The following is a 102,694-nucleotide window of genomic DNA, read 5'->3' as shown; positions in this document are numbered from 1 at the left end:
ATGCTTAAAAATCTTTTTAAAATTTTAACAAGGGGGCTAAAGAAATGGCTCAGTGGTTAAGGGCACTAGTTGCTTTTGTAGAGGATGGGGTTTGATTGACAACACCCATGTTGTGGCTCACACATGCAATCCTAATGCACAGGAGGTAGGAGGATGGCTTGAGGCTGAGGACACTTGGGATTACAGAATGGATTCTGGGCCAATCTGTGCTGAGTGGACCTTAAGGATGTGATTTAGAGAGAGGCACTTCCCTAGCATGTGTAAGGACCTGGGTTCCATTGTGAGGACCAAGACAGTGGGGTGAAAAGGAGGAAGACAAAGAAGAGGGAGGAAGGAAGGAAGGAAGGAAGGAAGGAGGAAGGAAGAAAGGAAGGAAGGAAGGAAGGAGGGCAGGCAGGCAGGCATTGGCTTACTGGTTGTTCGTGAGTATAAGTTCATGGGTATATGATGTCAGAAGAGCAAGCAGGATTATAACCATGTGTGCTTGTTGGGGTTCAGAAAACATTAGCCTAAAGCGTGATGAACTAAGGACACTGGAAGGTCTCAGAGTCAAGGGCTCTGTCTCCTGTTTCTGTTCTCCCCAAGAGTAACACAAACCAGAATTACTCTGAGGTCAGAGGGTTCAAAATCAAGGTGAGTAAGGTAAGGAGTTGGAATTAAACAGCCCCAAGGAATATTTAACAAACAAGCAAATGCATCAATTCCTCATTATGTCCTGTAGTTTATCATTCTGTTCTCCTGATGTAAGTGGTTAGAGGAGGCTTTGAGAGGTTAGAAGTGCTCCCCAAAGACACACAGCCATGGACAGCAAGGTTGGTCCCAAATGCTCTCCATCTAACAATGACCCACTGAGAGATGCTGCCTAAAGTGACCTTTGGTGTCCAGCCAGCTCCCTGGGGCCAGCTTGGTGACATTTGGCCTCAGTTTCTTAGTTTGTAAATCTTTTTTCTCCCCATCATGACTTCAATGTTGCAAGAAAGGGATGTAGGTAGATCCTACACTATTGCATGTAGGATAAAGGATAGTGGCATTGACCCATAGCTCAGCAGGATGGCATCTTGTGGGCCTCCCTGGGGGCTCCAGGGTAGGCTACCCTGGAAGTCACAGCCAACTTGAATTAACAGTCTTGTCTAAATAATCAGTATTTAGGTGAAATCATAGTCATCTGTGAAGGAAGCCTCTTTCCTCCCTCTCCCATTGTCTGTCTATCTATCTATCTATCTATCTATCTATCTATCAATCATCTATCTTCTCTCTCTCTCTCTCTCTCTCTCTCTCTCACACACACACACACACACACACACACACACTTCTCTGCTTTCTCCCTCCTCTTCCTTCCTCTCTTCTCTTCCTTCTTCCTCTCCCACCCACTTCCCTAGTCTTTACTATTCTTCTTTCCTCTTCAATCTCTCTCCTTCCCTCCTTTTTCCTCCTCTTTCTTCTCCTTTTTCCCTTTTGTCCTCCCCTTTTCTCCTCTTTCTTCCCTCTCTCTCCTCTCCCCCTGACCTTTTTTTTTTTTCAAGATAAGGTTTCTCTGTGTAACAGCTCTCTAGCTGTCCTGGAACTTGCTCTGTAGACCAGGCTGGCCTCAAAATCACAGAGCTGCACCTGCCTTTGCCTCCCCACATGCTGGGATTAAAGGCTTAAAGGCTTGGTGGCTTACCACGCCTGGCCTCCTCCTGACTTTGTAAAGACAGGGTCTCACCAGGTATCCCTGGCAGACCTGACATTCACCAAGTAGGCTTGGCTGGCCTCAAATTTACAGAGCTCCACCCACCTCTGCCTTCCCAGCGTTCCAATTAAAGGTGTATGCCACCACAGCCTGGCACCTCCTCCCCTCTTTATGTCAACATCCAGTCTTGAGCTCTTGCTGGCCAAAGGCAGATCCTGAGCTCCAGAGTCATTAAATTTGGTTATATTTGCAATTCAAATATATTTGCAAAGAAAATGTACAAGTGTGTTCAACTCCTGGGCTGAGTCCCTTGCTTGCCGTTAGCACACACAGCCTCTCTATGGAAGAAATGCCTTCCCACCAAAGGGTCTTTGAATTCCAACACCCTGAGACCCAGTATGTAGTACTGGGAATGCACGTGGTCAAGAAAGAAAATTAAAAAGATCAGCACTAGCATCTAGAGATATCACTCACAAACATCTTAACTCATTTTCTCCAGATTTATACACATACATATAATGTATATTACTTTTTAGACATCTTAACTCAACATTGCAGGGATAGCTTTCTTGTCTTGGTTTTATGAGCCATGGGCTTCAGTCAAGGAATAATCTTAGCTTCAGTCTATTTCACAATGCAAATGTGAGGATTTTGCTTTTTGTTTTCTTAAGACAGCATTCACGAAGCCCAGGCTGACCTTGAACTCCTTATGGGTGACCTTGAGCTCCTAAGCTTTTACCTCTACCTCCTCAGTTCTGAGATTATAGGAATGTGCCACCCACTCAGGCTCCTGGGTGTGATTAGATCGGAAAAGATGGAGGAAGAGAAAAATACGCTAGCTTTCCCTGTAGGAAAAGGGCTTGTTGCCTAAGAACTTTTGAGTCTAAAAGATGTTTTTCTCTCCTCTTTCTTTTTTTCGGTGATTAGTAGATCTATTTATTCTAGAATAGAGTCACTCTTGCCAAACTTAATAGGAGCGGTGAAACATTCGGTTAATTTTCCTTCCCAGGGAAGTCTTTTCTTCTCTCTTCTGTATGTTTTGAAAACATACTATAGTACCAGAGAACAGGGGCCCACTACCCAGCAAAGCTCCGAAAAATGCATTCTCAGGAGTGGGTCTGAAATTAGGATAAACCTTTGCTAATCTTGTACAGGTCCAAAGAATCAGAGCAGGATCTTCAATGTGCTCTGGGCGTTTGGAGTCGTCATATTGAAGCAGATACTCCCATGTAAGCTGGGTCCCTCTGCTAGATCACTTGGCTTGCACCTTCTGAGTCTACAAGTCTCCTGAGAGACAGTCCAGGGAGAGTAGCCAGGGGCACAGGATTATGTTCAGTTTATAGTCTTGGCTTCTTGGATACATCTGTGCTTGTGCAGCTCTGAAGCCTGCCCTCTTTTCTCCTCTCTGACTAACTGGCTAACACAGGGTCTGGTTATAAGGGAAATATTAATAAACATTAGCAAGTAAATGGACAAATAAGCAATTAAGAATCGTGTCTTGCCAGGCAAAGTGGCTGACACTTTTAATACTAGCCACTGGGAGACAGGCATGCAGATCTCTGAGTTCGAGGCCAGCCTGGTGTATATAGAGAACTCCAGGACAGCCAGGGATACACAGAGAGAGCCTGTCTTTTTTTTTTTTTTTTCAAAGGAACCATTTCATGGATCTCCCATCAAATTTGTATTCACAAGGCCTCCTCGTTGTGCAACAGGTTTCAGACACTCTGTTATCTTGGTGTATAGTTGGCTTCTACCGGACAGAAGCAACTTCTTGGCTCAAGGTTCAAAAAGAGCAGTCCATCATGGTGTGGTGCCTGGAAAAGCACTTTACGTCAGGGTAGGAGCTGCAGCTTGCTCACATCTAGGCTGATGTTTCCTGAGCTTAGCCCTGTATCCCAATAGGCCTGTTATCTCAGTAGGCCATCAGCACCAGACCGAAGAAGTACTTCCACTCAAGTCTAGCTTGGTGAACCAATGAGTTAAATTAGGGCTAACTTAAAGGAGGATGGGCCAGAGGTTACTTACAGTAGTGCGAGCGACTTATAAGAGGCTATACCACCAAAGAATGTCTCTCCTTCCCAGCAACCAGTAACTACGTAAGTCCTCAGGAAGGTTGGGGCAGGGTGAGCTTGTCCTCTCACCTCCTCTCCAGGATGGAATGTTAACAGCGCAGTCTTGTTTGGGTGTCACAGGGATAATCACACCTGCTGTGAGTTCCAGAAAGCTGTGGCTGTGTTAAGGCCAGAGGATAGCATTCCACAACAGCAGCTCAGACAAACACCTCTCCAACTGGAACCAAACTCTGAGCAACACCTTCAAAGACCCCCCTCAGAGAACGTCAAAGAGAACACGACCTTGAACACAACCCTGGGGGACTGTCCTCCCCGTCCTGACTTTAGAGGTGTGTGCCAAGGAGGAATGGGGGTAGGGGCTGGTGAATGTTTGATCTTCAGCTCTGGGCACAGGGTGGGCAATCCCGCTCACAAAGGCTGCCAGTCTGCCAGTTTCTCCCCTAAATATTCCAAGGGTTACAGGTTTCCCCTGGGCCTTAATCTTCCTGAAAGGCAGGACTCACCTAATGTACAGTTTTTACACTGAGGTGACAATGTATTCAGGGGACACTGTAGGAAAGATGACATAAGTATTTATTTAGCTGCCTCAGTTTCTGGTTCCCTTGATTGCCAGTCCTCTACTCCTGGATTTGGGGAGCACTTCCAACCTGACAGGCCACACCCTCTCTTGCCTCTGCATCTGGATCCTGGTGGAAGTTTGGAACAGAGCTGTGGGCTTAACGGATCCAGGGAGCCCTAGGGGGCCAAGGACTTCAGCTGCCACAGTCTGGTAGAGCCAGCCTAAGTGTCCTGGAGGTTTGGGCTGTTTTCTCTATGGGAGCAAGGCAGGTGGTGGATGGGAGGCCTTTCTACAGGGCCATCTAACTTCTGGTTATATCTCTTAGGACTACAACTTTTGTAACTTTTTTTTTAGACCATTTTACCAGAATTTTCTTCAGTGGCACAGCCCGTGTGGGTGAAGAATCTTTGTTTTCTCAAAGGTGGGTCTGGGATTGTGTGAAAGATGGATCTTGGCGCCATCTGCTGGAATTTTATGGTTTTTCATCATTTGTGCGACTGATAAACAGTAAATTCTGATCTTTAACGGAGTCAATTCTGAAAACCTTTTTATAAGAGAAATGTAGGAAAGATCATTTTAATGAAGTATTATTTAGATCCTGGAAGAGGTGCATACCTGTGACCCCAACTCTGGAGAACCTGAGACAGAAGAATGACAAGCTCTGAGTAGGGGGTCACTTAGACCATGTAGTCCACGCTAACCCTACCTCAGTATGCATATGCATACACACACCACACACACATACATGCATACACACACAAACACACACACACAAAGGGTCTGGGGAGATATTTGAGTTGCTAAAGTGCTTGCCTAGCAGGTACAAGGATCTGAGCTTTGTCTCCAGAACATGTGGAAAAGCCGGGCATAGTGACCTGATGGAGGAAGGTCATTGGCTAATAAAGGAACTGCCCTGGCCCATTTTATTGGTTAGAGGATAGGTGGGAGGAGAAAACAGGACAGAACGCTGGGAGGAAGAGGAAGTGAGGTCAGAGACGTGACAGCTCTCCTCTCAGGAGCAGACGCCTGAGAGAGACGCCATGCCCCGCTCCCAGCATGAAGCTCCGACCCAGGATGGACATAGGCTAGAATCTTCCTGGTAAGCGCACCTTGGGGTGCCATACATAGATGATTAGAAATGGGCTAAATTAATATGTGAGAATTAGCCTAGAAGAGAATGGGCCAAGCAGTGCTTAAAAGAATACAGTGTCCGTGTAATTATTTCGGGGCATAAGCTAGCCGAGCAGGCGGCCGGGGTGCTGGGAATGCAGCCCCGCCGCCCTTATTACTTCAGTGACCTGCGTTTGCAATCCCAGCACTAGACTGGCGGGGAGGAGCAGGTCCCTAGAACTCACTGGTCAGCTGGCCTGGTCTAATCAGTAGCTCCAGGTTCCAGTGAAAGAGACTGCCCCAAAACTGGTGAAAGCTCCTGAGAAAGCACCCCTGAGGTTGATCTTTGGCCTTCACCTAGATGGAAGGCACATATATAGACATGTGCACCCCCCCACATAAGCACAAACACAGATGCACTACTTAAACACTAACACTAACATCTCTACTAAAGAATGTATCAAATCTGCTCTTTGCAAAACACAGACAGTTAAATTAAAAATTTGTTTCCTTGCAGCTCTTACTGAGGTGTGAACTCAGAATCTTCTGCACGTTAAGCAAATACTCGAACACTGAGCCACACTCTCCATCCACCAAATACTTGAGTTTTTAACTTGACTTCTTCCCCTCCCTTACAAATATAGAAGGTCAGGACTTCTGATGGCTTGGTGTGACATTCTGACTTTCGAATTATGTGAAAGTGACAGGCAGCCATGTTTCATGCTCCAAACTTTTATCCTGGGCCAGCAACAACGGGTGAGAGTGAAAGACCCCCCCCCCCCCCGCCCAGCTTGTTAAACAACTTAGCACCGGTAATGCCATTTTACAAGGCTTGTACTGAATATTCAGGGTTTGAACAAAGGGCAGTTTAGAAGCTGCCAAAACGAGATAGAGACACCTGTGGCTGGGCCGGGGGAGGAACGAGGAATACCGAGAATATGGCTGCGTGTCGTCTGCCCCAGGCGGGGAGAAGACACTCTGTCTGCCCTAGATAAGAGCCAAGGCAGCCCATATCTGAATTCTCGGGGACTAGGGACCTTGTCCCGACCTGAACTCGGCCACATTCAAACTGACCAATGAAAACCCTGTAACTATGCTTCTCGCTTCTGTACCACGCTTTTTGCTCCCCAAAACATATATAAACCCATTACCCCGACCTGGAGGTGCACAAGTCCTCTGAGAGACTTTGTCGCCCCAGGTACCTGTGTATCTGAATAAACCTCTTGCTGTTTGCATCCGTACAAGTGGTCTCGCTGTTCCTTGGGAAGGGTCTCCCCAGAGGAAAGACACTCTTGGAGGGTCTTTCAAGAGTCACCCCAAGACTTCCAGGAAACCATGGGACACTCTCCAGCCCTAACAGTCAGTTCAGTGGGTTAGTGGGTTGCATGCATTTTCAGCTTACAAAATTCTCATCTTTCCATGGGCTTATGGGCATGATGCTCTATTGTAAGTCTAAGTTGAGGCACACTTGCCTTACTGCACAGTGAAACAGCCAAAGAGAAGAGAAGGGTCAGCAAGCAGCACATGCGTAAGTCCACATGGAAAGATCCCTGACAGCCCCTTCTCCTGCGGGGACCCTGGAGGCTGTGCCGGAGAAGGGAAGGAAAGTTTCTGCTGCTGTGCCAGAAACCCTTAAGAAAAAGTGACGAGATTTTGCAGAGTTCAAGGGAAAGCACCTTTGGAAGAAGTTTGGCCTAAAGATGCTTCAGAAGCTTCTCTGTGGCAAGGAGGGCCACTTGTTTGTCCCGGCCACCCGACTAGCTTAGTCCCGAAATAACCACACAGAAACTGTATTAATTAAATCACTGCTTGGCATTAGCTCTAGTTTCTTATTGGCTAATTCTTACATCTTAATTTAACCTCTTTCTTTCTTTCTTTCTTTCTTTCTTTCTTTCTTTCTTCTCTGTAGCTTTGGAGCCTGTCCTGGAACTAGCTCTTGTAGACCAGGCTGGCCTCAAACTCACAAAGATCCACCTGCCTCTGGGATTAAAGGCACGTGCCACCACCGCCCGGCGAATTTAACCCATTTCTATTACTCTGTGTATCGCCACATGGCAGTGGCTTACCAGGGAAAATTCCCAGAGTCTATCTCCAGCGGATCCATGGTGTCTCTCTCCTACTCTGCCTTTCTTCCTCCCAGCATTCAATTCTGTCTTCCCCGCCTACCTAAATTCTGCCCTACCAACTAGGCCAATGCAATTTCTTTATTCATTAACCAATGAAAGCAACACATGGACAGAGGACCTTCTATACCACTTCTCTATGAAAGAGCAAAGCACTGTCACAGGGAAATCTATAGGCAGATGTACAGGACTGAGATCTGAATAGCTGGAATGGCAAGGAAAGCTGGGAACTTCTATGTCCCTGCAAAACTGAACTTGGCCTTTGGCGTCAGAATCTGAGATGCCCGTGGTGTAAGCCACAAGGCACTACAGCTTCTCTGTGCTAGGTCTTCAGTCGCACCTTTGTTAAGCTCAACAAGGCTTCAATGAATAGCCTGGGTATTGTTACATTTGCTACACAACAGTTTCCTCCATATTGAAACATTTCATCCTTCAGGGAACCTCCTTAAACAGAAATGTAAACAATTCAAGGCAGCTTCAGGAAGTCCCCCGAAACTGACCAGATTCACTAGACCTTCCCTGTTAGAGTGAGCAATAAAAATTGAGAGTGCCTAAAAGACAAACCGACCTGCAAAGAAGACTCTGAACCCAGGTCTGGACCAAGTAGAAATCTGGCAAACTGCCTGAAAGCGTTCAGACCAGAGTCACTTTGAAAGGACACTCTTCAAACTGTTGAGCTGCCTGTAGTATGCCCCAGGTACCCACCTTCTGTGAGATGTCACTCATGCTGGGGTGGGCTTTGGTGATAAAGCTGTCTTTAAGGGGCTGGAGAGATGGCTCAGTGGTTAAGAGCCCTGACTGCTCTTCCAGAGGTCCTGAGTTCAATTCCCAGAAACCACATGGTGGCTCACAGTCATCTAGAATGAGACCTGGCACCCACTTCTGGAAATGCGGAAACACATGGAAGGAATGCTGTACACATAATAAATAAATCTTTTTTTTTAAAGCTGTCTTTAAGTAAGTTCTGTTACTGTAAGAAACACCTTACCCACTGTGGTGGTTTGAACAAGAATGGCCTCCATAGGCTCATAGATTTCAATGCTTGGTCACCAGGAAGTGGCACTATTAAAAGGTGTGGCCTTTGAGTAGGTGTGGCCTTGTTGGTGGATGTGTGTCGCTGGGCGTGGGCTTTGACGTTTCAAATGCTCAAGCCAGGCCCAATGTCTCAGGCTCTTCCTGCTGCCTGCCAATGTGGAGGCAGAACTCTCAGCTACCTACCTTTCCAGTAACTACATACTACCATGCTTCCCACAATAATGATACAGGACTAAACCTCTGAGTGTAAGCAAGCCCCAAATAAATGCCTTCCTTTATAAGATTTGTCACAGTCATGGTGTATCATCACAGCAATAGAAACCCCAAGACTTCCATATTCCTGTAAGTAACCCTAATAAAACTCACTAGTTCACCAAGCTGGACTTTGGTGGTATCTACACTATATGATCTGCCTCTCTGGGCTGAGTCGATGTGTGTGTTACATCTCCCCCAGGAGAAGTTTGTCACATAATGTTGCATAGGGTACCCCAACATGAACTCAGCAAATGGGCTCACCTACAAGTGCGGCTACGGCAAGTGGTAAGAAGTAAACTGCCTCCGCAGATTGCCTTCATTGCTCAATCTCTTAGGAAATATAGCGTCATCTGCATGAATGATTACAGATGAGATAGGATCTCTACAGTCAGAAAATGCTCCAAGGAAGTGAATAACTTCCTGAAGTTATCCGTGAAATTCTTATCTTCTCCACAAGGTAGAGTGAAGGAAAAAGGCGACTCATTTTGTGGAAGGTAGAGATGCTGGCAACACGGATGCCCAGACAGGCAGGATTATTAGACAGACCAACTAAGGCATCACCTATGGTACTTTTATATCTGGTCAGTTAATAAACAGGGATTTCTTGATGAGAAAAAAAAAAGAAAAAGGAAAAGAAAAAGGAGGAAAAGAAGGACACCTTGTATCATTAAGAAAACACAAATCAAACCAGGTATGAGTGGCATATACCTTTAATCCCAGCACTCAGGAGGCAGTGGCAGGCAGATCTCTGAGTTGGAGGCCAGCCTGGTCTACAGAGTGAGTTCCAGGACAGTCAGAACTGCTACACAGAGAAACCCTGTCTCACCCCCCCACAAAGACCCCACAAATCAAAGCTATCTTAGTCCCAACACTCTGGAGGCAGAGGCACAGGACTGCTGAGAGTTCAAAGCTAGCTTTGGTTACTTAGAAAATTCCAGGATATCCTGGGCTAGATGGGACCTACGTATGAATCCCCAGAACCCATGTAACAAAAGCTTGGATATACATGCCTGTAACCCCCGTGAGGGAGCAGACACAGGCAGCTCCCAGTAGTTCACTAACCAGCCAGCCTGACCAGACCCTAAGCTTCCACTGAGACTCTGTCTCAGTGCAGTAGAGGAAGACACACTCTGTCATCTTCTGATCTTTGCATGTGCAGACACCACACCCACACAAATGCATAACCAAGTAGAATAGAACAAACCAAACCCCTAAAGAAAAAAGCCTAAATGACAACCTCGCTCCACATGAAATGGAATAGGCACAATAAAAAGACATAATCACAGCCACATGTGTTAGTAAGGTTGTGGAGTGTCTGCAGCCCCCAAACATCGCCAACGGCCAAGCACCATTGTGCACTTACTATGGACAACAGTCGGACAGTTCCTTGTAAAGTTCAATTTACACTATTTGCACAGCTTAGGAGCCTTCCTCCTAGATATTTTCCCAAGAGAAATAGAAAATGTGTATGTTCTCAAAGAATGTGTACAGACATTTATAGCAGCTTTATCTGTGTCAGCAAAAACTGGAAACAGCTCAAATGTCCATCAATTGTGAATGAACAAATTATTTGCACATCCAAAATATAAAATAGCATGTGTAATGGTCTGTCCCATCCTTTAAGAGACAAGCCCCGCCCACTCCCTTCCCTGTCCACTGCAGAGGCAGGCGGATCTTCTGCTTCCAGTCTGAGCCTTTCATCACCCCCTATTTTCTCCCCAATCTCTGTTTCTTTCCTTATCCCCTTCTTTCTCCCTGTCCCCTTACCTTCCATAACCCACTAAATAAATATCCCACCTCACTCTGCATGGCGTGCCTAGCTGTCTGTCTCTCACCCACCATATGGCTCCCTGCCTAGGACCCACTGCCCCTCATTGCCTGCGGTCACTTGGGAACCCCCTGCCTGGAGTCTGCTGTCTTTGTGGCCCACCTTGGTGTCAGGACGCGCTGCCCATTGCTGCCACTTGAGGACCTATGGCGTGGACCCACTGCCTGCTGCAGCCACTGGGGGATTTGCAACATTTTACCTTTACCATTATAGCATGTATTAATTAAACAGTGGAGTGAGCTATGGGCACATTTTGTTACATAGCAAGAAAGAATCTTAAAAAAAAAACAATGTGCTCAGCAAAAGTCAGATTCCAAAAACCCATGTAAGATTCCAAAAATCTAAGTACTTGTAACTCTAGGCATTAAACTGTAATGACAGAAAGCAGATCCCTGGTTGTCAGTGCTAGGGCCAGAGTGAGGGTTGGCTCTTTGGAAACGAGTTATTAAAATGTTCCATATCATGATGACAATAGTCATCACACAATTGTTCATGTCTGTGAAAACCTGGGAACTCACGTTCTCAATGCTGGTGTATTTTACTGCATAGAAATTGCACAGTAATAAAGCTGATTTAAGGAACGCTTCGAAACAAAGGCTGAAAGTGGAGCAAGGGGCAGAGCTCCCCAGAGCAGTGGGAGGGTGTGTGCTTATCTTTCATGAAGCCTGAATGCAACATGGGGGGTGGGTGGGTAAAGGAAGAGGAAGAGGAGGAGGAGACAGAAGCAGAAGAGAAGAAAGAAGGGGGAGGAGAGAGAGGAGAAAGAGGAAGGGGGGAGGAAGAGAGGGAGGAAAAAGGCCCTGGAAGCTATGTTACTGGAAAAATTACATACAGAATTGCCCCCATGTTTCAATGTCCACATTTAGACAGTAAAACCAATAATCTCTGGGTTTCAACAAGCACTGAGCTCTTTTTTTTTCATTTTTAAAAACATTTTTTATGTGCAGCTAGGCAGTAGTGGCACACACTTTTAATGTGTGGCAGAGGCAGGTGAATCTCTGTGAGTTCAAGGCCAGCCTGGTCTACAGAGTAAGTTCCAGGACAGACTCCAAAGCTACAGAGAAACTCTGCCTCAAAACAACGACAACAACAGACAAAAGAATGAAAAGAAAAAGAAAAAAAATTATGTGCATTGGATGCCCTAGAACTGGAGTTACAGAAGGTGTGAGCTGCCATGTGGGTGCTGGGAATTGAACCCGGATCCTTTGGAAGAGCAGTCAGTGTTCTTAACCATTGAGCTGTCTCTCCAGCCCCAGGTTCTGTCTTCTTGCTCTTATTTTTCTAGACCAACAGTCTGGAAAATAACAATAACATAACAAATAGAATAACAGCGATGAACCCAGGCTGTCTGTGGGCTGGTGGTGTTGTTAGTCCCTCCTTTGAATGCATCTATTGTCTCTAAGGAAGCTCCCTCATCTTCAGAGAAGAGGGTACATGGTAGACTTGCTGGGCATATCAGGGAACACAAATAGACACACCCTTTTCAAGGTGTTATTCACAGTGTGTACTAAAATCTAGTGTACAAGCCCTTCCCCTTAGCAACCCACTTCTATGAAGAAGCTCTAAGCCAGGCATGCTAGTATGCACATCTGTAATCTTAATACTTGGGCGGTAGAGGCAGGAGGATTGTGATAAGTTGGAGGCTATTCTATGTAGTGAGACCCTATCTCAAAACACAACAAAACAAACAAACAAAAAACCAAACAGAGGCCAGAGAGAGAACTCAGTGGTGAGGAGCAATGGCTGTTCTTGCAGGGGACCCAAGTTTGGTTCCAGCACCCACCTGGTAGCTCACAACCTTCTGTAACTCCAGTTCCAGGGAATATGTCCTCTTCAGGCCTCTGTGGGCACTGCACATACATGGGGCATATGCATACACACAGGCAAAACATTCACACACATAAAAGAAATAAATAACTAAAACAATAACAAAGATGCTATCTATAGAAGTGCTAGCCAAGGGGCCAGCAAGATGGTTTAGGGAGTCAAGGCACTTGCTGGACAAGCCTGGAAACCCGAGTTCAATCCGCAAACCCATACATTGGTTGACGTGGGAAAACCCACCCTGAAAGTGGGCAGTATCCGCCCTGGTTTGGGGCCATGGATTATATAGGGGTAGAGGAAACTGGCTGAATGCTAACCATGCAGACATTCATTCTCTGCTTTTGACCCCATGAGACTGTTTGAAGTTCCTGCTTTGACCTCCCCTCGCTGACGGACTGTAACCTGGAGCTGTGGGCTAAAATAAACCCTTTCTCCATATGTCTTTTTGTCAGGGCATTTATCCCAGCTACAAAAGCCAAAGGAGGACGGAGCCCAGACCTCTGTGGGGTCGAGCACAGATCTGAGCTTCCTGATCCTCCATGATGTGCAGACATCCTCCTCGCAGTCCTTCCATCATCAGCTCCACCTGCCTTCCCTGACATGGTGGACTGACGAGAACCAGAGGAGAGCCTCCCTCTCCGAAGGTCTTCAGGTGTGCGTCACAGGGACAAGAAGAGTAAGTGATGAGCTTAGTTCAGGGTTCTTTCTTTCACTCATGGTTCTAGGGTCTGCTTGCCTTCAGCTTCATCTCAAGTGGGCAGCTGCCACCTGCCTAGGTTTGTATTCTGTGAACATCCAGGAACAGCATAACCAATCTGACCCTACACACAGGAGCCCAGTCAGCCTCTCCCTTTGGTGCCTGCAAGAGTGAGATACAACAAATAGGTCACATGCTTCTAAGAAAGTAGTTCAGGATCTCTGTGGCCCTCCTGTGACTAGACCCCAGGGTCAGGCCTTAATGCAAACAGGGCCTCCTGCAAGGGGAGGGGAACCCTGGAACAGAGAGGCACCTGCCTCCCCTGGAGCATGCTACCATTACTTCTAATAAGAATGCACTGAAAGGGCCGGGCGGTGGTGGTGCACGCCTTTAATCCCAGCACTTGGGAGGCAGAGGCAGGTGGGTCTCTGTGAGTTCGAGACCAGCCTGGTCTACAAGAGCTAGTTCCAGGACAGGCTCCAAAACCACAGAGAAACCCTGTCTCGAAAAAGCAAAAAAAAAAAAGAATGCACTGAGAATGACCTTGACCTTCTGCTTCTCCAGCCTCCACTGCCCATCTTCTGGGATGGCAGGTGTGCTCCACTAAGCCCAGCTTATTCAGCCCAGGGCTTCATGTGTGCTAGGTGAGCACTCTACCAACTGAACCACATGTTTTGAGAAGTAGTCTCACTTAAGACGCAGTCAGTGGTCTTGAACTCACAATAGTCCTCCCCTCCCATCTCAGCCTCTCTGGTGCTGAGATCCCAGGTCTATGTCACTAGATCTGGATTAGTTCACATATTCATGTGAAAAATCAGTGTAAGGTTGGATACGAGCACACTCCTGTAGTTCCGGTGTTTGGTGTTTGGGAGGCAGAGGCAGGACAGTTAGCTTGAGGCCAGTCTGGATTATACAGTGAGACTGTGAATCAAATGTAAGGGGGAAGGGGAGACAAGGAAGGGAAATGAAAGGAAAAAAGGAGGGGGGTGGAAGGTGAGAGGGAAGGGAGTGCAAAGGACAGAAAGAAAGGTGACATGGGGACAGTAGCATTTGCTGAAAATACAACTTAAACATCACACTCAGCTGGCTGGCAGGTCCGGGGCTGCAGAGGGTGGCCTGGAGCAGTAAAGAATGGACCGTTTTTTGCAGATGGGCTGAGGAGCCAGCTGCTGCCCTGTTACCTAAACGGCAGCACAGACACAGTTATTTCCATCCCTTCTTTTGTCATAAAGCAACTCCTTTGTAAACCCAGAAAGCGTAGTGGGATATTGTTTGTATTTTGGTAAATAAATCTTGCCTGAAGACCAGAGGCAGAGTTAAAGCCACTAGGGATCAGGCAATGGTAACACACACCTTTTATCCCAGGATTTGAGAGACAGTCTGACCCCATGTTTCAACACTAGGGTCCACAGCACAGAAACACAGTGAGCTAAAGTGGACAAGCGGCTGCTGGTGTCCTCTGGGTCTTCCTGCAGGATAGAAGGGACAGATGGTCACATAGCTACCTGGTCCATCACAAGTGGGCTCAGGCATCTGCCCGTTTCTGAGTATGTACAGCTTTCAGGTTGGAAGGACCAGCATGGGTGTGCCCTATAGCTCCCCCACCCGAGAGAGAGAGGAGAGCTGGGGGCTAGGTGTGTGGTTCAGTTGGTAAGGCTCAAGCTTTTTGCAGCATTAAGCTGTGGGTTCAATCCCCAGCATGGCATGAACAGGCATGTTCTGTAATCCCAGCACTCAGGAGGTGAATTCAGGAGTATCAAGACTTCAAAATCTTACTTGGCTACATAGTGAGTTTAAGGCCAGCTTGGGCTACATGAAACCCTATATCAAAAAATAATATCTATTTTATAAAAGCTGTATGGTATCCCAGAGCTATAATCACAGTGCTGAGTGTTAGGAATTTTTCCTAACGCAAGCTCTCTGCCTATGCAAAAATCCCAATCAAGCCAAATTAAGAAATATTCAGGTTTAATGGGATTTCTGTGCTCTTGGGTGGCCCCAATGGGGAACCGGGAGGCCATGAACATGACCACTGAGGGGAGAGGAAAGAGACCACCTGATTCTCCTTTGGGAGCTATCTTGAATACCCCGTGGGAGTGGCATGCTGGGATTTGGAGTCCAGACCAGTACAACTCTCAGGCCTGGGGGCAGGGGGCTACGCTCCCAACTTAACACTCAGGCTGAGACAGGAGGTCCATTCATCACTTAGAGCCCAGCTTAGGCTGGCCACCCTGGAATTTCTGGTCACCCTGGAATTTCTGGCCACCCTGGACTACAGTGTTGCTGAGCTAAGCCCTCACCCCTTGATTTAAAAACAAAAAGTTTGAATATATTATTATTTTGAGGCAAGCTCCTGTGGTCCTCTGAGCATAATAGCTCAGAACAGCATCTTAACCAGAACAGCTGTAATTACCTCAAAGGGGCCTTCACTATCAGACAGGCTGCTGTTTCTTCAAGGAGGGAGGAGGGAGGAGGATCATTAGCCCCTCAACTGAGATTCTAGTTGCTCCCTGCTGTACGGCCCAAAACCCTACCCAGCTGTATCTCATTCTGCCCCAGCTGCCTGTGCCAGCGAGGTAGTAAGTGAGACGTGGACCCTTAGCTAAAGTGGAGTTCTATCTATGGGGAAGCAGTCATCCATACTCCTGTAAGCAAGTCCATTAACTCATTGGTTCACCAGCCTGGGTGTGGCTGGAATTGTTCCTTCCGTCGGTGGCTAGTACCCTGTCTGGGTAAGAATGGCTCTCCTCAGGAAAAGTTAGCAAACGCCTATAGAGTAGAGCTTGCGGAGTGAATCTGCACTCCTCTGCCTTGTAAGGACCTCAAAGGGCCACATCAGCGGTCCTCACTTTGATCTTGGTCTTCTCAGCCTTTGGCGCTGTGAGAAATGGATCTGTTCTGGGGGAGGCTGCAGTAGTATAAGGCTTGTGGAGTCAAGCCTGTCTTCCCAGGGGCAAGAACGAAGCAAGCAGCGATCCAGGGAACACCGGAGCCAGTGAGCAGGTTTATAGATAGACGCTAGGAGGAGGTCTGGGAATGAAGACCCGGAAAGGATCCAGGCAGAAGGGAGGGGGTGATGGGAGGGTGGGAGGCATAGGCTGGGGACAGGTAAGGTGGTGCAGAATGGCTGGAACAGGAAGTAGGGGAGGAGGGACGAAGCAGGGCCTGGTGCCCCCAGGCAGAGCCGGGCTTCTGCCGCCACAGGCTCCTGGCAAGCACACGTGGTCTGTGAGAAAGCTTTAACTCATCTGCGGTAAAACTGTTAAAAATTACACATATTATCACTGAGTATTATATATAATTACATTCTCTCTATAAAATCACACCATTGCATATGTAATTATTACACAGACATACGTAATTTATAAAGTGGGGGTTGAGCCTATATAGTTAGAAGGACCCTGAGTCTGATGTCACTGCTCTTTGGGAATTTAGCTGCACTAGAACAGTACAGTTGTAGGGCGTGACAGTGCGTGCCTGTAATTCCAGGACTTGGGAGACAGAGGTTAGAGGACCCCCCCCCCATTAGGAGCATTCACTGGGGAGGGCACACTGGCATCTTCTCCCCCCCCCTCCCATAGGAGCACTCACTGAGGAGGGCACACTGGCATCCTTTTCCCCCTGTATATTCTGATTTTTTTCCTGCCTCAGAACAGGACCCCAAGGCAGGAACCTAGAAGCAGGAACTGAAGCAGAGGTCATGGAGGAATGAAGACTTGCTCAGCCAGCTCTCTTATATAACCAAGGCCTACCAGCCTGGGGATAGCAATGCCAACAGTGGGCTGGGCCCTCCCACATCAATCATTAATCAAGAAAATGTAGCTGGAATGTGGTGAGTGGCCTTTAATCTCAGCACCTGGGCAGTGGCAGGTAGGTTTCTGTGAGTTCCAGGCCAGCCAAGGAGAGAGGGAGGGAGGGAGGGAGGGAGGGAGGGAGGGAGGGAGAAGAGAGAGAGAGAGAGACCCCGCCTTAGGAAAACCAATAAATGAACGAATGTATAAATGAATGAATGAATAAATAAATAAACAAACAAACAAATGTCTCACAGACTTGCCTACTTCCCTAATCTAATGGGGGCACTCTCAATTGAAGTTCCTTTTCTCAGGCAGTGGTGGCGGTCTTTAATCCCAGTAGAGGCAGGCCGATCTCTGTGAGTTCAAGGCCAGCCTGGTCTATAAAGCAAGTTCCAGGACAATCAGGGCTACACAAAGACACCCTGTCTCAAAACAAAACCAAAAACAAGAAAACAAAAACAAACAAAAAACAAAAACAAAAAGCTGACAAAACTAATCAGTACAGACTCTGTGGTCGACTGTGCCAGAGTGGTGAGCAGCGTGAGCAGAAGAGAAGCAGCGACCACCAGCTCCCCAGGAGAAAGCTAATCCCTTCCAGGGTGGAGCCCCCAGTACCTGGCCCTGCCTCTTATAGACACAGCGTTTAGGCCCGGCGGTGGTGGCGCACACCTTTAATCCCAGAACTCGGGAGGCAGAGGCAGGCGGATCTGTGGGAGTTCGAGGCCAGCCTGGTCTACAAGAGCTAGTTCTGGTCGGGACAGGCACCAAACCTACAGAGAAACCCTGTCTTGAAAAATAAAAAACAAAACAAACAAACAAACAAACAAACAAAAAAGACACAGCGCTTAGCCCAGTCGGCGCATTCTCTTCCTGCTCGCCTGCTGGGCCCCTCAGCAGAAGTGAGGGAATTTCACTATCAAAAGTCCACCTGCTGAGACCGGAGGGCAACGATTAAGAGTCTGTCTTTAGGCCAGATAAATACCATCCGCGTTTGCGCCACCTACAAAGGTTTTTATATTTTAAAATGGGAAAAGCATTACTCTGGTGGGAAAAGTTATTAGAAGGGTTAAGAATTTTGCCTTGTGACCCACAAAACCTAAATATTTACCATCTGGCTGGCCCTTTATATAAAAGGTTTCCATCCCTGCTAGAAACCATGCCTAGCACACAGTAGGTCGGAGAGACTGAAGGAACCGGATGAGAGATCGTCACATTCCACTGAAAGAACTCAAGCAGGAGCCGGGAGGTGGCTCCAGGGAGAACTGATTTTCAGAGGCATACTTATTCACGGAAGGGTCAGGCAGCGGGGACTGTAGAGGGTGGGGCGAATACAGAATCAGGACCAGGGGCCGGAAGAACAAAGAGGAGCTGAAGGGAACTAGGGGTGGGGAACGGGAAACTGGGAGCGCAAGGGGACCGGCGCTCGCTCTGGAGCAAGGAGCCTCTTGCTGAGAAGGGAGCTTTCTAGCGCAGTTAGCGGCCTTAGCTTAAGACTTTCCTCCCTTCCCAGACGGCAGCCTGCAATTTTCAGGCCTCTCCCTAGAAACTGAATTTACAGTAAAAGTACGCCGCCTAACCCTAGTAACCTTACGCAACCCTAGTGGCTCCTGGTTTTATCTGATCAGATTGTAATACCGCATAAGCGGTCTCTGAAGGCCACCCTGTAATCTCGGTTTTGGAAAAAAAAACAGATGGAGGAGGGGAGGCCCCTTTGGAACCTGTTAAACAACCAAATTCCCAAAGCTTCCAAAATCCTCTCCGCAGCCATCCGGGGACCAAGAAGTGAGATTCCTCACACCCTGACCGTGCTTTATTCTTCTCTGAGTACCTTTCTATTTTTAATAAACTCCAGTTATATTTTACACCGGATCATCCTGAAATTTTTTGGCTGCTAGACCATACGGCCAAGGATCCAGTTTTTTCCTGAAAAGAGGTGGGGTGGGGGGCGCTCCAGAGATCTGGCAAGAGATAGCAGGAAGCAAATCTCCATCCCGTGTTGACGTTGACACGGTCAGACCAGATGCTACCTGTGCAGTGCACACCCTGGTCCTCTGGGAGGTGAGAGTGAGGACTGCATGTCTTAAACCAACTCAGCACGGGCCGCGGTCTAGCATCGGACACGTCAAAGCCCAAGGCTCCTAACAGCACACACTGGTTTTCATAGAGCTTTGAACTCCCTGGTTCCTCTAGGCTTCATGGAACTGTATAACCCCTGACTGTCATCATAGAGCTAAGATTGTTGTGGTGACCCATAGATTACCTTGACTCCGTAGTCATGGCAACAAGGTAAGCAAATGATACCATAATAAACTTTTAAATAGCTGTGGCCGTTGTGGTGGTAAATAGGACTGGTAATGATATCTCTTAGGAGGGAAAGGTGTCACAGACCCTCACCGGGGGTTTCAGCCACCACTCTCCACTCCCAGCTGTGTGTGGGCTTGAGATGGAGGAAGGATGTTAAAGGAGGTAAGAAGTGGAAGGCTGGCTGAAGGTTAGCACTCTAGCGATGGAACTTTTGTGGGTTTGCCATGCACACCATGATGGGTCACTTGGTGATTCAACTGCCTTCATGAGGGTTTCTCTTTTTTTTTTTAAAAAAAAAAACAAACATTTATTTATTTATTATGTATACAATAATCTGTCTGTGGGTATGCCTGCATGCCAGAGGAAGGCACCAGACTTCATTACAGATGGTTGTGAGCCACCATGTGGTTGCTGGGAACTGAACTCAGGACCTTTGGAAGAGCAGGCAATGCTCTTAACCTCTGAGCCATCTCTCCAGCCCCATGAGGGTTTCTCTTGATGGATGAAGCACCAGGACCAAAAACCGTTAGGAGAGGAAAGGGTTTATTTTCACACACAGTTTCACGTCATAGTTCATCAATTAAAAGCTTTCAAGACAAGAACTCAAGCAGGTCAGGAACGTGGAGGCAGGAGCTGATGCAGAGTCCACGGAGAAATGTTGCTTACTGGTTTGTTCCGCATGGCTTGCTCAACCTGCTTGTTTAGGTACCTAGGACCACCTGCCCAGGGGTGGCACCACCCATGACATACTGGACCTTCTCACATCAATCACTAATATAGCCTGGCCTACAGATCTTATGGAGGCATTTTCTCAGCTGAGGTTCCCTTCTCTCAGATGACTCTAGCCTGCCTGAACACTGTCTCTAGTCCTCTGAGATCTCCTAAGCAACAGTTAGACATGAATAGAATCATATCTGTCTGCTGAAGAGTTACAGACAGTTGCCAATCAAGCACAGAACAATAGAGACTCTTAACTGATGGCTCATCTCTCCAGCTCCCACCTTTTTCCCACCCCACCCCCCCTTTTTTTGAGATAGTTTCTTACTGACTTAGAAATTGCAAGAGCAAACTCAGGATCTTTCTCCATAGTTGCCACCTCCCTACTGCTGGGATCACAAGCATGGACCACTATGCCCATCTTCATTTTTTTTTTTTTTTTAAGTTTTTTGAGACAGGGTTTCTCTGTGGTTTTGGAGCCTGTCCTGGAACTAGCTCTTGTAGACCAGGCTGGTCTCGAACTCACAAAGATCCGCCTGTCTCTGCCTCCCAAGTGCTGGGATTAAAGGCGTGCGCCACCACTGCCCAGCCCATCTTCATTTTTTAACTTAAGTTTTAAAAAGAAACAGTGTTGGAGATCAGCTAAGACCCTTGTGTATGCTAACTGCATACCCTACCACAAAACTGCACCCCTGGTCCACATTTTTTAACAAAGAGTGTATTATGGAATTATGGGTTTAGTTGGTGCAGCTGAAGTTATCAAACTGTTCTTAAAAGCATCATTGATGCCTAAGTGGTGGCATACGCCTGGATGTACTTGGAAAGCTGAGGCAGGATAGTTGGTATATGTTTGAGACCAGACTGGGCTACATGAGTACCAAACAGGTCAGTCAGAGCTATATACTATGATCTTTCCTCAAAAACAAAACAAAACAAAATTATTAAAATCTCATATTTTTTCTTGTTTCCATTTTCATGCATGTGTATATATGTTTTCTATGTATAGGAGCATATGTATATGGGAAAATATATGTGTGGGAGCATGTGTATGTTTGCATCACACACACGTGGGCATCTGAGATTAATATCAGGAAGCATCTTCAATTAGTCTTTCACCTTATTCATTAAGGCAGAGTCTTTCAGTCAAATCCAGAGTGCACTGATCTGTCTTGTCTTTCCACACAGCTCACTCTGGGGAACCTCTGTCTCCCTCTTCAGAGGCTAGAAGTCTAGGCAGGCCACCACACCCAAATGACATCCATATGGGTTTGGGGGGCTCAAGCTTGCAAGCCCTTTAACCTTCTAAGCCACCTCTTGAACCCCTTGTTTTGCTTATTGAGACAGAGTTTCATGTAGCCTACGCTGGCTTCCAATCCTTCTTGAGGTCAAGGATGACCTTGGATTCCTGTCCTGTCTTTACCTCCCATGTGCTGGGATGACAGGTCTATGACATCGTATCTGGCCTATTGAGGTCTTAAACAGTTAACTCTTTTCATGCACACACAGTATCCTATAGCAAGAACATGGATCTTTGCTCCAAAGAGAGAAAAAAAAATCACACGAGACAAGAGAAAAAGATCACACTATCATAAACATTTTTGATGTTTTAGTCCAGGCTGGCATTGAACACACTATTCTGTTGAGGATGACATTGAACTCCTGATCCCGTTTCTACCTCCCAAGAGCTGGAAAGACAGGTGAGCACCACCATACCTGGCCGTTTTATATATCTTGGGAAAATGCTCAAAGCACAGTTTATGAAGTGAAATTTCCATGATGAAGAGTATAAGAAATATCTGGGACTATAACTCCTGAAGGAGCAAGGACACAGCCCACAGTGTCCTGACGGGAGACCCTGAAGCAGAAGCACGTCTCCCAGGGACTGGGCGACATGAAGTGAGTGCTGGGCTATAAATAGTGACAGCCAGTTTACAGTACAGGCTGATGAAGTAAGGGACCATAAACATGCATAAATAGAGCGTGGCTGTTAGCTATAAACACCGGACCAAAATGCGTCTACTGTGGAGAGAGACTGGGGGCTCTGTTTAGGTTGGAGAAACCTCAACAGCTGTGGAAAGGCAAGATGGCATATCAGTTTTGGGGCCAGACAAAGCAAGGTTTGAACCCTTGCTCTTTCACTAGCTGTATGAGGCTGGGTGAGTTATTCCCTCCCCCCCCCCCACACACAAATGCAATTCACCAAATCCACCATGTGGCTCCTGACCGTACTAGCACTAGGCACCATGCTACAGAAAGCTCCAAATAGAAGAAAAAAAAGAAAAAGAAAAAGAAAAAAAAATCCCACAAGCAGTGTCTCCCTCACCGTGTTTTTGCTAGGCCATTATCTTACCTCCCCCCTCCCCCCAGGATATTGCCAGTTTCTTATAAAAGGGATTATGGATTCGTGGGCACGGTATCTGACTCGTGGTGCCTTCTCAGGAGCTACTGAGATAATCAGTCTCGCGAAAACAACACGTTCAGATAATAAAGGTAGATTAGCGTTAACTGGATTATGTGCTCAATGACTAGCCCCGTCTGATTGCAGGGGTGACCTTTTCTCACCCTCATAACAATTCCTTGATTGTCTCTGCGAATATCCCAATCAAATGAGCAGGATACAGAAGCTTTGCGATCTTGCCATGCTTGTGCGGTGGGGGTGGGGGAGGAGGCAGGCGCGAGGGAAATTCCTCCGGCCAATGGGAGTTTCAGCAGCTGTCTGAGCACCAAAAAGGGAGAGAATCTGTGAGAGGGATAAGCGCATTCCAGGCACTGTGTACAGCTTCAGGACAGCCTTAACGTGCGTGTGTGAGTGACACGCTTGAAATGGGGGCTGAAGGGAAAAGAACAGTTGAACGTGGGCAAAGGCTGGTGAGCTCAGTTTCCCAGCCTCCGCTGGCCCTCAGTGATGTAGGGGTTTGTGGGTACTCAGGTGAACCCAGGCCTCTGTATGAAGTGCTGTGACTGAAGCAGGCCAAGCCAAGGCACGGGATCCCAGACATCGGCCAGGCTATGCATAGATGGTAGGGAGCTAGGAAGTATATCTGGGTGTATGGAAGGGATCAGAGAGCTGTACAATAAATCTGACAACATACTGCCAATCAGACAACACTATTCCTCTTTAGCAGGCAGGATATTATAGCAGCGCAGATACAAATTAATGTAGACGTCAATGTTTTAAGTGCAGTGTAAACAACACGGGAGGGAGGAGGGGTTTGACACTTATAAAGCCCTAAGTTTGTTCCCACACTGCAAATAAACTAATAGCCATAGCCGGCTGGATGTGATGGATCCTACTTGTAATTCCAGCTCTCAGTAGTCTGAGGCTAGTAGCCATGAACTTAAGGCCACCCTGTCTCAAAATAAAGTAAGGGCCTGGCCAGACTGTTTGCCTAGCCTACTTAGCATGTGTGAAGCCCTGCAGGTTCACCCCCATGCTGGGGAGGAAGTGTGTGTGTGTTGTGTATGTGTGTGTGTGTAAGCAGAACCAGAGAGGTAGGTCAGCTGGGTAAGGTGTTTAGCACACCAGCAGGAGGCCTTGTTTTTGTGAACCCAAGAGGAAATATTGCCCACAGAATACTGGGTGTCTAGCAAACTTGGGGTCTTACTGTTGACCACTCAAGAGTTTAAATCCAAGAGCATCTCCCCTCAAGGCACACACTAGAGCAATAACTCTATGCTCAGGAGCCATAGTCCGGTTGCCTCTTTCTTCATGATTTTGCTGGTTCAAAGCTCACATTCTCCACCAGTCACGTCACACGTAATTTTCTATTTACTAAGAGAACTAATGGAGGTTCCAGGCCTTTACTTTCATCTGCGGGGAGGAAACAGGGCCATCCTGTTGACCCTTCTGAGGCAAGGGTCGGATATCCCCTACTCCCCCGCATCCTCTTCCTTGCTCTCAAAGACAGCCCTGGGTCTTCAGTCTTCAGGTAGAATTTAACTTCATTTCTTCTAGGCTCATTCTTTCACTGTAACATCCATTAGGTTAACTCCCCTCTCAATCACGTCACCAGTCACCCCCAGTTCCCACTAAGGTTGTTCCAGTGGCCTCTCCCCCATTTTCATTTAACCTAGTGTCAAATTAATCATCAACAGCTGGTCTGAAATATCACTTAAAAGGCCTATGCCTCTTTGTCAAGAACTGTCGACAGTTCTTTGAGTCTTAGGGGAGCTCAGATTCTCGAATTTGTTGTTATTCAGCTCTGTTAGAATCACACACACACCCAAATTCTCTGCGGGGAGATGATCAGGTCCCTGGAACCCAGCCTGCTCCCGCCTTCCACCTCCCAGGACCACCCTGATGAAACTGCATTACCTCCAGAAGACCCGATTTGATTCCCAGCATGCCACCCGAAGCTTTCTCTGGCCAATGTGTTTTTTATTGCTTGGTGACCCACACTAGTGACTTTGTCTGGCAGGTGTGGGTTCCTGTTTCCTGCGGAATCCCATAACTTAAGGAATCAGGAATCAGGAACTCAAAAAATGTCCAATGAATGATTGGATGAGCAAAGGCACACACATTTGTCGGGCCTTTTGCTAAATTCCAGCACCCGCCCAGTCTCCCCACTTGGGTGAGCCCTATCCCTGGTTCCAAGTATTTGTTTCCTGGTTGTCCGCTCTCCAGGAATTAGCCTGACTGCAGAATGGTGTTGCAGCGGCCCTTTTTTCTGGATGGGAGCCCACCGTCGGATTGGGTCGGGAATGCAGGGAACCAACGCCCACTGTTGCGCCAGGGCCGTCTGCTGCGCTGGGGGACCTCAGTATAGCCCCTCTACCTCCCGCTCACAGCTATTGGTGGACGGGGAGGGCGGGCGGGTCCTCGCGATAGCCCCTCGGGTCCCCTCCCTTATTTCCCGGGGTGGGGACGCCGGGAGGCGGGAGGTGAGGAGGGGCTGCCGAGGGGCGTCGGGTTACATCTCCGCCTCCTCTGCTTGAGTTGGAGCCGCCGCGGTTGCGGGACTACAGTTGGGAAACATGTTGGACGCGAGCGGTTGGAGCCGGACGGCATGGACGTGGGCGCTGCTGCTGCAGTTGTTGCTGGCGGGGCCCGGAGGCTGCCTGAGCCGTCAAGAGCTCTTCCCCTTCGGCCCTGGGCAGGGGGACCTAGAGCTGGAGGCTGGGGACGACGTGGTGTCCCCCGCTCTGGAACTGATCGGAGAGCTGAGCTTCTATGATCGTTCGGACATCACGTCGGTCTATGTGAGTTAGGGCCGGGAGGGGAGCGATACCAGGGTACGCTGGGGGCGCCAGTCCAGAGAGACAGACTTGGGACCTGGGCGTCACCCGCGGGGACCCGAGAGCTAAACTGCCCGGGCGCGGGGCCCTCTGCTGGATCTGTGCGCCTAGAGGATCTCTATTGACGGTCCTGTCACCCAAGGAGCACGCGAGGTCTAGGGTAGCATCGGCTTCCTATATCCATCCATCTCCTCTGCGCCCTTCCTGGACCTGGGGACCTCGGGTGGAGTTTTCCTTCTCTGTTCAGTGTGCCTCTCGCCTTTGTCCCGAGCCTTCTTTCTGGGACAGGTCCCGGTACCCCGCTGCGCAATGACCAGAATTGGGTCGTAGCCTGCGCGCGCTGAGAGACTGGGGATGGTGAGCTGGAAAGGACTGGGGAATGGTGCTGTGCCGCCCCGCCCCAGAATTCAGCTACAGCCCCTACATCTGTGTGCGTGGGTTCTGGCTACGTCTTGGCAGAGATTCTGCTTTTTTAGTTGGGCTCGTTTCAGAGTCCAGAGGTCAGGGCTAGGAACTCAGGGCGCCCCGGTGATACAATTTCCTGTGGCTGAGGTTGTCACCCAGGGGCCCCAGATGAGGAGGGGGACCAGCACGACCCTTTAGATCACTCGAACCTCCCCAGTTCCGGCAGGGCCTGGGCTCGCTGTCTGCCTGGTCATGCCCCTTCGTGCTGCTCCGGCACACCATGTGGATTTGATATAAAGCCAGTGTGCATTCCACAAGTGGGGGGACTCTACAAAGGGTGGCTGGAGCCTATCCTGCGTGGGAGTGGCTCTGCTCCCCAGCCTGGCCTGGGCAGATAGCGTGGGGCAACACCCACGTGCAGTTTGTCTGTTTTGCCTAGAAAGAATGGGTCCTTAGTCACACCCACAAAGAACTCTCACCCTTTGCTGGCTGATTGCCCTGGGCTCCTTGGGAAGCTGGGACTTTAGCATGCTTTCAAAAAACACGATAAATGAAATCCCCCACCTTACCAATGAAAACAACTTGTTGAAACACATTGAATTATTTAAAAAATATATCAACTTTTATGTAGTATTCAGACTACTCCCTCCTTCCCAGCGCTCTCCCCTCCAAAAAAATTGGGGAGCTGGGGATCAAATCCAGGGCCTCTGCATGAAAGACAAGCACCCTACCAACTGCTTCATCTCCAGCCCATCTTGTCTTCCTTTTAAACCACACGAAATACTAGAAATACTACGTGTAGTGGTAGCACCAGCGATAGGTTAGGGAGGATCTCAGAGGCCATCTGAGGTGTATCTATAGCTATCTGCCAGATTTCACATGGGGAATGAAGAAGCAAGGCAGAGGCCATGGTAGTACCGGCCTGAAATCCCACCCTTGTGAGGTAAAGCTAGGAAGATCTGGAGTCAGGCCAGTCTGGACTATGGGGTTTTAAATTCTGCCTTTAAACGCCAGGAAATAGCTTGGGAGGTGACTTGGTGGATAAACACATTTTGCTTGTCAAACCTGACAACCTAAGTTCATTTCCCCCAACTTTAGGACCTATATAGTTAAAGGAGAAAACAGACTCCTCAAGGCTGTTACCCCCCCTCCCCTCCATGATTTTAAAACCTCCCCTAACAAGCAGAGCACCAGATCAGGCAGAGCTAGGGTCAAGAGGCTTTGGCCTGATTTAACTGACGCTAGAAGCCACAAAGGAGTCCAGATGGAGAGTGTCCTGTGTCTAGCAGACACTAGAACCAACCATCAGGGACAGGAAGTAGGAGTCTGGAGACACTGGTTTATTAGGGGAAAGAGTAAAATAAAGACATAAATAAGCTGGGGGTGGTGGCAAAGGCTTGGAATCTCAGCACTCAGGGAGTAGAAGTACGAGGATCATGAGTAAGAATCTGAGGATATCCTGGGATACAGAAACTTTTGTCTGAATAAGCAAGCAAAATTAAGCTGAGTTTGGAGTTTTGGAAAATGACAGCTGTCATTATTGATGCCCTGAGAAGGTAGTTTCCCCGAATGTGGTCCCAGGACCCCTGAGCATAAGGAATTCAGAAGGTCAATAATTATTTTAAATAGTACTAAGGTGTTGTTTACGTTCTTCTTTTTTCCTTTATTTGTATTTTATGTGAGTGTTTGCCTACATGTATGTCTGTGCACCACACGTGTGCAGTGCCAGAAGAGGCCAGAAGAGGGCAATGGATCCCCTAGGACTGGGATCCCATCTGGGTGCTGAGGTAGAACCTGGGTTAAATGCTCTTAACTGCTGATTCAGCTCTCCAGTTATTTATTTTACTAATTTTTTTTGTTTGTTTTTTATTGGATGTGTGGTCATGTGTGCCATGGCGCATGTGCAGAGGTTAGAGAGCAGCCCGTGGGAGTGGGTTTTGTTCTGCTGCTGTGGGCTGCAGGGATGGAATTTAGGCAACTCAAGACTTCAGGCTGTGAGAGAAGAACCTTTATCCACTGACATCCACTCAGCCACCCTGCCAAACCCAACTAATTTTTTATTTTGTTTTCTCTTTCTTTATTCCTTTCTTCCTTCCTTTCTTTCTTTCTTTCTTTCTGTTTTGTTGGTTTTTTGTTTCTTGTTTTTCGAGACAGGGTTTCTCAGTAGCCACGGAGCCAGTCCTGGAACTCGCTCTGTAGACCAGATTGACCTCAAACTCACAGAGATCTGCCTGCCTCTTTCTCCCAAGTGCTGGAATTAAAGGCGTGCCCCACCACCGCCCTGCTAGCTTTTATTAATTTAGTTGCCCAGGAATGTATGGGGGAGTTTGCTAGGGGCTGCATGGTACACACTTGTCTGTCCCCACAGGTTAAATATAGAAGCAGCCGCCTTGCATTTAGCTGGATATCAGGTTGATTTGCAAAATGTGAAACAAAATGTCATCACTCCCCACATATTTTTGTTTGGGAAATATGACCACGTGAATTAAATGTTGTTTCTGTTACCATGTAAGAAATTAATTATTAAAATGTAAGTATTTAACTTGCTCTTGGGTTTACTCTCTCATCTAATAAATGTTCATTACAGTTCTTTGGTAATCTTCAAAAACTGCTAAGTGTTTAAAGGGCTCCTGAAACCAAAATGCCCAAGGGCTGGTCATATGACTCTCCAGTTTAAGGACGAGGAAAGCATGGCTGGGAATTTCTTCCGGAAGAGGCAGGAGCCCTGTTGGTTACTAGTGCCCTCTTGTAGGCCTCCTGCAGGCCTCTGCAGGATCCCTGCTTTGTGATGTGTGATTCCCCAGAGGAATGCCCTGAATGACCAGTATATCCAGCTGTTCTCCAGATCCTGTCCAGGATTTAAGCCCCACCCAGAGCACCAAGCCATTGAAATTTCAGAGCCTTGCTGATGAGAGTTTTTCAAAACTGTTGTTCAGAGCAATGAAAACATTTCCTGCCCTGGATTGGAATGCTGTCTCCATTTGCATGCTCATTATCATGTTAACAGGGCCACCCTCACCCGGTCTGTAGGGCAATGAAATCATTTCTAGAACACGATTTTAGTGAGTATTGAATTAATTGTGATACATAAAGATGGCTAAGTAAATCAGTTATGATTAAATATAAATAATCTAGCTAGGCGGTGCACGCCTTTAATCCCAGCACTTGGGAGGCAAAGGCAGGCTGACCTCAGTGAGTTCGAGGCCAGCCTGGTCTATAAAGGGAGTTCCAGGTGGGCACAGCAGCAGGCCTGTGACCTCAGCACGCAGAGGCAAAGGCAGGATTCCTGGGTCTTGCTGGTCATTATTTCTGATCAGCAAACCCCAGGTTCAAGGACAGACACTGTCTCAGAAAAATAAGGGGGGGAGGCTGACTAAACAAGTCGACCTGACATAGACCCCTGGCTTCACGTGCATCTGTCTGTGCACACACAAGTCCACATAGAGACATGTACATACATGTACACACAGAAAGTTGTATGCTATTATCCCAGTGTGCACTCATGCATGAACACACATGTTCATGGGCAGCGTTGCTACCTCCCAGGACACTAATGGGCTATTGTCTAAAACTGTTCAGGTTGCTCCAAACACCCGGGATTCTGGCCCAGAGAGAGAGGAGGGCAGCTGAATCTATCCTAAGCCCAGTGCCTGGAATCGTGATTCCTAGATGAAGAAGCACCTGCTTCTCTTTTACACCACGCTTCCAGTGGTTGAGAAGTGACTGTGGTTGAGTCTCAGAATCCAAAATAATATTAATTCCAGTAGGGGCTGAAATGCAATTGACTGATTATAGTGGCCAACTTATAATTGAAGCCAAATCATTATTTTGACACTTTTTTTTTTTTTTATTAAATGAGGCATAGTGACACAAGCCTGTAATCCTGGCCCTCCAGGAGGCATCATATCCATCTTGGGTTACTTAGTGAGTCCAAAGACAGCCTGGATTAAAGAGTAAGACCTGACTTTAAAATCCCAAAATAAAGACTTGTTATTGCTAATATTTTTAGTTATCCAGTAGTTAATTATATTTACCTTTTTAGCGCATTAATATTATTATTTTGAACCAGGGTCTCATGCTGCCCCAACTGGCCTTGAACTTCCAATGTGTCTGCTAAGGATGACCCTGAATTCTTGATTCTCCTGCCTGAGTGCTAGTATTACAGGTATGCACTGCCGTACCTACTTTATGTAGTGCTATGGTTTGAACCTAGGGCCTCATGCATGATAATCAAGCATTCTATAATTGAGCATGTATTCCCAGCCCCGTGTGTATGTGTGTGTGTACATACATGTACATGCAATAGTCCAGAGTTAAAAACCATTATTTATTCATTCTACCAATTTATTATTATTATTATTATTATTATTGTTATTGACAGGAACTTACTCTGTAGACCAGGTTGGCTTGTAACTCACAGAGATCCTGCTTGCCTCTGCTGCCTAAGTGCTGGCATCAAAGGTGTCTGCCCAGTTTTAACTAATTTCTTCATGTGCCAGGCACTGTGTGAGGCTTATTACAGACTGAACATAACACCAGTGTTGTTCCATGCTCACAGTGTGGGGTCATGAGGAGGTGACATTCGGCCAATAATCACACCATTGCCACATGCTGAGTGCTCCTAGTTAAAAGTTCAGGGTGGGAATAGACGGAAGCAGGGCCAGGTAATGGAGAGCTCCGGAAATGCTCCCCAGCACAGCCGCAGACACAAGATGATAGGGGTTGGTTCTTGAAAGTGTAGGAGGAAGGGTCACAGTTAAGGATGGGGAGATAATTGGTCCTTGTGAGTTGCAGTGAAGAGCCAGAAATGGGAGCTTCGAATGTTCTGGGCAGGGGCTGACTGCAGTCCCTAGCGCTTGTAACTCAGACCTCTTGGGTCCTAGCTGACAGTCCTCCATGCTTGTCACGTGGAGTTCATGAATGTCACACTGCCCCTGGGGTGTCTTTACTGCCCCTCCAGGCTCTTAGCTGCCGTGCTACAGCCTGCCTCTCTGTGTGGACTCTCTGCTCTATACGCTCCTGCCTTCTTTCCCTCTGGACCCATTCCATGCAAGTCTTTTAAAATATTTTATCTTATTAAATATTATTATTGTTTGTATGTATGTGATGTGCATGTGTAAATGTGGGAATGCAATTGCTCCTGAATACATGGAGGTCAGAGGGCAAAGGAGTCCACTCTCTCCTGTTGTGGGCTCCAGGGATCAAAATCAGATCACCAGGTTTGCGTGGCAAATACTTTCACCTCAATGGCCCCAGGTAGCTATTGGCATTTCCTGTCTGTCTGGAAGACACATGTGCTGTCTCCCAGAGGTGCCCCACTCTGCCACTAACTCCCAGCTCTCGTGTAACTTTTCCAAGAGGGTTCCATCTTTGCCCATTCCTGGAGGCATGCTGGAAGATGTGGGCAAATGCCTGCTCTCTAGACGTAGCACCTATACTATACCGAAGAAATGATTCCACCCACGTTAGGCTTAGTGACCCAACCCATCTTAGGGTTTGCTTGCAGAAGCATGGGTGACTCAGTCATTAAAATGCCCTCCTCAGCATGGGTGATGCCTTGCAGAAGTTGCATCCCTGGAGCCCCCTGCACCACTTCCAGGCTGCTTCACAGAATTGTTTAGTATTTATATAAGCTGGGGTGGGGGTGGGGTTCTTGTGAGTCTTGTAAGTTTCGTGAACTTGCTGAACCTTGTAAGTTTTGAGGAGTCTCCGTTTCCTCTGGATTGGAGCATTTCATTTGGGAGGAGATCACTGTATAACAGTGTCTCTTAAACCTGCTCTGTGAGCCAACTTGTTCCTTTGCTTATAGCATGGCTTCCCTGTTAGTCTGAGCCCCATGGGGACAGGGTTTTTCTGTCATATGACAGCCATTTCCCAACACTCAGGTATGTGCGTGAGTGTCCGCACAGGTGGACACAGCGAGTGCTGTGGGGTCAACCAATACACAGATGACTGCTGGGACACTTACTTTTTCACCTTAGTCTATAAAACAGAGGGGAGCCACACGACATTTCCAAGTAAGTTACTGATGTAGTGTGTGTGTGTGTGTGTGTGCACGCACATACCAGCATGTAGGGAACAGATGGCTGTACATGCCAGTTCATGTTTAAACAACACGACATTGATATGGATACCTACCATGGTTCAAAATGGCTAATGATATGGGAAGGGGTGTGTAAAAATGGCTTACCCTGGATGTCTGGGAACCGCAAAGTAAATAGTGATGCAAACTGTAATATAACCATTCCTGATAGAATGCAAGTTTTATGTTGGCTTTGAGATCAGGGCCGCGTGTCTTCACCAACCTGTATGTCTGTCTGTAGTCCAATGTGTTTACCTCAGTGTGGCTTGTCAGGTCTGCATGTATGCTTATGCCTGCCTGTGTGTCGCTCATGTGTGTTGGTGTGCGGTGGTACCTGCAGGCGTTTCCTGCCTGTGGTGGTCCCTTGTTTGGAGTGATTAAGGTTATGTTAGGTTTCCCTGTGGCTAGGGTCTCCTGTGACCCTGCTCCTTGCCCAGCAGAGGTCAATATCAGATTTCTCCTCCATCCCTCCTCCATCCACTGTTGAACCTGGAGCTTACTAGGTGACCAGACTGGCTGGCTCGGGCGCTCTCCGAACCCTCCTGTCCCTGCCTCTCAGAGATGCTGTTACTGGTGCAGGCTTTTCGGTAGGTGGTAAGGATCTGCATTCAGGTTCTCACAACTACAAGGCAAGCACTGCACTGGCTGAGCCAACTCCCCAGCCTCTGGTATCATTTACTTCAACAAATAGTGTAGCATAGGATTCAAAGAAGCAGAGAGAACCTGTAACATTTCAAAGAGACTTCAGAGAATTTAATCTGGTTGGAGCCTGATTAAAACAATATGGCTCACACAAAGACCTCTCCAGACAAACTCGTGTTTTCTTTTTCCTTCTTGCTTGTTAAGGATCAAACACAGGGCCTCACAGGTTAAGTGCTCAAAATGCTGGCAGGTGGGATACTCAAGTGTCTAGGATTTCATTAAAATACAATAAAAAAGCAGTGCATAGTGGCATATTGCCTGTATTCCCAGTACTCAAGTTATAAAGCCAGCCTCTGGGCTACGTGAGATCTCATCTCAAAAAAAAAAAAAAAAAAAAAAACCCACAAAAAACAAAAACAAAAAACCAAAAAAACCAAAAACAAATAACAAACACCTTCAAAAAGCCCCCAGCCCTCAAAAGCAAAACAAAAAACTCCAGGGGCTGGAGAGATGGCTCAGAGGTTAAGAGCATTGCCTGCTCTTCCAAAGGTCCTGAGTTCAATTCCCAGCAACCACATGGTGGCTCACAGCCATCTGTAATGGGGTCTGGTGCCCTCTTCGGGCCTGCAGGCATACACACAGACAGAATATTGTATACATAATAAATAAATAAATATTAAAAAACAAAACAAAAAAACTCCAAAGAAAAAAAGTAAGAACAGGTGTGGCAGGACTGGAAGAAAATAAGAACCACAGTGTGCTAGGAATTGTGGAGCTATTGCTTGTTGGATGTATTTGTTCTGGGGAGGGGGGAAATTTGTTTGAAAACTTCCCTAAAAAGTGGTGTTATACAAAATTTTCTAAAAACTATTCTGCCTCCCCTCTAGGAAGAGGGTGGAGAGGAGGGAGGTGAATTCCAGGGCTTGAGACCGGTTGCCAGGGTCAAGGTGAGGGGGTGTGGTGAGGTGAGGTCAAAGATTGAGCGAGGCTGGGAGCAGAAGGCTTGTTGGTACCTTGTGCATTTGATATTCCCAGCAGTCCTGGGCGGGGGCTCAGGCAGGAGCTGGGTGGTCCAGAGTTGCAAAGCAGGAAACACACCGCCAAGGGCGTGTCTGCTGACTTGAGTAGAAGCTGAGTTTGTCTTTTTTCAGATCTTAGTCGGGTGCTCTTTACCCCACCATGCCATCTTTAGTGCCGCCTTCCTCCTTCCCTCCTTCCCTCCTTCCTGTCTCATTAGCTCTTGTTTTGTACAGACTCCTAGGCTGTGTGTGTTGGGGCCTCAGTGAGGCGTGATAAGCAGTGTGATCCTGCCTCTTACGATGCTCACGGCTGCACCACTACTCAAAGCACTTGGTTCTAGGGCCCCAGATGGCGACTTTACTGCCCTCAGACAATTTATTTTCCTTCCTGGACTCTTTCTACGTTTCCTTCCTCCTTCCTTCCTTCCTTCCTTCCTTCCTTCCTTCCTTCCTTCCTTCCTTCTGTTTCAAACACATAAAGAGGCAAGCAGCACTGTGACTGATGGACTCCTCACCACGGCAGTAACATTGATGCTTGCTAACATTTTCCGTTCATTCCCAGGCAGGCTTGTTTCATTGCACTGAAGGATCCCAAATCTTTATGGCATGTCCACAGCAAATCCCTCTGTGTACCTGCTCCTGAGGGTGGCTCTGTTGGAAGTGGGAGCCGGTCAGGTGCATGGGGAGGTGGTGGTAGAGCCAGACCCCTATTAAAAGCTGGTTAATTTAACTGTGATTGTGCACACCTTTAATCTCAGCGCTTGGGAGGCAGAGGCAGGGAGAGGCAGGCAGATCTCTTGGATTTGAGGCCAGCTTGGTCTACATAGTTCCAGGGAGAGAGACCCGGGAGAGGGGTGGGGAGTAGAGGGAGAGAGAGAGATGAGCTAGTGGGTGGGAAATGATGACCCATCTTCCCAGAAACTGCTTGAGGAGCAGTTTGATTAGGAGCTGCACGGTAGAACCTGGTGGGTCCCTTCTCACAGTTTGTACATCAAAAACAGCAGTGATTACTGTTGCAAAAAGATCATGGTTTCCTTCCTTATCTTTCATCTTTGTATGCTCCATGGCACATATGTTGGGGTCAGAGGAGGAGGAGGGGGTGGTTTCTCACCCTCCACATTGTGTGAGGCAGGGTCTCTTTGTTGTGCACCACTGTGTATACCAGGCTAGCTGGCCTCGAGCTTCTGGGGTTCTATCTCTGCTTCCCATTTTGACATGCTGCTACCACGCTTGACTTTTCATGAGTTCTGGGGATCTGAATGCAGGTTTTCAGGCTTGTATGGCAAATTCTTTATTCACTGGGCCATCTACCCAGTGACCCTCCCCTTATTCTTAGCTTTTAAAAGGTTTATTTTATTCTTAGGTTTTTATTTTTTTAACTTTGGTTTTTAACAGGTGATCCTCCTCCCTCAACTTTCCAAATACTGGGGTTACATGAGCTAGCTACCATACTCAGCTTCAAAGTCCTAAATACAACCCCAGAACGTTCTCTTCTGTAACCATTATATTGTGTCCACTCTTAACCAAATCAGTAATTCCCTACCACCAAGTTATGCTCAAGCAACTTTAAAATTCTCGAATATCCCCAAAGCTGCCCTTCAGCTAAAACTTCATTAAGCCAGGGACTCAAAACCACCTCACATGCCTTGTGCTGTGTCTCTCCCTTCGTTTGCAGGCGGCTTAAAGACCCACAGCCGTTTGTCCTGTAGAATGTTCTAGGCCTGAATCCCACTATTTCTTTGTCCTAAAGTCTAACTTGCTATTCCAGTCAGGCATTTCCTGGGAATGGTTACTGGATCCTATTTTGAAAATATTCAAGTTAAACTTTTTTAACCCTTTAGAAGACACATGAAGTTTTATTTTAGAATTAATTTGGGGAGGACCAAGGAGATAGGTAGTTCAGTGACTGAGTGCTTACTCAGCATGCATGAGACACCGGGTTCAAGTGCCACTGCACAATAAAAAAAATAAAATAATAAAATTAATTTGGAAACTAGTAATACATTGAGAGGTCCATTCTTAAGAACTTATAATGCAATGAAAAATGAAGTTTTGACTAAACTGGTGGCCAGAGATCCTTCTGCTGTCACAGGAGTGACCCCTCAAAAGAGACACCAAGTTAGAGGCAGGAGCTGCCACGCCCAGCTTTTGATGTGGGTGCTGGGGATCTGAACCTGGGCCCTCTTGTTTGCACAACAGGCATTTTGCCCACTGAGCCCTTCGTACATCTCCCTTACCATGTTTTATATATCTATTACAACTCTTGATGGTTTTGTTTTGTTATTTTGAGACATGGTCTCGGGCTACAGTCTAGACTGTCCTGGAATCTACTATGAAGTCTAGACCATCCTCAAATTTATGGCAATACTCATGCCTCAACATCCCAAATGTTTGAGCCACCATGACCAGCTTCTGTATTCTGTTGTTGTTGTTTTATTACAGCTTTATTGATAGCATTCATGTGTAGAACGATCCATATTGCTTCCCCATTTTTAAGTCAGTGTCAGGTAGCCCAAGCTGGTATCTAGCTTACTGTGTACCTGAGGCTGACCTTGAACTCCTGTGTCTACCTCCTTAGTGCTAGGATTACACCTGTCAAAAACCCACCTTTAATGTGATCTGGGCCGGTGGGATGACTCAGCCTGTAGGACTCTTGCCGTCAAGATTGACAGTCCGAATTTGATGGGAGGAGAGAACCGACTCCTGAAAACTGCCCTCTGAGCTCCACAGGCATGGTACATGGGTGCCCACTCTCCAATAAACAGTGTGCCAGGGAAGGCGTGGTGGCGCACTGCTGTGATCCTAGCACGCAGGAGGCTGAGGCAGGAGGAACTTGAGCATATCATGGGCTATATGAGGAGACTCTGTCTTCAAAAACAAAACGAAAATAAAAATGCACAATTCAGTGACTTTTATTTAGTCTGTTCAGAGAATTGTGCAGCCACTAGGGATATCTAGTTGTAGAGTGTTTTCATCAGCCCCAAGGGAAATCCTGTGTCTAGTAATAACTTCCTATTTTCTTCCCCATATCCCTCTACTTTTTCTATGGGTGTCCCTTTCTGGACATTTTGGAAAAATGGATTGTTTACTCTTCTGCCGGTGACTTTACAGTGTAGAACAGTGTTTTCAGAATTCATCCATGCTGTAGTATGTATCTAAAATTTATTCTTTCATGTATGGATAATTTGTTAGTTAATTTTGACACAAACTAAGAGTTACCTGGGGAGAGGGAACCTAAATTGAGGAATTGTCTCCATCAGATTGGCCTCTGGGCCTGTCTGTGAGGCATTTTCTCGATTAATGATTGATATGGAATGGCCCAGTGTGGGCAGTGACACCCCAAGACAGGTTGTTTAAGAAAATAAACTGAGCAAGCCATGGAGAGGAAGCCAGTAACTGCTATTTTTCCATGGTTTCTGCTTTAGTTCCTGTCTCTGGGTTTCTGCTGTGAACTCTTGCCCTGATTTCCCTCAAGGCCTGACTGTGGTCTGAACTGTGACCTCTACCTGTAAGCCAAATAAACTCTTTCCTCCTGTGGTAGTTTGAATGTAACTGGCCCTGTAGTAATAAGAGCTGCGGGGCTGCGTCCCCAGCACCCGGCCGCCCCCACGGCTAGCTTTACCCAAAATAATTACACGGAAACTGTATTCTTTTAAACACTGCTTGGCCCTTTAGCTCTAGCTCTTACTGGCTAATTCTGATATCCCGATCAACCCATCTCTAATAATCTGTGAGCACCGGTCTTACTGGGAAGATTCTAGGTCCATCCTGGGTTGGAGCTGAATCGTGTCTGCCCAGCGTCTGCCCAGGAGAGCGAAGCATGGCGTCTCTCTGAGGCCTCTGCTCCCGAGAGGAGAGCTGTGGAGTCTGAGCTCACTTCCTCTTCCTCCCAGCGTTTTGTTCTGTTTACTCCTCCCACCTATCTTCTAACCAATGAGGGCCAAGCAGTTTCTTTTTATTTAACCAATGACCTTCCTCCATCATGGCCCCCACAATCTCATAGGGAGTGGCGCTATTAGGAGAGGTATGTCTATTGGAGGGACTGTGGCCTTGATGAAGGAAGAGTGTCACTGTGGGGCCGGGCTTTGAGGTTTTTTATGCTCAGGATACCATGCAGTGTCTCAGTAGACTTCCTGTTGCCTGAAAGATAGAGGAATCTCAGCTACTTCTCCAGCACCATGTCTGTCTGAATGCTACCATGCTCACGGCTATGACGTTAATGAACTGAACCTCTGAAACTGTAAGCTGCCACCCCAGTTAAATGTTTTCCTTTATTTAAATGTTTAATAAACAGTTAAATGTTTATTGCTGTGGTCATGGTGTCCCTTCACAGCAATAAAAACCCTAACTAAGACACTTTCTCAAGTTGCTTTGGTTATGATGTTTATTACTTAGCTAGGACATCCTTACCACCATGTTAATTTATTTATTTGAAACTTTTGAGACATGGTCTCCTGTGTGTACCCCTGGCTGTCCTTGAAGTCAGTAGGTAGTGAGGGATAACCTTGAAGTCCTATTTCTCCTGCTTCACCTCCCAGGTGATGAGATGGCAGGCATTAAAGCAGAAGAAGCAAAACTGTCTATGGAGCAAAGAAGATGGGTGAGAGGCAAGAGGATGGTGGGGCTGCGGGGTGATGTGCTCGAAGTATGTTACGTAGATGCTGGAAGTAGCCTTAGGTGACCAGCATAAAAGGTGATGAAAAAGAAGAGGCTTTTTTCACCAGCCGTGTTTTCTGTTGGGAGTGAGGCTCCTGGAAAGGCACGAAGCAGAAAGCATCAAGTGTGGAACTCTTGACCCCTCGATGTTGAAGCTAGAGTTAAGGACCTCTTTTAGTAACAGGCTCCTGGTGTCTGCACCCAAGAGCTAAGGAAACATGCAACTTTCCCTAGAGATGAGGGCTTGAACAGGGCTTCTTCCCTGGTCTTCTAGAGGTGAAAGGATTGAGGTAATCTCTCTCTCTCTCTCTCTCTCTCTCTCTCTGATTAATTTGTTTTGCCTTATGTGTATGAACATTTTGTCTTCATGTATGTGTGTGTACCATATGACTGCCTGGTGTCTGTGGAGGTGAGCAGGCATCAGCTCCCCCTGCCCCTGAAACTGGACTTGAGATGGTTGTGGGTCACTATGTGGGTTCTGGGAACCAAACTCAGATCCTTTGGGAGAGTAGTAGGCAGTGCCCTTAGCCGCTGGGTCATTCCTCCAATGTCTAGTCATCTTTTCTTTGACAGCTAAAATGTAAAGACCTTGACTCTTGGACTTTTGGTTTTCTTTCTGTGGCCCAGGTTGGGTGACACTCACTATGTAGCCTATGCTGGTCTTGACCTCACAGCACCCCTCCTGCCGCATCCTCCCTAGTGCTGGGTTTACAGAGATGCACCCCCATGCCTGGCTGAAAACGATTGTAAGTGTCGGAAGGTCATCCTCGGTAGGGGTTCTCACGGAAGAGCTGAGCAAGCGATCCAACATCATTAGACATGAACTGGGTTAGGTTGAAACAAAAACAAAAGGAAACAAAACCAAATGGTGACTGTAACCCGGGGCTGTCCCTGTCTTTATTTGGCAATCCCTTTGTTTCTATTTCTAATTTAAGTCAGAGCCATTTTCTCTGGCTCATGGATTAATGGAAAACACTTGCAATCTGGAGTCCTGGCGTGTTCTGCTCTTCTAGTGTCTGGTCTCAGTCAAGTGAGGAGCTGATTTCATGTTTCTCTCAAGCCGAGAGTGAAGAGGATGCTCCACTCACCTCAGAAGGTTTAATGAATCTTCGGAGCAAAGACTGCTTCGCACTGGAAGGAGTGGTAACTGGAGTTTTCAGGGTAAAAGCCAGGGTGTTGGCAGCCGCAATTGGTGGGACTTGGCCACCTGTTTTAATAGACCAGTAATGGCAGACAGAAGAGGAGCAGGTAAAGGGAATGGTGACCCCAAGTCAGGCTACTGGCTGGAGCTTTGAGCTTCAATACAGAAGGAATTAGGGCAAGAAGTAGGCATAGTCTCCTTGATGATTGTCTCATCTCTGGATACTTGAAGGTAGTCCTGAAGAAGAACTTACTGCTTGAGGGGACAAAACGTCCCTCAGGAGATCTCTGCTGCAGGTTGCAGCCTCACCCTCGTGGTTCACCCTCCTCATCTGGGAGGGCGGGGCTGTGTTGAGAGGTCCTGTTCTGGGAACTGGAGGGGACTGCAGGTTTAGGATAGGACCTCTGTCTCTGTGCTTTGAGCCTTGAAAGGGAATGAGATGGGTTATGTAGCAGAGTCAAGCAGGAATCTGAGCCAAAGTACAGGAGTCAGACATAAAATGAAGACGAGGATGGTGGCTTTCACTCTGCTTTGAATTACCGCGTGGGCCAACCGAGGAAGAGTCAGTGCTTTGGGGCAGAAGGGTTTGAGGGCCCAGATTTACCTCTGAAATCAATTTCCACCTCTCTTGTAAATAGATTCAGTTATTTCCTGAACTTGTTTTTCCAAGTTTTTTTTTTCTTTTCATAGGCCCTTCACATTTTCCAGCTTTTTCTATCTGAAAACATGGAAACTCCTCCCTCTCCACCCCCTCCCCCAGCAACGTCCACTTTTATTTATCCTTGGGGGGTCCCTAAAATGAGCAGCTACAGAAAAACAGAAAGTCGTCTGGGTATGCTTCCTGCAGATGTGGGCGATGGCTTCACCCAGTGGCTGTGTGAACATGTAAGTTAGGGGCTTGCCAGTTCTCCATTACATATGTGTGAATAGCAGAATTGTAGTGGGAGACCCATTACGTTAAACTTTTACAAATGTGTACAGCCATAGGAGAGGACCTCACACTCAGCACACGCTCTAGACATGTTTGTTCCCTTCTCATTATTCATCCTAAATTATCTTAGCATAAATTCCCACAACCTCCCACCCAGGGAGTTTTGCTTTCTTCAAGTTTCATTGTCTGCCCTGTGCGACTATTTGTGTTACTCCAGCCCTCTGTTTCTTATTTGTGTCTACCTCAAGTGTTGTAACCACACCATGTCGGAGAAGTCCTGGCTTCCAGGGTTCTGGGCTGCCACTAGTTGCATTTAAGCCAAGAAAGATGCATGTCTGCGCTCTTCTCCTCTGTGATGTCTGTGGAACCTGACACCGATTTCTGTGCACTGACCATCGGCACATAGACAGCCCTCAGTGACTCTCGTTGTCTGTGTGTTCACCTGATGATGGAAAAGAGACAAGAAATGCTTTTATAACAGGAAGCACTCTTCCATTCCAAGTGGTTCTGACCACCTCCTCTGCAACCATTAGGCCTAAGTGGTTCCAGCTGTTACCCTTATAGGGCGTGTGCGTGCGTGCGTGCGTGCGTGTGTGTGTGTGTGTGTGATATCTAGGGCAGTATCTGCATCCATCGACACACTTGGAAATGATCATTTTCAGTGAATTAGTTTTTACTCCATCATACAAAGTTACCAAGTATCTTATTTAGACAATATTTTGTTAGTTTAAGATACCACTGGGATTTCTAGCCCAAGAGTCTGGCTGCAGCCATCCCAAAAAGATGAGCCTCTCATCCACCCAAATGAAAGAGCTTAATAATACTAAAAGGTAGAGAAAGGGTGGTTTACTCATTGTGGCCTCACCGAGAGGAGGGACAGATAAAGGGGTGCGGTGACCCTCAGTCCACCTTCTAGGTGCTGATGTCAGCTTTAGATTTCAACAGAGGAAGAATTCGAGTCGGAAGCAGGAGTTTTGTAATTTTTAACAGTTCTGGTATAGGTGTGATCTTGTGCTCACGATATTCTCTGGTTCTGTGATGTGGTCCAAGTCCTTATGAAGGAGTCACTCTGACTCCTACCAGATAGATGCTCACTCCTGCTCTAGAGGACAGCCTTACCATCATAGCTACCCTGCTCTGGGTGCAGGGCCCTGTCCTGAGAGGGTCTGCTGTTGTGGAAATCCAGAGAGCTGCAAGAGGAAAGATGAAGGGTATTGACTTGCTCTGCTTCCCTTCAGACATAGTACAGACACGTGAAGGCACAGAGGCCAGGCTTTCATCTGTTAAGTTACTTGGCCGTAACTAAGTGATTGTTTTAATAATAGTAGAACATTATTAATTATTATTCTGTAATTCAGATGAGCTTTCTCAGGGTATTTGATGTTTTGTTGTTTGCTTTTTTAAAAGATTTATTTATTTATTATGTACACAGTGTTCTGTCTGCATGTATATCTGCAGGGCAAAAGATGGCACCAGATCTCATTATGGATGGTTGTGAGCCACCATGTGGTTGCTGGGAATTGAACTCAGGTCCTCTGGAAGAACAGCAGTGCTCTTAACCACTTAGCCATCTCTCCAGCCCTGTTGTTTGCTTTTTAAAGATCTTCATGTCTGTGTGTATATGTACACATGCATGTTTCTATGAATGAATGTGGACACATGCCTGCCATGCAGACATGAAGTCAGGACAACCTCAAGTACGGGACCTCACCTTCTAGCTTGAGATAGGTCTCTTGTAGGCTAGCCGCACAGAGAGCTTCCAGATTTTCCTGTCTCCCTTATAGGAGTGCCTATCTAGCAAGCACCATACCCCAGGCCATCTCCTAGCCCTATTTTGGGTTAAGAGAGGGTCTCAGGTAGCTCGTGTTAGTCTAGAACACTATGTAGCTGAGGCTGTCTTTGAACTTCTGCTCCTCCTCTGTTTACCTCCCAAGTGCTGGGATTACAGGTATATATCCCTACACCTGTTTCAGAAGTGCTGGAGTTTAAAGCCAGGACTTGGAGCATGCTGGGTAAACTATTCTACCCCAGACCCCCATGTAACTTTTGAAAGCAACACAGATAATGGTGAACACAACATTGGTGTCGTCTGCACAATGTCTTCATAAATATTGCTTTCTTTCTTGACTCCAGAGCAGTGCTGCGGTGCCAATGGTCAGGGTGTCTTTTGATTGACTTTAGTTACTAGGTATTCCTTTTGCCCCAACCTTCTGCTCATTAGCCCAAGGCAAGGGGCATGCATGCCTGACCCCCCGGCGTGGGCAGCTGGGAGGGGTGGAGTGCAGGTCAGGGGTGCAGGCCACTTGTTTGTTTTTGCTTGTGCGGCTTATGAGTTGGGTGTCATGGCCCCAAAGTTTATTGCAAGACTACGTCAAAGAACTTTTCTTTTTGTTTTCTTTAGGGGAGTTTTATGGTTTCAGGCTTACATTTTTAAGTCCTTAATCTATTCCCAGTTAGTTTTTATGGGTGCCATAAAATAAGGGTTCGTTTTCATTCTTATATATGGGCCTATCCAATTCTCCCAGCTCTGCTCATTGAAGAGAATGCCCTGTATCCATGGTGTGTTCTTGGCAGCTTGGGAGACCTTAGTTGACTGTGTATGTTTAGGTTTATTCCTCACCCCCTCCCCGTTCATTCTCTGTGTCCCTGTGTGGGAAGTTTGATGGTGCTGGTCATTGCACACTAAATATAAATTGTATTTCAATGCTTTTGTGGGTCTGTTATACCCATTGAAGCTGAAAAACAAAACATAATCAGAGATAATAGTCCAGGCCCAACTCCTGACAGATCTTTAGCGTTGGCTTATCTAATGAAACCACTTAACCCTGGTTTCTAAACTTTAGCCTAGTCTTGTTAGTTATTGCTGTCATGAAGCAGTTTCCTCTGGGGCTGACATGGCCCTTGCCTTCATTGAGCAAGGACTTACAGAACACCTAATCCGGCCAAAAAAACTAAGCGAAACAGTTCAGGGATCGTTTAACCACAAAGAGGCTGCTAATATTTTCTCGAAGAAGGAATCATTTCTTCGATCTATTACTGCCCTATCTGAACTCAATAAACATTTCTTTCTCTTTGCTTTATTTTTAAAAAGATTTATCTTGCTGGGTGCTGGTGGCGCGCGCCTTTAATCCCAACATTGGGAGGCAGAGGCAGGCGAATCTCTGAGTTCGAGGCCAACCTGGTTTACAGAGCAAGTTCCAGGCTAGACAGGGCTACACAAAGAAACCCTTTCTTGAATAACAGAACAAAACAAAACAACAACTAAAAAGGTTTATCTTTAGCCTGGTATGTCAATACAGAACTTTAATCCCATCGCTTAGGAGACAGAGGTAGGTGGCTCTCTGCGTTCCAGCCCACACTAATGTATACAGCGAGTGCTAGACAAGCAAAATTATTTTTATTATATTTAATTATGTTTATGAGCATGTATCTGTATATGGACATGAGCACATGAGTTGGGGTGCCTCTGGAGTCCAGAGGTGTCAGATCCCCCTGGAACTGGAGTTATAGGTGGTTGACTCTAGAGCTAAAACTTGGGTACTCTTAACCACCAAGCTATGTCTCCAGCCTGTTTGTTATTATTTTTAAATATGGAACACTTCGCAAATCATCAAGTCCTCTTTGGGCCATGCTAATATTTGTATCATCCCAGTTTTAGTGTATGTGCTGCCGAAGGAAGCACACTATAAAAGAGTTTATCTTTAATTAAATGCTCCTTTTGTTTTGTTGTTTCATTTTGGTTTTTTTTGCGTGTGCGTGCGTGCGTGCGTGCGTGTGTGTGTGTGTGGCATGTGCAAGCGTGTGTGTGTGCATGCCACAGCACACATGGAGGTCAGAGGACAACCTGTAGGAGCCTGTTCTTCCTTCCACCTTGTGTGTTCTGCCGATGGAACTCAGGTCATTAAACCTGGCAGCAGGTGCCTTTACCCACCGAGTCCTCTCACCTGCCCGTGAACAAACTTTTATTTCTGTGTCCCCAGGAAAAACCACACAGCAGTTATCTCTTTGGGAAAACAAAGCTTAGTATAGAAAAGTTTCAAAGATTAAAACCTAAAATAGAGTGAACTCCCACATACCCATTACCCAACCTCAACAGATACCAGCCTGTGACTAATCTTGCTTCAATAATAGCCCCAGATGTTCGTCACAGTCCTTTGCTACCCAGACTGGGTTATTTTAAAGAATATCTTACACTTTTTATTTCCTTGTGGATAGTTTTAGGACAGCTACGGCTGGAAACCCTGTCTCAAAAATGAAAACACAAAAACAAAAAAGATCTAAGAAAATCACATTGATGAAATACTGTTTCTGTCTGTCTTGTCTGTCTGTCTATCCATCTATCTTTCTGTCATCTATCTTATCTCAAACAAGATTTGGCTGTGTAGCTTGGCTGTTCTGGAACTTGCTATGTAGCCCAGGCTGTCATTGAATTCAAAGAGACATACTAGGATTAAAGGTATACATCAACACACCTGATTTTTTTTTTCTGTTTTTCTTTTCAGTTGTCTGGCTTAAATCAGAATCTAGCCAAATTGCATTTCATGTATATACATCCTCCTTTAGACTTTCCTTTTAAAGACAGGTCTCCTGTAGCACAAAATGTCCCTATGTAGCAAAGGATCACCCTGATCTTCCTGATTCCAGGTCCCGGTTGCTGGGTTTACCATACCAGGTTTATGCAGTGCTGGGAACCCTATAGATGGAGACTCGCCATGTGGGTTCCCTTGTGAGCTCTGAGGGACTGCAGGGCGGCTATTCTCTGGTCTGTAGGATTCAGTGGAGCTCACTCCAGGCGTTTTCAAAGCAGCTCGCCTGGCCTGCACAGATCTTTACTGTCCTTAACTGCTGGTCCCTGCTCCATATCCTGGAGGAAGTCAGGAAGGGAGGGGACACAGGCACCAGGCAATATATAAGCCTTGGAGCTATGGTAGTGACCAAGATGGACACAGTCATTGACCGCTTGTTGCTGCCTGCTTAGGGTAGGGGCCTGCAAACGGGGCTTAAGAAACAGGAGGCAGAGATAGAGATCAGAGTGGGGGAGCAGTGAAGTTTAAAGAGGGGCCTGTGAAAGGAGCCTGTCCTGGATGCAGTGGGGATCTCTGAGGAGCCGCCTGAAGGACAGGATGAGCTGGTCAAAGGGAGGACAGGATGAACTGGTCAGCACAGGGAGCACTGGGCCTGCAGGGTAGGAGCCAGTACGGTCAGAAAGGCAAAGGAACCTAACTGGTGACTCAGGCCTGTAATTACGTCGTTTGGGAAGTGGAGGCAGGAGGATCAGGAGTTCAGAGTCATCTTTGGATACATATTTAATTTCAAGTCAGCCTGGGATACATGAAACCCTCTCCAAAAACCAAAAGCAAGACATTTGGAAGGTCCCAAGTGTCTCTACAGGTAAGAGGATGGAGCCATGGCCGGCTGCATGGATTCCCACTTGGTGGGGAGTTTAGTTTCAGGCTATTCGTTGACATATTAATAAAAATAAATAAATTTTGAGGGAGAAGCTCAAAGTTGGGAATCATCTGAGACCAGGCCAGTTAGCTGCTTAGCATCTCTCTGAACTTAGCTTTCTTTCTCACAGATGGCTGAGCTGAAGCTCAAACTGGCTGAAGAAATAGCTTTCTCAGTAATAATGCTAAGGAGAGTTATGTGATCTTGGCCTCAAGTAGTCCCCCGGTTTCACGGTTCCTGCATGAAATTTGATTTCTAAGGCCGGCATGCCTTGTGAAAATAGAATCATTCCAGTGCCCAGATTCCAAAGACTAGATGGTACCGGGAGTGTTGGACGACTTGAATTCCTCTGGAAAATAGCCTCGTAGAAGGGAGCTGCCTGTATGTGGCCTCCATGGGATTGCTTTCCACCAGCAGCCAGTCAAGGCCAACTCCTGGCGTCTGCTCCAGAAAGTGAGCTGTTTCCCACGCTCCCCCACCACAGTGCAGTTGGGACATTTGTGCTGGGGGAGGTTCGAAGTTGAGAACTGGGCTGCAAGAGGTGCCTTGCCTGACTGCCATCTCTGCAGACGTCAGGGTTTTCTAGAAAAGTCTTACTGTTGCCAAGCGATGGAAAATATGTCATTTGAGGAGTTAATAGCCCATGACATTTATAAAAAGAGATGGTTTGGGGGCTGGGGATGTAGCTCAGTAGGGAGAAGGCTTGCCTGGCATTCACAGAACCCTGGGTTCCATTCCCTGGAACAATATAACTTGGATGTGGTAGTGTATACCTCCCACACACCGGGGAGGTAGAGGCAGGAGGATCAGAAGCTCAAGGCCTGGAGACTGGGAGCAGAGCTTCCACACCTGAGTGAGAAGCCCTGGAGTCAGTTCCCAGCACTGCAATAAATAAATAAGTCTATAGATGGATCAATTAGTTAAAAATACTGCCTCTGCTGACTTAATTAGTCATTTGGATAACGCTGGCAGTCAACCAGCACGGCCATCATCTTTGTCAGGAGGACACAGGGGGCTCTTGAGAAGTGGGCGGCACCCACCCATACCGTGACAACAGGCGCCCTACATTTGTGTCCTAGGATTCCTGGACATTCCCTCTGCCGCCTATCATGTCTAGATGTGTACCTGGTAGCAGCAGCTAAAGGGAGGACAGACAGCTAAAGGGAGATGGTTCTCGCGAGCTTTCGTACCATCATAGCAGGAAAGGTACCGCGGAGCCTCGGGAAGCTGCTCAGTCTGTGTGATGGGAGCAGGTGGCAGAGGCCGTTCGCATGGTGGCTGACCATGCGCAGAGACCAAGGCGGGAGCTGGGGCAAAGGTCCGTTCCGAGTGATCTACTTCCATCAGCCGGGCTCCATTACTCACGGTTCCACAAGCGCTCCAGATAGTACCGCCAGGGTTGTTTTAAAAGCAAACCCTAACGCTTCCCTTGAGGCGTTTGTGGCTGTGTTCCCTCTGTAACCACACTCGGTTCCCTACAGGTCACCACCAACGGCATCATCGCCATGAGCGAACCCCCAGCCAGAGAATCCCACCCTGGAACCTTCCCTCCCAGCTTCGGCTCAGTGGCGCCTTTCCTGGCTGACTTGGACACCACGGATGGCCTGGGGAACGTGTACTATCGAGAAGACTTATCCCCCTCCATCATGCAGATGGCAGCAGAGTATGTCCAGAGGGGCTTCCCAGACGTCACTTTCCAGCCCACTAGTGTGGTGGTTGTCACTTGGGAATCCATGGCCCCCTATGGAGGGCCCAGCGGGAGCCCTGCCCAGGAAGGCAAGGTAAGTGCAAATGGAGATGTTGGCTTCCGGTGTCTTTGGACTTCTGGTCTGTGCTTGTTCCGATGGACGTCATGCTTATGCTGTTGCTCAGACAGGAGGTCTAGAGGAAAAATCCAGAAAGTTTCTTGTTGCAGGTCAGCAGCCCCCAGATACTTCTCTATAGGGCTGTCTGAATCTGTTTCTGTGAGTATCCGCTGTTGAGAAAGCCAGTTATTTGAGGGGATTGCTCCATGACAAACATATACTTGGGGAGTGGTATTCCTTGTGTGTTTGTTCCTTCTTAATTGAGAAAGGATGGGAAGATAGCTTCTAATTATATAGAGAAGTTATTAATATGCTAGGTTCTGATATCAGGTACTCCTGAGCGGAGTAAAGAAAAGTCCTCTAGTAAAGAAGCCATCTTAGTAATTCTTATTGGAACAACTGCCCAAACTCTTAGCTATAGCTCCTCTTATCACTGTCCCCCAGTAGGACACATGGCATCCCACAGAACACACTTTGGAGAAGTCTGTGACATGTCTGCCTATCACAGAAGGCTTTGCAAAGCTGGAAGATTGCCTGGCACAAGAGTGTTGAACTCTTGCCTGCTTCCTGGGTCTGACCCATTAAACCTTCATTAGTCCCTCCAGCAGTTGTACCAAACACTTGTGTTTACCTTGAGCATGCCTTTTCTTTCATTCTGGTGTGTTTTTAACCCACAATATTTTACACACACCGTCAGTTGTCCTTGCGATGATCTCCTGCTTGGATGCTCAGGCCCTCCCGTGAAGCCTTGACCAGAAAGGGCCTCTTCTGTCCCCACCCTACACAACACGGATACTTCCTCGTTTGACCTGCATGTAGTACTCTGCATGCACCTCAGTTACAGTGTCTGTCCTCAGGTTAGGCTGTGTTTTTGTTCATATGTAGACTGTATTTTCCCCGTTGTAAGAGAATGAGGTGGAATACTGCCGCCTCTCACCGTCTTGTCTACCGGAAGCCCAGTGGACTGCGTGCGTTGAGAGTGTGGTTGTATTGCTAGGTAACTGACTGCTAATTCATCTTCACAGAGAAACACGTTCCAGGCTGTTCTAGCCTCCTCAAATTCCAGCTCCTATGCCATTTTCCTCTATCCTGAAGATGGTCTACAGTTCTTCACGACATTCTCGAAGAAGGATGAGAGCCAGGTGCCTGCCATGGTTGGTTTCAGCCAAGGTTTAGTGGGATTTCTATGGAGCAGCAATGGATACTATACCGTATTTGCCAATGACAGAGAATCGATTGAAAATTTGGCCAAGTATGTATATTCCTTGCTTGTTTTTCTTTATTAGAAAATAATTATTTTTATAATATGATTGTATATTGTTTTACCCAGCAGAATGTACTAGGTATTATGTTACCCAAGAATGTTCCTGTAGATTTAATTTGTATATAGAGAAATTTAAATGATGAAATAGTATTTTTTCCTGATGAACTTTAGGGGATATATTCAGCACAAAGAGATATTTTGTTCGTTTGCTTTCATTTTTATTTATGTGTATGAGTGTTTTGCACCGTATGTCTGTGTCCACATCCATGCAGTACTTATGGAAAATAGAAGAGGGTACTGGATCCCCGGGATTAAAGTTACAAATCGTTCTGAGCTACCATATGGGTGCTGGGAATTGAACCCAGACTCTGGAGGAATAACCAGTGCTCTTAACTTCTGAGCCATCTCTCCAGCCCCGATAGTTTGTTGTTTCAAGTGCACCCTCACGCAAAATTGTCTCTCCCATGTCTCCTGTGAGTCTGAAGTCAGAAATGAAGGCAGTTCAAACCCGTCTCTTGCTAGGAACCTAAACTGAGGGATTTTCCATTACACGGATGCAGGGACAGTCTTTACTGTGCTCATACTCGGTGAAGCCTCACGGTAATGCTGCTGTAGATATGACAGAAGAGAGAAATAGCCGAGATTAGTGTTTTTGTTTTGCTGCCCCTCGCCCCCACTCAGAGACTGAGTTTCTCTGTGTAACCCTAGTGCCTGGAATTCACTATGTAGACCAGGCTGGCCTTGAACTCAGAGATCCACCTGCCTCTGTCTCCCAAATGCTGGAATTAAAGCTGTGTACCACCACCGCCTGACATAGTACTTCTCACCTTTTAAAACATATGATTTAGAGGTGTGTGTGTGTGTGTGTGTGCATATAGTGCTGAGGACTGAATGTAGAGCCTTGTGCATGCTAGGCAATCACTTTTACCGTTGAGCTTATATCCCTAACACTTAATTTTCTTATAGTGACTGTGTTTCATAACTGGCTTGGAAAAAGTTCCCCAAAATTTAATAGCTGACTCTTCCCAAATGTTTTATATAATTTCTGTAAGAATACTTCTGGTCACAGAGAGCTCTAGGGTCATGCTCCAGGGACAAAAACCAACTGTATTTTCTCCGTGTATACAAATAAATGTAGTAATAAGAGCGGCGGGGCTGCGTTCCCAGCACCCCGGCCGCCTGCTTGGCTAGCTTATGCCCCGAAATAATTACAGGGAAACTGTATTCTTTTAAACACCGCTTGGCTCATTTCTATCTAGCCTCTTCTAGGCTAGCTCTCGCACCTGGACTAGCCCATTTCTAATAATCTGCTGTAGCCCACCAGCTGGCTTACCAGGAATGATCTTAACCTCCGTCTGTCTGGAGTGGGAGAATCATGGCAACTCTCTGACTCAGCTTCTTTCTCCCAGCCTTCCGTTCTGTTTACTCCGCCTACCTAAGGGTGGGCCTATCAAATGGGCCTAGCAGTTTCTTTATTGCTTAACCAATGAAATCAACAGATTGATATATGACACTCCCCCATCAAATACATTAGCTGGTCATGGTGGCACATGCCTTTGTTCTCAGCACTCAGGAGACAGAGCAGGTAGATATCTGAATTTGAGGCCAGCCTGGTCCACAGACTGAGTTCTAAGACAACAGGGGATACAAAGAGAAACCCTATCTCAAAAACCAAAACAGAACAAAATAAAAAACCAAACAAACGAGCAGACAAAAACAAATACGTTTTACTCCGTGCAATGGAAAGATAATAGAGGGGAAATAAATCTCTAGTCACCTTAGTTCATGAGATGGGGTATATAAAGGTGAATAGTATGATCTGGTGACATCGAAAGTCCTCGGTGATCTGGGATGGCTCTAGAGGGTAAGCTCTTCATGGTGTGGTGTCTATAGTCCCTGCCTGTTTGAGCTCTGTGATGACCACACATGGCAGCTGCTGCCCTCCTGGGCACCAGCCCTCACTGAGGGTAGACACATGGCACGGGTTTCAGGTGGATACAGGTCACCTGAGCTTTTTCTGCCCACGTGGTCAGTGGGGTCTACGTGTGTGGCTGTGGCCTGTTCTCAAGCTGTCTTCCTTGCCTTTAGGAGCAGCAATGCTGGATACCAGGGTGTGTGGGTGTTTGAGATCGGGAGTCCCGCTACTGCCAAGGGTGTGGTGCCAGCAGATGTGAACCTAGACCTGGATGACGAAGGAGCAGACTATGAAGATGAAGAGTATGACCTGGCAACCTCTCGCCTGGGCCTGGAGGATGTGGCCACCCTACCTTTTCCTTCCCACAGTCCAAGAAGGGAACACACTAACCCACACGATGCTCCCAGGGTCCTTTCTCCTAGCTATGAGGCTACAGAGAGACCCCACGGAATTCCCTCTGAGAGAACCAGGTCTTTCCAATTGCCAGTGGAGAGGTTCCCCCAACAGCACCCCCAGGTCATTGATGTGGATGAAGTGGAGGAAACAGGAATTGGTAAGACATCTGTTTTATGGTTTGGAACCTTTCTTGCCTGCTTGGGTTTCTAGACAGGAGTTGGCTCATGTAGGTTGGGTCATGTGTTGATGAGGTGATTTTGTGGGGAGCAGATGGCCTGGGGGAGCAGGAACTGAATGTTCACACTCAAGATCAGCTGATGTGTAGGTCCAATGGCTTCTGAGTGGCACAGTGATCTTTTAGGATTAGAACTTTGGTTCTAGACACAGTGGGTAGTGGGGGTATGCCTCATTTCAAGATTCTTCATGATGTCTTCTGTTTTCAGGAGAGTCGGGGTCAGAGAGAGATGGCACAGTAGGTAAAGGTACTGATGTCCTAAGTTTGATCTCCTGGAGGTCACATAGTAGAAGAGGAATGATTCCCCCAAGCTGTCCTCCGACTGCCATACGCATGTATGTGTGAATACATGTGCACGTACATGCACGTGTGCGCGCGCACACACACACAAACAAATAAATGTATTATTTTTTTTCAAGACAGGGTCTCATTTATGTAGCTTTTGGATGGCCTGGGACTTAACATAGACTAAACTGTTCTTGAACTCGTGAAGATTCTACTGCCTCTGCTTCCCAGGTGCTAGGATTAAAGCCATGCACTACCATAATCTGGCTAGTAATTTTTTTGCTTTAAAATGTCATTGCTAGGTGCTGTTTGGCAAACACTATAGAAGCTGAGGCAGGAGGATCAATGTTTCTAGGTACATAATAAGTTCCAAACTAGCCTGAGATGCAGTAAGATCCTGTTTCAAAACCCAAAAGAGAACTGCTGGGCAGTTATGGTGCATACCTTTAATCCTAGAACTTGGGAGGCAGTGAGGCAGGCGGACCTCTTGAGTTCAAAGTCAGCCTGGGCTACAGAACAAGTTCCAGGACAGACTCCAAAGCTACTTAGAGAAACCCTGTCTTGGAAAACTGAGAGAGAGAAAAAAACAGAGAGAAAGAGGGAGACTTTTAGAATATTTTGAAACTCAAGTTTCTTATTTGTGACTTCTGAGATGTATTCACCCACCTGAAAAAACATTCTAGAAGTTCCTTTGGCTCTTTATGCAACTTTTCTTCCACATTTTCCCCTCTTGGTTTTGAAATTCGAACAGTTGATTATTTTTCCTTCTGTCAGTTGCAGAGTTGCTTTCTAAAGAACACACACACACACACACACACACACACACACACACACACACACCAGATCCCCTTAAAAGGTTTCTTCTTCTTCTTCTTCTTCTTCTTCTTCTTCTTCTTCTTCTTCTTCTTCTTCTTCTTCTTCCTCCTCCTCCTCCTCCTCCTCCTCCTCCTCCTCTTCCTCTTCCTCCTCCTCTTCTTCCTCTTCCTCCCTCTCCTACCCCTTCTCCCCTTTTTCCTCTTCTATACTTCCTCCTCCTCTCCTCCCCTTCTCCTCTTCCTCTTTTTTCTGGGTTTTGGTTTTTCAAGATAGGGTTTCTCTGTGTAACCCTGGCCTCAAACCCAGAGATCTGCCTGCCTCTGCCTTCTGAGTGCTGGGATTAAAGATACAAGCCACCACATATGCATGGCACAGTATGATATACTCTAACAACCATATTGTATCAAGTATTTCCTACATTTTGAGGAAAATTACTTGAGCATCCTTTAAGTATTATGAAACATTCTCAAAATGTGCTTGCTTTTTTTTCTTGATACTCAAATATAATGGCTGGTTTTAATTAGCAACTTGAGGGGCTGGAGAGATGGCTCAGTGGTTAAGAGCATTGCCTGCTCTTCCAAAGGTCCTGAGTTCAATTCCCGGCAACCACATGGTGGCTCACAACCATCTATGATGAGGTCTGGTGCCCTCTTCTGGCCTGCAGACATACAGACAGACAGAATATTGTATACATAACAAATAAATAAATATTTAAAAAAAAAAAATAATTAGCAACTTGATACAACATAGAATCACCCAAAAAGAGACTGTCAGTGAAGGATGTCTCCACCAGGTTGATCTGTGGGCGTATGTGTGGTAGGTTATCGGTGAAGGATGTCTCCATCAGGTTGTGGGCATGTGTGTGGTGGGTTGTCTTAATTGCCTTGAGGGATGTGGGAAGACCCAGGCTGAGAGTGAATAGCATCCTTCCATGAGTTTGGCACTGCACTGTAGAAGAGTAGAGAAAGCTAACTGAGCAGTAGCCATGCATGTATTTACTCCTTTCTGCCCTTGGTTATAGCTGTAATGTGACTGGTTGCTTCAAGTTTCTGCTTTGCACAATGGAGTGTAAGCCAGACAAACCCTCTTCTCCCCTAAGTTGCTTTTCTTTCAGATTTTTAAAAAATCATGGCAACAGAAAGAAAACTAGGACACCCATCGAGATTAATTTTAAAAAGTTTTATTTATTTTTATTTTCTGTGAATGTATCTTCTACCTGCATGTGTGTATGTGAACCAGGTACATGCCTGGTGCCCCAAAAATTCAAAAGAGGTCATCAAATCCCATGGAACTAGAGTTGCAGATGGTCGTGAGCTACCTTTCGGGTGTTAGGAATTGAACCTGGGTCTTCAAATAGCAGCAAATGTTCTTAACCGCTGAGCCATCTCTCCAACCCCATCAAGACCCCAATAAATGGGATAGTTATAATCTTTAAATGTGTCTTATAGGACTCTTTACTCTTTCTATTAAGATGTTATTATAAAACTTCCTAGAAACATCTAGCCCATTCCTCCTACAAACTCATTTTTGTTTCTCTGTCCTTGTTCTGGTGCTCACCATGGTAATAGTCATTACTGTCTGTCCATATTGAATTCCCAAATCGTCAAGATGGTATTCGAGACTGTGTGTTTACTGCTGACGTATATAAATGAACAAGATGCCATTTGGTGGAAAGATGAGTTTGTGGGTTCCAGCCTTACACCTCATAAACACTGTTCTCTAGATTTGGGGTAGAGGAAGGGCTACTGCCCTCACCTCTTGGCCAGCAACTCAATCTTTGATTCTGTTAATGAGTATGTTTGCTTCTAGAGGTTAAGTTTTGAGCTTCATCTTTTTAATTACCATTTATGAAATTGTCACATTTATTTACTCCCAACAACAAATGGTGGTTATAGTAGCAAAAGCCTGGACTTGAACTCAAAATATATCTGTGACAGATGGCTTTTTTTTGTCCCTTTTCCTGGTTATTTCACTGTTTATTAGAAATATCAACTGTCTGAGGCCTACAATAACATTCTAGTGTTGTTTAAATTGTTGTAGCAGACCCACCAATGGGGGATTCCTGGCTTGAGCTTATGCAATCAGAAAGCTTTCAAGTTTACTCAGGTGTCTTTGGCTTCAGTCACCAGCCATCTTTATACACACTGGAAATTCCAAGTAGTTGGAGCCAATACAATCTATCTGAGGATAAATTTTATTTTGATCTTCATTTATAAACAAGATTATTATTACCTCTAGAAGTTCACTCCTCTTGGGATTTTGAACCAAACAAATTTGCTCTAACTAGATCATTAAATTTAAAGGCTGGTTTGCAGGTCTAATAAAACAAATGGGTGGTAGAAATTTAAACTAGAGAGAGAGAGATTCTTTTTGATTCTTCTAATAATCTTAGAAGAGATGCCATCTAAGTATTGTTTTTAATTGGCTGATTTTATTTTTATTCTTGAGACTATACAATAATTACATCATTTCCCCTTTCTCCCCCCCCAGTCCTCTCATGTTCACCCCCACCTTGCTCTCTTTCAAATTCATGGCCTCATTTTCTTTAATTGTTGTTACACACACACACACACACACACACACACACGCATGCACACAAATGCGCATGTGTGTATGCATGATTTCTATAATGATCAGCTTTTGAATTACCCCCTGAAGATAAGGGTAGGAATATATACACACATACATGTAAAGGTCGTTAAAAGGCATTTTTATGATATGTATTTTATCACATAAGAAATTAATTTATAAAAGGAAAGACTTTGGGTTGGGGTACAGCTCTGTTGGCAGAGTGTTTTTCTAGTGTGCACAAAACCCTGAGTTCTAGCACTCCATAAGCCATGCATACTGGTACACGCCTGTGATCCCTGTACTGAGGAGGTGAATATAGCAGAATCAGGAGTTCATGGCCATTCTCCGTTCTTAGTGAGTTTGAGGACAACTTGGGATACGTGGGACCCTGTCTCAAAAAACAAAAACAAAAAATGGGGTTGGAATACAAGTATATATTGAGGCTCTTAACCAAATGAAGCGTCTCCTCCTAACCATATTAGATGGGCACCATCGTAGGATTCAAGTTGAGTAAAAGCACCCTTGTGTTAATTGACATTAATATACATTGTGGCAATTTTTAAGTATTCATACTTAATGATTCTTGAAGACTTGTTTACATCAATGGTCTGAGTAATGGAGCCCCATCTCTATCCAGTGGTCACACTCCTGCCATGGACTTTAGTCTGCTGTGGTCAGCTTGGCTCCTTGAAGGTCTTAGGTAGATGGGAGTCCAGTTGGTTCTTGGATATCCGCGTGGAAATGCCTCTCAGCCGAGAACCTGCAAAGCTTTCACGGGTGTGCCTCTGTTTCCTCCAAACAGTATTCAGCTACAACACAGGCTCCCAGGAGACGTGTGCCAACAATAGACACCAGTGCTCCGTGCATGCAGAGTGCAGAGACTATGCTACTGGCTTCTGCTGCAGGTGCGTGGCCAACTACACGGGCAACGGCAGGCAGTGTGTGGCAGAAGGTAATGTACTTTTCCTCTGCATTTTCAGCTTCGGGGAGAAGGAAAAGGAGTGCCTTTGGGGTCTTGGTGCTTGTTTAGAGACATGGCCTTTGCCCCGATCTCTGGAATATGCAGGTTTATATGCCGTTTTTTAATGATATCATCTCTGTTACATTCTCTGATGACCATTCCTCCCAGGATGTCATTTTTGTTTTCTGGTGTGGCATATAACCTTGTTCCCCTGTAGTCCTTCCCCGTTTCTGAGGTGACACGCACCGGGAGTCTCTTTCCACAGCGGGACTGCCGCACAAAGAACCAAGAGTTGAAATGCCACGGCTAGGACCAGGAGGCGTCCTCCCTCATTCCCTTCACCCACAGCTTTGCCCTTGGAGTCCTCTCAGTTCTTTGTTTCTTTACTTTTGAGACAGAATCTTGCCACATAGCCTGGAATGACCTCAGACATGAGATTCTCTACATGTAGAGTGCTGGGGCTCCAGTGTGTACCCCAACTTGGCTTCAGTCTCTAGCTGAGTGTATTGCTTGTAGATCCCTCCCTCCCTCCCTCCCCACCTTTCTTCTGCACGTCCTTGGAACAGCAGCATGCCTGAGGTAATGCTGATGGGGTGGTGTCCTCAGTTCTGGCTTGTCAAACCCAGTGCATGTCCAGCTTCAAAGTGAATTCCATGGTAATTGAGGTCAACACTGACCTCTGTCCCCAAAGGGGACTGACTAGTCATAGGAATCTTTAGTGCAAGTCTAAGGGTCCTTGTTCTAGTCATTCCTTTGGAGGCTATAAATTAGAATGAAAATAAACACAGTATTTGGCCTCCAAATGCCCCACTTCTCCCGCCCACCGTCACTAGCACTTAGTGGAGAGTTTTAGTTGCCTTGTGAACTCTGACCAGTTAAAATCAAACTGACGTTGGTGTGCTGTTTTCCAGACTCTGTGTTATAGCTATCCTGACATCAGTTGTTTTAATTTGCCACACACACCAAAACTGTTTCCTTCTGGGTCATAATTAAGTAAAGCAAGATTTGTTTTATTTTCATCGATCTTCAGCGATGCATCACCATGCGGTTTAGCTGGCATATTCATCTGGGAGAATGTTTTAAAGTTGTTTTCTATTTTCTTCTAAATCCTGTCACCTCAGGAGTGGGATGCTTTGGGGTATTTGTTCTAGGTTTGACTTTTGTACCTTTTCACCCTAGGAGAAGCTTCCAAAATCCTCACGCACTTGTACTTCCTACCTCCTTTCCTTCCTTCCTAAATCTCTGGGTGCTGGGTATTGAGCCCAGTTCTTGTGTTTCCCAGGCAAGCACTACCAACTGGACCAATTCCTCAGCCCAAAAGCGTATCTTAAAAGGCCACCTCTTTAGCTCCCTACCCCCAATATCAGAGCTGAAAATGCTGGGCAAACTTTGGCATTGAACTCGGGTGTAACAAACTGTTCGGCCACACATTTTGACATGAGCACATCCTGTAATTGCTTTGTGGTTTAAATATTTGTTGGATTCGTCCTACTTTAAAAAAGAAAAAGAAAAAGAAAAACCAACAGTATAATCTTCGGACAGGTGTGGTGGCTCATGCCTATAGTCCTAACACTCAGGAGACGTGGGGAGGGAGATTGCTGTAAGTTTGAGACTAACCCAGAGTTCTAGGCCAGCTATAGAGTAAGAGAGATCCCACCTAAAAGCTCAGGCAGGGATAAAGCTAACAGAGACTGGCGGAAGTGATTTTATTTGGCTTCCTTAACTTGGCTTCCTTCCTTGTTTCTGTAGTGTTCTTGAAGCGCATTTTTTTAGTATTAGCTTGCAAGGGTCACAGCTTCCCCAGTGTAATGACACAATGGGCGTACAGAGTTACTTTGTGTCAGATGAGTCCACGCTGGTCGGTGACTCCTAGCACAGATGACCCCCCACCACCACCAGGAACATGTCCGTGGGAGGAGGGGGTAGAGGCAATGTTCCTGATCATTCACAGTCTAGGGAAAGAAATAAGATATATTAACAGTTGCTAACAGAGGGCCAGGGGTGGAGTTCAGGGGCAAAGCCCTCATTCGATCTCATGTGCCGAAAGAAAAAAGAAAACCTTCAAAGAATTTAATTCTACATCAGATTTCGGCAATGCAAGGTGACCTTTGACTTGCATCTTCCTTTAGTTTTTGTTCTTATTTTGTAGTATAATTCACATGCCTCTGTGTGTGTGTGTATGTGTGCATATGTATGTAGTGTTAGTGTATGTACACTCGTGGAGGTAGTAGCGGAGGTCAGTATTAGGAGGTGCAACAATGTCACCTCCTTGCTTTCCTAATGGAACAGACACATCCTTCTCTTTGGAAGGTAGGGGAAAGCCATCTTCACCTTCTCCCTCTGTTTCTGACCCAGGCTCCCCACAACGGGTCAACGGCAAGGTGAAGGGAAGGATCTTCGTGGGCGACAGCCAGGTCCCCGTGGTGTTTGAGAACACTGACCTACACTCCTACGTGGTAATGAACGATGGACGCTCTTACACAGCCATCAGCACCATTCCTGAGACTGTCGGGTATTCTCTTCTTCCCCTGGCACCCATCGGGGGCATCATCGGATGGATGTTTGCGGTGGAGCAGAATGGGTTCAAGAACGGCTTCAGCATCACTGGTATTTGATCTCCGAGTTAAAGTGAACGGGCTGCGTGGTCATGGGGGAGGTCAGAGAATGAACGGGTTTGGAACTCTGTGTCTGTAGGCACTTTCTGGAAGTATTTCATCTGTGGACAGAGGCCCTTTCCTCAGAAATAAGGACATGGCAAAATTCATGTATAGCATATTCATTAAGGGAGGTCATCTAGAATTGTGTTTTGACGGAGGAATGGTTTCTTGATGGGAGTTTTGAAGTCTTCCATATTGGTGCTGAGGAGATGGTGCAGCCAGTAAAGTGCTTACCTTACAAGTATGAGGACATGTGTCCTGTGTCCATTGCCTCGAACCCACATAAAAAGCCAGCTATGGTGGCATGTGCTTGTTAACACCAGCTCTAGAGAGACTGAGACAGGATCCCTGGGGCTCACTGGCCAAACAACCTAACTGATAAGCCCCAGATCCCAGTGATCTGTTTTTTGAGACAGATCTCATACTCTGTCTCAAATAAACAAAGATGACTTTTAAAGAAAAAAAAATACCCAAAATAAACCTCTGGTCACCATATGAACCCATACACACAGGTATACCCCATACCCACAAACATGCACACACCCTGTGTACAAAGGTTTACACGCACAAATCCAATCATGCCCACACATCTGTACACGCAGACAACACCCTTATACACAACAATCTGGCATAGACATAGAAAAATCTTCAAGGTGGAACAGGAGTTAGCAACTCATGCATCTCGCCCATCTGAAAGTGGCATTTCATATCTCTGTATCTGCTCATGGAAAAGAGCCTGACACTTCTGGCTGGTCGGTCCAGCCTGGTCAACACCATTCTCTCGAGTGTTAGGAAACTTTGGAGACTCTCAAAGGCCATACCCTGTGAGGAAGGCTGAGTGTCTCGCATCTTTTGTTTCCTGTCATGTGTGCGCCTTCGCCTTCTCTTACTCCCCTCCCTCTTCCCTTTAGGTCCTTTCTTCCCCTTTCTACTTTCATGTTTTACAAACATATATTTAAATATAAAAAATAAACATGTAATTTAAATCTAGATTCTGTATAGGAGGGAGGGATACCACACAGTATTTGTGCTTGTGAGTCTGTTCAACATCGAGGGCAGGAGAATTAGTTCTCTGCATGCTTCTCACTGCATGAACCTAGGACCAGCAGGAGGGTTTACTTGCCAGGCGACAAAGTGACAGGCCTCTCTTGCTTTCCAGGGGGTGAGTTCACCCGCCAAGCTGAGGTGACCTTCGTGGGACACCCAGGCAAGCTGGTCCTGAAGCAGCAGTTCAGTGGTATTGACGAACACGGACATCTGACCATCAACACAGAGCTGGATGGCCGAGTGCCACAGATCCGCTACGGTTCCTCAGTGCACATTGAGCCCTACACAGAACTGTACCACTACTCCAGCTCAGGTGAGTCCCAGACTGAAACCCCCCTGGCAGCCTGATAGTTTGCACGTGCCTGCCCACTTTGATGGCCTTGGGTACCTGGAGCGAGGTCCTGGGGTCCGCAAGGCTATTTTTTATTTTAATCCCTTTCCTCTAAGTACAGACCGAAGACACATTTGAAGAGATTTACTACAAAACAAGAAAATAAGGTGTGTTGGGATACATCAATCATTCCTGTCTTTGAGAAGCCTGACCTAGAAGAAATGCTACAGCTCCAGGCCAGCCTGAGCTACATAGCAAAACAAAACAAAACAAAAAACATAATCATCACCCAGAAAATGGGATGGGTTGTAGCTCAGTTGGCTGAGGGCTTGTCCACACACACAGAATGTCTGAGTTGGATCCCAAGCACTGGGAGACTAGGTCAGGTGGCAAGCTCCGGTAGTCCTAGCTTTTGGGGAGTGGAGTCCGGAAGTTTAGAAACTCAGGACGTCCACAGGGAGTTTAAGGCTAGCCTGGGGCTACAGGAGACTTTGTCTAAAAAGAGGAAATGCAACAACAAAGGAGAACTTCAGGAAAAAAACCTTGAGTACAACTTTCTGATTTAAACATTTTTTCAACCTTTTCTCGTGTGTCTATCATCTGTATTTTTGTCACATGCCCCCACTGTTATATAATTCATGATTTTGTTATAATGTATTTACTTGTACTTTTAACACATATTCGCCTTCTGGTGTGTGATTGCTGTTGAAAAGAGTGACCGGAGCTTCTACCTGCCACTCAGCTTGCTTAGTTGCTCTCATTTGGCACCGTGTTTTAACACACACACTTTGTCCTAACTGTAGAGAGACAGTGTCCTTGTAGGTTATTTCTGAAGTGCTTCGGATATTTCTTTCCTAAGAATAAGGGCAATTTCTTCCATGGCCACGTCATAACTATGAAAGAGGCGGTTATTTTTAAAAGGGCTTTGTAGCCCTTACTCTGTCTCCAACTAGAGGCCATTCTCTTGCCTCTGCCTTCCAAGCGCTGGGGTTGTAGACATGAGTACCAGCTCAGGCTCTGGGATCTTTAGCACAGAAAAACAGTATGTAATCTTGGGCATGTCATTTTCATTAGCGCTATCAATCAACTGTACTACATTGCTATATCTTCACCTTTTTATGCACACCAAATTATGAGCATTTTCTAGTTTCCTTAAGTGGCTTTGAAAGGCCTGTTTTCAAGGAATCTGCCCCCATCCTTCTGGGTGGTCTCAGAAGTGTAAATTGCATGAGTATCCCTCTCTCATGCTGAGTTAAAACGACCTCTCCCTTCTTGAACCTTGCCACATTTCCCTTTGGTTGTTGTTTGCTTACCTGCTGGGAACTGAACTGAGTGCCCCAGGCAAACACCCCTATGCTGAGCTACAGCTTTGGTAATACTGGGAATGGAACTCTGGGTCTTGTGCGTACGGGACAAATGTCCGACCACTGAGCTACACCCTCAGTCCCTCGTTTTGTCTTCATCAAGTTTTAGGTTTTTTGTTGTTGTTGGTTTGTTTATTTTTTAGTGCCTATGAGTTGCCTAGACTGAACTTGAACTCATGCTGTAGCTCAAGCAGGCCTTGAACTTGCAATCCCCCTGCCTCGGCTTCCCAAGTAGCTGGGATGACTATCAATCAGGCCTGCATTATCAGGCCTGGCTTTCTGACTGTTTTCTGAGACTCAGTTCCTAGAAACAGATGCTGAGTCAAATGACAGGAACTTTTCAAAAATGCTGCTGTTCAAGCGCCATCCAGGAAGGTTGGTGGTACCCATAGCCAGGGCTGGGAGTCTATGGAAGGGAGGAGAAACAGCCAAGGGCCCCAGACTGCCTGCAGCCAGATAGCTTGCTGGCAGCCAGCATATGGGAGCTGGATGAGAGACAGCGCACACTGATCTTTTATTTATCCTCTGGCTTTCATGGTTCACAGATGGAGCAGGCTGCAGCAGAACTCAGAAGTAAAAAGGGTTCTTTATGCTTTAAAAAAAAAAAAACAAAGGGAAGTGGAGAGTTTTGTTGCATGGGCTAATTCCCACCCTCTTCTGGGTGGGGAGACAGTCTCCCCTCTCCTTGGCTGAGGTCGCTCTTGCTAATTTTTCCAAATTTGGCTGCTACATAACATTCCACATTGCATCTTTTAATACCACGGGACTATTTAATCTAAGGTGACTGGGGGCAGCTACTATTTACCGATTCCTATGTGAGAAATTCCGTGGAAACCAGATCAAATGTCCCCGATGTAGTAAATGCTTGATTCCATGTAATTTACAAATGTGATCTCCCCAGACTCTCTCACCCTAGCTCCTTCTGAGAGAGAAGCTGAGGCGAAAGCAGCTAGTACCAGGTAGGTGGTTAGAACCTCAGCTGGGAGGAGTCAGTCCAGGTGTGCCTTTCATCTGAGTGGCTGCTCTTCCGGCCAGACCTCATCTCTAGCTTTCAGTGACTTGAGCTGATAGAGAGCTTTGATACGATCAGCAAGGACTGACGTGAGTGTCACCACAGATGTTGCGGGAGAGGAGAAAGCAGCAGGAATCCAAGCACAACACATTGTCTTACTTAAGTTGCCCCAGTGGGCCTGTCAGTCTGATATCCCTATGGGCAGGGAGCGCCACTGAAGCCTGCACAGCCTTTGCTGAAGCTCCTCAAATCTGTCTTCCTCCCACACCTCAGTGATCACTTCCTCCTCCACCCGGGAGTACACGGTGACTGAGCCCGACCACGACGGCGCTGCGCCCTCACGCACACACGTTTACCAGTGGCGGCAGACCATCACCTTCCAGGAGTGCGTCCACGATGACTCCCGGCCAGCCCTGCCCAGCACCCAGCAGCTCTCCGTGGACAGTGTGTTTGTCCTGTACAACCGGGAGGAGAGGATCTTGCGCTATGCCCTCAGCAACTCCATCGGGCCTGTGAGGGGTAAGGCGGTCGGGGCTCACGCTGGCATCCCCTGTGTGCCTCCTGCGCATGACTCTGCAGTCACACTTGGCCAGAACCTCTGCTTCTTGGATTGGGGATTTTGGTCTCTTGCTCTCAGTCTGTAGGAGGAAATGGTGGTCAGGTGTCCTGTGAAAGCATAGTCAGTACTCTTGGCAAGCAGACCTGCCTTCATCCATTCAACCAAAGGCCTATTTGTAGGGGGTGTCTGGGCTGTTTATTCCTGAGCTTTCAGGGCAGAAGGCCAACCAGCCAAAGGTCATATTGTGGGATGTGAACTAAGTAATTTCACCAGGTGTATCCAGTGTGCAGCGCTTCGGTGAGGGCAATGGGCATGTCACTCCTAAGACATGTATCAATCATTTCTCAGTGTTGAGAACATCCAGAATCTTTCCTAGCTATTTGGACATATGTAATTAATTGTTGTCAACTTTAGTTACCCCACTGTGTTATGAGACACTAGACCTTATCCCGTCCATCCTGCTGCACCGTTGGACGTGCCCACCCTCCTCTTCGCCTTCTCCCCAACCCCTCCATCCTTCCCCACCTCAGGTAGCCATTATTATTCGTGCTTCTGTGAAATTAACCTTTTTAGCTCTCACACATAAGACTGGGCAGTACTGGTCTTTCTGGGTCTGACTTATTTCACTCGGCATAATGATTTCTAGGCTCAACCATGTAGTCACATTCGAAGGATGTCCTTTCTTCCTATGGCTAAACAGTATTCTACAGTGTATCTGTATTAGTTACCTTTCTGTTTTTGTGGTAAAATACCAGGACCAGAGTCAACTTCCGAAATAAAGAGTTAATTTGACCTTAGGATTCCAGAGGAGTAATCCGTAATGGCGGCGGAGGCACAGCCCCAGGTGGCTGGAGTGTGCAGCTGAGAGACTACGTATATAAAATGGTTCTTTTAGTTGGTTTATGGTCTTTGCCAGCCACAGACATCTCACGTTTTGCCAGAGTCTCACAAAGGTGTGTGGCTTGTTGTCAGTAACACTATTTATAGAAACAGAGAGCGAGGCCAGAGGCAAGAACTTGGTGGTCCCACCGTAGGGCAGCATGCAAGGCTCTGGTCCCCATTGCTCTGCTCTCTTCCTGCGACGGGAGGCCTGCGGGAAGGTTCTTGAACACTGTCTCTACCTTCACAGAGGGCTCCCCCGATGCGCTTCAGAATCCGTGCTACATCGGCACTCACGGGTGCGACAGCAACGCAGCCTGTCGCCCGGGCCCTGGAACACAGTTCACCTGCGAATGCTCCATTGGCTTCCGAGGAGACGGGCAGACTTGCTATGGTATTACTTTTTGTTCTGATGGGTGGGGTGATATCAGGCTGGGAGGAGGCATCTAGGTTCTGTAAGCCAGGAAGCTGAGTGTATGTCACAGGAATGAGTGTATTGGACGTGTGCTATACAAGCATACCATGAAATAAAAGCATACCATGCCTGGACTGTGTATGTTACCCGCTTGGTGCAACAGAGCAAAATTCCTTGTTTTGCTTTTGTTTCTGTTGTAAAACAGGCAGGGTCTTCTTGAGAATCCCAGGCTGGCCCAGTCTCTGCCTCCCAAGTGGTGGAATTATAGGTGTGCACTCCCTGGCTGTTGTAAACTACTTTTAAGTGTGTAGTTCAGTGTTATTAAACACACCGATCCCGTTGTGAGATTGTCACAAGCATCCTTTGCTAGGAGCCTTTTCATCTTGTATAACAAATTGTATCTGTGGTTATTGGACTATAGCTCCCGGTACCATGTTTCAAGTCTTCATCCCCAACTCTTGTCTCCCACCATTCAATGTTACGTTTCTACGAAGCTATTGGCTCTAGAATCTTATAAACGTGGAGAAACACAGCGTTTATCCCTTTGTTACTGGCTTGTTTTGCTCAAGATTCATGATTGTGTATGCAAATGTCTCCTTAAGATTCACCTATGTCATGTGTTACAGGATCTTTTTTTCCTGGAAGGTTGACCGCTATTACATTATTGTAGAAGATAGGGCTGCTTGTTTGTCCTGGCAGTCCGGCTAGCTTAGCCCTGAAATAATGACAAAGATAGTGTATTAATTAAATCACTGCTTGGCCCATTAGCTCTAGCTTCTTATTGGCTAACTAATTTAACCCATCTCCATTAATCTGTATATTGCCACGTGGCAGTGGCTTACCGGCTAAGGTTCGGCATGTCTGACTCTGGCAGCTCCATGGCGTCTCTTTGACTCTGCCTTCTTCCTCCCAGCATTCAGTTTCATCTTCTTCGCCTACCTAAGTTCTGCTCTATCAACAGGTCAAGGCAGTTTCTTTATTCATTAATGGTAATCACAGCACACAAAAGGGGCTCCCACATCACATTATGCTGTGCCCTGCATGATACTTTTTGCTTTTCAATCCTTTCAGATGAAGGGAGCACTTTCCTTCAGAGGGCAGAGCCAGGTCCACTTTACAGAAAACTGCTGGCAGTCCGCTGTGAGTGGAACACTGCACCTCCCTTCTGACGCTGCGGTCAAGGGTGTGATGGACAGGGCTGCGGTCAAGGGTGTGATGGACAGGGCTTCTGTTGGGATTCTGCTTTCAGATTTGTTTTGTTTTGCTTCGCTTCGCTTTTGTTTTTATATAACCCCAAAGTAAGTCTGGTGGGTTACTCTAGGATTGACTTGGTGGAGGGCCCTTCATGCTGTTTTCTATAACAACTGCTCCATTTTGTATTTCTATCTACAGTGTACAGGAGTTTCCATTTTCTCCATTTTTTTTTTTTGGTATAAACACACGCGCAAATGGGGGTTACTGTATATGTATAAAGGCAGAGGGCATCTCAGGTGTCATTCGATAGGAACTCTGTCTACTTCTTTTGAAACAGGGTCTCTTATTGGCCGGGAGCGTATCAATTATACTACAAGTCCCAGGGGTTGTAGGTGGAGTTTTCCTGTCCTAAGAGCTGCTTCCAAATTACCACAAAGAGATTTCTATTAATTGCAAATGCTTGGCCAATAGCTCAGGCTTGTTACTAACTAGCACTTACAATTTAACCCATTTCTATTAATCTGTATGCTGCCCTGAGGCTCGTGTTTGACCCACTCTCCATCTGGCTAGTGACTACACTGACTTTGTCCTTCTGCATTCCATCTTTCACAGTTTGGCTTTCCCACCTAACTTTATCCTGTTCAGTTATTGGCCAGTCAGCTTGTTTGTTAAACCAATCACAGTGACACATAATTCACACAGTGTACAGAAGGATTATCGCACAGCGCAGGGATCCTATCTCTGCTTCTCCATTGCTGGGATTACAAGTGTGTGCCTCGATGGCCCCCTTTCTGTGTGGGCTCTAGGGATGCCACTCAGGTCCTCATGCTGGCATGGCAAATGCTTTGCTGACTACTTTGGTTCCCCAGCTCCAATTTGTCTATAACTTTGTCAGCACTTGCTGCTTGTATTGCTTTTTCTTTAATTAATAGTAACCGAGGCTCATTATTGCGAGCCGGGGGACATGAAAGTGAGCTCACGAAAGTGAGCCAGTGGGTAACTCAAGTCTCTTACTGGAACATCTGTAGTGCACTGCCTTCTGACGTCATTTGTTTTATTACTTAACATCTAGCTTCAAAGACTTTCATGTAGACAGCTGGATATTTGTCGGTAACTGGATTTTAATCTATTACCAAAGAACAGTTTGTCCATCGCTAAGGGCAAGCACGTCAGACGCTTTAGCCAGCGCCACTGAAGTCTGCAGTGACGTGCTCACTAATGAAGGGAGGAACAGTAAATGTAGGTTTCCCTGGCAAGTGAGGGGTGAGCTCACAAATGTCCACCCAGCAAAATGGGCAGCTGTCTCCACCCTTATCCTTAGACAACAAGCCCTGGAAAGCCAAATGCTTGGGGTTTGGGAATCCCATCTTACTAGTAAGAGGTGTGGAGATTCTGATGTAGGGCATGGTGTGTGTTGGAGGGCATTTGTTTTGGAGAGACCCTTCCCTGCAGGATGCTTGCTCCTGGTACCCTGAAACACTGTCAAGGCGGGGTTTGTGCTTCCATGCTGGTGATGTGATGGTCTGGGCGGTATGCTGATGACTTTGTGTATCTGGCACTGTTCAGTTTGGGACTCACCTACCTGGTCATAGAGCATGGTAGAGGGGACACAGAACTGACCAGCCTGTGATTGTCAGTGACCAGTCCTTCCCCGTCATGAGTGGCTACTTTGGTACAGGACAGTTCCAAGCAGCACAGTGCTATTGTATGTGAGTGGAACCCTGTCATGAAGGTGATAGTCGGGGTTGGGGGTGTGGTGGGGATGAGGGATTCCTTTAGGTCTCCATCCCTTCTTAGTCTGTTTATAATGTCACCAGCCGCCTATCTACACGTTGATGAAGCATGGTTTATTTGTTGCTTTTCTTGTTGCTGTGACGAAATACCTGATAAGTAACTTAAAGAAGGACAGGTTTATTTTTATTTTGTTTTGTTTTGTTTTTCGAGACAGGGTTTCTCTGTGTAGCTTTGGTGCCTGTCTCTAGTAGACCAGGCTGGCCTCGAACTCACAGAGATCTGCCTGCTTCTGTCTCCACAATGCTGGGATTAAAGGTGTGTGCCACCACCGCCCGGCTGGACAGGTTTATTTTTGGCTCGTGATTTGAAGGTGTAATCTATCGTGTCTGGAAAGGCATGGCAGAAAAAGTTTGAAGCAGCTGCTTACATTGATATCAATAAGCAGAGAGAGAGAGAGAGAGAGAGAGAGAGAGAGAGAGAGAGAGATATTCTGGTTCTTAGGAGAAATGTGGATAGTTAGAATAAGTCTGCCCACTTCAATGAACCCAGTCTGCTGCTGCTTTCTGTGAGCCTTCTCATGCTGCTCTTGGTATCTGAGCTTGTCCCAGGGAGTGTTCCTCATAAGAGTCACCCCCCAACCCTGCGCTTTACGCTCTCTGCAGTTGTCCCTGGTGGCCGTGCATGCACTTGCTTTTGTGGTCGGCCATCATTCTGGGGTATTAGCCTGGTGGAATGTGGGGGATCTCCTGAGTCAGGGTCCCTATTGTTCTGAGTTAGCAGAACAAGCCTCAGTGTTAATGCATCTGGACAGGAGGCTTTCGATGGGAAATTGCAGCATTGTTGTAACCTGGGGAGGCTCCTGAGAGGGGAGCTAGGGTGAACCTCTGTGATTTAAGTCTGGGGTGGGATAGGATGATCAAAGAAGTGCGAAGCAAGGCTGGTTTGGGCTCCCAGTGATCAGGAAGAGATTTTCAGAGAATCTCAGAGCTCAGCTATTCACCTGGGGCTCGCAGCACAGTGGCACCCACATACCCCTTAAACTGTCATCTAGAGTAGCAGTGTCAGTTAGCATCTCAGTGAATAATTTCTGAGTTTCTAGGAAGCATCGCACATATCAATAGCCTCCCCAAAGGGCCTGGCATTTCTAAAAGAAGTAAATTGCAGAGACATTGAAAATGTACCAAAGCTAGTCACTTCGGGGGGGAGGGGGAAAGGGTCAAAGGATTAATCTAGGACTGATGAGGGGGCTGTTGCACAAGCCTGGCAACCCAAGTTCAAGTCCTAGAACCAACATTAAAAGCCAGATATGGTGGCAGACACGTGTAATCCCGAACCTCCTATGGCAAGATGGGAGGGAGACAGGCAGGAGAACCTCAAGGAAGCCCTAGAGCAGGCTAGGTTGGAGAAATGACGGAGAGACCCCTTTTCACCTGATTCCCCAAAGCCGTCCTCTGAAATTCACATGCATGCAGTGGCATGTGTACACGCTCATTCATACATAAGTACCACACAGCAACAATAATCTGAAAAAGTCATCCCAAGCTGAGTGTGCGGAACAAACCTGTGAGCCCAGCACCCAGTAGTGGAAGCAAGAAGATTGTGAGTTTGAGGCCAGCCTGGGCTACATGAAGATACCTAACAAAAACCACCACCACCACTAACAAAATCTTTTTCTAAAAAATAAAAATGAATAATTCATGGCTTTCCTATCGAGCTAAAAAATGGTTCTCCTTTTTTCAGAGAGGAAGTTGGCCAGGTGTTGAAAATCCTCTTAAGCCAGTGTTGTAGGGTGTTATGGCAGACAGTCACCATGGTTAGCAGGTTACTGTTTCCATTAAAGAAAGGGTTAAGGACTTGGACGCAGCTAACAGAAGAGATTTCAATCTCACATGGAAAAATTTATAAACTGCAAAGACCATGGGCTCTTAGTGGGGACCCTGCGAGTGTCTTATCCCTAAAGAAACAGGGTGTCCAACCTGACTTATCCTTACAGACCTGTTAACATGAAGCCATCTTCTCCGACCCTTGATGGCCGGTTTCTGTCACCTGCTGTGGCCTCCGCAGCTCTTGCACAACATACCCTCTCTGTCAATGTTCCCAGCAAGGAAGGGGCTTGGGCAAGTTCCCGTTGTGACTCGGCCCTGGCTTTTAGATGGAAAACTGCTGTTCTGCTCTGACGCTTTGTTGGGCCCCAGCCTTCAGAATACAGCCCAGCATAGGGGTCCAGCCTCCTGCTGTGAAGGTTCTGGAAGCAGTACGGAGTACAGGTGGTAGGCATGAGAGACTGTGCTCTGTGCTGGAGGAGCAGCAGCTGGCGGATGGACTTATGTGACCCCCACCTCAATCCCAGTTCCAATACAAGCTGTTCTCTGCCCCTCCAGCCGTTCCTAGCAGGGTTCACTTGTCTGAGATCCTGAATCTTAAACCATGTGTGAGCATGTATGCATGCACTCGCATACACACACACAGACACACACACACACACACACACACACACACGTTAAAAAAGTTAAATAGCCTTGGTTTTGTGAAGATATGGGACAAACTACAGAGCTAACGTTGCAAAATGCTTGTTTTATGCAACATTGTCTAGTAAGTCCGTCAACTTTTTTTAGTGAGAAAGGAAGGGTACCAGGTTAGCTATCCATCCAAAGGATCTAAGATGCTTTGCTTCCTGCGTGTGAACAATTCACATTGAGGAACTTGGAAAGGAAAGAGGGTCGAATAGTCCCAGTCATTATAAAACCCTTTGCACTCCTACCTCAGAAAAGACTATAGACCTTCTGAGTTTGGGACCAGTACAGAAAGTATCTTACGTGACTACATTCAAACCTGCTATTGGGCTGATAGAGTGATCAGGAGTCAGCACTGTTTTTCATCCAGGCCAGGCCAATCCACCTTGTACCACTGGTATCCATATATGACCTTCAAAGTCTGGTAACAATCTGAAAGCTGACTTCTCAAAATAAACTAGGTTATAGAACAGATGACTAATGATTATATATCCATGTCTTGAATGGGCTGAGTACTCCCTTAACCCATATCCATTTTTTTCAATTCCTGAGAGAATGCACCAGTGAATATTATTATATTTACTTACTAGTTGGGAAACTGAGACTAAGTAGTTAACCTGCCCAGACAACACAATCAATAACAAAAGGAGACAGGATTTGAACCTAGTACTGTTAAGCCACCAGGCATAAGTTTTAGCTCCTCCTTACCCATGGTGATGGCTGTAGTACTATCACATGAAAGGCCACCACTCTGCCATCTAAATGATGTAATAACTTACCTTTGAGTCCATTAAATCCTAGGTAACATTAAAGAATTCTCAATTGGCTTTAAGTTGTCTAGCCTTTCTTTATAATCATAACTTAGAAAGGTAGTTTATTTTAAATATTTATTTATTTATACCCTGGGAATCAAACGTGGATCCTCTGTGAGAGCAGTCCTCTGTGTCTTCCGATGTGTTTCGTCTATCCAGTATGAGTGACTTGTTTGGATGGTTGTCCATATGGTTCCTCACTCAGAAAGAAGCACACATCACTTAGAAAAAACAAATTGAGGGTTGCACTCCACATTATATAAAGGGCAAAAAAGCAGTCTCTATTTCATATTTCTTTGGGCATGTAGGAAAATATATCTTCAAATGGATTTCTTCTCTACGGAAAATGCTTTCTATTTGATTGTTTTTTATGAGGTTTAATAAGTCTGAATTTTTATCAACAATTTCCTACAGATATTGACGAATGTTCAGAACAACCTTCCCGGTGCGGGAACCATGCAATCTGCAACAATTACCCAGGAGCCTACCGCTGTGAGTGCGTGGAGGGTTACCACTTTTCGGACGGGGGAATATGCGTAGGTAAGTTCTGCGAGAAATCTTCCTGGGGTGGCCAGCTCCATGGGAAAGGCATGGTTATGGGTTTGATCCTGATGGGGAAGCAGACACCAGTTTCTGCTGCTAGGCATAGACCACAATGGGGATGAGCCCTACCCTCCACCTGCTTAGATGGTCACAGCTGCCAGGAGCAAACGCGTTCTTGAAATACATGCACTATTGCATGCTAGCAATGCATCAATTCACCCGCTGTAAACTTTCTGTCCCACTCGCTTCCTATGAGTTTATTTGGTCCATTATCAGCATACATTTAGTGACTCGAAGCCATTAGCCTTGGTTCTCTCTGTCATTAGCAGCCATGGAATTCATGGTGAAGCATCTTCATGCGGTAACTGCCTTAGCTTAAATTCTACCCGAGTTACATCAGAAAGGAAATTCCACTTGGCACCATTCCATTTATAGTCCTAATTTAATAAGCCACAAGCCGAAGCCTAGCTTTTTAGACTTACTAAAGTACATTGATTTTATCAATTCATTAGGCTAATTATATTCTTGATTGATGTAGGTGACTGGCCCATGAAGAGCACAATTTTTGATACGTGATCTCCCAGTTCACACTGCCTTATCATATCTAAGATATTTTTGACTTTTTTTGAGGCTGGGTATCATACATCATAGGCCGCCCTCAAACTGACTGTGTAGTCGAGTGTGACCTTGAACTTCTTACCCTCCCATCTCCACCTTCCCGAACACTGGGATTGTAGACTTGTATCACCTTGCCCAGTTTATTAGGACTGGGAATGGAACCCATGGCCCCACGCATGCTCAACAGCTATTCATCCCGGAATTATTCACCCGGATTTATCCCCAACTCAAGTTCCAAGAATTGAAGCTCAAAGATTCACGGAGATTCCCAAGTCTACAGACTAATATGCAGAGTGGCACATGTGTGCCTGCCTGAGTTAAAACAGAAACCGACTGTAGCAGTCACTGTCCTGTCCCCATGTGCTCTCTGGCTGTTTACTGGGACCCGAATGCATGTGCGTCCCTTTGCTCTGTCTCAGAGCTTGATGAGGAGCCAAGGTCTGGATGAGGTGGTGTCTGTAGGGCGGGAGGGAACAGGCAGTTCTCATGATTTGAGTGTGACCCAAACATCTGTGCACCCAAGAGGCCAGCCCTCTTGGTTGCACAGAGCTGAGATTTTAGCTTGCTGTGTTGAAACATTTTTTTTTTCATCCTAGCAGAGAACATCAGTTTTCTTGGCCCGATTTTCTTCCTCTGATTTTTGAGCTGGGGAAGGTTCTTACGTTTGCTTTTATTGTAGTACTATTGACGTCCCTGGTTGGCTCAATATGAGTGATGGACTGGGAAGAGATAGATCTCACTGGGGTATATGTGAAGACGGCAGATTGGTCTGAGTGTGCCCATTCCCTAAGGCCACCCTCACAAGGGCAGGGCGGAACAGAGTACAGGACAGAGGCCATGTCCATGTCTTCTCCAAGACATCAGTTCTCAGCAAGATGCTTAACCTCCCAGGCCTTAGCTCTCCATCTTCAAAATGAGGTAAATGGATGTGATCACTTCCTACGGTTTGTGGAACCCTTGGAGGTGCCTCAGAGAGCTACCTAGGAGGGCATGGGAGCCACAAGCTAATCCTAGTCCTCTTCCCTGGCCCCAGTCTTCCATTTAACTATAGATCAAATTCTGCATAAGCTGTTTAAATAATGGATTTCATTGCTCAAAAGTAAGCCAGACCTGGGGGTTCAGATCTCTCATTTTAGCTACTTGAGAGGATCAAGTTCAAGGTTTGCTTGGCCTACAGAGTAAATTCTAGAACAGCCTGGGCTAGAGACGCAGTTCACTGGTAGAACACGTCAGGACCCTGAAGCCCTTGGTACAATGGTGTGGAACACGGTGACTAAAAGGGGTAGTATGATCTGGATCCAGGCAGCATCCAGACCCAGTCATCTTCTCAAGTCCCACTGAGTCAAAGCTCTGACGTTCAGAGCACTTGGAATGGTACCTCCCTGTTCTGAGACTTTCTTCCGAAGTCATGTGTTCGTTTCTTCGTTCTTAAGCTGCAGTGGACCAGCGACCCATCAACTACTGTGAAGCTGGTCTCCACAACTGTGATATCCCCCAGCGGGCCCAGTGCATCTATAGGGGTGGCTCCTCCTACACCTGCTCCTGTCTGCCCGGCTTCTCTGGGGATGGCAGAGCCTGCCAAGGTATGTGGTAGCTCTGAAGGGTGTCCTGGGTGGTATTTACTGTGTGCTAACCATCACTACTCCCTATGTGTAAGGAGGATGTGTTCTTTCTGCTCGCTTGGGCAAGAGCCTTTTCTATCTTATCAGCAACCGGAACTATGCACTTTCTTGGACCGTCGTTCTCATTTGGGACCTACTTGGCTTCCCCTGACCCCAAGGCTTGCTTCATTAGGCAGCAGTTAAGATAGTGCTCTTGGCTGGGAACTAAGGCTTGCTTGTTTTTTTTTTTGGAAATAAAAGCAGTCAGTCCTTGCTTGCATGGAGCTTGATGTCCATCTTTGTATGTAACGGGCTTGCTCTTTCCAGCACAAGAAGTGAAGCTCCCATTCTTAAGTTGGAGGAGAAATGACCTCACAGAATCTTCCCAGGCTTGGGACCAGCCCATAGTTAGCCGCCCGGGGTCTCGGAGTAGTAATTAGAGTAACTCGAGGCGCTTGGTTTGTAGAATTATGCAACATTATACTAAACTTAAATTCAACAAAGGTTTCTGAGATACCATGTCTCTGTTATGGACTATGTAATTTTCCCTTCTCTAAACACTTCCGAGTTCTAAAGGTTTATGCTCACAATAAAGAGGGAACATCTCACAGGGAAAACTTTTCCCCTTCGTAAGCTCTGTGTTTCCTGAAGACATTATTGTCACGTGAAACACATTTGTAAGTGTACTAGATAGAAGTTGGGTTGCGAATGTCTTAAAAAATTAATATTTAGTGAGTTTAAAGTCCCTGGACTGGAATTAAAAGCAGATTCACATAGGTTTGAGTGCATGGATTAAATTAGTGTATCAACCGCAAATTCTGGAAGCAATCTCATGGCCTGCGGCTGTCTTGCAGACGTGGATGAATGCCAGCTCAACCGATGTCACCCCGATGCCGTCTGCTACAATACTCCAGGATCCTTCACGTGCCAGTGCAAACCTGGCTATCAGGGGGATGGCTTCCAGTGTGTGCCTGGAGGTGAGATGGTTGTTAGTTGATGGCCCACTGATGTGTTCATAAGATGTGATGACCTGGGGAGAAGGGGATGTGAGGAAGTGGTCCCTGGAAAGTCCTCAGAGTCAGACCACAGGCTTCAGTGCTGAAACACACAGTGTACAACTTCAGAGGATACTTCGCAGGCGCCGAAGCTATGTTGGAATTTTAGAATGCATTTTTTCCTAGGTCCTGGAGCCAGCAGCACAGGATACAAACTGGGCATTGGGCTTTATTCACCAGGCGCTCTAGAGAAACAGAGCCAAGAGAATATGTGTGTATAAATGCGTATATGCATGCACACACACACACACACACACACACACACACACACTGAATCATGTCATTATGAAGACTGTCAAACCCCGGTATCTGTTTTCAGTAAGCAGGGAACCCGAAAAGCCAGTAGCTGTTTAGTTAAAGTGTGGTGGCCATAGAATCAGGAAAGCCCATGGTAGAGTTCTTATCCAGAGGCTGGGAGCCTTGTGACCCCCAAAAGGCTTGTTTGGTTTGATTGAAAACACAGGAGACAACTGGTTTCTTTTTGGAGGCTATTAGATAGGAACAATCTCTCTCTCCCCCCCTCCCTCCCCCCCTTCTCGTCTTGATAGGGTCTCACTATGTAGCCCTACATAGCCTGGAACTTACTATATAAGCCAAGCTGGCCTCAAACTCACAGAGATCCTCCTACCTCTGCCTCCAGTGTGCTGGGATTAAAGCATGTACCACCATGTTTGCCCAAGAGTTCTCTTTTTATTCAGAAGAGGAGCGGTTTTGTCTGTGTGCCGTCCAGGCCTTTATGTGACTGGATGAGGAGGCCAGGGAGAACAATCTGTTCAGTAGATCATCTGAAACATCCAGGATGATGTGACCAACTATCTGGGCATCCTGTGGCCCAGTCACATCGACGTAAAATCAGTAGAAGCCTGAGAGTATTGGGGAATGGAATATGTGATGTGGGGATGGGATGAAGGACCCAAGTGGAGGGACGTATAACTAAGGCCTTCATGGAATGTTCTATATCACCTGTTACCTGATCTGAATGTCTGGCTTTTGGAGTTACTGCTTACTTGAGACTTGAGTGAACTTGCCCCGAGCCAGGCCTGGATTGAGACTGGAAACTGGTAAGGCTCCCCACAAATGCTGTTGAGCAGATGAGCATAGCTGACTGCTGGGTGTACAGAACCTACTATGTATGCAGGGTGCTTGTGTTTGCCAGTGTTCAGTTGGGGGAACAAAATACCCAAGACAGTCAACTTGAGGAACCAAGTTGCTTTGGTTTATGGTATAAGACCATTGTCAGTTTGTGTTGCTGCTTCTGGCTGGGGTGAAGCAGGACCTTATGGTGAGGAGTACGGAGCAAATCCAAGCACCTCTCTGGCAACTAAGATGCCAAAAGAGTTGGCATGAGATGGCTCAGCAGGTGAAGGTGCTTGCTGCCCCAAGCCTGACTGTCTGGGTTTGGTCCCCAGAAGACATGGTAGGAAGAGAGAATTGACTCTCATAAGTAGCCCTTTGACATCCACAGGCGCTCTCACATGGATATGTGTGTGTGCGTATGTGCACCAGAACGCACGCGTGCGCGCGCGCGCGCGCACACACACACACACACACACACACACACACGGGAAGCAAAGGCAGGCGGATCTATGACTTGAGGCCAGTCTGGTCTACAGAGTGATTTCCACAGAGAGAATCCCTGTCTCAAAAAGTCCAGAAAGCCTTTTCTTTCTTTCTTTCTTTCTTTCTTTCTTTCTTTCTTCCTTCCTTCCTTCCTTCCTTCCTTTCATTCATTCTTTCTTTCTTTCTATTGCTGCCAAAGTAGAAGAGGGCTACCTTCTGTTTCTGAAATTATGAGTGGTGGCCCCAGCTCTGCCCATGACTTTTGGTGGTCAGGATACGTAGAGAAGCGGTCCTGGCCTCTTAAGTTGAGTGAGGCCTTCCAGCTGCTGTTAAAACAACCAACATTTATTATTTCTGTGGGCTAGTTTCACTTCTCCAGTTCAAAGAGAAACAGATGTCTGAGTTTTTGTTTTGATTTTTTTAAAGGTCTGACTCCTTACCCTGAATTTAAGGCTGTGTTTACTAAATAGAAACAGATAGACCAGTAGGCTGAGATGGGATGATGGGACAATGATAATATTAATATGAACTGTTTGCTAAGATTGTTTATGGATTGTTCTCAGAAGAACTCTAACATTTGGTTATATACCAAGAGGGCACATACTAGAAATGTACAAGAATGTTTATGTACCATGATAATCAGAAAACAATCTGAATACCTAGCAATGAGAAGAACAGATAGATGAAACTGTACCATGAAATAACAGGCAGCAGGCAAAACAAATGGACTAGAGCAATGGATAAATCTCAAAACATAATGTTTAAAAACTTTGTAAAAGTTTTTATATATAGATATATATACACACACATATACATGTATACATTTATACACATATATAGTATATGTGAGAGACAGATCCTGTTTTTATAAAATATGAATAAGTATGAAAATAATGTATGTAAGAAAACAGAATGCAAATATGGAGGTGAAGAACAATAAACTCAGAACAGAAGTTACCTCTCTGATGGGAGAGGAGATTATGGTATGGGGTGTGTTATGTGGCGTGGCGTGCTCTTAGACTGCTGTAACAGAATGCTACGGACTACGTTGCTTTTAAACAACAGAAGTTTATTTATCATAGTTCTGAAGGTTGAGAAGTCTGAGACCCATGTGCTGGGAACTCACTCTGATGAAGGCCTGCTGCATATTCTTGGGTTGCCAAGTGTGTGAGTTGCTTTTCTTGCTCTGTGACAAAACTTACGGAAGGAAGGTTTGCTTTGGCACCCAGTTGTCTGTCTGTCATTGAGTCTGCACAGCTTCATGTATCCATGGTAGAGGAAAATGAGTCACCTCTCAGTGGCTCACACCTCCCGCCTCCCCTCCAATGACCCGCTGTCTCCATCCAACCCTACCTCCTGAAGTTTCTAGCTGTCCTTCCTTCCTTCTCCTCTTCTTCCTTCCCCTCTGCTCTGTTGGGGATTGAGGCTGGGATCTCAAATGTGCTAGGCAAGCATCCCCAGCAAAACAAAACTAATAACCAAAATGTATTTATTCATTTTGTGTGTGTCCATGTACACCATGTTATCAGGGCGGAGATCAGAGGGTAACTTGTGGGGTCCGTTCTCTTCTTCCACCACGTGGGTCCCGTTCTCTTCTTCCACCACGTGGGCTCCAGGAGTCGCACCTGGATCATCAGGCTTGGTGACAAGCACCTTTCCCTGTAGTGCCACCTCACTGTCTCCAGACTGATTTTGTGTTTGTTTAGTTTCTGAGACCAAGTCTGGCTACCAAGTCTGGCTATCATACCTAGGCTGGCATTGTACGCATTCTGTAGCCCGGCCAGGCCTTGAATTAGCCATCCTCCTGCCTCAGTTTTCCAGTAGCTGGGATCACAGGCCTGGCTTAGTTTTCATTTCTGAAATGATGTTTTCTTTTAATTTTTTCTCTGAAATCTGTCGCCTCATTTTGGACCTTCCCCAGTTAGGATTCGCTTTTTCTCCCTCTTGCCTCCATCTCCTTATCGTGCCTTTTCACCCTGTTTGATCTCCCCTAACTGTCCTGCTGGCAGGCATCTGTTATCCATCTCTCTCATCCCTTTCCTTTCCTCAGTTGCTGAAGGGCGGCTTGGTTGACAGAATCCTGTTCAGCTCTTTTGGTGAAGTATTTGAAAGTATTTCACCTAAAATCTTCTAGCTTTTGAGTTTTCCTGGCTCTGTCGTCACCCCTTACGCCTGGGCTTTTTCTGTCCAGGGTCCTCCTCACACTGCATGGTTCTGTACCCAGTCCTTTCTCCTCGCGGCAGGTTCCTGTCACTAAGGTCCCTTCTGAGAGTTCCTGAGAAACAGAGCTTCTAGCTTGTTGGTTTGCAGGTCAGGTAAAGGACGCCTCTCCCCGCCCTCAACTCCCGCCCTCAACTCTCCTCGACCCTGGTTTAAATCTGCCTGCTATGCCTGGTCGGGTGTACCTGTTCAGTCCTTGGGGCCCATCTGTTCCCAGAAGGCCTGTTGCTTCCCTTTGCTGTTTCCCACTCAGATTTGGGTACCAACCTGGCTTGTGGTCATTGGTGCTGTGACCTCACCTGATTGCGGTCAAGGTTCATCGGGTACATTGTTTCTTTGTAGTGTGTTCTAGCTTGCTTTCCTGTTGCTGTGATAAAAACAATTATGACCAATAGCAACATGGGGAGGAAAGGGTTGATTTTAGCTACAGGTTACAGTGTATCTCTGAGGGAAGCCAGGACAAAAGCTCAAAACAGGAACTAAAGCAGATGAAAGAGCACTGCTTACTGGCTTGCTCCCCTTGGCTTGCTCAGTAAAGCTGTCTCATACAACCTAGACACACATGTCTAGGGATGGTGCCTCCAAATGGGGCTGGATATTCCTATATCAGCAATTAAGAAAATGCCCCTCCCCCCCAGACAAGCCCACGGGCCAATCTGGTGGAGACAGTTCCGTTGAGGCTCCCCCTTTCCAAAAGTGTCAGGCTTACAAACAAGATGAGCTATCATGTTTCAGCCATGGGCTTTCGAGTTTATCCTGTATTTACCTTCTGTAATTAAGATTCTGGTGCCGGACCGCTGCCTCCTCTTCAAAGTCTCCCATGCACTCTCAAACAGCTGTAGGTGCCTTTACCTCCTGCACCCATTCAAACGCTCTGAAGTGGCCGATAATGCACTCACTTGGACACAGCAGCAGCACTGGACCCCTCTGCCTTTCCAGTCCAGGACAGCACAGCTCTCGAATTCCGAATCACTCCAGGGCTGTATCCCCGTGGGTACAGTTAGCCCCACAGATAGTTACAGCTACAAGGGTTTAGGGGGATGCTGATTTGTCACGGGCATCTAGTACATGGTTAGCTGTTTCTTAGCAACTCGTTTGTGGCTTCCATTGAACATGGTCCATGAACAATAGCATTTCCACATTGTAAATGGAAGAAGAAGGATGCCCTCAGAACTAGCTACTGTGAGTGACGATTAGTGGCTGGAGCGGAAAAGGCAAGGAAAACAAGAGGGGAAGACTTGGCACCTGGCCTTAAAGGACAAGTTGAATTAGAGAAGAGATAGCATTGTGCCTGTATTAGTCACTTTTCTTGTGGCTGTGACAAAGGCCTCTTAAGGAAGAGTTAACCCATCATGGTAGGGAGGAGCTTGAAGGCAGGGGTAGAGCGTGGGGAGGGTCATATAGCATCTCCAGTCAGGAAGCAGAGAGAGATGACGCTAGTGTTGCCTGCTTTCTCCTTTGGTCATTTTTATTTGGTTGAAAATCCCAGCCCATGGGATAGTGATGCCCAATTTTTGGATGGATCTTCTCCTTTCAGCTATCCCAACCTTGAATCTCCCGTACAGTCATGCCTACAAGGGTGTCTCCTAGGTCATTTCGGATCCTGTCGAGTTGATAGTATCGGCCATTTCCAACCAGGTCCCTTAGAAGCTTAGAAACCTCTTCAAGCTTGATTCCTGTGGCCCTCCAACCAGCATATCCCTTATAAATCAGACGCATTGTTGCTGAGTCTTCTAGTCCCTCCTTCCCTTCTTTTCCTAAAGATACTCTCTACTCCCAGGTAACCAGCTTCTCTGATACTCCGACTTCTTGACTTCTAGCTCTTGTAGTCATATCCCAAGTCCTCCTGGTTTGGTCAGAGCCACTACACCAAACGACAGGTTTGTCACTCTGAAAGGTCAGCCATGCCCTTGGTGGTGTTTCTATAACATCCACACCCTCCCCCCAGCTCCCTGAGAAACAAGTCTCCTCTTCCCTCCCACCTATACGCTCTGAGGCTTTTCACGATGCTCTGCTCAGGGTAGCTTCCGGTGAGTGTTTATAGTACAGATAAAGTAGATAAGTGGCCTGAACATCTCCCAGGGCTTTTGTCTGGGAAAATCTTACAGCGTCATTTCCCACAGTGGCAACAGCACAGAAACTAGAGGCCATTTGCTTTTTCTGGGTGTTTTATGACTTCTTCTATTTCCCCCTCATTGTCCGCCCTTTTCATGTTGTTTGTTCATCGCCCCTGCCTGAGTTAACCTCCCATCCTGCATCCTTGGGTCCATGTTGGGCAGGTACTTGAAAAGTTCATGTCTAATGTTATTATTGTAGCTGGTGTTCTTAGGAAATTACTAGGGATCCCACACTGGAGATCTTGTATATTTCCTTTTAAGTTGTCATTCTGGAAAGCATGGCCATGCTGGGCCCATGTGTCTCTTCAGCAGCTAGTGATGTCCCAAAGCCAGCAGTGAAGGGGCACTGCTCATGGCTCTTGCACTCTTGTGTTCACAGATGTGTACTGTGGTCGTGCTAGGGTCTGTGTAGTTAATGAGGGTGGTTGGTCCCCGCAGGGCGCTGAGACTGCAGGAAGCACCTGAATGAGGGGCACCTCCGCACACAGTTCCCTCCAGTCGCAGGTCTTCCCATTGCTGCCTACTGTCTGCCAGAGAGGCTTGGCGTGTCTTACCCAACCCAGCCACAGTGGCCATCATTTGACAGTGTCACAGGTGTGACCAGGAGTAGAATGCAAATCTAGAGATCACAGATGGGCCGCCTCCTTTCTCTCTTCATGTCCTCTCCTTTTCTGCCATCTCAAGAGAAGCCACCCTGGATTTCCTGCCAGTCCTCAGTTGTCTCAAGGGACCATGCGTTTCTTCTCCCAGCTGAGCCAGCCAGAAGTAGCACGTCTGATATAATTTTACTGACCAGAAATAAGCCCAGAAAATGTGTCTTCTTGACCCTTATTGTCCCCACCCCATCTACCAGGCCTTTGATGCAAAATTCCCTAAGGAGTTAATCCTGGAACCCTTGACCGCTTCTGCTGCCTGTTTGCCAGGATGAGGATTCATTTCTGGAAGCCTATGGGGACATAGCCTTCTAATAAGCATTCTTCTATTTCCTGACTCAGAATTGAGGTTTCCTATCCTTATACATTCAAGATATTTCTGAAAGTTTCAGGGTCTATTCTAGATGATTTGAACTTTTGAATGTTCAACAGGGCATCAGCACAAAAGTCCGTCTGCTGCATAAAATGAAATAACCCTCACCCGCTCAAATGTTCTGCTTGGGGGTTGGGGGCCATAGCTCGATCGGTAAAATTTGAAAAAGAGGACTCGGGTTCAGTCTCTAGAACTTGCATTTAAAAACTGGACATGGCACGTGCTGGAAATCTTAGTGCTGTGGCGACAGACTGGCTCCTTAGATCCTTAGGGCTCACTGGCTAGCCAGCGTACCCTAGGTGTACTCCTAGGTGGAGTCTAGTCAGGTCCAGAAGTTAAGGAAAACTGAGAAATGACACCGGAGATTGAGTTCTGGCCTCTGCGCACACACGCGCGCGTACACACACACACACACACACACACACACACACACACACACCTGTGTACACATACACACAGAAAGTCCCACTTGATTGGAGACACCTAGAACATTAATCTCCTGAAGCTGTCAGAGTGGTTAATGACGGAAATATTGTGAGGAAAACCTGGGGGCTTCCAGGCGCCTTCACTGGGTTAAGGAAATAAGAACCGTTGGAGAAGACAGGTACTCAGCCCTCTTTATCCTCATTCGGCCTAGGAACCCGCTTCACGGTGCCAGTCACGTTCAGGGCAGGTGTAATCTCCCCAGTGACTCCTCCCTGGAAACACCCTCACAGGCCTGCCCCCCTCCAGATGTGTCTCTATGGTGATCCCAAACACAGTCATCATTAATACTACCCTGCTCACTGTGTGTCTGAGCCAGCCTGATTTCCAGAGACGGGAAAGACTCCAGCCGAAAGGGGCAGGGCTGAATCAGGAATCCACAGGCTTCGGTTATCATTTGTGGCAAGTCCCTTCCAGTGCTGGGACCCTGGAGGAGTCTCTTACCTCTTTGAGTTTTAGTTTTTTTCCCCTTTGGTGTAAAAACCAAATTCCTACCATAATGGGCACTGAAACTGGGGAGAAGAGCCAGCAGTTAAGCTCTTCCTGCTCTTACAGAGGACCCGAGTTCCATTCCCAGCACCCACAGTCATGGTTCTGGCCGCCTGTAACTCCAGATCCAGGGACTAGGACCCCTCTTTTTACCTCTGAGGACATCCACACACATACCCTGCACTCATACAGACATACATGTGTACATATAATGGAGAGTAAGTGACGTGTATGTGGAAATGGAGTCAGCTAGTGTGGAAACTCTAAAACCCTGAGCAAATGTAAGGTTTTGAGAAAGCAAATAACTTTTATATCAAATAGAATACAAAAATCAACATTTTGATTCTAACCAGATGACTTATTCATATCTTTGTTGGCCTCTTCTTCCTACATCAAGTGTTTTGCTTGCTTATTTTTATTATTATTATTATTAATTATTTTACATTATCCTCAGGGACAAAAGAAAAGCCCACACAGTTTTTTTCTCTTGCCAGGTTCAACAAACACTTGTCTGGCATATTGACTGTCCCTAAGCAAGGGAGCAATTGTGTTAGGCCAGCCAGCATGAGAACTGGCCATACAGATGAGACACTTTGTGTGTTCTTGGTTGTATATTCCTTGAAGTCACCATGTCTGCCTTGTGTAGGCCAGGTCACAAGTGGATAATGTAAGGTTCCACCCATGTGTGTTACCTTGTCGTTCAGAGCTGTAACAGAATACCAAAGGCTTGCTAATTACAAAGAACTGAAATATATTTGTCTTGGGACTCTGGAAGCTGGGAAGTACATGGTTAAATGGCGAGGGCCTTCTTATCACATTGTAACTTGGAGAAAGCCTCATACGGTTAACTTCCCATAAAATAAGGAGCAGTGTCCCAGGGCCAGGATGGGCAGTGTCCCCATAGGCCAAATCTACTGCTTATTTATAAATAAAGTTTAGTTGTTTTTCTTTGCTTTGGTTTGGGTTGTTTGTCCACGCTCCCCCTTCCACCCCCGAGACAGGGTTGCAGGGTAACAGCCCTGGCTGTCCTGGAACTCTTTTTGTAGACTAGGCTGGCCTGGAACTCACAAAGATCCACCTGCTTGTTTCCCTAGGGCTGGGGTTAAAGGTGTGCACCACCAAACCTTGCTTGTAAATGAAGTTTTAATGTCCATTAATTTATATATCAAGCAAATCACAGAGTTGGGTAGTTGTGATAGGCAGCATTGGTAGACAAAGCCAGAAAGTTGTCACTCCACTCCCTACCCCCACCCCGACCTAAGAGCTGTTTAATCACAGTCCCCCAGCCACCCAACAGGCTTCCTGGTGCTTTCCTGCCCAGTGGAGAGAAACTCTCCTATGTGTCTCCTTGCTGTGTCCCTCTGGCTGTGGTTCCCTGAGGGCAGGCCTAAAGATGCTTGTGTGTGCACCCAGTCCAGTCTTGAATTCTTCGTAAATTCGTAGTTGATGAGAGCCCTGGCTCTGCTCAGCAGAGAGAGAACAACTCCTTCAGGTCGTGGTCCCTAGAGTCTCCGGACCACTGGGAAGACCTGGGGAGCTTGCCAGAGACATCAAACCCAGCATGGGGGAGGGGTTGTGAGACCGCCTCCTGCAGGAGGATGGACCAGGCAATGGAAAAGGGGTTCACCTGGGAAGTCAAGGGAGTGTTGCACAAAGAACAGCTCATGGAAGGACCCAGAAGGAAGAAACACTAAGACTTGGATGTGTGTAGCTCTCAGCAGTAGTAGCACGGAGGATGGATGCTTCTCATCAATGTCTTTGTGTGATTCATGCTTCCGAAGTGAGCACTCCGCCGTCCCCCGTGGTGGCTGGACTCCAGAGAATGTGAGGCCAGCTGCAACTCTGCACATCGAGGAGTTGTTTATTCCATGTCAAGTTTTGTTTTCTTTTGTTGAGACGGATTTCTTCTTGAACCTCTAATCCTTCTGAGTCAGCACCCCCCAAGAGCGGAGACTCCAGGCTTATACTATGACCCAACTTCCTAAAGTTCTGGCAGTAGCAGTACTGCCCTGCTTTGGGATCTGAACTGGACAGGTCAGAGGCTGGATTTCATGGCAGACATAAGCCTTCACTAGAAGGAAACACATAGGAGCTGGCGAGTGCTTCCTGATCTTTGGTCTCTAAATTCTTTGGCTTTGTCTCAGTGTAGACCACATGAAGCTTGAGAGGGTAAAAGAAGAGTTTAAGATGAACTCAAAACGCCTCAGAACAAATGGCAGGGCCATCCATCAGTGGAAACATAGTTGAGCAAAATGCGGCTTCTCTGTACAATGCTGTATCATTCCGCCGGTGAAGGGAAAGGAGGATTGGTGGGCACCGTGGTGAGGATGGGCCTGGAAGATGAGCTCAGAAAGCCAGGCGCAGGCCACATGTCCTGTGATTCCATTTGTATGGAATATACAAAGTGAGAACATCCACAAAAGGATGGAGGCTGGGAACGTCCAGGGTGCGGGGGAAGGACACATGGCGGCCTCCACTCACTAGGCGTGAGGTTTCCTTTTAGAATAATGAAAAGGATTCAGATATAAACTGCTACCATAGCTCGTCATCACTGTGGATGTGCCAAATGCCATGGGATTGTTCAGTTAGAAGTATTTCATCTTACGTTACATCTGTTTTGAGTTAATTTTTAAAAGAACCGTAGGAAAGAAAATCTTCAGGTATAAATAATATTTTGATTTTTTTTTTTTTTTGTAAAGACAGGGCGTTACTATAGTGACCAGGTTGGCCTTGAAGTCACAGAGATCCACCTATTTCTGTCTCCCATGCATGGCATGATGTAGGTGGTTTTTTTTTTTTTTTTAATCATAAGCATTATGATTTTTGGAAGGTGGTAGGGACAAGGTCAAGCTAGTCACGAACTCACAGAGCTGACAATGACCTTGGACTTGTGAGCCCAGAGTTTGTTGCAGACTATGCAGTCAATTCACCAACTGAGCTACATCCCTGCCTCTCATAATGAGGTTTTAAACTGGAAAAGAAAAATGAACAAACTCGTGATGACAGGGCACCTTTGTGGTCCAGGTCTGACAAATGGCTTTGGGAACACCGTGTACGGCCCCACTGACGTTCAGCTTTGCTTGTCATCGACAGAGGTGGAGAAAACACGGTGTCAACTGGAACGAGAGCACATCCTTGGAGCAACAGGGGTGGCAGATGCCCAGCAGCCCAGGCTGGGCATGTTTGTACCCCAGTGTGATGAGTACGGGCACTATGAACCCACCCAGTGCCACCACGGAACTGGCTACTGCTGGTGTGTGGACCGCGATGGTCGGGAGCTGGAGGGTACCCGTACCCGGCCCGGGATGAGGCCCCCATGTAAGTGGACCGCTGTTGTGTAGACGCGAAGACCAGAATGGCCTTTGTTAGTGGATGTTCTGCCTGGTTTCCCTGTTCACATGCTACCAACCCTCCACCTGTCACCTTCTGCCCTCCTCCCCACCTCTGTAAATGCACTTCTCGTCCATCTCTGGGTATTCACGTGCTCTGTGACCATTCCAAGTAGGGCCTGTGGCAGACACAGGGAGGCCAGGCTTTGAATTGCTGGGCTTTGTGGCAAATCAGGGATGCTTTGGTCCCTTAATTCTCCTCAAAGCCTTGCTTGCTCTAGTGGAAATGCCTATTTTTTTTTAAAGATTTATTTATTTATTATGTGTACAACATTCCTTCCATGTGTGCCCGCATGCCAGAAGTGGGCACCAGGTCTCATTATAGATGGCTGTGAGCCACCATGTGGTTGCTGGGAATTGAACTCAGGATCTCTGGAAGAGCAGTCAGTGCTCTTAACCACTGAGCCATCTCTCCAGCCCCCGAGATGCCTATTTTTATCTTTTCAATGCATGTTCCTATACAGCTAGGCCCTTGGACCTTAATATGTCCCAGTCTTTTTTTTTTTTTTTTTATATTTCTGAGGCAGGATCTCATGTTGGGGGCTTGTCTTTAACTGACAATGTAACTGTGTTAGCCACAAGATAAACTTGAGTTCTTGATCCTCTCACCTTTGCCTAAGTGCTGGAATTACAAGTATGCTCCTCATCTAGCCAGCTCTCCATTTAGACAGCTAAAGAGAAGCCCAGACAGGCACATGCCCTGTGTGCACAGTAGAAAGACAGATAGGTACCCGGCCAGCCCGTGACCTGTGCCATGCCCTCCCGCCCCCCACCCACAGTTGTCCCTTTGCTGAGGGAGTTAGGGAGCCAGTGAGCCAGTGGGGTGAAGGTCAGGAGGTCACAACAAGTCAAGGAGGCCAGGCCACATTAGAGGATGGATGAGCCCGTGGCTAGCCTATTGGTTTTAAGAACCTAGGTGGACATGGTTCTGCTTGTGAGGTTGGAGGATGCCCCGTCTCAGAGCAATGGCCAGAGTGTGGCAGCCCTCAGTGATAACTTTCTCCACCCAGTGTTAAAGATGCCACTCCTTGCAGGCAGAGGAGTCAGGGCTATTGCTCCCAGCCCTAGCACAATCGAGTCATTGTATAAGAGGGAGCAGGGTTAGCGCTCCACCCCACTGCACCTCTAAAACTAAACTCATGTTCTGCCCTGTCTTCTTCCCAGTGCCCTTTGACTGGATGAAGGCTCTCTGCCTCTAGAGTTTTCAGACAGAAAATGGGTGCTGTGTGACTGGCTGTGCTGTGTGCATGCAATAAATGTGACAAGACCTGGGGTATGGGGGACATGTAGATGGGTGCACGAGCACATATTCATATGAACATACGCGCATGTTTATGCACACGTGTGCTCACACATGTCTGCATGGATTCCATTCATATGAACATACGCGCATGTTTATGCACACGTGTGCTCACACATGTCTGCATGGATTCCATTCATATGAACATACGCGCATGTTTATGCACGTGTGTGCTCACACATGTCTGCATGGATTCCATTCATATGAATATACGCTCATATTTATGCACATGTGTGCTCACGCATGTGCGCATGGATTCATCTGCATGTCCGAGCATTAGAATGTGCCTGTGCATTTTCGGAATTCCCAGCTCCCACTCACTGACCTTCTCTCGCCCTCTAGGTCTGAGTACAGTGGCTCCCCCTATTCACCAGAGACCCGTAGTACCTACAGCCGTCATCCCCCTACCCCCAGGGACTCACTTACTCTTTGCCCAGACTGGGAAGATCGAACGCCTGCCTCTGGAGGGAAATTCCATGAAGAAGACAGAAGCCAAGACCTTTCTCCATATCCCTGTGAGTTATTGGCTGACTAGCCCTGAGGACGGTCCCAGCTCTAGAGATGTGGCTGTATATAAGATAGTAGTGTAATGTAATACAAGAAAATATGATACAACACAATATAATTTAAAGCTAATATGATTAATAACTATGTGTAATGTAACAAAATATAATATAGCATAATAGCAAGACAGCGTAATATCAAGATAATAACTAAATATACTGTAGTATATGCTATTGCATAGTATAATATCACGTACTATATTATAATATCAGTATCATATCACACACTATATTATAAAACTCAAATCATTAATAGCTATGTGTAATATAATATGAAACCAAGATAGTAGTAATATTTGTATTCTAATGTAATACAGCTTCCATTTGCAAATATAATGCACATGTAACAGACAAATGAAGTCTAAATGCGCAATGTATTCCCTTTTATGAGCCACTGTAACAAACTGACAAGTGTGGTTCCGTGCTCCGGAATCAGCCGTTCCGCAAGCTTGGCCTGGCGATGGGTTTATTCAGAACACTGTGAAGATGTTCTCTCATGATTTCTGAAAGGAAAGATTCAGCCTTTAATTTCTTAATTATGGTATAAGGTCAGCCAGAGGGTTGCGAGGGGAGCCCCCATGTGTTTATTCAGACGATAGGGCACCATTTGTTAAGAAAACCGTATTACTTGCCTGGCACCTGGGTACCTTTGTCAAAAATACCACGTAAATCATCAGTGAGAGGCTGTTTGTGGGTGCTCTGGTCTGCTGTGCCAATCTTCCAGAAGACCCTAGGGCGGTCAGTGCCACTCAGTCTTGACTATAGGAGATTTCAAAGTCAGGGAGATTTGAGTTTAACTCTTTGGGCTAATTTAGACTTTTATTTGTTTTGTTTTTGGTTTTTTGAGACAGGGTTTCTCTGTATAGCTTTGGTGCCTATCCTGGAAATAGCTCTTGTTAGACCAGGCTGGCCTCAAACTCACAGAGATCTGCTTCTCTCTGTCTGGGATTAAAGTGCTGGGATTAAAGACATGTGACGCCATCACTGCCCGGCTATTTGTTATTTATTTATTTATTTATTTATTTATTTATTTATTTAGATTTTTCGAGGCAGGGTTTCTCCGTAGCTTTTATTTTTTGGTTCCTGTCCTGGAACTAGCTCTGTAGACCAGGCTGGTCTCGAACTCCCAGAGATCCGCCTGCCTCTGCCTCCCGAGTGCTGGGATTAAAGACGTGCGCCACCACCGCCTGGCTTATTTGTTTATTTTTTGAAACAGTCTTATTTTGTAGCTCTGGCTAGCCTAATAACTACATGTTACTGTAGTCAAAGCTAGCTTTAGACTCCTTGGTCTGCCAGGTTCTGAGATTATAGACATGAGCAGACTCATTGCTGATGTGGGATTCCACTCTGTATGCTATGAATATGTTTTATTGCCATTGGTTAATAAAGAAGCTGCTTTTGGCCAATGGCTTAACAGGGTAAAGCCAGGCTGAAAGAGATATATAGAGAGAGTAGGTGGAGTCAGAGAGAAGCCATGTAGCTGCCCGCAGAAGACAGAAGCCTCCGCCTCAGCAGGAGCCCATTGGAACCTTGCTGGTAAGCCATAGACACATGGCGATATACAGATTAATAGAAATGGGTTAACTTAAGATATAAGAGTTAGCCAGAAATATGCTTAAGCTATCAGCCAAACAGTATTGCAAATAATACAGTTTCTGTGTGATTATTTTGAAAGTCTGGGCAGCCGGGAAACAAACAAGCCGCTTCCCCCAACACATTGCTACTGTTGTTTGTATGTTCCTATCATGTTTTAAAATAAATTTCTTGTTCCACAGAAAACGAAACAAAAACAAAACAGCCAGCCATGTGTCATGCTCATGCCTTTCTTTAATCCCAGCACGCAGGAAGTAGATCTGTGTTCCAAGTTAGCCTGGTCTACATAGGGAGTTCCAGGCCAGCCAGTGTTATGTCAACAATCAAACATAAGCAAAACCAAACAGCTTGATAGCTTTAACAAAGGAGACACTGAGTCACTGAAACTGATGTCTTAGCGATATTAAATTGCAGAATCCATTAGCCTGATTTATCTCTTTCTAGTTTCCTGGGTCATCTTTAATTTTCTCCTTAGTGCTTTGTAGTACTCATTGAAGGATCTTGTACATTTGAAATGCTCGTTCTTGGGGCTGGAAAGATAGCTCAGAGGCCAAGAGCACTTGCTGCTTTGTAGAGGACCCATTTGGTTCCCAGCACCCAAGTTAGTCTGTTCACAAATACCTGTGACTCTGACTCCAGGGGATCAAACGTTCTCTTCAGGTCTCCAAGGGCACGTGAACGTCTGTGCTGCATACACAGACACACACACACACACACACACACACACATTTAGAAAAGAGAAAAAGTTTTTTCTAAACTATGTAGTTTCTACAATTCAACAATAAAAAATGTGAACAAAAATTTTCTTATTTAAAATACTATCTGAGGGGCTGGAGAGATGGCTCAGAGGTTAAGAGCATTGCCTGCTCTTCCAAAGGTCCTGAGTTCAATTCCCAGCAACCACATGGTGGCTCACAACCATCTGTAATGAGATCTGGTGCCCTCTTCTGGCCTGCAGACATACACACAGACAGAATATTGTAAACATAATAAATAAATAAAATATTTAAAATAAAAAATAAAAAAATAAAATACTATCTGAGGATATATAGGCACACGGGAAGGAAAGTTCAAGACAACACTAGCTGCTGGGCGAACTGTCCTCAATCACTGACTTGTATCACTTCCAGGCAAAAGTCATCATTGGACTAGCCTTCGACTGTGTGGACAAGGTGGTTTACTGGACCGACATCAGCGAGCCTTCCATTGGGAGAGCTAGCCTGCATGGCGGAGAGCCAACCACCATCATTCGACAAGGTGAGCAAGCAAATAGTGTCCCTTTAGGTGCTGCTTCTAGCAGCCCACATTGCTCTGGGCAGGAGGTGAAGGATGGAGAGGAAGCTGCTTGGTTTGCAAGGGGTGGGTCCTATGCCCCCCCACCCCACTCCCCACACTCTCCACCCTTTTCAGCCCCTCTGAAGTTTGCCATGGGTTTCCTGAGTCATTAAATCAGGACATCCTGACTGAGGTTAGCTGCTTGTCTCAGGATAATAAAACTGAAGCAAACCTGGACCTTTCTCTGGAAGCGTGCATAGTCCGCCATTGTGGATCATGAGACTAAACTCACCGTTCCATTTCATCCAGTAGCTTCTGAGCCTGCAATTGCTTCTCACAGAGTCTGCTCCGCCGCGTGCTCCGTGAGGGTTTATTCAAGGCAGTGGTTGGAAGGAACATCAAAAAACCCACAAACATACTATTAGATGCTCACCCAGAAGCTGAAGACTATTTCTTTGGTTTTTGAGATAGGATGTCATGTAACCCAGTAACCCAGGCTACTCTCAAACATATTAATAGCTGAGGATGACCTTGAACTCATGCTCTTCCAGCCTCTGTCTCCTAGGTGTTGGGATTATATGCCAGCACTACCACTCCGCTTGCTTATTTACTTATTTACATCTTTAGTTTAACATGCTCCCAACTGAACTATTTTGGCTACTATATATTTATTTTAACCCAATGTTCAGTAGCCCTGGCTAGCCTGGAAGTCCTGCTTCTCATGCCTCTTCCTCCCTGGTACTGGTTACAACTATGATCACCACAGCCAAGGCCCGCTTCTGTAGGCTTGTCCTCCCAGCTACGTGAGAGGCAAAAGGACCACAAATTCAAGGTCAGCCTGGGCGACTTGTAAGGCCCTGTCTCAAAATGGAAAGTTGTAAGTGCTAGAGCGTTTGCCTCGCATGTGTGAGGATCTGGTTCATCCCTCAGCCTGTTCGTTTATTTTTTTTAAATCTATTTCACATGAGTATGTTTAGTCATTTTACCAAAACCTCCAGGATCTGTAAAAGGTCTCTGTACTGACGTGGTCGAGGAACTTGAGATGGATGTTTCAGTCGTGACTCATCGGTTTTGGGAAGGCCTTGTCGTCCAGCCATTAGTATGAAGTCCTCCAGTTCCTCTGCAAAATATTTAGGTGGAAGAGACACCTTTGAAATGGAAGCCTTGCTTTGTGTTTCCTTTAACTTGGGAGCCAAACTCAAGGTTTCGACTTGTAACTCAGCACGCCTCTGATGCACCCCACGGCCGTTGGCCATTTCCCCCCTTCCTTATTTCCTTCCTTAGAGATAACATGTCAGGAATCAAGCTGACTCTGAGTGAAACAGCCCTGGCTTTGCACACAGCCCTCAAATCCTTTTCTGGAAGCTGACAGGGTATTTAGATGATATTGGTTAGCTTTCATACTCTGGCTTAACAAAAGAGAACTTTGAAAATGCCTTTTACCTCTCTGTTGAAAACGCTCTTGCTGTTATCTCTGATTTGATTTCCAAATCCAGTTGAAGAGGGGAATAGGTCACTGTCTGCTATTTCCTGTTGCCTTTGGCACCGGAAATCTGCCAAGGGACCTTTAAGCTTAGTGAGGGCTGTAAGAGCTAAAGTGATTCAGGCTAAGATGGACTTCCAGCGCAGTTCTGGGGAGGTGTTGGAGACGTGTTCTCCTCCTGGGGCCTCCTTGCCTGGAATCGTACTCAGTTTCCTTTTCACACAGCAGTAAGGGAAAACCTCTCCCTTTGCCGTCCCCTTTCCTTCAACACAGTTAGGGGTGTTTTTCCAGCCCATTCCTCTGCAAAGTGTAGCTCACAGAACTGCATTTTCTTGTTTGGAAGGAAAAATGGCTCAGTGGCTCTTGGGTCTGAGATCAGGAGCAGAGCTGTGAAGAAGAGGACGATGGTGTGACGTACGCTCCTCCTAGTCTTCCTCTGGATGCCCTGAGTCAGGCTGGGCAGCCCCTCTTCCTGCAGTGTTTGAGAGCTGCTCAGAGCTGTCCCACAGGATATGCTCATTCCAAGTTTTCCCCAGACTGAGTGGCTGCTGGGGTGTGTGTGTGTGTGTTTTGTTTGAAAACCACAGGGAGCCCCTGGGAGGCAGTTTCATTGTTCCTGGGCCTCTCATGGTGTGGGAAAAAACTGTATTTTATACAGCTCTTCTTTGGGTATGAATAATAAACCATATGTTAACTGTTGGTGGTTCTGAATCACTGTCTTGGTTGGGCTCCCGTCAGAGGGCTGTGTGTGTACGTGTGGGTGGTGGGTGCACGCACATGTGCCTGCCAACATCAGGTGATTACCACAATCACTCACCCTCGCCACTTTTTTTTTCTTTTTTCTTTTTTTTTCTTTTTGTGATGGGGTCTCTTATTGAACCTGGAGATCATTGATTGGTCTAGCCTGGAGACCAGCAAACCCTGGTTTTGCCTGCCCAGTGCTGGGTTTATAGGTATTTTTTTTTAATTTATTTTATTTTATTTTTTGAGTACGAGGGATTGAGCTTAGGTCTTTGTGCTTGCACAGCAAACACTAGGGACTGAGCTATCTCCTTAGCCTCTGACAGAAACTTTGCTGTTCTCACACCGTGCTCTATTCCAGGAAAGTCTGAGGTCAAAGGTTGAGTTGCTTCTATATAGATGAGCGTGTGCAGGGTGATTTGCTCAAACACCAGATGCCTGGTGCGGTGCGGCTTGGTGGGTTCGCTTCCTGTTCTCACTCCAGCCGAGCTAAACGTCCGCTGCATAGGACAGGGAAAAATCTCAAGGATGCCATAAATCCTACAATGTCATTCTGTATTTTCCACTTACAGTGACTTCCGTGGACTATTTGTTTCACGGTGCCAACCTGTGTCTTGACTGCTATTGCTGTTGTTCAGTGGAGACTGTGGGGAGTGTAGTTTGTAATCACCAGCACCTTCTTTTTAAAATCTTTATACTCACGCTCAAAGACTGACAGTGTCCTTGGCAATGTTGCTTCCTGAAATGCCTCCCTGCCCCGGAATTACCAAGGGAGGAAAACTCTACCATTCCATCTTCATGTTTCCTGTTCATTTGTGAGACACACTCTTGAGTTCCTCACCTCCATCCTCATTTCACTGAGGGCCACTCCCTCATTCTCACAGTCTCTGGCCATATAAATTACTTGCAGCCCACTTCAAGCCTCTTGTAGTCTTCTCTAGATCTGAAAACACTTATTCGAGACCCTTGTCCGATAAGCTCTCATTGGTCCTTCAGGAACCAGCTTCTACAGATGCCCACTTCTCCAGAAACCTTCCCTGGTGAACTTAAGTTGATCCTGTATCTATATCTACCCATAGAAACTAGGCCTCAGTTTGAATGGTGGTTGGCTGTGGGCTTCTTAATGGGCATGGCTGCATCTTTGTCACAGTGACCTTCCAGGTGCCTGGTGTGGTACCCACCAGTGGCTGAAGATGGTTGAATTTGTCACTTGGAAAATTGCTCATCTTATAAGCAGTAAGAATTTCATAGTCCCATTTGGTTTATCAAGGTTTGACCACTATGCCTAAGACAACTGAAAACTCGTCAGCTAGGGTATGACTCAGTGTTTCCTTCTAGATCTTGGAAGCCCGGAAGGCATTGCCCTTGACCATCTTGGCCGCAGCATCTTCTGGACAGACTCTCAGCTGGATCGGATAGAAGTGGCAAAGATGGACGGCTCACAGCGCCGAGTGCTGTTCGACACGGGTTTGGTGAATCCCAGGGGCATTGTGACAGACGCCGTGGGAGGGTAGGTCTGCTTATATATACGTTGCAAGTCTCCTTTTTAGTCTCTGGATTTTTTGCATGGACTCAGAGGAGGTTCTAATGCCAGCGCTGTTCTCCTGAGAGGTTTCATCCATAAAAGAGAAAGAGTCTACCAGCTGATGAGATGTGGGCATAGTCATCACAATGTGGACTTCAGGCTGCGTTCCAGTCTCACGCTTTTGTCAAGAGACTTTGTAGGGTGACAGCTCAGAAAGCGAGTAATTTCTGCATAGTGAATGTGAACTGTAGCACAAGTGATAGAAACCCAGAGACAGTTACTGAGGCTCAACCTGAATACCAGAAAAGTAAAACAGCCCAGCCACTGGCTCTTACCTCTACCTCAGTCCAAAATGGTGATCCTGCCTCCAGGAATCTCAGAATGAGACTGAGATTGAGAGCTGTCTCCTCCCTTTTTATAATCCTCTCTAGGGCTGGGATTAAAGACAAGAGCCACTGGGATTAAAGGCATGCATTGCCTGCTTTCTATGGCAAACTAGTGTGGCTGCTGGAATTAAAGGTGTGTGTCACACTGCCTGGTCTGTAAGGCTGACCAGTGGGGCTGTTTTACTCTGTGATCTTCAGTCAAGCTTTATTTATTAAAATGCAAATGAGAGGGGGCTGGAGAGATGGCTCAGAGGTTGAGAGCATTGCCTGCCCTTCCAAAGGTCCTGAGTTCAATTCCCAGCAACCTCATGGTGGCTTACAACCATCTGTAATGAGATCTGGTGCCCTCTTCTGGCTTGCAGGGATACATGGAGGCCAAGCGTTGTATACATAATAAATAAATAAATATTAAAAAAATAAAAATGCAAATGAGACACCACTACAGTAAATTAACATTCAGTTTGCATGAATGCTACCAGAGCCTTGGGCTGGCCTAACCACTTCCCGTCACTCCTTGTTGGAACAGAGGTCGCTTGAGTGTCTTGGGGTCCCCTTCCCGAGGGCCTCTTCAGCCCATTGCAGCTTCCTCTTTTCATCCTATGACAAGTTCTCGATCTTATACCCAAGCCCCCCCGCTCCTAGACATTTCGATGCCTTCCCTTAGAGACAACATCCCTTGTGCTATGGCCGCTCAGCTACCTCTCGTACGGCAGGCATCTCTATCACTACCTTGCTGCTGTCTACATCTCGCTTTAGTCAAACCATTTTGCTCCACTGTGGCCTCCTGCACAGGTTTATTACTCAGGGCATTACTGTTTGTGTATGTCAGGTCCAAAGTTTATGTGTGCTTGTGTGTTTGGTGACAAACCTTGGGTACCATCCTTCAAGCGGTGCCCACGTTTTGCACCCTTGAGCAGGGTTTCTCACTGGCCTGTCCCTTCCCAAGTAGGGCCGGCTGCTAGCCAGAGAGACCCAGTGACCTGTCTGCCTCCTCCCCAGCACTGAGATCGCAAGCCTCAGTCACCATGCTCGACTTTTTTTTTTCCTCCCATGGTGCTGGGGACTGAACATGGGTCCTGACTTTCTTTCCCCACTGAACTGCCCCTGCCCCAGACCTCCACATTTGCTTATTAGCTTTTCCAAGGAAAAGAAATAGGGAAATAAAGGAAATAGAATTTGTTAGTAACAGATAACCCAATTTGAGCAAAGAGTCAAGGTAAGCCTAGAATCCCTCTTAGCTTAAGTATTTTCAGGATCTTGCTTCCTCTTTCTCCCCTGTTACCTCTTCAGGAACCTTTATTGGACAGATTGGAACAGAGAAAGCCCCAAAATTGAGACTTCTTACATGGATGGCACCAACCGGAGGATTCTAGCACAGGACAACCTGGGCCTGCCCAATGGCCTCACCTTTGATCCGTTCTCATCTCAGCTCTGCTGGGTGGATGCAGGTAACAGGAAGCTTGAGACCATGTGCTTGCACTTTCTCTCTTACTCCCCTTGCTCTAGAGTTGGCAAATCCCATCCACTGCCTGTTTCTGTACAGCGAACAAGCTTGGAATGGCTTTTATATTGTTAAATGTTACCATTCCAAGTGTTATAAATACCCGGTATCATCGTTGGTTTTGTCTTTTGACGTGCAAAACCTGAAGTCATTGCTATATGGCCGAATATAGCAAAATGGCTGACCCCTATTCTGGTGGGAGGTTCCTGAGGACTGCGTGCTATGTCTGCAGAGCTAATAGAGCATCCTGCATAGAGTCCCCAATGTGCTCCTGCTTCAGCTGTGCAGGGTGTCCCTTGGGCTTGAGATGAAATGTGGAAACGATGCTCATCCAGGGGCCCATCCTTCATCTTTCCCCCTGAAAGTTTGTCCCACAGCTAGTTAGGACAGAGAGTGGGTGTGAACATTTTCATGCTTGTACAAGCATATCCATCCTGCGGACACTAGTGGCAGCCAGTCCCTAACTGCTGATCTCTTGCAGTTCTTCAGTGCCCCAGCTCTGGGAAGAAAGGGTCTGGAGAGGCTTAGAGGGGAGGAGCTTGAGCAAAAGCCAGAAGATAGTGGGGTTCCTCCTGAGACAAAGGGCTGGCAAGGCCAGAACAGGCTGTGACTTCTCTGCCCTGGCTCGCAGCTCCTCAGTGGGGCCAGGTGTGGGTGCCGGAACTCAGGTGGCTGTAGGTTGATGAAAGGGAAAAGATAGGAGGCAGAAATGGGCTGTCAGCGCTGATGAGCCGCCCTCTGTGTTGCTCAGGACAGGCCTTGGCAACACTGGGCTCCACCTCCCTTGTCTTTCAGACTCTTACTTTCTGACACAAAGGGCCCATTTCTTGCATGAACAATGACCAACTTGTGTTTGCTGCACACAGGCACCCATAGAGCAGAATGCCTGAACCCAGCTCAGCCCGGCAGACACAGGGTTCTCGAAGGGCTCCAGTATCCTTTCGCGGTGACGAGCTATGGGAAGAATTTGTACTACACAGACTGGAAGACGTAAGTAGGCTGCTGTCACGAGGGCAGAACTGTGTCCTTCCCTTTGTGGAGGCCTTGAAGGCCTTTGCCCTGGGCCTCTTGTGCTAACCTTTGACCTCCAGCGACGCCTGTTTCTTCCCTCTTCCTGGCTGTCAGGAGATGTGGAAGGAGGTAGAGGAAGAGGGTTTGCAAATCTCAGAGAGAAGCAGAGGTGTTGTTGACAATCTCTGAACCTGGGCCTTCCTGAGCACGGCTGCTCTTTCCCCGGGAGCCGCCTGGGGTCACATGGCTGGTGGGCTCTATGATTATATCATACATCTACATCTAAGTAGTTTTAAAACTGCACTATTGCCCCAGCTGCTTCTGGGCCAAACCTTCCTTCAAAGGGAGGGTCACACCAAGGCGGCGGTTGGCCAGAAGAGCCTATATGTCACCTGGAATTTAGAGTAGAGGGGAGAGCTAGGTTATAACAAAACTACGAACTACAGGCTTTACCCAGCCAAGGGGGAGGAAGGATTACAGAGAGAGCAGGACACCACATCTTTTCTCTTCCAAGCCACAGATGAGGATGAGTAACCCCTTGAGAACAGTTCAAGCCGTCAGATGCATGATTACTGTGCCTTGGTGCTTTGCAGGAATTCAGTGATTGCCATGGACCTTGCTGTATCCAAAGAGATGGATACCTTCCACCCGCACAAGCAGACCCGGCTCTACGGCATCACCATTGCCCCCTCCCAGTGCCCCCAAGGTAACGCATCCTTGCTGCTGAATGTGAGGTCAACACATAAGTATCATGGTGACTCAGTATACCCCAGAGCTCCTTCTTGTAGAAAGCCCAACTTGAGCATCCTGAATATCTGTCCTGAAGGATCCTTCAGTCCCATCATTGCTTTCTCTGCGATCTGGGGGGTGTCCTGAGTCTCCAAGCCTGCGTATTGCTGCTTGTAGCCATAGTGGATGAGATGCGGTCACTTCCACCATGAGTCTTCATTACTGAATGGGGAGCCAGAGGCATAGATGAGAAGCCTGAGGTTATGGCATAGATGTGGTCAGGAAACACCTTGAGTCTCGGGCTGAGCCTTGAAGTGTACAGTCACCAGGGGCCACAAAGGAACTCACTGTTGAATCATGGATATTTTTAAACATTCTTCCATTTGGCCTAATAAAAATAAAAATGACTTATAAGAAAAATGGCAGGGCAGGAAAGATGGCTCAGCAACGAAAGCGCATGCCTTGCAGGCATCGGGACCTGAGTTCAATCCCCGGAACCCACATAACAAGCTAGGCCTGGTGATGTTATTACAACAATGGGAAGGCAAAGACAAGGGGGCGGGGGTTAGGCCTTACTAGCTCGCCGGCCTAGCCTACTGGAAAATTCCAGGCCAATGAGAGGGTTCCGTCTCAAAAGAGAGACAGTGCCAACTGAGGTTGTTCTCTAATCTCCACATGCATGCACACATACAAGCACCTACATACGCGTGGATGTGCATGCATGGTGCACACACACAATTTGTGTGGCTTGGGTATCTTATACGTTTCATCTGGGTTCCTTTTGTTCATTAGTTCATTTAAGTTGCCTTGTGTGGTTGATGCTCTTATTCCCATATCATGCATGAGGAAATGCAAGCAGCCAGCTCAGAATCCTGCTGCAGCAGCAGAGCTGAGGGGGTTCCCGGTGGCCTGGATCCAGAGTCTGTGTTGAGCCGTGCCTCCTCTCAAAGGCTTCTTTCCCAAGCCGTCTTCTTTCTTGCCTGCTGCCAGTCAGTGGGAGGCCATGGGCGTGTTGGAGGGGAAATAACTGCAGTTTGTTTCAGCTCCATGTTGGAGCGGTGTGCCAGGCCTTCTCTCTGACATCTTGTTAGTTAGGAGTGCTTGGCCTAGCTTGGGCTCATTTCTGGCTCGCTCTTAACTTAATTTGTTTCTCTTTATCTACCTTTTGCCTTGGGGCTTTTTACTTTTTTTCTTTCCTTCTGTGTATCTTACTCTCGCTGCTTCTTGTGTCTGGCCGGCTGGCAGTTGCCTGGCTTCTTGCCCTGGGTGTGTCCCCCTCTTTCTTTTTCCTCTCTTCTTCTTTCAAGCCTAGATTTCTCCTCCTATTTATTCTCTCTGCCTGCCAACCTCACCTATCCTTTCTCTGCCTACCTATTGGCCATTCAGTTCTTTATTAGACCAGTTGGGTGCCGTAGGCAGGCAAGCTGAAACAGATGCAACACATCTTTACATAACTGAACCAAATGCAACAGAAACAAACGTGACACATCCTTACATTGTTGGCCAAGGCAGCAGAAACAAGTGTAACACGCCTTCACACAGTTACAGTAATATCCCCAGCCACGAATAAATGTACACATCTTTACGTAGTTAAACATTCCACCACAGGGTTGGAGAGCCCTCCCCTCCCCGTGATCTGTGGAATAAACTCTGCACAGCCAGCCCTCTGCGCTAGTTCCTTTTCTCATTGCTGTGGCAAAATGCCTGAAAAGCAACGTAAGCGGGGAGGATTTTCTGTGGCTCACAGTTTAAGGGTAGCGTCAACAAGGTGGCGGGAGTGTGAGGCAGCTGGTCACACGGTACCCGGAGTCAGGATGCAGAGAGAGAGGAGTGCTGCTGGTGCTCAACTTGCCTTCTCATTTCTTATTCATTCCAGGAACCAGTCCATGGGATGGTGTAGGGTGGATTTTCCCGTCTCAGTTAACTTCATGTAGAAACTCCTAGCAGGCCACGTGGTGGTGGCACACACCTTTAATCCCAGCACTGGGGAGGCAAAGGCAGATGGATCTCTTGTGAGTCCGAGGCCAGCCTGGTCTACAAAGCTAGTTCCAGGACAGACTCCAAGGCTACAGAGAAACCCTGTCTTGAACCCCCATCCCCCAAAAAAGACAATGAGAAACTCCTGGCAGACATACCCAGACGTGTGACTTTGTTGTTTCTAAATTCCACCAGGCTGACAATCCACATTAACCACACTTCCAAATCAGGAATGCATGTTCTTGCTTGTCTTATTTGTGACAGGGGAACAAACAGCTTATCTTGGGCCCTTGAACCTATGAGGAGGTGAACAGGGAGGCTGCTGTAGATGTCAGTTCAGTCAGAGAGGAGACTCTGATGCGGATTTCCATCTTTTCCAGGCCACAACTACTGCTCAGTGAATAATGGTGGCTGTACCCACCTCTGCTTGCCCACCCCGGGGAGCAGAACCTGCCGATGTCCGGACAACACCCTGGGAGTTGACTGCATTGAACGGAAGTGATGTCAAGAATGCCTTGCTCCCTCTCCAAGTATTTCACAGTAACACGCTACTTGAAATGACTTGACCGGAACAAAAGAACGGACTGAAAACTGTCCTGCAGTGGACTGACCACTGGGCCCAGGTCTAGCCTACCCTGAGCCCTCACAACGTCCCCTCACCCTCCCCTAAAACAGTCACCCCGAGTCAGTAATGAGAAAGTCTCTACCCCAAATGAGGGCAGGGCCCCCCACATTCCCGGACCCCAGTCTTCAGACAAGATTATAGAGTTCTGGATAAAAAGCCAACATAGTGGTGCATGCTTGTAACCCTGGTACTTGAGAGGCAGAGGTGGGAAGATCAGGAGTTCAAGACCAATCTTGTCTGTGTAGCAGGGTTCAAAGGCAGTATGGATTACATGATACCCTTTCTCAAAAAAAATTTTTTTTTTCAGTATGAAAGTTATGTGTCCATTCTAGAGTGCTAGGAACTTTTCCTAGTCTTAGGGTCCTCCACAGTAAACAGAGCCCCCAGACCTAGTCCTTGTCTGTGGCATTACAAGCTCAGCCGTTACTCTCTGAGGTGCCTGAGAATTTGTCAGTTTCTCAACACAGCATTCAGGTCCAGCTTAGGCAAGGTTATGAGGCATCCTTTTTCTCTTGGTACGCCAATCTCTGTCTCCGTGCTCCTATCTAACTACTCCCGCTCTGAACCACCTTCCCCATCTAAGACTAACTTCAGTTAGCATGGTTTGCCACGTGATCAAAGCCTAGAAACTCATGGTATTTGATGAATGGTAAGAAGCAGCCCCTCCCAGATTTAAAAAGTCCCGGTATTTTAGCAATGGTCGCTGATAAGCTAGTGGGTAAGTCAAAGACACGTCTTGTGAGAGGGATTCAAGATGTAGAGTCAAGATGTTTGAGGACAGGGGACTTTGATGTGTCTTGAATTGTAGCAAATTCTTCCTCTTTGTTGAAGTACCTGTATTAGCATCTGGTCTGTGACGCCATGTGAATCTTCAGCCCCACTCCTGGTACCGGTTTCTAAGTATTCTCATGGACAGTCATCTGGGGCCCAGGCTTGGGTAGGGCTTGAACAAAGTATTGGCCCATCATAGTCCTCTAATTTTAGAATTGTGCCTTTGTTTCTCCCCCTCTCTATGGCTTTTGCTGGCTAGATCTTCATCTGAAGACCCAATCTAGAAAGATCTAATTGGGATATTTCTGTTAGCTGTTCAGACCTTTAATTGCTCATTGGTGTGGTTCAAGTTGCTGCCTCCGTGTTTCTGTCAATTATTAGTTTAAAAAATATCCCCTGACCATATGCATAACCACCATTCTATCTGTCTGTCTATCTATCTATCTATTTGTCTATCTCTTTTTTTAACTTCTTCCAAGACACTTAAAGGAATAGAAATTTTGGATTGAAAGCCAAGCATCAGAAGTTTAATTCAGCACAGTGTAGGGTAAGGACAAGACTCAGTGGGAATATGGATGGAGAACAGGAATGGAAAAACCCAAGAGGAAATGGTGGGGGCGGGGTTTAAAGGCAGCTAAAACTAAAACAGTTAAATAACTGCAGAGAAAAACGGCACATTTTGCAAAAGAATGCTTATCCCTGAAGACATAGAAGACCCTATCTGATACTTTTCCTGGGGAATAGAGCCCCTACCTCCTTTTCTTCTGACGTCATCACGCTCAGCCTCCAGTCCCATCTCCTCCTACCTCCATCTCAACCTGCATCCATTGGACTGGCAACCTGAACTGGGAGGGAGTCTTTACTTCAACAATTGGAGTTTATATGACAAGATTTAGGGAGCGTGTGAATCTTTCGCGCGGCCTCATAAAGTAGCCTCGGTTGTTTTTCCAGTCATTGGTATGAAGCCCTCTCTCTCATGTTCCTCATGATATCCATCTTTTAGAACTTTTATCCATTTTACTAGATCCCTTCTAAAATGTTTTAGACGCTCAATTCTTAAACTGTGGAAACCACGAAGGTGCTTATTAATGGTTCTCCAGATGTATGCAAGTATTGGATGATTCCTTGAGTTTACAGCTGTACAAACATTAGTGCAGAAAATTAAAAAAAAAAACAAGTATTAAAAATAAACTCTTATTTTGTCTTGTTTTTGTTGTTTTGTTCCATGGTGACTGGGTGTTTGCTATGTTGAAGCCTCGACTTGACCTTAGGCTCATGGTCCTCCTGCCTCAGATCTTGAGACCTGGGATCAGAGGAATTTGCTACCACAGTGTGATGCTGCAGCCAGTTCATGATTGGAAACCAGAACCCAGGGGACCCAAGACTTTTAAGTTTTTCGAGACAAGGTTTCTCTGTGGTTTTGGAGCCTGTCCTGGAACTAGCTCTTGTAGACCAGGCTGGTCTCGAACTCACAAAGATCCGCCTGCCTCTGCCTCCCAAGTGCTGGGATTAAAGGCGTGCGCCACCACCGCCCGGCTGACCCAAGACTTTTACTAATGACCTGTTGATTAGCCACGTAGTTCACAGAAGTCAAAGGCTTATGAATGGCTTTAGAATTAATTACATCACACACCCATTGTTTTTCTCTTTGTTTCTTTTTGTGTGTTTATCTCCTACCTGCACCCCTAACCCCTTTTTATAAGAACTCATACCAAACTAGCCTCTAATTCCCAGTGTATCTAAGAATGACTTTGAACTTCTGATCTTTCTGCTTCTATCTCCTGAGTGTTGTGGACACA

The 102,694-nt window shown here is 46.6% G+C and overlaps 1 protein-coding gene and 1 pseudogene across 1 annotated transcript; one reads left to right on the top strand and one right to left on the bottom strand.

The window, feature by feature from the left end:
* Positions 1-24,826: 24,826 nt before the first annotated feature.
* On the top strand, positions 24,827-102,103 carry Nid1 (nidogen 1). Its single transcript, XM_041630821.1, has 20 exons — positions 24,827-25,189; positions 47,031-47,330; positions 48,380-48,606; positions 50,707-51,086; positions 55,639-55,788; positions 58,153-58,404; positions 59,614-59,814; positions 62,482-62,727; positions 63,897-64,040; positions 70,729-70,854; positions 72,909-73,058; positions 73,931-74,053; positions 85,120-85,344; positions 87,058-87,230; positions 90,002-90,128; positions 93,709-93,880; positions 95,572-95,729; positions 96,649-96,772; positions 97,387-97,499; positions 99,880-102,103. The coding sequence occupies exons 1-20, from the start codon at positions 24,965-24,967 to the stop codon at positions 99,999-100,001; spliced, it is 3,738 nt and encodes a 1,245-aa protein (XP_041486755.1). The 5' UTR covers positions 24,827-24,964; the 3' UTR covers positions 100,002-102,103.
* LOC121432774 lies at positions 43,686-43,783 on the bottom strand (annotated as a pseudogene).
* Positions 102,104-102,694: the final 591 nt, after the last annotated feature.

The sequence above is a fragment of the Microtus oregoni genome, unplaced genomic scaffold (assembly GCF_018167655.1).
Source record: "Microtus oregoni isolate MIOR12 unplaced genomic scaffold, Mior012 000035F_ref0000213, whole genome shotgun sequence".
Taxonomy (NCBI): Eukaryota; Metazoa; Chordata; class Mammalia; order Rodentia; family Cricetidae; genus Microtus; species Microtus oregoni.
This window is presented reverse-complemented; position numbering and strand designations above follow the sequence as displayed.

Excerpts from the sequence above, each read along its gene's own strand:
- Nid1 (XM_041630821.1), top strand. The coding sequence starts at position 24,965 with ATGTTGGACGCGAGCGGTTGGAGCCGGACGGCATGGACGTGGGCGCTG. Across the intron at positions 85,345-87,057 it reads GCCCGGGATGAGGCCCCCAT|GTCTGAGTACAGTGGCTCCC; the intron begins GTAAGTGGACCG and ends CTCGCCCTCTAG. Across the intron at positions 97,500-99,879 it reads CCCCTCCCAGTGCCCCCAAG|GCCACAACTACTGCTCAGTG; the intron begins GTAACGCATCCT and ends CATCTTTTCCAG.